Source organism: Schistocerca cancellata, chromosome 2, assembly GCF_023864275.1.
Source record: "Schistocerca cancellata isolate TAMUIC-IGC-003103 chromosome 2, iqSchCanc2.1, whole genome shotgun sequence".
NCBI classification, from domain to species: Eukaryota; Metazoa; Arthropoda; class Insecta; order Orthoptera; family Acrididae; genus Schistocerca; species Schistocerca cancellata.
The window spans coordinates 627,628,178-627,772,356 of NC_064627.1; positions in this window are offsets into that span (position 1 = coordinate 627,628,178).

Consider the following 144,179-nt stretch of genomic DNA (forward strand, 5'->3'; position numbering starts at 1 on the left):
CTACTGATTATATGCCATTTTATACTTGTTGTTTAGCATTTTCAGAGAAATATTTTGAGCGCGGCTTGTAGTCAACGTAAATGTTGAATACTTATGGTCATGGAATTGTCATTTTAATGCTTCGTGACTTAAGTAGATTTAATGTTACATTAACTGTTCAGTGGATTGTAATAGACGCTGTAAAATTTGTAGCTCGGCTGGTAATAGTGATTCAGTGGGTGTTTGCCAATGTAGAAGCACTAAAATATAAGGCTTCGCATTACGATTAGTATCACTTGTAGCCGCTAGCGACCTCTGTCTAGTTCCCTTCGACATGGTATGACCATGGTATGACAAGGGCCGTCAGCATACCGATTACGGTTGAAGCGAGTTGTCATTTCTTGTCTTTGTGAAGTCAGTGTATCTTGTTTATCAATTACTATTTTATATATACATAAAAATACCAGGTGTGCGGCTAATGCATATGTGTTCACTTTTGGAGATGTATGTTAACAGTTACGACGAAAATATGTAATGTTAATTACACTAATAACAGTTGCTTAATTTTCAAGAATGATATACGTTTTTAAGAACATCTTTTTAAAAATATGTTGACAACTACACGGTTTGTAGGCTAAGGTTTGAGAATGGACAATGTATTCCTAAATCAGTTATTGCAAACAAACATTTTTGGATGCAACTGTGGCAGAAACTGAAAAAAATAAAATTTTGTAATCCAAGTTGCTGGTCCTCGCTCCTACATTACATTGGAACTTCATAAATATGAGCCTTGTCCGGTGATACAGGATGATCGTGCCTGCCTTAAGTTTAACCCAAGGTGTTTACATTACAGTGTGACACCGCTGTATACACCAACTAATATTCATAACATGCCGAGAAATACAGAAAATTTAAAGCGCAAAGCAAGTAGAAAGGGTGAAATGCGATACAAAGGATGCATATGGACTCAAGGACAGGCTTTATCCGTATATACACAAGCTCTATTAGGACTGCTTAGTATTATGACCATCCTACAGTTTTGCATTTTTAGTGAAAAGGTGGTGGAAGTTGTCGTTGCTTCACGTAATGAGTTACACAAGGAACTTGACAATAAAGTTAAACCATCTATCTAGCGAAAATAATATTGAAAAATCTGACGGATTTGCTGGTAAAAATGTAAATTTAAAACACAACTTTCAGATTAGGATACGGCGTTACTGAACAAATGTTTAAAATATATCCCTGCAGTCGCAATATCAGCTAGCAATGCAACGAACGTAGTGGCCTAAGACAAAACTTTTTGTATGTGAGTAAAATTGAGTAGCATAAAAGAAGACAGGGTTGTTGTTAAGATACATAGATTGCTGATTAGTGAAAGACGGGAAGACGGGATTTTCAGTAATGATAATAGTCACTTAAGACTTACTGCTAATGATAACAGAAATTTACATGAAAATGAAGCTTTGACGATGAGACTGGATAAGGGAAATACTTCGGTGCAATACACTGCAAAGGTTTTGAGATTTTCTGGTGAAAATAACACAATCGAGGTTGGTAAGTATGCAACAAAATTATTTCGGACATTTCTCAAAAAGAAAATTGAAAACGCTCAGGTTTTGCTTGTCTCTTATTGAAAACGTAAACTAGTAAACATGGGCTCTACGTGGCCATCTTTGAATGAAACTTCAAGAAAAAACCAAAAGTATGCCCATAATTGTAAATGGGAGGAATGACCCTATGGCTCATTTGACTAGGCTGTTGTATGAAAACCTAAACAATGAATATAGATTTCCTGTTAACTACAGTGTGTCAAGGAGTATAGTTTCTGCCCATAAGATTAAAGAAATTTCGATCACTGATTAGATGATCTTAGTGAAATTATAAACGAATGTGGCATTTGCTGATACTTTAAAAATTGCGTAGTAAGCATAATCTGATATACAACAGTACAATGGGAAAGGGTGAGCTGGTTGTATTTCTAGAATCTTTAAATTTTGTTTGGTTTTTAACTTATTTGAGTTCGAACGTAAGGTTTAGCCTCAAAAACAACGCCTCGCGATGGGCAACTGTCTGTCAGGGCTAGTTGTAGATATTTTCATAAACAACTTAGAATTAAATGTGCTTATAACTAACCAAAAGTTGTGGTTTATAAATGATATTTCGATGATACGTTTTGGTACTCAAGGGAGGATAGACAGGTTTAGCAGCCCACCAACCTGTATATATTCAGCAACAAGAGAATATAATGAATACATGAGAAAGGAAATTTATTGAATGCAATGATAATTACAGAATAGTGTAAAGTAGTTTTCTAGTACACCGTAAACCAACAAAGTCAGATAAGATTATAAGGGCACGCACCAATCAACTTTCTCCGTATAAAAAGCATTTCTCCGTGTGATTGTAGCACGTCCTAGAAAATTGTCGCTGGAAGACACACAGTCGTCGCGGGAACATAGTATCCTCAAACTGTAGGCGGTAGCTAATGGTTGTAAGAGTAAAATGGCTACAAAAGCACTTCAAGAACACGAACGTACAAAAAAAAATTACTTTGCAATATCATGGTCCACTTACCGAGATATTAATACTTAACTTCCGAAGTGTCCTACAGATTTCACGGCATTTAGAAGGCGGGTTGAATCATAGTACTTATGAGAAAGATAAAGTAAGTAACGTTTCGAAATACGACGCGTCAGGTGTGTGTAAAGTAAAATGTGGTTCATGACATCGCTTCTATAATGGCCAAACACGGTGTAACTTTGCGACAAGGTTTAAGGAGCATGTTGGCCATAACAACCGAGCAGCTTTTTCTCAGTATTCACGTAACACGAATCATGTTGCCGGCAGCATCGAAAGATCCGCAAAAGCTTGATATTCTGAAGGAATTAGAAATTTATAAGAATTTGCCCTTTTCAAAAAAGAATTTTGATCTACACTATATTTTGAGGGTGCATATGATTTTACTTAGGATGAAAGATAGCGTTTGTATACAGGAAGAAGACTGTGCATTTTTACATCATAATTATTTCATATAATTAAAAAGAAATTTAGCGATTACAAATCTGTTATCCCTTTCAAAAGTGCCTACAGTACGGCGTCCTGCAACGTGTCAGTTACTCTTTACCGATTATGCCCTGTCTGTTGTTTTGCAGTTTTAGAGTTATATTTTGATAACGGCTGATATACACTGCAAATGTTCGATTGTCCCCTGATTACGGCGTTGAAATTTTAATACTTTAGTAGTTGGCATTAGATGCTGCGAAATTTATACGTTGATTCGTAATTTTTGAGTCAGTGGATGATTACTACTGTAGAAGCATCAAGCACGTATGCTCGCACAGCGAACAAACAGCTCTTGTAGCCGATAGTGATCTTTACCGAATTGACTTGGACACGATCATAGAGTAGGCCGTCACTATACCAAATATGGCTGGAGTTAGTTGTCATTTCTTGTCTTTGTAAAGTCATTGGTCCTTGTTCAGCATTTCTATAGTTACATTTTGATACATTTTATTTTTCTGCTTATTTTTAAAAGTTTGTTAAAATTGTATTAACAACTACGAATTGTTTGTAGGCTATAGTTCGAGAATGTACGATGTAGTTCAAAATTAGTCACCACATATCAAATTGGGAAAAGTGAAATTGAGTTTTACCAGTTGCATGTCGTTGGCCCTACATTATTTTGTAACTTCGTAAAGTAAGATATTTCGGTAACAGTTCCCTACATGACACCATTTTACCGTATCATAATCTCATAAGATAGAAGGAAAGCATACTGAAAGGTATGATGGAAATGGATGAACCAACAAAGGATTTAGTTATGACATTTGGATATGATTCTAAAGGGTTTTTCTCGTAATGTTTTAGAGCATTTGTTTGTATCTGTAGTCAAGATTAGGCACAATCTGCTTAAATTCTGTCACTGCATGGTAGCATCAGTTAATGTATTTTGAACTGTTTTTCTTATAGACTACGTTGTTAATCCCGTGGTTCTGCTTACTTTCTCACTATATCGAGTGTGAACAATTATGCTTCTAGTTCATTTCACCAAGCTTCATAGCACTTAATACTTTACCATAAATGGTGGTAATGCTGCTGAAAATTATTAGATACTTTTGAGCTGCTTGTGCTGTAATAAATCAGTAATAAATTGTCAGTATTAAATTAAATGCGGATCTAATTAAATCATAGCGTGTTTTAAAATGTATATTCCGGTAGCTTATTAGCGCACATTAACAACTGTTTGTTCCCCAATTCCGTAATGTTAAAGAGGAATACTGGTAAGATGAAATGGAGCAGTCACTGTAAATGACCGACCAGGTATTTCGCCGAACAGTGGTTGTGCTATACGTATAGGAAAGGAGAATATGGGAAAGGAGAACTACCAGGTACGAGTAGGCGTATGATCGAAAGGTAACGAAAAGCCGTTCGTTTGACTCACTGTCTCAGTCCTGTGTATACCTTCATCTTAAGTGTAATGTAGCTGTAATTGAAATTTATAGAGCAAAGGCAGTATAGGTATCACTTCGGCCCTGTTTAGAGTGGTAGATCTCTGATACAATGAAGGATCAGCATCACAATTCTGCGATAAGCCACGAAATTTTGTTTCGGCTCGGAGACACAGGTAATAGTTGTGGATACCATTAAAGGTTCTACCAACAGTTACCATTGCCGAAAAGTACAGAGCTTGCGTACTGAAGTATCAGAATAATTTGCCTGCGTATAAGAACTTCTGCAGTGCTTGCGTGGTTGACAACAAGCCAGAGATGGTCTGGATGGACTGCTGTTTGTGGAGATGTCATCAAAGACTGGTCCACGAGTGTAAAAGAGACGTGCTCTTCATAGGTCAAGCGCATTTTAGTTACAGAACTATCCCCACGAACACTTGCCCGAAGGTACATCCGTTGATGTTTCGTCGATGTTACATAAAAACATAGTACAAGATTCTGGGGTTTGTAGAGAGAACGTATTACATAAAGTTTTCTTTAGGAATCCTTGTCTGAAACTTAACATTTGGATGTAAAATATGTTTGAAAATCGAATCATTTTCGAATCTCCCGCTTCACGGTACCCACACAGCGGAGGCAATGACCTCTGTTGTGTGTGTCTATGCCTTCGGCATGGACAGTAATTCCAGCACATATCGTCCGGTTAACGTCTACGTGACAACGAGCGTCCTCTTCAAAGTCGATAGTGCGGGGTATCCTAGGGGCATCTCAGTCAACCCTCCAAGATGCGAACATTACAGTTTATCGCAGCAGTTTTTGTGGTCGAAAGAAAATGGTACGTGATGTAATTACAACAGGGACTGGCGAAGGCATCCTCTTCTCAGCTTGTTTGCGTACCTTGAAACGGGAGTTTTGAAATTGGTCTGACTTCACATATAGTTTTCATCCCAATGGAAATTTGTGGACTTGGTTCCTTGTGGCGGAAACTTCTTGTACGAAGTCCCGCTTATAGCCCCTACACCTGCAATAAGACTGTAACACCCTGTGTATAGGACCATGTTTAAAAAGATTCGTTTTGTTGGCTATGGTGTCCTAATCGGAGGAGACAACATAAAAAGTTGAGCGAGAAATTTAGTATATAAAAGTACCTGAATCTTTGACAATCATGCGTTTTTCTAACGCTGTATTAGAAGAAAGAATAGAAGTCCGTGTTGATGAAAATAGGGCTCAACAAATGATCAGAGTGATAAAAACTCTTTGTGTAACACTAATATTGATATAACGTATGTAATGATGATGATAAACAGAAGACCGAAATTCTAAACCTAGCTTTCAAAAACTCGTTTACGATAGAGGACTGCAGCATCATACCCCCTTTTAATGATCGAACAAACGAAAGGATGGCTAACATAGTTTTTAGTGTATCTGTGATAGTAAAACAGTTAAGATCCTTAGACGTCAGAAAGGCATCAGGCCCAGACGGTATCCCCGTAAGATTTTATGTTGACTATGCTACAAATAAAGCACCATTCTTATCCGTCATCTATCACAGATCATTGGAACGGCGGAAAGTTCCACGGGACTGGAAGAAGGCCAAGGTCATAGCAATCTATAAAAAGGGTAGAAAATCGGATGCACATAATTACCGGCCAATTTCACTGACATCGATTTGTTGTAGAACCACGGAACATATTTTGTGTTCAGACATAATGACCTTTCTAGACTCTGAGAAGCTCATCTGCAGAAACCAGCATGATTTTAGGAAACAGCCGTCATGCGAGACACAGCTGGCCCTCTTTGTGCATGATATACTACAGTCTCTACATACCGGCTCCCAAGTTGATGCCATAATTCTCTACTTTCGAAAGGCGTTCGACTCAGTTCCGCACTGTCGCTTGCTACAAAAAGTGCGCGCTTACGGTCTATCCAATGACATATGCGGTTGGATAGTAAGTTTTCTAACAGACAGGGAGCAGTATGTCGTCCTGAACGGGGTAACATCACCAGAAACAGTAGTAACTTCAGATGTGTCGCAGGGCAGCGTAATAGGTCCTCTGCTTTTTACGACTTACATAAACGATCTGGTTGATGGTATTGACAGCGGCCTTAGACTGTTTGCCGATGATGCTGTAGTCTACAGGAAAGTAGTATCACACGAAAGTTGTGAACAGATCAATGAGGATTTGCAGAAAATGAATGCGTGGTGTAATGACAGGCAATTATCTCTCAGTATTAGTAAGTGCAACCTACTGCGTATAACAAGGCGAAAATCCCCATAAGTGTATGGCTACAAAATAAATGATCAGTCTTTGGAAGCGATAACATCAGTCAGGTATCTGGGTGTGACTATTCGAAATGATCTCAAATGGAATGATCGGAGTACAGAAGTAACGGGTAAGGCGAACTCTATACTGCGATTTATTGATAGAATCTTGAAGCGTGCAGTCCTTCAACAAAGGCAATAGCTTACAATACGTTAGTTTGTCCAGTCTTAGAGTATTGTTCGTCTGTATGGGACCCTTACCAGTTGGGTCTGATTCAAGAGGTTGATAAGGTCCAAAGAAGAGCGGCAAGATTCGTGACTGGTACATTTAGCCATCGCAAGAGCGTTACAAATCTCATAGAAAGTCTGAAGTGGGACACACTTCCAGATAGACGACGCGCTAAACAGAAGGGGCTGCTCACTAAATTCCGAAATTCAATCTTCACCCAGGATGTAGAGCATATATTATTACCACCAACTTTCTAATCGCGTAATGATAATCATTCAAAGATAAGGGAAATAAGAGTTCGTACTGAGGCGTTCAGACAGTCGTTTTTCCCTAGCGCGATCCGCGAGTGGAACAGAGGGGCGGAAATATGACTTTGGCATGAATTGTGCCCTCCGCCGCACTCCGCTTGGTGGCTAGCGAGCGGAGTATATAAGTAGATGTAGATCTAACTTCTTTGTCTCTTTATACTTAATAATATCCTTAAATAACCATTCTCTTTGATGTAACATATATGTAAATATTTTATTCCAATGGTTCCAATGGCTCTGAGCACTATGGGACTTAATATCTGAGCTCATCAGTCCTCTAGCACTTAGAACTACTTAAACCTAACTAACCTAAGGACATCACACACATCCATGCCCGAGGCAGGATTAGAACCTGCCACCGTAGCAGTCTCGCGGTTCCGGACTGCAGCGCCTAGAACCGCATGGCCACCGCGGCCGGCGACAATATTTATTAATAGCTTATTATGAACTGGCTTTCGGTTTCTTAGGCCATCGTCAGATAATACTAAACAGATAGCACATGCAACTTCAATGAGAAATCACAGCTACACGGATACTCTGCAAATCACATTTAAGTACCTGGCAGAGGGTTTATCGAACTACCTTCACAATTCTCTGTTATTCCAATCTCGTAAAGCGTGCGGAAAGAACGAACACCTATATCTTTCCGTATGAGCTCTGATTTCCCTTATTTTATCGTGGTGATCGTTTCTCCCTATGTAAGTCGGTGTCAACAAAACATTTTCGCATTCGGAGGAGAAAGTTGGTGATTGGAATTTCGTGAGAAGGTTCCATGGCAACGAAAAACACCTTTCATTTAATTATGTCCAGCCCAAATCCTCTATCATTTCTGTGACATTCTCTTCCATATTTCGCGATAATAAAAAACGTGCTACCCTTCTTTAAACTTTTTCAATGTACTCCGTCGGTCCTATCTGAGAAGGATCCCACACCGCGCAGCAGTATTCTAAAAGCGGACGGACAAGCGTAGTGTAGGCAGTGTCCTTAGTAGATTTGTTATATTTTCTAAGTGTCCAGCCAATAAAACGCTGTCTTTGGATAGGCATCCAATCTAAGTTGCTCGTAATTGTTATTCCTAGGTATTTAGTAGAAATTGTGACCTTTATATTTGACTGGTTTATCGTGTAACTGAAGTTTAATGAATTCCTTTTAGCAGTCATGTGGATGACGTCACACGTTTCGTTATTTAGGATTAACTGCCAATTTTCGCACCATTCAGATATCTTTTCTAAATCGTTTTGCAGTATTTGATCTTAAGATGACTTTATTAGTCGATAAATGACAGCGTCATCTGCAAACAACCTAAGACGGCTGCTCAGATTGTCTCCCAAATGGTTTATATACATAAGGAATAGCAAAGTGCCTATAACACTACCTCGTCGACTTTCCGTCAATTACTACGAAATGAGACCTCAATGACAGGAAATCACAAATTCAGTCACATAACTGAGATGATATTCTATAAGCACGGAATTTCACTACGAGCCGCTTGTGTGGTACAGTGTCAAAAGCCTTCTGGAAATCCAGATATACGGAATCGATCTGAAATCCCTTGTCAATAGCACTCAACACTTCATGCGAATAAAGAGGTAGTCGGGTTCTCCAGGAATGATGTTTTCTAAACCCATGTTGGTTGTGTGTCAATAGACAGTTTTCTTCGAGGTAATTCATAACATTCAAACGTAATATATGTTCCATAATCCTGCCGCATATCGACGTAAATGATATGGGACTGTAATTAAGTGGATTACTCTTGAATATTTGTGTGACCTGTGCAACTTGCCAGTCTTTGGGTACAGATCTCTTGTCGAGTGAACAGTTGTATATGATTGTCAAGTATGGAGCTAATGCATCAGCATACTCTGAAAGGAACCTAATTGGTATACAGTCTTGACCAGAAGATTTGCTTTTATTAAGTGATGTAAGTTGCTTCACTACTCAAAAAATGGCTCTGAGAACTATGGGACTTAACGTCTGAGGTCATCAGTCCCCTAGAACTTAGAACTACTTAAACCTAACTAACCTAAGGACAGCACACACATCCATGCCCGAGGCAGGATTCGAACCTGCGACCGTAGCGGTCGCGCGGTTCCAGACTGAAGCGCCTAGAACTGCTCGGCCACTCCGGCCGGCTGCTTCACTACTCTGAGGATAAATAAAAGATTCACTCTTGACCTGAGTCTAAAGATAGATTGGTTCTTGCTACTACTGTTCAAACTGTACCATATCCAGGTACCACATGTTCCAATTACGCTACGTGTTATAAGGAAGTGAATGTTCCTTGAGGATGCAAATAATAATAGGAATAGAGAATGTAATTACCTAAAAACCAAGGACAGTATTTTCTAAAAATTAAGCTGATAACAGAACCTCTTGTCCCAATTTATATTGCTCCACCATTTGTAATTATTTACGTATAATAATCATTAGCTTACTGTTTCAATATACAGATAGTGTTATGGAGAGCCAGTTGTTGCAAAAGCTGATACTATTACTTCTGTGTTGACCATGGCAAACTACTGTTACATTGCTTAATAAATTGCACTACTTTTTGGTATCATATTTGCAAAACGTAAGTTCAGTATCAAGTAAAGTCAATCACAATAGTCAACTTTCTCTATGAATCGTACCTGTACTTGGTACAACTATGCCTACTTAGTCTGGCTACCGTTTCCTTTAGCATAATTACAGTTAAATTTATTGCTAATAGATGCTTCCTTCCATACCTGTTTGTTCTGCTACTCCTTCCCTTCAACAGAAATCTTTAGAGGAACACAAACAGTTCGATATCTTTAGTCACGATCAAATAAGTATCATTTCTCAGCAGTAGCATTATCGGTGTACTGCTGATTTAGTTGTAACTGCTAGCGTTAGTTTTGATCTGCAATGAATTTAAATTAGTCATAGCATCTACTAGTAACATCAAATACGCCATTCAAAAATCACAGGAGAAGTAACGATGCGTAGAAAATGTCAGAAGCCACAGGAAGATACGAAACGGATTACAACACTGTGAGACAGTGTCCGAAATCAGATACTGGATTATTAGGCATACCCAGAAGTATGGACGACGACCAGGGTGAGGTTTAAGGGAATTTTAAGAAAAAAGCAATGTGTAATGAAGTTTGATGCTCAAGTATTGCGGAATTATGATGCGCATTCCAGTAGCTCTGAGGCTGTAGGTACCGCGATAATGATTACAATGGTAGGTATCCGAAATGAACGGGTATGCTCTAGCGAGCTTTGTAACAGAAGTGTACTGTAGTTTCTTATTCTGTTTTTAAATGTCGGCATTAACTTTTATGTGCTGAAGCCTTTTCCACAAATGACAAAAAATTTTCCTGGAATTAAGGTTTATTTAAAACTGACAATCTGTTACAAAGTACAACATGGTCACTTGTCTAGGACAAGACATGCTATTCAAATTCAAACGCATTCCAGACATTCTTGTCAGTATTGTATTTAATCGTCTATCTGTTTAGTTAAAACTCTACAATACACCAACAATCAGTAAGTCAAATGAAATTAAGCAGAAGTGTTACAAAAATTAAGTTCCAAGTTAAAAGCCTTTTGAAATTGAAGTTGTTGGAAACCAACACAAATATCCATTTTGTATACAGGTAAAATTATTAAGATATTAAAAATACTTAATTCATTTGCCAGTATCGTATGCTCCATGGTGAAAAACCTTCTTCTCTTTCGACGTACAAGGTGGTGAATGACGAAGTAGGCTTAACTGTTCACATATTACAAATACAGTTCTGAAAATGTATAGCTTTTAATCATCATACAGTTCTGTACATGAATAATTAATCATGTTTTCCAAATACCTTTAATATACGTTACCTCACTAAAACGTGTAAAATGCAAAGTATTTACGTATGCTACACAAAACACAGTCTCCTGCCTACCAGTAACTAAAACTGTAGAAAAAGGCGGGAACTGCTTATAGCGGTATATTGTGCGCATCCCTTCATTTGGTTCTAAAGTCGGTCGCTAGACTATAGTATCGACCAAAAATCATCATGTGTTTCTAGGTACACAGTCCTCTAGATACAACACTCTCCCCTACTGTTTTTTTATGTCCTTGCACCTACTGTATTTCTATTTCAGTTAGATGTTGCAGTTAATAAAAATATTATATACCGACCAAGAAATCTTCCTTTAATCTGATGTACCTTAATAATTTGACTGTACTACGTACATCTTACGTACTTCTACTAACACGTAGGTGATTTGAAGACGACGGGGTGACCGAAACTGGGTGCCGGTAAATGAATACACGTTATAGAAGCTTTTGCAGGTTCCCTGGTGCCGCTCTTTACGTACACTAAAGATATGAAGCACTGTTTTAGAGACAGTGTCGTTTAAGGAAGTATTAGGTGTCACTGTGTAACATATTCATCTGTTTTCTGCCATTCTTACTCTTAACTCTTTCAGCCTTACTGTATCGGAACAAAGATGGGCTTTACGAGTAGTAGATAAGATACTTTTGTGCTTAATGTAAACTGTGGCGGGCTTGGTCATCAGCCATTTGTACAGCGTTAAGACATTTTTTTATTAGAGGCACATAGGCGAGCAGTTGAGTCTCAGAGAAGAATGTTCATGATTTGTGTTAATTTCATCAGTTTGTTGTCATTGTGTTACAAATAACTCAACTGGTTTGAAAGTCTGTAGTTTTTGTGATGAGTAAATTTTGTAATGCAAAAAATGGTACAAATGCCTCTGAGCACTATGGGACTTAACATCTATGGTCATCAGTCCCTAGAACTTAGAACTACTTAAACCTAACTAACCTAAGGACAGCACACAACACCCAGTCATCACGAGGCAGAGAAAATCCGTGACCCCGCCGGGAATCGGAATTTTGTAATAAGCAGAGTCTTATTCTGCTCTACAGTCTTTTTTTAAAAATAATCAGAGTTTAATTTTCAAGACACTTTTTGTAAAGTAAAACTCTCCTCCATCATTCATTAAAATCCTAATTATTTTTCGTGCATGCATTGCACCTTACGCGACACGCAGCCACAGATTGCGTCTGACAAGCAAAGAAAAATTTAGTAGTAAGTAGATAATTTTTCTTTAGCTGCTGCATTCGCTAATTTCAGTTTCCTGTGTAGGACGTCAGTACAGCAGACACAAAAGATCAAGCTGAGGGAGGTAATTCACTTTTCTTTAGGGGCAGATCTCACTTAGCATTCTTGTGAGCAAACAGTAACGTAGTCAGAATTGTCAGGGTGGTGTGCTAAGTAAGCAGATTAATTTACAGTGAACGACCTAGTAACCTTAAAGAGTTATTTTCTTCCGAGCTGAGCAGCATTTCATTTTGTGCCTATTTCAAGTCAAACATTGCACTGGATGGTACGTTACTTTTATTACGTACTTCAGTAATAACTTTCGGTAAAGTAGTTTTCAATAAGTACGCAGTTAGTTGGTTTTGGGATTTAATGTTACTAATTTCATTATTTCAGATTCAGCACATCACTAAGACTTAAGTTTTGTATCAGGACACTGTTCACAAACGAAGTACAGGACCAACCCACAGTGAGTATTTCTCAGCAGTTGATACGGTAACTACGGGGTACATTACACAAGCAGAAAATTTTTCGAAAAATAATATTCGGTGTTTCTTATACAAATAAATTAGAAATCTTATAGTTGTTAACAATGTTTTCCTCACAGGAGACATGTGGTACTTTGCATCTGTAATTCCGCTGAAAACAAGCGTTTTGACATCTCTTAAAAGAGAAATGTGGAAGTAGTTCTGCATGTGCAATTACGTACAAGACAGTACAGGGTGGCAGCCAGTCAAGGAATATTTTAGGAAATTTGTTTAAAAAATCTATTTCAAACACCCAGTGAAATCTTTACAAGTTCTCTTCCAGAGTATCTTACGCTGTACCTATGTGACACAAGTCGCCTGTCTTGTAAAACCGAGGCAGTTCTGTCCAGTTAAAGCTGTTAACAAGAGACGCCATTGATTTAAGCCAATAGCGTGCGTGGGGAACAGGTCACGTGTGTGGACGCTGGAGTGTTCTGTGGTGCGGAACACGGTTGCCTCTCTCTCTCTCTCTCCTGTAATCCAGACCTCGAGCAGAACAGACGTCTTCTCGGAAGGCAGAGCCTCTGTCTGTGCTTTTCACGACCGGCCACCAACATAAGTTAACATGAACCGCTTCCCCTTCCGTTGCCGATTTCAATTAATTATTCGACCTCCTAGACTGGCCTAAACCTGGTAGCTTCCGACCCTAGGCGCGCCCCTTGTACACCGTACATTGAAACATATTCCCTTTATTGTACTTAATTTCCTGTTTTGTCATTTAACGGCAGCCCTGGATGCCCATTCTCAAGTTCTGACCGCTCGACCTCCTGCACACCAGAAGTGGGATTATATACATTAACAAAGGTGTCAAAATTGGTATACATTAACAAGACCGAGCGGCGTCCTTGCTTGAATTAAAACTGCTAACAGGTACCGCTATAAGGGGGGATGTTATTTTCATCGTTCTGCTGGGCAATGTTCATAATTCAATCGTGCCGGCGTGCTTGGCTGGTAATTACGCGGAACTTGTGTTTAATGTACACGCTCCCTCCCAGTTTCGGGCGCCGCACGCGAACCCTGCGAAGTCGCGCAAGTTTGTTTTAAAGCGGCGGTCGCGCGTTCGTGGTGCTGGCTCTCACCACTTTTGTGGCTGAAGTGAATACGCAACAGGCATTCCGGCTAATCTATCCCATTTTCTTCACTTTATTCATTCCCTTTAAAACCTTGGACGCTGTGCTATTCTTTTCGACTAAAGCCGGATTACATGTTTCACTCACTGATTCACGTTAAATACAATGTTTCGCTGCACTGAAGAAATTGTAGTTCCTAAAATATTATATACTATATGAATATGTACGGCGGGATTGCTAGCGTCCCCTCGGACGCCTCCGCAAGTGATGGATAGGGGAAAGCCTTCCAGATATGGGTGGCACCGGTAAAAAGCAACAGCTGGGGTGGACTCTAACTAGCATCACTCGCGGAGTCTGTCATTCAGAGGACGCCAAAGGCATCTGTACTCCACGTTAGGGGCGGCCTTCAAAATCAGATCGCCAATCCTTTTTGAAGCCAGCGTGGTGATTATGCTTCCCACATCTGAGTCAAGGTCTGTGACAGTAAGGTAAATTGCTCCTTTGTGAAATTGGCCCCATATTCGGATATCCGGGTGAGAGCTGCTTTAGTGTCACAAATTCCTGTACAAAACGAGAGGAATATTGCATTCAAATATTCCCATATAATTGTCGTTCGCTAATGGGAGACGACAGATTGACAGAAATAGAACAGAAATTAGAAACAATTAACTGGAGTGTTCTTGGTTTGAGTAAAGTACGTTGTACAGGTAAAAATTGTCTTCGAGTAAATTCGCGAAATCTCTTCCATTAATTTGGTGAACCAAATGGAAAACTTAATGGAGGCGGGTTTTTACTAAACAAAACCATAGCATGCAATATGGCAATATTAGAAGGAATTTCAAGCAGAATTGCACGTTTGGTCCTAAAAGTATCCGAAAGGTATAAAATTCAAATACTTCAAGTATATGCGCCTGCTTACAGTCACTCGGACGAAGAGATACAATCCTTCTATGAGTGCTTGAAAGAAACTTGTGGAAAATGGCGAGATCTTTTTGCTAAATTTATAATTGGGGACTTAACTGCCAAAGTAGGAATGTACAAGGAAGGTGATTCAGTTGTTGTCAAACATGGAAAAGATGAAAAAATTACAGAGGTGAGAGACTGTTTCAGTTTCTAGAATGCATGAAAATACATCTTGTGAATGAGTTCTTCAAGATGCATCCTAGTAGCATATAGACTTGGAGGGGTGCTAACTTTAAAACGAAAAATGAAATAGACTTCATTCTTTCCAAAAGGTCTCAAAACGTTAAAGATGTCTCTGTACTGACCAAGTTCAATAGAAACAGTCATCATCGATTAATGAGATCAAGATCTAAACTGAAGGCAAAAGATGAAAAAGTGACACTAATTAAAGGAAAAAGAAAAAAATTTAAATTTAGAAGTATGGAAAGAGGAATTTTAAGAAAAAACTGAGCGGAAATGAAAATAATGTGAAGCGGAGACAGTACCAAAGATACTAATTACAACAGCTGAAGAGGCACGTGGCTTGCGCAAATCTCCATAAGTTTGATGGACGAATGAAGAAAAAGGAAAGTAGAAACAGACAAAGATAGGACAGAATACACACAACTGTGCAAGGCTGTGATAAAGAGAAAGAAAATGACATCGAGAAGTATGAAGAAGCTACGCTGCGAGCCAGTGTTCAGAAGATGTATCCATTTTTAAGACAGCCAAACACAAACTAATGATTGGAAAGAATCAGCTAATAACGTTAGACACAAACCAAGGCAGAATTACGGATATGAAAGAAATAATCGACCATACTGAGATCTTTCATACTAAACTATATAGTCGAGTCAGTGATGATACCGTGATCTTGGACGAATTCGATGCTTGTTTCCCAAATCGAAAAACGGTACCCCCAGAAGTCAAACATGCTCCAGACAAGGTGAAATGAGGAATGGCTCCAGGTGGTAATGAACTGTCAGTCGATGTTTTAAATCTAATAGATGACGAACCTATAAAGCTTTTAGCTAAAATATTTTCGAAATCTTTGTACAGTATAAAATGTAGTAAGAATTGGTAGGAATGTAGTCAGTGTACATGGTTACTGGCAGCGGTGGTCACGACAATGCACGACCGCAAGGTCAGCTTTCGGACAGCCACGAGGTACTACAGACAGCGAAGACCTTCGTGGTCGGCGTTTGGCTCTGACACAACGCGCTACATCCGCAGCAGTAGTTACGGCAGCAGTTGGCGCCACAGTGACACATAGAACGACTACTGATCTGGATGGCACTATCATAGCGTAGGCCTACATTGATGTTTTAAGCACCTTCTTGCTTCCCAAAGTTGAAGAGCAATTCGGGGATGGCGATTGCATGTTTCAACACGATAGAGCACATGTTCATAATGTACGGCCTGTGGCAGAGTGGTTACACGACAGTAACATCCCTGTAATGGACTGGCCTGCACAGAGTCCTGATCTGAATCCTACAGAACACCTGTGGAATGTTTTGGAACGCCTACTTCGTGCCAGGCCTCAACGACCGACATTGATACCTCTCCTCAGTGCAGCACTCCTTGAAGAATGGGCTGCCATTCCCATGCACCTGATTGAACGTATGCCCGCGAGAGTGGAAACTGTCATCAAGGCTAAGGGTGCGCCAACACCATATTGAGTTCCAGCATTACTGATGGGGGTTGCCACGAACTAGTGAGTCATTTTCAGCCAGGTGTCCGTAAACTTTTGATTTATATCATTTTCACGGAAAGTTCGGCGATGATACTACACTGAAAGAGGTTAGTTTGACTGTTCTTAGTGTTTATTATTATTCATAATTATTAAACTTATTCATGCTTCCTGATCAATCTCTGAAACTGAGATGTAAAGTAATTATCCCTCCTATTCGACAATAAACATATTCATGCTCACTGAGTAAGCACACTGCCTGATTTGTGAGATGGGTGACGCTAATGCAGCCCATGAACCTTGCATCCAAATGAAGCCCTTGTTGGTACTGGTTTTGAATGTGCTGTGTGGTGTGACCCTAAATAATCAAAACTGAAGGGTCATGCAGATGAGTAATAAAAGGAATCCGTTAAATTTTGGATACATGACAAATCGCACAAATCTGAAAGTTATCAAGTCAATGAAACACTTAGAACAAACACCGACCGACCGCCCTGTTATCTTCAGCCCTTAGGCGTCACCAGATGCAGATACGAAGGGTCACGTGGTCATCACAGCGCCGGCTGTTGTCAGTTTTCGTGACCGGTGACGCTACTTCTGAATCAAGTAGCTGCTCAATTGGCCTCACAAGGGCTGATTGCACCCTACTCACCAACAGCACTCGACAGACCCTGACGGTAACCCATCCAAGTGCTAGCCAAGCCTGACAGTGAAGTAAATACCCAAGTATGAAAATTACGATCAGCTTACGTTAGGAGTATGACATGAGTAAATGTGCGGGTAAGGCGAATCAGAGACTGTGTCTTATTGACAGAACACTTAGAACATGCAACAGATCCACTAAAGAGACTGCACACATTAGGCTTTTACGACTTCTGCTCTTATTGCTCTGTGGCATGGGACTCATGACCAAACAGAATTGACAGAGGGCATCGAAAGTATCACGAAACAGTGGACAGAGAGACATGAGACCGGAGTTGGGATGAGAATAATTAAAACAAAGGCTGTTTGCAAACCCACCCCACATTTGATAAGAATGTAAAATTTAACAATCGGAAGAAAAGCATGAAGTAGATATTTTAGGAACAGTCGCGGTGGGGGGTGGGGGGGGGTGGGGGTGGGCGTGGGCTTGGATGCTTTGTTCATAGGACAAATCAAGCAATGGTAAACATCGCGGTGCACATTGATCCCAAAAGCGGCCCTCCAGCATGACGTCTTGTCTGATCTAGGAATAGTGGCAAAAGTCTTAGTCCATCACGCTAGAGCCAGTCCTTCACTGTCAAAAGGAACCCTGCTGCGCGAGTACCAACCTCTAAACTGTAGTTAAGCTGCTTCTCATGGAAAAAATATCGCAGGCTAGGTGTACCGGGTTATCAAATACGAACTGTTTAATATCCCACACATCTGTCTAATTACGTAAACTGAACGCTACGGGATGCCTAATTTCTTTTGATTTAGTGAATCTTTCACGTGTAACACTGAAAATCCAGATATAACACCATCTGTACCACAAAAATATTTCCACCGTTCAATATCCGTCGATAACTTCAACTGTACTTGTAATTCTGAATTCCGTAACCTTTATTAACAGAAACTCTATTTAATATGTAATAGACGTAATAGTGTATTTATTTGTGAAGGTATATAATTGATTGTAGTAATAGTATAAATATTGTAAGTTGCTGGATAACAGCCAACGGAACTTTATTTATTGCTGAGCCACTGTTTATCTTTTCACATGGAGAGTCTCTGTCCCAATGCGAGCAGAGGAGGCGTAACAGCTTGAGTCATGGAAGAGTGCAGAAGTATTTATTGGGCACTCCCGCAGGTGAGGTGTGCAGCCATGATCGCACCAGTGTTTGCGCCCCTACTTCGTTAAGCAGTGAGTATTGAGAGCAAAGCCAGAGTGGAGTCTGGAGATGACTCGTGGTTCACAGCCAGCAGCAGCTGCAACAGCAGAAGCTCTGTACTGTCGTCGGCTACATTCTTCGTCGTCAGCACAGCTACAACATCATAACACTGTTAGCTGACAGACTATAATTAATATTGTACAGGCATTGTTTTTTCACAATGTTTGACTAACTTTTATGAATAATAACCTGCAACACTTACAAATTGTGGGGCACCTGTGTTGTCATTGTACTAAGACATTAGTAGCAAATTGGGTCACTTTCTTTTCCTTGCAATCACCGAGTGTCGTAAAAATATGAAAGTTGATTTACTATTTCTGACAGTTTCGTTTGTTTGCTAATGATAAATTTCAGTCTAAATTTTGATACCTCAACAACTGTTCATTTTTGTTTGCATAACATAAACTTACTACTTTGCGGCCTTAACTTCACTCACTTAAAGTAACGTAAAAGTTCACTGGCAAAACTGGTAACTAAAGATACAGCACCAATTGAGAATGCACAATTTCATTGATTCTGTATTTAGCTTAGAGCAGAGCTTCACAACATACGTGCTCGTGGAGCAAGCTGTGAGCAGCAAGGCGTGAGCACGGAGCAGCGTGAGCACGCAACCCCCACTATCGGACCAGAGCGGAGAGTGGGGAAAGTCACGTGGGGCACACAACAGCTGCCGCCAGTCAATGTAAATCCGCGGCCACCTGCAGGGCTATCACTCACGAATTATTACTGCGACAAATGAAACACATAAAGGAGAACGTACACATGCCACATAATTTTATTAGCTTAGTGTGTGCCTCTACATTCGCATTAATTTGTGAACTGTTACACAATAAAAGGTGTCACTGAAGTGTGGGATTCTCTATTATCTTGTACTTTTTGCCCTTTACAATTGCGTCTATGTTCGGAGTAAGTGTTCTTGTGCATTTTAGGCACAGCGTGCAGTTTAAATTTCGATCAGACAATGCGTTTCTCAGGCGCGTCTTCTTACATTTCATTGCAGAGGACAGTTGTTCACAAACATACGTGGAACCGAACATCGATATTATTGTAGCCGCCAGTTTGTGCAAACGAGGAATTCCAAAATGTTTTTCTTGTTCTGAAATTTGTCTCTGTATTCTCTGTCACACTGCAGGTCAATAATTTCTTGCTGCAGCTCAGGACGAATCTCTTAAATATTCGCTGAATATGGAGAGAACAGATCAAAATCACTGTCTAGTGCTGTCAGATCTTGAAAGCGCTGGTCAACTAAACTATGTGAATAACATTCACAGTCTTTGTGAACATCTTGCATGGATGATAATTTAGGAAAATGAGCTAGGTTTCCTGTTTCCAGCTGACTCACCCAAAGTGTCAATTTCATTTTAAAAGCTCGTATTCGATCTATGAAATGAGTAATTAGCAGATCTTTACCTTGTAGTGAAATGTTCAAAGCATTCAGATGGCTAGTTAAATCTGCTAAGAACGTGAGATCACATTCAAACGTGCGCGCGCATTTCCCCTCCCTCCCTACTCCGCGACCTTGCACCTGCTCGTGAGCACGTGCCTGATCAGACGCGAGTACTCGCGCTCAAAACCGGCCAGTTGTTAAGCCCTGGCTTAGAGAGTGATTTCTGCAGGCGTCGTACGAATCTCATTGTTCTTATGTTAAGAGTAAATCAGTTACCCGTTCGCTGAAAGTGAATTCACTTCGATCTTTCGGTATTTAAAAGTAAATTGCTTGCCTTCTTCCAAATTTTTGGATTACGTTACGCTGAGATTACTGAAAGCCATTTCTTTTTTTCGTAACAAAGTTTCAGTTACAGTCAATTATTTACTTAACCAGAAACTTCTTTTAACTTTGATTTCAAAATTTCATATTTCAGAATAAGTAACTGCAAAGAGAGAGGTTACATATGGAAAATTCTTAAAGAACACGTTTCATGGAACCAAAATTCATTTGGTTTAGAGGATATTTCATGGAACTCTCCGAATAGACACATGTCAACATTACTGCGAAAACTGACGTTTATGGATTCACTTAATGTCCTCAACGTACCAAAATTACGAAAGTACGTCTGTTAGATACCGTATTGGTAAGTTAACTTCTTCACATTCTAATCAAACTGGTGAATTTGATTATGTACAGATGGCATGCTAACGATCCAGGGCGATTTGTCCAGTGGTGACTACAGATCAGAAGATGATAGCAGCTGAAACAGAGCGGACAGAGTATTTTTACAATACAAAAGAGTTACAGAAGACAGTGATCCACTTATCATATAACACACGTGGCTCGCGACACCTCCTACCTGCAATGTATCCCAAGCGTTACGTCAGCCTGTGGCAAGATTCTGTTCGAAGTTGCACTGTTTCAGTCGGCGGTGCATGCAAACACCACCACACTACAAAACCTTACGAACGCATCCACAAAGACCCCAGAATATATTATAATGGTAAAATTAAAAGTATTATCAAACTGTTCCAATCCCAAAGAAAGCAGGTGTTGGCAGATGTGAAAATTACCGAACTATCAGTTTAATAAGCCACAGCTGCAAAATACTAACGGGAATTATTTACAGACGAATGGATAAACTGGTAGAAGCCGACCTCGGGGAGGATCAGTTGGGATTCCGCAGAAATGTTGGAACACGTGAGGCAATACCGATCTTACGACTTACCTTAGAAGAAAGATTAAGGAAAGGCAAACCTACGTTTCTAGCGTTTGTAGACTTAGAGAAAACTTTTGACAATGGTGACTGGAATACTCTCTTTCACATTCTAAAGGTGGCAGGGGTAGAATACAGGAAGCGAAAGGCTATTTACAATTTGTACGGAAACCAGATGGCAGTTACAATAGTCGAGGGGCATGAAAGGGAAGCAGTGGTTGGGAAAGGAGTGAGACAGGGTTGTAGCCTCTCTCCGGTGTTATTCAATCTGTATATTGAGCAAGCAGTAAAGGAAACAAAAGAAAAATTCGGAGTAGGTATTGAAATCCATGGAGAAGAAATAAAAACTTTGAAGTTCGCCGATAACATTGAAATTCTGTCAGAGACAGCAAAGGACTTGGAAGAGCAGTTGAACGGAATGGACAGTATCTTGAAATGAGGATATAAGATGAACATCAACAAAAGTAAAGCGAGGATAATGGGATGTAGTCGAATTTAGTCGGGTGATGCTGCGGGAATTAGATTAGGAAATGAGACACTTAAAGTAGTAAAGGAGTTTTGGTATTTGGGGAGCAAAATAACTGATGATGGTCGAAATAGAGAGGATATAAAATGTAGACTGGCAATGGCAAGGAAAGCGTTTGTGAAGAAGAGAAATTTGTTAACATCGAGTATAGATTTAAGTGTCAGGAAATCGTTTCTGAAAGTATTTGTATGGAGTGTAGCCATGTGTAGAAGTGAAACATGGACAATAAATAGTTTGGACAAGAAGAGAATAGAAGCTTTCGAAATGTGGTGCTACTGAAGAATGTTGAAGATTAGGTGGGTAGATCACGTAACTAATGAGGAGGTGTTGAATAGGATTGGGGAGAAGAGAAGTTTGTGGCACAACTTGACTAGAAGAAGGGATCGGTTGGTAGGACATGTCCTGAGGCATCAACGGATCACCAATTTAGCATTGGAGGGCAGCGTGGAGGGTAAAAATCGTAGAGGGAGACCAAGAGATGAATACACTAAACAGATTCAGAAGGATGTAGGTTGCAGTAGGTACTGGGAGATGAAGGAGCTTGCACAGGATAGATTAGCATGGAGAGCTGCATCAAACCAGTCTCAGGACTGAAGACCACAACAACAACAACATGTAAAGTTGTGTAAAAGTGCAATATTAAATTGATGCCTACATTCTTCCAAACATGGATGCTATAACTCGCAGAATGTATGGCCTCCGTAAACTCCGTTTTGTCTTTTAGCTAGAGTGTTAATGACCTTATCCAGATCAAAACCAAATTTAAATCTGGTCATGGTATTCTTAATTCAGTCACCAGGTTGTATCTTCTGATGTCAGCAAACTGCTAATATACCTGTAGAGGAGTACTTAAACTTTCTCACTGAATAAATCAGGAGCTATCCTAGTTGTCACAGATGATATAAGATTAGGTACAAACACTTGTTTAACACAAAATTATTTCCATTTCAGTGGCAAGATTTATAGAGTGTTGGGTGTTCTAGTATGGGATCCCCCAAACCTCTCAGTCCAGTCCTTGTTGGATTCTTCATGGACAATTTTGAAAAACAGTTTTTGAAAATAACCCACCCTCTTCCAAGTTTGGACACTGGTTTAGGTATGTAGACGGTGTATTGTGCTTCTGGGTGGCTTCCCTGTTCTAGACAGACCGCCTCAAGGACGCAATTCCTTGTGCACAATTCCACATTTAAGAGAAGTCTCACTGAGTGTAACTAGAAATCTTAAATCCAGGACTTCAAAACATCTTTTTCGACTACAACAGTATTGGTCTCATTTTTCCCAGAGGTACGAACAACACTGCAGCTCTGTAGGAGAGTGGAATATAAAAATCAATTGTAATTCTTACAAATTCTGTTTAGTTCTTATAGCCAGCCAATATGGACTCGCGAATGGAACACTATAGAAAATCAGGAAAGGAGACTCTAGTTTTGCAAACCACCTGTTTAAAGAAGGCTGTAGTCACGAAGTGCAACGTGAAGTATTATGTCACATCCATAAAGGAAGGACGGTGACCTACCTTGAAGGAGTGGAAATTGATAAACATAGGCTATATCCATGTCCGCAAGCATAGTAATGAATGACCACACATAGTTCCCTTACTTGCCACTTTTAACGGCAGATACTACTCATAATCCCATTCAAGCCATGTGAATTACCCCTCTAACTCACATACCATATTTTTTCCCTTACTGCTATTACTGTAATTACACTTGCCTTGATAAAAATTTACTTTTTATAATCACAAATGCTTCACTTGCCTTCTTAGTCTCACGAATATATACCAGGCTGTTTGGAAATTAGAGTGTGTTTTTTTTTTTTTTTCGGTGTCTCCATCGGAACATGTCACCAAAGTTTATTAATCAGTTTTTTTCTGAAAACCATTGTCGTAACTTTTTATACCGTTCATTAGCTAAAGTGTTATTCATTTTATCTTTGTTAAATAATTTTACATCGTATTTCTACCGATATAAGTCATCTTATTTTAGTCCTAAGGCTAACGTAAACAATTTTCTTCTTTGGAAATCATGATACTCTGTAGATTCACTACTTTAAAGTCTTAGACCCTACAATACTTTCACTGCGCGAGATACTTGTCTTTGTACCTGATGACGGCGTCACAGCCGAAAGCCGGTTTACGAACCAAAGAACGAAAACTGTAGAATATTACACTAGTGTTGTGTGTTTTTTCATTCATAACGTCGAATTCTACCAAGGACCGAAGGAACAGTCAATCATTGCTGAGATTGTAAGGTTGATTGCGGCTTTATCTCTTGATTGTTTTTTAAAATGATTGCTTCTGTGCTGATGATAAAAAACTGATTTGTTTCGGAATGTTGTTGTACACACCTCTCAATCTGGCACCACTACTCGCAACTACAGTCACTTCATCCTGATCCCTAGGATCTATTCAGAGTGGATTTCAAATGTATACGGTTTCCCATCAGCTCGAGCTTCGCCGTGATGATAAATATATTACAAGAACAGACATTCAAGACAGTGGAAGCTGACAATTCTTCACACGATCAATTAGTTTTATGTGTCGCGCTGATATGTATTTTCACCTCACAGTCTGCCGTTTCGGCACTTCACTCTAAAATATGCGTATTCAACATTTATCAGCCACGATCACGTATTATAGCTAACGCACGAGGGTTTTCCAAATGAAAGTTCCGTTCAGTCTCGAAATGGAGATCACAGAGACAATCAAAATATATTATTTTCACCATTTAATTACACCTTCTAGATATTTCCGTACGTGAGTTGCCTCTCCGACAGTAACGTTGTACCAATTTTTCAATCCGATCATCATAGGAGGCAACGACCTGTGCTTTTCTCCAATTCTCTGTCCTGGCCTGAAGCTCGTGTTGTCTGTGACAAAATATTGTCTTCCTAGGCAGTTGTTCACGTGAGAAGAGATGAAAATGAGAGGGAGCCACGTCAGGGCAGCATGACGAATGATCAAACACTTCCTATAGAAAATGTTGCAGGAGTGTCTTTATTGTCCCTTCAATAGCCGCCCAAGAATTGTCATGAAGAAGGAAATGAATGACATTAAGTTCATGTGGGGTAGCGTGAAATCGGGCGAAGTCTCTGGGCAGACATCCATCCTTGGCGGGAGACACTACTTTCTTGGCATTTTTACGTGCTTACTGTGCCCTCAGAGCTGCAAAGTGTAACGAGACGCGATCGACGGTCATGCTAGAGACACTGCCTAACACATCAGTGCAGAGCTTCGTCGGATTTTCATTGTCGCTGCCATCAACTTCTACGCGAGTGTCGTACTGACTAAAGATCGTTATTACATACTGAGATCTTCTGAACCTACGACCGCCAGAGAATTGGTAATACCTGCACACGCCATCCTGGCATTAATAGTGTCTACTCACGATCTCATTATGGCTGGTGTCAAAAGAAAGCAAACGCAAAAGACCGCCGTCGTGGGACACCATTTAGCATCATCATCTGACGTGGTAAGCGGCAGCAATCTATATCTGACTGTTACCATGTGATTGTGTTGACAGTGTCTAATCGTTTAAGTGGTTGGGTTGGTTGGAAGGTATGTCTGGGGCAGATAGATTCTGTGATTTGAATTAATTTAAAGGAAACACTAGAGAAACGGCTGGTCGTTTGCACCCATTTAGGTGTATGTAGTATAATTTTTTGTGGCATAGTGCTCCATGCAAGCAGTCTTCAGCAGTGAACTTTTTTAAACGTAGAAGGCATAAAGATTACACCAGAGAGAGTAAGGAATGCGCAAGACTAGCCGCTCATGCCCAAGAACTTGGGGTATTTGTAGTAGAGTGTGCAACAACGATTTTAGTATGAAGTCCTTTCCTGTGGTAGTCTTCCTGTTGTATTTATATTGTTGTTATAGACACAGGCTGTATGAGTAACTGATGAGAAAAAGAGGTTGCCGCTATAGTGGTAGTACTGGCTGTTTCCCGAAGAGATGGCACGATTATGGGCAGATGTCGTGGACTTGCAGAAGCAGGCAGATGCATTAAGGGGGGTTAGATCCTCCTCCAGTATGAATAGCACCCAACCTAAATGCCTGTATCGGAACCTTAGTTTCTACCTTTCTTGGTAGAGAAGGAGAAGATTTCTTAGCATTTCTGGACAGTCTGCTGATAGCCACAAACATGGTCCAGAGGGACAATTGTTTAATAAGGCCAAGTTAAGTTACGGTTGATGGGATATGGAGAAACGTACCGGGTGTATCCCGATGAGATAATAAACGCTCAGACGTTTGAACCTCTGAGTCGGAAGATTATAGATGTTACAAGGAAGAAGTAGAAAGTGATTCACTAATACAGGGTGAATCCAGACAATTTCATATACCGGATAAGGAAGCTTAATGTGAATTCAAAAAGTTGATGGGGCGTTAATACTAATTAGATTCTTCTGCAAGGAGCAGAACAGAGAGCGTTAGACGCATGTTTTCGCGGACTACCATCCGATGTATCGAGAAAGGAATGAGTTTCCTAAAGACTTATTTGAAAACACTGGAATGGTGACACCATTGGAGGGGATAGACTTAGTGACCCGAGTTCGTAATAAGAGGTCGATTTTTCCCAGTGAGAGCTTTATGAGTGAGGTCGATCAGGACCACATAAAGCGCGGTAGAAACGTGAAAGAGTGGCTATCGGAAAAGTGAGTGGGTATTGCAAATGTGATGGAGGGCAGAATAGAAAGCATGATAGAAAGGCACGGAATGGAAATGGTTGCCTGCTAGCCTGCCATTAAACGACAATGGCAGCCCCAGAGCCGACGACTGGGACTTCCAGTAAAATTTAGATAACTAAAACTTGTCTAGAAGCGGAGATACGCTTAACTACACTTGTTGTAGCTGCGATTCTCAGTCATAAAAATTGTTTTGAATGATATCATCTTTACGCCAGTGACTGTGATAAGTTTTTATTACACTATTGCAATTTTGGCCTTAGGCCATTATCAAGTGCTGATATTATGGCTTTAAGCCCTGTCAGCTTACATTACGCTGACGTGGCTTAAAGCCATAATATCATCACTTGATAATAGACTATGGTCGAATTTTCATTAGTGTAATAAAAACTTACAACAGTCACTTGCGTAAAGATGATGTCCTTCAAAAAACGCTTAACTAGTTTATTGGATGGAACATATGTTTTTATTGGATACAGACCCACAAATATCCGTGGCAAGTTTGGATCTCATAAGAAAGAGGTGGCTAGACACACTATGGTCTAAGTTATGAGCAGTGGAGGGTGCTGGCGCGAGTTCGCTGGGATCGGCGATATTGTATTTTCAGGTACGGGCAAGGCATTTCCGTGATTGTGTGAAAGATTAGCCTCTCATAGCTGGCGGCTACTGAGCAATCTTAGGGGTAGATTTCCTACATGAGCACCACACTAAAACTGATCTTTGATAGCATATAGTCGAACTCGATCGGACATCGTGTTACCTGAGCGAAAACGTCAGCAACACACTGTCACAAGTTTTTTCACATGCACAAGGGGACCGATTAAACTGCATACAAGACCACAAGGGATTTATTCACGTGGTAAGGTACCGCAGGGCACAGGGAAGCTACTGTGGGTGAGCCTAGGTACGTATTAGCTAACAGATAATTTATGTTTCATTGAGCCACTGAACGAAAATGACGTGTGAGACAAGGCAGGACGTTTTGCATGTAGGAGCGTTGTACGCAACAGGAGATAGATGGTGAGCAGGTAGTGTCCGTTAGAATACAGATATGTGGGACCTAAAACATGGGCTTGTCTAAAGGATTGGTGGTCGACAATTTGGAAATTTAGAAGGGAGATGATTAAAATAAACGTTACGAAGGAATGGAAAAATTAGGTATGGAGGAGCTGTCGCTACAAGTTGAGAATCAGTGACATCTTCGTGGGTATTTTCTACAAGGTGCATTCAAGTTCTAAGGGCTCAGAGTTATTTTCTCCGGACTGGAAAGAGATAGAAACATGCGCATTGTTTTAAAATGAGGCCGCGTTCATTGTCAATACGTCCCAGAGATGGCGGCACCGTACGACAGATGGAATTTTGCCACCAGCGGCGAGAATGAGAACTGTTTTACATACTTAAAATGGCGACGTTTTTCTTACTTGAACAGCGTGCAATCATTCGTTTTCTGAATTTGCGTGGTGTGAAACCAATTGAAATTCATCGACAGTTAAAGGAGACATGTGATGATGGAGTTATGGATGTGTCGAAAGTGCGTTCATGGGTGCGACAGTTTTATGAAGGCAGAACATCGTGTGACAACAAACGGTAACAACCTCGGGCTCGCACAAGCCGGTCTGACGACATGATCGAGAAAGTGGAGAGAATTGTTTTGGGGGATCGCCGAATGGCTGTTGAACAGATCTCCTCCAGAGTTGGCATTTATGTGGGTTCTGTGCACACAATCCTGCATGACGACCTGAAAATGCGAAAAGTGTCATCCAGGTGGGTACCACGGATGCTGACGGACGAGCACATGGCTGCCCAAGTGGCATGTTTCCAAGCAATGTTGACGCGCAATGACAACATGAATGGGACTTTCTTTTCGTCGGTTGTGATAATGGATGAGATGTGGATGCCATTTTTCAATCCAGAAACAAAGCACCAGTCAGCTCAATGGAAGCACACAGATTCACCGCCACCTAAAAAATTTCGGGTAACCGCCAGTGCTGAAAAAATGATGGTGTCCATGTTCTGGGACAGCGAGGGCGTAATCCTTAGCCATTGCGTTCCAAAGGGCACTATGGTAACAGGTGCATCCTACGAAAATGTTTTGAAGAACAAATTCCTTCCTGTACTGCAACAAAAACCTCTGGGAAGGGCTGCGCGTGTGCTGTTTCACCAAGACAACGCACCCGCACATCGAGCTAACGTTACGCAACAGTTTCTTCGTGATAACAACTTTGAAGTGATTCCTCATGCTCCCTACTCACCTGACCTGGCTCCTAGTGACTTTTGGCTTTTTCCAGCAATGAAAGACACTCTCCGTGGCCGCTTATTCACCAGCCGTGCTGCTATTGCCTCAGCGATTTTCCAGTGGTTAAAACAGACTCCTAAAGAAGCCTTCGCAACTGCCATGAAATCATGGCGTCAGCGTTGTGAAAAATGTGTACGTCTGCAGGGCGATTACGTCGAGAAGTAACGCCAGTTTCATCGATCTCGGGTGAGTAGTTAATTAGAAAAAAAATCGGAGGCCTTAGAACTTGAATGCTCCTCGTAGCGACTTGGAACGACATAGCTATGTCAGAAGTGTAACCACACTTAAAGTCATTCACTTCTGAAACACAAAAGCACAACATAAATTTTATTTGTGAGTTAACTAATTTCAGTTCATAAAACGATCGGAAATATTCCAAAGTATGCTCCACTGATATGAGAATGTAAATAGTATCACCATCTGTTAGTGGTGTAAGGAAGATTTTCCATAAATATCGTAACTTCAATGTGAGAATTTCGGTATTTGCTGACAATGCTATTTGCGTAATCAAATATTTCAAAAGTTAAAATGTACTGACAGACAGGATGTGTATTAAAGAGAAACAAAATATGTATAAAATTTACTGTTCTTGTACGAGAACTGCCCTCGTTTGGCAGAGACTTTCTCCGTCGTAATAACTCTGAGCAGTAATCTGTGGTACTTATTCGTCGTTGTATTGGCGTGTGGTCAGTTTACCTCTGTGAACAGCCTGTGACAATAGATGAAATACACATCGAGAAAATTTATAAAGTGGCTATACATGGAGGTACTACAAGTGCATCTACATCTACATTTATACTCCGCAAGCCACACAACGGTGTGCACTTTACGTGCCAATGTCATTACCTCCCTTTTCTGTAACAGTCGCGTATGGTTCGCGGGAAGAACGACTGTCTGAAAGCCTCCGTGCGCGCTCGAATCTCTCTAATTTTACATTCGTGATCTCCTCGGGAGGTATAAGTAGGGGGAAGCAATATATTCGATACCTCATCTAGAAACGCACCCTCTCGAAACCTGGCAAGCAAGCTACACCGCGATGCAGAGCGCCTCTCTTGCAGAGTCTGCCACTTGAGTTTGCTAAACATCTCCGTAACGCTATCACGGTTACCAAATAACCCTGTGACAAACGCGCCGCTCTTCTCTGGGTCTTCTCTATCTCGTCCGTCAACCTGCTCTGGTACGGATCCCACACTGTTGAGCAAACCTCAAGTATAGGTCGAACGAGTGTATTGTAAGCCACCTCCTTTGTTGATGGACTACATTTTCTAAGGACTCTCCCAATGAATCACAACCTGGTACCCGCCTTACCAACAGTTAATTTTATATGATCATTCCACTTCAAATCGTTCCGCACGCATACTCCCAGATATTTTACAGAAGTAACTGCTACCAATGTTTGTTCCGCTATCATGTAATCATACAATAAAGGATCCTTCTTTCTATGTATTCGCAATACATTACATTTGTCTATGTTAAGGGTCAGTTGCCACTCCCTGCACCAAGTGCCTATCCGCTGCAGATCTTCCTTCATTTCGCTACAATTTTCTAATGCTGCAACTTCTCTGTATACTACAGCATCATCCGCGAAAAGCCGCATGGAACTTCCGACACTATCTATTAGGTCATTTATATATATTGAGAAAAGTAATGGTCCCATTACACCCCCTGTGGCACGCCGAGTTTACTTTAACGTCTGTAGACGTCGCTCCATTGATAACAACATGCTGTGGTCTGTTTGCTAAAAATTCTTCAATCCAGCCACACAGCTGCTCTGATATTCCGTAGGCTCCTACTTTGCTTATCAGGCGACAGTATGGAACTGTATCGAACACCTTCCGGAAGTCAAGGAAAACAGCATCTACCTGGGAGCCTGTATCTAATATTTTCTGGGTCTCATGAACAAATAAAGCGAGTTGGGTCTCACACGATCGCTGTTTCCGGAATCCATGCTGAATCCTACAGAGTAGATTCTGGGTTCCCAAAAACGACATGACACTCGAGCAAAAAACATGTTCTAAAATTCTACAACAGATCGATGTCAGAGATATAGGTCTATAGTTTTGCGCATCTGCTCGACGACCCTTCTTGAAGACTGGGACTACCTGTGCTCTTTTCCAATCATTTGGAACCTTCCGTTCCTTTAGAGACTTGCGGTACACGGCTGTTAGAAGGAGGGCAAGTTTTTTCGCGTACTCTGTGTAAAATCGAATTGGTATCCCGTCAGGTCCAGTGGACTTTCCTCTGTTGAGTGATTCCAGTTGCTTTTCTATTCCTTGGGCACTTATTTCGATGTCAGCCATTTTTTGATTTGTGCGAGGATTTAGAGAAGGAACTGCAGTGCGGTCTTCCTCTGTGAAACAGCTTTGGAAAAAGGTGTTTAGTATTTCAGCTTTACGCGTGTCATCCTCTGTTTCAATGCCATTCTCATCCCGGAGTATCTGGATATGCTGTTTCGAGCCACTTACTGATTTAACGTGTGACCAGAACTTCCTAGGATTTTCTGTCGATTCGGTACAGAGAATTTTACTTTCGAATTCACTGAACGCTTCACGCATAGCCCTCGTTACGCTAACTTTGACATCATTTAGCTCCTGTTTATCTGAGAGGTTTTGGCTGCGTTTAAACTTGCAGTGGAGCTCTCTTTCCTTTCGCAGTAGTTTCCTAACTTTGTTGTTGAACCACAGTGGGTTTTTCCCGCCCCACACAGTTTTACTCGGCACGTACCTGTCTAAAACGCATTTTACGATTGCCTTGAACTTTTTCCATAAACACTCAACATTGTCAGTGTCGGAACAGAAATTTTCGTTTTGATCTGTTAGGTAGTCTGAAATCTGCCTTCTATTACTCTTGCTAAACAGATAAACCTTCCTCCCTTTTTTTTATATTCCTATTAACTTCCATATTCAGAGATGCTGCAATGGCCTTATGATCACTGATTCCCTGCTTTACACTTACAGAGTAGAAAAGTTCGGGTCTGTTTGTTATCAGTAGGTCCAAGATGTTATCTCCACGAGTCGGTACTCTGTTTAATTGCTCGAGGTAATTTTCGGATAGTGCACTCAGTATAATGTCACTCGATGCTCTGTCCCTATCACCCGTCCTAAACATCTGAGTGTCCCAGTCTATATCTGGTAAATTGAAATCTCCACCTAAGACTATAACATGCTGAGAAAATCTATGTGAAATGTATCCCAAATTTTCTCTCAGTTGTTCTGCCACTAATGCTGCTGAGTCGGGAGGTCGGTAAAAGGAGCCAATTATTAACCTACCTCGGTTGTTGAGTGTAACCTCCACCCATAATAATTCACAGGAACCATCCACTTCTACTTCACTACAGGATAAACTACTACTAACAGCGACGAACACTCCACCACCGGTTGCATGCAATCTATCCTTTCTAAACACCGTCTGTACCTTTGTAAAAATTTCGGCAGAATTTATCTCTGGCTTGAGCCAGCTTACTGTACCTATAACGATTTCAGCTTCGGTGCTTTCTATCAGCGCTTGAAGTTCCGGTACTTTACCAACGCAGCTTCGACAGTTTACAATTACAATACCGATTGCTGCTTGGTCCCCGCATGTCCTGACTTCGCCCCGCACCCGTTGAGGCTGTTGCCCTTTCTGTACTTGCCCAAGGCCATCTAAACTAAAAAACCGCCCAGCCCACGCCACACAACCCCTGCTACCCGTGTAGCCGCTTGCTGCGTGTAGTGGACTCCTGACCTATCCAGCGGAACCCGAAACCCCACCACCCTATGGCGCAAGTCGAGGAATCTGCAGCCCACACGGTCGCAGAACCGTCTCAGTCTCTGATTCAGACCCTCCACTCGGCTCTGTACTAAAGGTCCGCCGTCAGTCCTGTCGACGATGCTGCAGATGGTGAGCTCTGCTTTCATCCCGCTAGCAAGACTGGCAGTCTTCACCAAATCAGATAGTCGTCGGAAGCCAGAGAGGATTTCCTCCGATCCATAGCGACACACATGATTGGTGCCGACATGAGCGACCAACTGCAGATGGGTGCACCCTGTACCCTTCATGGCATCCAGAAGGATCCTTTCCACATCTGGAATCACTCGCCCCGGTATGCACACGGAGTGCACATTGGTTTTCTTCCCCTCTCTTGCTCTCATATCCCTAAGGGGCCCCATTACGCGCCTGACGTTGGAGCTCCCAACTACCGGTAAACCCACCCTCTGCGACCGCCCGGATCTTGCAGACTGAGGGGCAACCTCTGGAACAGGACAAGCAGCCAAGTCTGGCCGAAGATCAGTATCAGCCTGAGACAGTGCCTGAAACCGGTCCGTCAGACAAACTGGAGAGGCCTTCCGCTCAGCCCTCCGGAATGTCTTTCGCCCCCTGCCACACCTCGAGACGACCTCCCACTCTACCACAGGTGAGGGATCAGCCTCAATGTGGGCAGTATCCCCGGCAGCCACAGTCGTAGCCCGATCGGGGGATTCGTGGGACAAGCTGGCCGTCCCCGACAAACCCCCATCCGGACCCCCACAGTGATGCCCATTGGCAACAGCCTCAAGCTGTGTGACCGAAGCCAACACTGCCTGAAGCTGGGAGCGAAGGGATGCCAACTCAGCCTGCATCCGAACACAGCAGTTGCAGTCCCTATCCATGCTAAAAACTGTTGTGCAAAGAACGTCTGAACTAATGTACAGAGAGTACAAACAAATCGACACAAAATTTAAACGGTTATTAAAATACAAGATTGCCTAGTGCATGCAGTAATGCTGCTACTTGCGCACTGCTGACACACTGCTCGGCGGCGGAAGGAGACTACGCGATTTTACACTATTCAGGTACTAAAACGTGATGCTACAACTCTCAAATACTATAATACGCCCGAAATTTATGAATTAAACAATGCAAGGACTAAAAACACGCAAAGAAATTAATTAAACTATGTAACAAATAAGTGAGCTAGGAGTATACGACTTTCTGCTGGCAGCTGCTCATCTAACGGCGTCAGAGAGCACACTGGCTGTGACCAACCGACACTGGCCGTTCAAAACAAAAACAGAAGACAGGTGACTACGCGAATTTACACTATTCAGGTACTAAAACGCGATGCCTCAACTCTCAAAATTAATGAATTAAAGAATGCAAGTACCAAAAAAAAAAGCTAAGAAATTAGTTAAACTATGTAACAAATAAGTGACCTAGGAGTATACGACTTTCTGCTGTCAGCTGCTTCTCCAACGGCGGCAGAGAGCACACTGTAGATAGTACAACCATTGATAATTAACTTAAAATGGTAGCGAACGGAACAAGGAAGGAATAGGAAATTATTTATCTGCCGCTGAACCTCTGCGTCACAGCAACGATCCAGTAAAGTGATATTTACTTGTAAAGTGCAGTTTATCACTAACAGTTCGCGTTCGCATTCTGTAACTTAAAAATGGAAGACAGTGTACACAACTGATTTCTTTTATTAACTATTTTCACAACCTTTCATTACAAAATATTTTGGGACTAATGTATAAAATTTCATTACGAGCGGGTTGTCTCCGCCATTTGAGCACATTATTCCATTTTAGTAACTGCACTATGTTACCTATTTAAATAGTTATGTTAATTAATCGATGAATAGTATGTCCGCCGCCGTAGCGTAGCGGTAGGGTTAACACCTATTACACAGGGTACCAGGCAGAGGACTGGGTGTTGTGTGCCGATCATCGTCATTTTCATCATTATTGACTTTCATGTCACCGAAGTGGCGTCAACTAAAAAGGACTTGCAATATGGCGGCCGAACTCCCCTGAATGGAGCCTCCCGGCCAACAATGCCCCACGATCATTTCATTTCGGTATTTTAATGTCCATGTATGAATCTGTAACTGATTGTTGTGGTTCCGTGATGCAACACGACTCGTTGTCATCTGTTCCACGTCGCTTTCCATCTGTCGTTGCTGTTTGTTTCATTTTAATTACAGGTTTTCAGTGGACGAGCTAAAAGGTGGAATAGTACTACCACACGAGCCGAAATTTCGTGATACACAGGAATCTCGTTTATCTGGACAAGGGGGTCCGAATACACTCCGGATTACCGAAAATAACCGAAGATATTCCACTAAATGCAAACTCAAATATGAACTATAACAGACAAACGTGTCGTTTGGACAATAATAACAAAAATTTCTTTGGCACTTAAGCTCTATGGTTACTGTACTGTGGTCAACTATATTTACCGAAACAGTGTGTAAGACTCAGATTCGTGTGACGTTTGGAAGCAGCACTAGCGCTTAGAGGCCTCACTAGCATCGGTTCGGCTGGAGTTGTTTCTGGCTGACGCTCTAGGTAAATAATTAGTTTTCGTAACTGTCCGGTTGCCACTATGCACAAAATATCACGAAACCAGTCTTTTAAAATTGCCACTGTCGATCATTTCATTAGTATGCTATTTGTAGACTACTGGCAAATAGCACTGATTGACACGTTTCAATGAACGCGGATGACAAGCGACTAATGCTTCGTCCAGTGTTTATTTCTTGCTTTTCTTGTTGTACCACGTTTTCGCAAAAGATATTTAGCTATCATTTTGAAGCAGCAGTCTTAAATTTCTTTCCGTTTCTTCTTTCAATCTGATACAGTTGATAACCCTACATCTTATACTGCAGCTATGTTTCTCAGAAGTTCTTCATGTCTGTTTTGTGTAGCGCTTTCAGCAGTTTATCCCTCGGAATAACCACTTTCTGACGCTTCAAAGGAATTTCACTCACGCGGACTCAAAATACTGACACAAAAGAGTAGCTTCTTCACTCTGAAAGGAACAGACCCCTTCTGACCACAGTAACTGGTGACCGACATGCTATTTGCAGTACAAAATAACAAGCGTATACATAATGTAGACTACCATCTGTGCACTCTACCAAGTGTATACCACACATTTTCGCGTTAAAAATGCCGGATAAACGATGTTCTTGAATAAAACGGCGCTGGATGGTCCTATGTCTTCACGATCATATTTTCAAATAATTAACATTTTATATACGCTGACAGAACACCAATAAGGCCTTGTGTGCCACATACGAAAGTTAGCAGGCGTTTTTCTCCATTTCAGTGACGATATCTACACTCCTGGAAATGGAAAAAAGAACACATTGACACCTGTGTGTCAGACCCACCATACTTGCTCCGGACACTACGAGAGGGCTGTACAAGCAATGATCACACGCACGGCACAGCGGACACACCAGGAACCGCGGTGTTGGCCGTCGAATGGCGCTAGCTGCGCATCATTTGTGCACCGCCGCCGTCAGTGTCAGCCAGTTTGCCGTGGCATACGGAGCTCCATCGCAGTCTTTAACACTGGTAGCATGCCGCGACAGCGTGGACGTGAACCGTATGTGCAGTTGACGGACTTTGAGCGAGGGCGTATAGTGGGCATGCGGGAGGCCGGGTGGACGTACCGCCGAATTGCTCAACACGTGGGGCGTGAGGTCTCCACAGTACATCGATGTTGTCGCCAGTGGTCGGCGGAAGGTGCACGTGCCCGTCGACCTGGGACCGGACCGCAGCGACGCACGGATGCACGCCAAGACCGTAGAATCCTACGCAGTGCCGTAGGGGACCGCACCGCCACTTCCCAGCAAATTAGGGACACTGTTGCTCCTGGGGTATCGGCGAGGACCATTCGCAACCGTCTCCATGAAGTTGGGCTACGGTCCCGCACACCGTTAGGCCGTCTTCCGCTCACGCCCCAACATCGTGCAGCCCGCCTCCAGTGGTGTCGCGACAGGCGTGAATGGAGGGACGAATGGAGACGTGTCGTCTTCAGCGATGAAAGTCGCTTCTGCCTTGGTGCCAATGATGGTCGTATGCGTGTTTGGCGCCGTGCAGGTGAGCGCCACAATCAGGACGGCATACGACCGAGGCACACAGGGCCAACACCCGGCATCATGGTCTGGGGAGCGATCTCCTACACTGGCCGTACACCACTGGTGATCGTCGAGGGGACACTGAATAGTGCACGGTACATCCAAACCGTCATCGAACCCATCGTTCTACCATTCCTAGACCGGCAAGGGAACTTGCTGTTCCAACAGGACAATGCACGTCCGCATGTATCCCGTGCCACCCAACGTGCTCTAGAAGGTGTAAGTCAACTACCCTGGCCAGCAAGATCTCCGGATCTGTCCCCCATTGAGCACGTTTGGGACTGGATGAAGCGTCGTCTCACGCGGTCTGCACGTCCAGCACGAACGCTGGTCCAACTGAGGCGCCAGGTGGAAATGGCATGGCAAGCCGTTCCACAGGACTACATCCAGCATCTCTACGATCGTCTCCATGGGAGAATAGCAGCCTGCATTGCTGCGAAAGGTGGATATACACTGTACTAGTGCCGACATTGTGCATGCTCTGTTGCCTGTGTCTATGTGCCTGTGGTTCTGTCAGTGTGATCATGTGATGTATCTGACCCCAGGAATGTGTCAATAAAGTTTCCCCTTCCTGGGACAATGAATTCACGGTGTTCTTATTTCAATTTCCAGGAGTGTATGATGCTTCTAGCATATGGAGGCTGCGCTCTGGAATTATGCTACGTTGATATAAAGTTGAATTTCAACCGCGTTCGGTGGTCGCGGCTCGGGATTGTGACGGATCGCGGTCTTGGACGGACGCATGTGTGTGCTTTGACCGCTGGCGAGCGCGTTGACCGCGCCGACTCACGCTTGCGGAAACCGAGCAGGGGCTGTGTGAGGTCTGAAATCACACGCATGGGTGATTCACGTTCCTGTGGGCAGGGTGCGGAGCGGGGCGTACCTGCACACGTCTGCTGAGTTATTTTGTGAGCGGATCTGCAGGCTCTGCTATGTGTTATTAGGATAATTTACGAGTACTGAGCGAATCTACACATCTGTGTGAGGAATTATTTAGTAGCAGTTTCCTATAATGTGTACTGAAATTATGATTGGGTGCGTGTCTGTGGGCTGTGCAACATGGCCCAGGGCACATCTGGGTTGGTGTTTTGTGATAGCGTCAAAAGTGTTGCACTGTGTTCTCGCTCGCACAAGGACACATGGTGTATGGTGAGCGGTCGGCAGTGACAGGTTTGAACGTACCCAGGAAAACAACTTTGGCGCCAAAAGTGTGGCAGGGAACGGCCGATCGTTGTGTGATTCAGCTCAGAGTCAAACAATTTTGGCGGGAAACGTGCGGAGGTGACGAATACACGTGGTGAGTGGACAAGGGACCGCTGTGCCGTCAAACTCGGCAAGTTCCAGCCTGTCCAGCGAAAACATGTTTACGACGTGGGAGCGATCGCTGGGCTCGCCCCCAGCGTACCGGCAGTCCAGCGCGAGTGGCCGGCCGCCTCACGTGACAGGCATCGGCAATGTCTCCGTGCACTGCCCAGGGGGTGGCGAGGATTTGAACTAATTCAGTTGGAGCGAGGACGTCGTGGCGACTGCACTGCGATATCAAAGATGTGTGTGCTGACTGTGTTGGAGAACAAGTACTGCTTGAAATAAAGTCTTCAGTCCCTCCCCCCTGCAAAATCAAAGGACGTGACTTACGTTAGTATAAGTGCAATTTATTATTTGACGCGATTCTGATAGTCTACCAGTGAAAACAGATAAGTGACGGAGAAAGTTCCTACGTGTGATCGATTATGGTGTTGGGATTTGAACTTGTGATACATTTTTGTTATGGATGTAAGGAGAATGGCTTTCTCGCCGAGAAAATTGGACATCTTGAATAAATAATAAATGATAATAATAAATAGAAGTACAGTTTTTGAGACATTATCATGTTGGAATTTGGCGCAATTTTCTAGTGGAGGTAGGCCTATAATAATAAATAATAATAATTATTATTGATAATGTTTGATAATAAATGATAATGGATGATAATAAATGACAATGAACGATAATGAATGTTAATAAATGATAATGATTAATTAAAAAAGTAAGGTTTTGCAGCCATTATCGTGTTGGAATTTGAATTTGGAGGTAATTTTCTAGTGTAGGCAGGTCAATAACAATAAATAATAATAAATGATAACAAATAATAATAAATGATAGTAAATAACAATAAATGGTAATGAATGTTAATAAATGATAATGAATAGTAATGAATAATAATATGAGAAGCATGCATTATCCTGTTGTAATTCAAACTTTCCGCCATTTTTTCTTCTGAAGGCCTAGGTTTGTGGACTTAGCCCAATTGGCCTATTGTCCCGCCAAAATTCGAACTTCACGCAATTTTTCTTTAGGGTTAGGTTAGTGGACATAGCACAATTGGCCTTTTTTCTCGCCAGAATCCGCCATCTTGGATGACGTCATCGCCGCCATTTTGAATAAATTTGGCAACAATACAGCGTGTCGTGACACGAACCTTGCGCTACCACTCTCAGCCACTGTCTGTACCAGTACCTTTGCATCCTCCCACAGTGATATTAGGAGCTCCTTTTACTTAAGCCAGTCCACTGTATTCACCTTCTCACAGACAGAGACAAGAGCACCGTGATCTAGATAGAATCTCCTGAATTTCGGTCCTGGACCAACGTTCCCCTTCTCCCTCCCCCCCCCCCCAACAATCTTCTCAAAGAGAACCATCTGCACGAACTCCTCCTGCTGCTAGGTGATCTTGACCAATGGATAGCCTTGCTGTATGACCGCCATCCTGGTCTTTTTCTCTATTTCTTGCCCCGGCTTTTTTTTTTTTTTTTTTTTTTTGGATACGCTTATCCTGAGAAGTGGGAGTCCTAGATTCCTCCCTTGTTCTCTTACAGTCTGCCCTCAATGTCGAAGGGGTTTGTACACAGCCCTCTTGGTTCCCACCAATTTTGTTTAGGAAGCCTCTCTTTTTTTTATTTTTACTTTAGCTTTTATCCTCTAAGAAATTGCCTCCTCTGAGCCCCAGATAAGTCTTTGATCTTAATCTGGTCCAACTTCTTAGTAACCATTCCCACTTCTTGAAAAGGTCTCTCCCTCTCTTGAACTGAGGGGGTGCTTTCCATTGGTTGCAGCCCCGATATTTTGGCGTCTGAGGTCTCAAATTGCAATCGGTATTGCTATTTTCTTTCGGGTCTATTTCAGTCCCACGAGAGTTAGGGATCTAGTCGGTCCACACCACGGAAACCCCACGCAGTGCAAGGCTAATTACTCAGGGATGTCGCCCGGTATCTCTGAGACTCTGTTCGCTACACATCTTCCCATGTGCCACACACCCACCAGCATGGATCATTTCACACCTTGGATTGGGTATTGAGCAGCTGAGAAACGACAAGGAATGGGTGTGTGTTGACAGGTAGTTGTGAGACACACTTGGTCCAGTCCGTCGACCAAGATCTTACTAACCGTAGATCCCACAGCTGGCATAACCCTCCACTTCACCCGAACACACATGCCTGTCCACCTGCACAGACAGTGCTACTTCAAGGTGGTGTCCTCCAGGCAAGTGACAAAGATATAGACGTAATCACTTGCTGCGAACAGGGACTTTACAAATTGAACTGACACTAGAATCACGGGATAGAGCTCTAAACCGAACGTATCCATTTTTGTATTTGCCTGATAATCCTCTAGGAATACTGCCAGCTGGGAACCTGAGCTATAGCAATGCTACCTTGGATCTCGCCATACACTGGTCCTTTGACGAGCGCATGGTTGCCCAGAAATGAACGATTAGTGGTCCTCTTTTGCATAGCCTGTTCTATCAACAGCGGACAAAAACCTGCCTTTCTAAACTTCCAGTCCGATATGTAATTGAGCAAGCTGTGTCACCCAAAAAGTTTTGAGAAGTTCTGAGTGCACCAGTCCCTATTAACCAAGTGACAGATTGAGCAAAGAAGAGTACACAGTCAGTGTGTGAACTATAAATACGAGTGGACCAGATCGTCCAAAGGGGGAAGGATTGTTGCAACAGTACCCTTCTACGTAAGCTTCACAACCAGTGACTAGGCAAGCAGGTCAACTGACTATGAATTAATGCTGCCAGTGCTATGGTACTGGTAAAGCAGCATGATGCAAAATCCGAGTTAAGGCAGTGATCTGCTAAATTTCTTCACGCTGTTACCAAACATCGTGCTCCCTTGTCAAAATCAAGCTGAGCATTCTTCTAGCTCAGATCTTAGCAGTATCTTGTCTTCAACTGCAGCCAAAGCCATGAAATACTGCACGCCAGCTCTCAGTCCCATGTGAGCCAATCAGGTTTGCCTATGTGTAGCTCCTGGTGTAAGAGCCGCTGCTAGTCATACGTGGCCTCGACCTTGCTACCATGATGATACGCCTTTCAGGTTGCCTTGGTTCAGTCCTTGGACGTGTCCAAGGAATCCTCGATTCAGGACCTGCGTGCCAACGCAACAGGTGCCTGATAAACCACTGGAACATCCAGCTGGCCAGCACACAACTCTGGTGATTGCCAAATGCTTGATGTCAGTCTCTTGTGTTCAAGCGTCATTGTGATTCCGTGGCATATTACGCTGCTGTGTGCTCTGCTGAGACAGTAGGTACTGGTAAAGGTTGGGGGGGAGGGGGGGAGAGAGACTTTAAAATATCGCCTAGCAGCTGCCATAAACTACTGTATGATCGTCTTACTCTTCTTTTTCAAAGCGTTTACTGTGACAATATTACTTAGCCAAAGAGATTTTGAAGTGGTTCCTCGTCGTTAATTCTGAGGATGATGCAGTCTTGGCCTAATATTGATCACATTGTAAAATGATAATAAAATAATAAACATGCCTCTGCTGTATTAATCAGGTAAACAAATAACTTATGAGGGATATAGGTGCAGCCATTCTTAAATAATGTAAACCAACGAAAGTTGTTTGCCTTGTAGAAGACCACTGCATAGTCGGTCGAAACGTCACCAATTAAGTTGATTTAGAGTTTAGTAATGAGATGGAACTAACAGCAAAAATTACTTTATTTCAAATGACACTGTCTGCGGAAGCCTAAGAGCTTATATCTTTAATTAATAAAGATTATTGTACATAAATTCACATAATAATTCATACTCGGGATTAGCTAAGGCGTGGCGAAAGGAATTGAAATTACGGTTAGCGGACACACTAATAAATTAAATTAATGAAATAGCTTGAAAACACATACAGCGTTTACAGCCAAAATTAATTCAAGATAAACCGCAAATTAACACACATAAATTGGAATGTAATGTACAAGCAACGTATTAAATCTAAGTGTCGATCAATAACAGAAAACACTTAAAACAGGTTCGTGGCCCCTACGAGAATAATTCTGTGTCCCCAATCAATTTACGTGAAATATTTCAAAGTGTCGTGACAGACGATGAGAAAATTTCTGTAACCGAGAACCGTGTTACTAGCTCTCCTTTCAAGCCAACTCAGGACATACCAAGTACAATCCAACGCAAATAATAAGAAAGAGGATGACGGCCACCCCATTTTCAGGCCTAGACACACACCTCCATGAGAACACACTGCTTCTACGTCCCTGTATGACTTCATGTTATCACCAGCCTGATTAGGAACTTAATACACATAAATGACATCAAAAATATGGACATACCATTAGCGATATAATTCTGAATAGACCTGACACCTCATACTTAATTTTTCCTTCGAAATTTAATGTTAAAGAATTGCAAAGTCTGGTTGCAGTGTTAACTATCAGATCGTTGTCTCTATGCCATCAATGATAACAATTAACATGAATATAGCACCAATTCTTTATAGGAATCTTCCTGCTCGTTCCATTTCTGTTCTCAGAAATAATGTAGCTTTAACAGCTTCTTAAGCTATGTGCGAAACTAGGCAAATAAATAAACATTTAATTACAGATTTTATAAAATTATAAATATTGCAAGTGTGTAGTTACGTCTGCCAACACATAACGCCTTGCTAATTGTATGGGTGTCTTACATCACGTAATTCGTTGATTTTTAACTAAAGTTCAGTTGAATAGAGTCTCACAAGTTAATTAATTACGATGTGACACATGCGAGTAGTTCAGTCAATGTGCATTAATGAATGCTACAATTTATTGGTTTGATCTCTTTTGTACCGTAAATATTATAAAAGCTATTAATGTTTAATTGAATTTCAGTTACATGAATATCCTTGGTGCTATAACTTCCCATGCACATTAATTACAGAGCTTATCTGCCTACTGATAGACTCGTATTCATCTTCTTTTAATGAGACATATCGTCCTCCTCTGGACCTATCACAATTTGCGCAGCAGGTGTGCTAACGCGAAGGATATGAATCACGTTCTATGAGCTCTGATTATGTAACTGACGCCACGTTCTGCACATTTCCATTTGGCAGGAAAGGCTCATTGTAGCCCAGGCTGAAGATGTGTCGCCTGGCTTCCACATCACAGTGCACGCAAACCGAACACTACTTGCAACCGGAACCAATCATCCGTATTCAAATATGGCACGTCATGTAACATTGCCAATCTTGTAACTAAAGTGATACATTGTTACCAGCGCAGTATTCACATTGTGGGATGTGGAAAAACACCTAATAACAACATGTACTCTCACCCTCATTGTTAATCCACCGGGCAGATTTTCGATCCGTGGCTTGTGCGCCTTCATAAATCTTGCAATCGGCCTGTTAATGCACACAGTTGTCGAAGTAGATCTTACTGAATGCAGAATATGGAACTGATCCATGAGATCCATTTCATATAACTAAGCTTCGGTCTCATTTGTTTCCGTTTTTTCGCCTCTAGCTGCCTGTACCCAACTGTAGCAATCCTCAAGAAAGGAAAATAGTTATTGTTCACAGTTATTGCACCTATGTCTTGTGTGCACTGATTTTTCCCATATCCTAGTCCTATGATTAAACCCTGAGTGTGTTTCACCTGAATTTGAATTTCTCACGGATGACGTAAATCTATAGTATTCTAATGCCTGTGCCTTTCTCTACATGTGCTGCAATATAAGGACCACATCTCAACTACAGATTTTTTGCATATCCCAGTCGCTCCCCAGAGATAACGAAGCTATAGGTTGTTATTATCTAGATGCCAATATTTATGAACTGTTTTTAGGAGATCCAAGTGACTCTATTCGTGAAAGATCTATAACTTCTCCTTGGTTTACAGGTTTGCCAACTTAGGAATGTAAGTAGAAAGACAGAGGGTTATAAGTGTACCAGGAGGACAGGTTGGTAGTCGGGGACTTGCTGTTGGATTAGCGAATTGTAGTTCCCCCACTACACTTTCGAAGCAAGACTGCTAATCATTACCCATTGTCCGGCAATCTTTCGGTGGAACTATCTAGCTAGGTACGGACTGTCGTGTTTTGTTAGACATAATGTCACGGAATGCCTACAGACATTGAACTAAGTTCAACAGTTTTGATACACGTTCCTTATAATTATGGGAACATATGGTAGTAATTTTGGGTGTAATTTTACTTATGTCCGAATAATTGTGACTACTGTGGGAATTACCTTGTGTGCGGATTGAATTTCTTCGACGTGTGATTGTAGTAAGAAAGAGCTATGTCCATTCGATAGATTGATAACGTAAATTCACCGGCAATGTATCGGATAAATTCAAGGAGATATTTGCTCCGTACATGATATTAAATTTATTATTTTTAAAGATTTTTGAGAATTGATAGTTTGTGCATTTGTGCAGCCATAGTTCCTCATGAGAAAGTGTTAGAGATGACGCGTCTTGCTTTTAGATCAATAACAAATACTATCGTTTTTAGCGCCTGTTCAGTTCGTGTGAATTTACGAATTAAAGTTTCTTTTGTGGTGAAACAGAGTTTTCATATTCACGTGACTGCTATGGGAATCCACGTGCCTCTCGGGCTGTACAGGGGCTCGTGTTCTAATTAATTAACGTATAGTTATAAATTTCCTGCGTCGAAAGACTATCTATATATGTGTACAAATCTTATCTGCTTTTTATAGTATACATTTTCATTTATTTTTCGTGGTTTGTCATCTGTACTTGACAGAGGTCCCTCTTCTGTGATAATCACACATTCGTTAGTGTATACTGTCCCCATGTGTTCCCACGTGCATTTTCTAAACCTTCTTAATGCAATGCAGTATTGCAAACTAAGAAGAATGAAGCTTCTTTGTGCTAAGATGCTGCTGTTTTATTTTGAGTGGGAACAATATTATTTGCCATGTAGTATACGCATTGTGTCCACAAAAAACTGCTTTGCTTGCTAATAAATCTATTTACTGGAAAATTTAAGAACTGAAGATGGTTCAAACGGTTCTGAGCACTACGGGACTTAACATCTGAGGTAATCAGTCCCCTAGAACTTAGAACTACTTAAACCTAACTAACCTAAGGACATCACACACACCCATGCCCGAGGCAGGATTCGATCCTGCAACCGTAATAGTCGCGCGGTTCCAGACTGTAGCGCCTAGAGCCGCTCGGCCATCCCGGCCGGAAGAACTGAAGATGTTTTATCTTACAGACCTTCAGCAGATTCTTATCTGAAGTCGGGAATTAAACGTTGATTGCGTTATCTTTTGTTTAAAACTTGGATTTTGATTAATTATTTCACATAGGAGACCTTTCTTATATTATTTAACCTTCCACAGTAAAGTAGGAACCATTTACATAGTTGGCCTTACAAGGATGTCATATATACAGCTTACTCCGTGTGGAATAAACCATTTAAATATTGTTGCTAATTGAGCCCGGGAGATTCTGCGCAGTCTGGGAAGCTGGTGATACGCGACATTTCAACCTGCACACGCTATCCTGAGATAACCATCTTGGCTATAATGGTGTCTGCATCCGCTGCTCCATTATTCAAGTACACCCATACTGACATGATTCCTTGAAGCGGTATTAGACCTAAGCATTGATTGTGTTAATCTTGATCTTCTTTCCCTCACGAGCAGTAAGAACTTCCTCCGACATCAGTACGTTCATTTATTTCAATTATATCGATAAACACCTACGACAACCCGATTAAATTTTCGATATACATTAAAGTAACGTAAGTAATACTTGATCATATACCGTAATCTATATTAGTGGCACTAAGATCGAAAGGGTATTAGAACCCAACGAAATGTGCCGAACTGCAAAACGCATCCCGCTCTCGGAAACAAATAGCGAAATTAAACCTTCTAATGGCCTTCGATTGCGAATAGTCCTCGGTACCAATGAAAACATTGCTTTAATTAACTCGAATACCGCTCGCGAAAACCTCGGCGCTCTCGTCCGAAAGCATCCAGTTTAATTTACCTCCACCCCCTCTCCCCTGTCATGCCACATATAGCAGAACAGTGCTTTAATTACGGACGTGTGGCGTCAAAGCTCCTTCGGACGGCGGACGGCGCACTCGCTGCCTTGCACGGTTGAAGCGTTTTAATTAAGTCTCGCGCAGCCACGCACTAATCTGCGCCGCCGGCTCCCAACACCCTGTGAGCCACAGGCGCACATTACATTGTTTACACTAGATTTGTCTCCATACCACACTACACAGCAGCACACAAATGTATGATACAAAAGATTTGCGGGACGTCGGATGTCTTTTTTGTGACTTTCTATCTCCAAATGGTAGATATTTTGTGGTTTTCACTCGATCCACCGCAAAATCGTCTTTGATGATTTGATTGCGTGGAATGTCATACAGGGTGTCTCAGACACATCCCAGGTGTGTTCGATCCGGTTCAGATCTGGCGAGTTGGGAGAGCAGCAGCGTCTGAATTGGAAGTCGCCACTGTGTTTCTCGGACCACTCCATCACACTCGTGGCCTTGTGGTACGACACATTATCTTGTTGAAAAATGCCACCGCCGTACGGAAACATGATCACCATGAAAGGGTGAAAGTTGTCTGCAACCAGTGGGCGATACTCCTTTGCCGTCATGGTGCCTTGCACGAGCTCCACTGGACCCTTGGATGCCGACGTGAATGTTGCGTAGAGCATGATAGAGACGCCGCCAGCTTGTTTCCGTCCTCAGTACAGGTGTTAAGGAGCTGTTAATCTGGAAGAGGACGGATCTGCGACCTCACATTGGCATGACGAAGAAGATATCGCTATTTATCAGGCTATGCAGCAGGCTCTGCTACTGCAACAATGTCCAGTGACGATGGTTACGCGCCCATTTCAGTCGTAGTCGCCATATCGCATAGGTTGTCATCTCCGGAGGCATCGTTAAAGTGTTAAGGACACTATGTGTTCAGACACACTTGTACTCCGCCCAGCCTTTACGTCTGATGTTAGTTGCGCCACAATTCACCGCCCGTCGTGTTTTACCAGTATTCTCAGTCTACGACGTTCGACATCTGAATGAGGGTTGGCCGCCCAACCGCACGTCTTCTGGACTTGGTTTCGCCACATGTTGAGGACACTCATCATAGCACTCCTGTAACACCCGACAACCCATGTAGATTCCAAATGCTCGTAACCATCCTCAAGGCCATCGCTATTTTCCCTTGGTCAGACTCGGATAGATGGCGCCTTCCTCATTCTACACAAGAACAGCACACTCACTGATACACGCACTCTTTGTGTGTCTGACTTGCATTCATTCCTCACCAGGTGACGCTGCTATCGCCAGGAAGGGTTATATCGATAGTACGTCAGTGGTCGTAATTTTCTAATCAGTGTACAGAGCATACATTGCATAACAACAGCACAGATCACAGTAATTGTTCAGAGCGACGACCGCCACTCTCACTGCATGCGTGGCAACGTCGCATGAAGTTCTGCCACGCTCTTTCAAGTATCCCTGGTGTTCCAGGAGTCAAGCAGCTTGGACCCTAGCAAACAGGTCTTCATGCGTTTCTACGGAGGTTTTATACACGAACGTCTTGACGTAACTCTAGAAAGAAGAGTGAGGTGTGAGACACGGAGAAAGTGCTGTGCGTGGGACAGCGCCTCACCTGCCATTCATTCCAACGATGAGCGTATGTGTTCTTGGGTAGGTCGTGCGCACTACTGTCGAAGTGGGCTGGCGCACCGTTGTGTTGAAACCACATTCTTCCGAGTACAAAAAGGGGTACAGTCTACTACCTGTAGCAGCACATCTCACTGGAACAGCAAACAATGTGGACTAGTCAAACGGGGAGACAACAAATAAGCTCTTATTAGATGATCTGGGACAATATCCGCACATACGCTGACACAGAATCGTTGCTGTGTGTGGTGTGAGAATTGTCCTTACTCCAGACATGGCTGTTGCGGCTGATAAAAACACCATCAAGGCTGAATGAGGGTCTCATCCGTGGACAATAAATACTGCACGAATTTCGGCACCACAGCACTACGATGTATAATCTACTGACAAAAGTAAACGCGTGGCTCAGAATACGTTGGTCCCAGTGCTTGCATTGTTACGTGGCCGGCCACACTATCTCCTCGAAATCCAATGGTCAGACATGTCTTTTAGCGGAAACCTTGTCCGTCTTTCTGTGGCGCGAACGACTCCGTCTCTCGTTAGTTGGTATCCGTGGAGCTAAGCTTCTTCCAGTTAGAATGATGCCTGTTGGGGAAGCGCCCTCTGTACGTTCGTGCTACTTTACGAGCAATACATCCTGTCGTACCGTATATCAAATGCATGCCTGCGAAACTGTACACAGTAACACATCTCACCATGGATATATCACAAGTTGTCTGCTTCAAAGGAAACCTGACACCAGGGATAGTGATGTGCACGCGTCACAGGCTAACGCGCCGGTGTGATGCGTGCGTCGTCACGTGACACACGAGCTGAGTTGTATGTCTGCCTGTTGATCAGGAGTGTACACTGTTTATCGCCCGCTCCGGTGAACAACGGACACCCGGTACCTTAGCGACAGTGCGACAGAAATGCTTGCCCCGTTGCAGTACAACCATTGTGAATGGCGCTTGTCGCTTTGAACAGTTATCACGTGCCTTAGCGTTCTCGCTTCCCGCGCCCGGGTTCCCGGGTTCGATTCCCGGCGGGGTCAGGGATTTTCTCTGCCTCGTGATGACTGGGTCTTGTGTGATGTCCTTAGGTTAGTTAGGTATAAGTAGTTCAAAGTTCTAGGGGACTGATGACCATAGATGTTAATTCCCATAGTGCTCAGAGCCATTTGAACAGTTATCACTAGCTACGCTGTTCTTGGACGGCGTACGCTATGTATGTCCACAATACATTAAATATAGATTTCCGACTGTCGGCTCCCTACGTCAGTATACTCAATTGTAGATCATCTATGAAATGAAGTGTCCGTGCGTCAATTTTCCACAAAGGTTTGAAAAACATTTTATGTATACAGAATACATTTAGACACCAAAAAATAGCTATGTACGACAAATAAGAGTCGAGAGCGCCAGTGTTACTGCCGTGGCGTTCCTGCTCGCTCGTTTTCCTATTTTTAACTCTGTCCTTAGCTGTAACACTTTTCAGTTTGCTCGATAACCTCACTAGCAATGCATCGGTAACCTGCTAAAGATGTGCTGTGTTCGACTAGAAGATATAAATAACTATATTTGTGAACAACATCACAGTAACAGACAAGCAGAAATTTTTCTAGGAGTTAAAGGAGCAAATGAGATGCATGTGTACTCAAACAGGGTGCACTTTGAACGTGTCGATCGTCGGCTGCTGAACCTTGTGCAGTGGCTTTGTTTCCATACAACCCACGCATAAATGGGTTTTTCACACTATGCACTAAAATCGGAGGTCATCTGGAACGCAGGAGATCGGTGATCGTCCGTTAGTTAGTTAGCTAGTTAAGTGTCCCATAGCTTATCTAAAAGATTCTTTGATCGAATTGGTGTATATCTATACATGATAAGTGTTAACAATACTGAATACACATTTAGTTCTACTCATGAAACATTTCTTTACTGGTTACCAGTTTTTAAGTACAAATTCGTCAATGGATAACAAGGAGTTCAAACAATCAAATGGCTCTGAGGACTATGTGACTTAACATCTGAGGTCATCAGACACCTAGAACTTAGAACTACTTAAACCTAACTAACCTAAGGACATCACACACATCCATACCCGAGGTAGGATTCGAACCTGCGACGGTGGCAGCAGCGCGGTTCCGGACTGAAGCACCTATACGGTTGTAGGTGCTTCAGTCTGGAACCGCGCTGCTGCTACCGTTATCCAGGAGACAAGATTTTAAATCAGATTAAACATTACTTAGCTAGCTGTCAGATATTTTATGATTTTCGGCAAACGAACATAAATGTTCATTGCCACATACTGGACTCCTCTCTGAGCCACTGACAGATTTAACAGTGTGACATAAAGGTCATCCTTCCTTCTAGTGTTGTAGGTATGTACGTCACTATTCTTCTCAAATTGTGATGGATTATTAATGAAGAATTTCATTAACTAATACATGTATTATGATGGTGCAGTTAAAATGTCTAGCTCCCTGAAGAGGCACCAACATGACTTCCAAGGGTTAACACTAACTATTATTTTTAATGCTCGCTTTTGTGCAATCAGTACTTTGTTTCTAAGTGATGAGTTACCGCAGAAAATTATTCCGTACAACAGCAATGAGTGGAAATGTGCAGAATTTGTTAAGAGGTTGATATGTTTGTCTCCAAGATTAGCAGTTATACGAGGAGCAAACGTAGCTGAACTCCATTGTTTGAGAAGCTCAGTGATATGGTTCTTCTAGTTCTGGTATTCATCAATACGTAACCTGAAAAATTTGGAGTATTCTACCCTACTTTCTGACTCCTCCTCTATTTGTGGTATATAACTGAGTGTCGTGTGTGTTTCGTTATTTTTTTTTTTTTTTATTTTCAAAATTCAGGGAGAGTCTGTTTTAGAGAACCACTTAGTGATTGTTTGGAAAATATGATTTACCAATTCTGTTGCTGTCTCTCTAATGAGATTTGTTATAAAATGTCCATCGTCTGCAAAAAGTAACAATATTGCTTGTTGAATGTCAAGTGGAACGTCATTCACATATATAATGATTAGGAGTGAACCCAAAATTAAACCCTGTAAAACTCCGTTTATGGCATTTTTCCCCAGTCACTAGAATTTTCTATTTCCTCTTGACATTGTCTCGAGTTATTCAGCACAACTTTTTGCGTTCTGTTTGACATGTGTGATTCATTCTAGCTGTGCTTGAAGTCACCAGTATCATAAGCTAGAGTTTTTCTAAGAGAGTATTATGATCCATACAATTAAACACCTTGGAAAGATCACAGAAAGTACCAATTGGGGATATATTATTACACTGCTGGCCATTATAATTGCTATACCAAGAAGAAATGCAGATGATAAACGGGTATTCATTGGACAAATATATTATACTAAAACTGACATGTGATTACATTCTCACGCAATTTGGGTGCATAGATCCTGAGAAATCAGTACCCAGAACCACCACCTCTGGCCGTAATAACGGGCATTGAGTCAAACAGAGCGTGGATGGCGTGTACAGGTACAGCTGCCCATGCAGCTTCAACACGATACCACAGTTCATCATGAGTAGTGACTGGCGTATTGTGATGAGCCAGTTGCTCGGCCACCATTGACCAGACGTTTTCAGTTGGTGACAGATCTGGAGAATGTGCTGGCCAGGGCAGCAGTCGAACATTTTCTGTATCCAGAAAGGCCCGTACAGGACCTGCAACATGCGGTCGTGCATTATTCTGCTGAAATGTAGGGTTTCGCAGGGATCGAATGAAGGATAGAGCCACGGGTCGTAACATATCTGAAATGTAACGTCCATTGTTCAAATTGCCGTCAGTGCGAACAAGAGGTGACCGAGACGTGTAAGCAGTGGCACCCCATACCATCGCGCCGGTTGATACGAAAGTATGGCGATGACGAATACACGCTTCTAATGTGCGTTCACCTCGATGTCACCAAACACGGATGCGACCATCATGATGCTGTAAACAGAACCTGGAGTCATCGGAAAAAATGACGTTTCGCCATTCGTGCTCCCGGATTCGTCGTTGAGCACACCATCGCAGGCGCTCCTGCCTATGATGCAGCGTCAAGGGTAACCGCAGCCATGGTCTCCGAGCTGATAGTCCATGCTGCTGCAAACGTCGTCGAACTGTTCGCGCAGATAGCTGTTGTCTTGCAAACGACCCCATCTGTTGACTCGGATAGAGACGTGGCTGCACGATCCGTTACAGCCATGCGGATAAGATGCCTGTCATCTTGACTGCTAGTGATACGAGGCCGTTGTGATCCAGCACGGCGTTCCGTATTACCCTCCTGAACCCACCGATTCCATATTCTGCTAACAGTCATTGGATCTCGACCAGCGCGATCAGCAATGTTGCGATACGATAAACCGCAATTGCGATAGGCTACAGTCCGACCTTTATCAAAGTCGGAAATGTGATGGTACGCATTTCTCCTCCTTACACGAGGCATCAAAACAACGTTTCACCAGGCAATGCCGGTCAACTGCTGTTTGTGTATGAGAAAACGGTAGGAAACTTTCGTCATGTCGGCACGTTCTAGGTGTCGATACCGGCTCCAACCTTGTTTGAATGCTCTGAAAAGCTAATCATTTGCATATCATACCATCTTCTTGCTGTCGGTTAAATTTCGCGTCTGTAGCACGTCATTTTCGTCGTGTAGCAATTTTAATGGCCAGTAGTGTATTTTGGGCTTGTACTATTTCGCTCATTAAACTGTAGCGCACATTACGTATGGGCGTCTTAGTGTGAGCATCAGCCCTGTATTTCAGGAGCGCTGACAGGTGGCGAGTGCGAGACGTCGTTACTGTAATAATTCAACAAGTCCGTCGCTGTGTGGCGACGCAGATAGCGTGCTGAAACAGTGGGCTCAGCGTTACTGCACAAAATCGTGCAGCAAGGGGCAAGGCTGATTTCCACACCGGTAGTGGCAGTGGTATTTTAGGATGGGTCTGGTAACGGCGCATATGCAAACCAAGCTTCACACTTCTGACTGTAAGTTCTGGATATTATTCTTCTTTCGCTTACGCCATAGTCCCGCAGCGATCGCAGGGTCGGCGCGGTTAGGACGGATTTGGCAAGGTTAGTTTTAGGGGTGGCCTGATGACCTTCCTGCCGCCACCCTCGTACCCCCAGGGATAGGATCAGGGTACCCTAGCTGTCTGTATCTAGAGTAAATCGTGAAATAGTGCGAACTTGTTTCAAATGTCTGCGACGCGTGTAACTGAGGCGGAAAGTGGGGACCAGCCCGGTATTCACCTATCGGGATGTGGAAAACCGCCTAAAAACCATATCCATGCTGACCGTCACACCGGCTCTCGTCGGTAATCCGCCGGGCGGAGTCCAGGAAGCAGCGCGATAGCGCTCTCAGCTACCCTGGCGGGTGCTGTAGGTACTGGACATTATGTGACGAAATTATTCTCAGCCTCGCAGCTGCCCCAGGACGAAGAGGCTGTGCCCATAGAGGAGGAACTGCTACGAGAAGTCACTGGTACTAGTTGCTTTCAGACGTAAGGCAGTGGTGCAGTACTCCATCCAAAGTCTGCTCCAACAACACGTTCAACTCCTGCCCGAAGGACAGTGTGAGTCGCTCCTAGTGCACACCAGCCGTCTCCCTCCATCGCATAACAGTGGGCTTACCCGTCTGTGACGCAGCCGAGGAGCTGCCGGGACCCGTGGCAGACACGGCAGTGTCGAGTGTACAACCCGCTGACGCAGAAGCCTCGCTGCTGCATACGTAACGAGGCCGCTGGCGTGTGGCGGAGACTTCGCATCAGCGTCGTCGGGCGTGGGGTGGGTGTTGGGGATGTTGGGGGGGGGGGGGTGCAACCAGGCAGCCAAGCAGATCAGTGCCGCCAGTCATCCCGGACTATTAGGCAACGCAGCAGCATCAATAAAGTTAACGTTGAGGCCACCTTTCGCTGGAGCCTCCTGCAGCCTTCTACCACTCTAGGGATGATAAATTAAAAGCGATACCGGCATTTTGGTTGTGAATAACCAATATCTGTTTGGTAACGTTTATAATAGGTATTTTTTAAATTTTTACAAATAAACGAATAAAACAACCGATACATCAATTGTTGTTGTTGTTGTGGCTTTCAGTCCAGAGACTGCTTTGATGCAGCTCTCCATGCTACTCTATCTTGTGCAAGCTTCTTCATCTCTCAGTACTTACTGCAACCTACATTTTTGTGAATCTGTTTGGTGTACTCATCTCTTGATCTCCCTGTATATCAATAAGCTATAACATAAGTAATAAAATTTTTGTTTTTAAATAAACCATTTTTAAAAAAAGAAGTTATTTCTTATCGTAAAATCTGTATAGCTTTGAGCCCTCATTACAGAAAAGTAGAAAAGCGACGAAAGCTATCTTAATAACAAGATCGACAGAAACGAGCATCATACACATGGCGTAGGAACTGGTCTAGCATTGCTGAGACAATAATGTCCTTGTTCCTGTGTGTCGTGGCTTAAGGTTCCCGCGTACGTGAGGTGTGCAAGATTTGTCCCCATCTCCCTTCCCCCCCTCACCTGTTAGATACGGCAGTTTGTCGTTGTCGTTGCCAGACATCTTCTGGTTTTCAGAATGGCACCAACCCTAGTCTAGAAATATTTTTACGAAGTGACGTAGAAATGAAGTACAATGTTCCATTTAATTAAAACGATAAAGATTTGTCTGCCATTTCAGTGAAATAATAAAAGAGAAAGGAAATTGTGGTAACATAAATGAGTTATAGATATTATCAACAATTCCTTCACAGCATAAAATAAAACTAGAAATTAGCTGATCTGCTGCGTGTGTTTACGTAATACTCCTGTATCAGCTTGTAGCCCTTGGAAACGGATAAACTAAAAAGAAAAATAGAGTTCCGGAACCTCCGTTTTCATCTTTTAGCACAAGCTATTCGTAATGTCCAAATAGCCGTAAGACAGAAAATTACAACACTATTTTTGAGCAGATGTTCAAAAAATTAGAATCAGTAGGTGAATACTAATCATTTTTTGTAGTATTTAGTCACTTAACACTTTTCGAGAAGAGACGCGAACGGTGGACGGACTAAGTTTACTTAGTGCCTACTTAATTTAGTATTTTGTATCTACGTATGTTGAAACTGAGAGAGTCACAATTTTCCACGCTTTGTAGCGTGTGGAAACAAAACTGACGATATATCCTAGGTATTGTTGACACTGAAAACCTGAATTATGGTGCAATCTCACATATATACAATGACCCAGGCGTCTCGCACAGATTATTGCCCCATGTGGAAATTTGGTTGAGAGACGATATGGTGTCACGTTCACTGCTGAGCTTTCCATATCTGGCTTCTCAGGTGCTGTCTCTAGAGTCGCGCCACACGCGACTTTATGGAGTAGTATGCATGAATTTTTCAAATGGGCAACTCTTCCACAGATACAGAGATTGGACAAAAATATTGAAACAACGCATTGTTGAACACAACTGCAGATGCTAGCCGATCCTGCGGGTTTCGCTGTTGAATTTAAACACGAATAGCACTAATGCAATGTCCTCAACATGTGGCAAGTAGCAGGCGTGGTCCTAATAGTGCTCTGTGTAATCTGAGTGCACTATTTCGGAGCTACATCACTTCAAGTGCGGGAATAATTTTGGTGCCTATATGATAGCCGAAGTGTTTGCCGTATCAAGAGACAATGTGTCGAGGACTTATACCGCATATAGGGATAGCGGAAAATCATCATTTGCTAGGTCCCAATGCAAAGTTCGTGTCAAGTAATCGCGACGGAAGGTGATTGAAGAGGATTGTGACGAAAAGCATGAGAACGACAGCTGCAAAAGTCACTGCAGAACATGGAATTGCACTCGCAAATCAAAATTACGCTAAGAGTGCTTTCTGTTTTGGCAATTGCTAGCCGAACTGGAATTCTAAAACCACTCATCAGCGATGCAAATGCTCGTAATGGGAAAACTTCGAGCTAAAGCCCTAAAATCTGGACTATGGAGAAATCCAAAACTCTCATTTAACTGTATGAGTCCTACTTCAAATTTTTTCAACTTTTAGCAAAGGTATGTCCCAAGTGTGAAACATGGGGTTGTATTCACGGGTCCCCCATCTCACTCTGCAGTGTTGCATTACTGACGGTATTATTATGTGACCATTCTGGCTGAACGTGATGCAATGTTGGAAGAGGACACAGCCCTTTTCAAATAGTTCACCTCGTCCAGAATTCATTTTGTGAGCACACGAGAATGGATCTCCCCTGTCCACCAGAGTCACCAGATCTCAATGTTACTGAGTTTTGTGGTCCACATTGGAGAGGAGGCGTGATCGCTATCCACTTTCATCAACATTACCTGAACTTGCCAATATTTTGCATGAAGTATAGTATAAGAATTTCTTGAAAACCATACAGAATCTGTTTATCCATTACGAGGCGATTGGAAGCAGTTTTGAATGCCAAAGAGTTTCCTAAACCGTATTAGGCATTCTTATGTCTTGTGTTTGTGCTGTTTCCTTATTTTTGTCCGTCCCTACTCTGTGCCAGGAAGGGCTCTCAACAAGGGAAGTGTCCAGGCGTCTCGGAGTGTACCTGAGCGATGTTGTTCGGACATGGAGGAGCTACAGAGAGACAGGAACTGTCGATGACATGCCTCGCTCAGGCAGCCCAAGGGCTACAACTGCAGTGGATGACCGCTACCTACGAATTATGGCTCGGAGGAACCCTGACAGCGACGCCACCATGTTGAATAAGGCTTTTCGTGCAGCCACAGGACGTCGTGTTAAGACTCAAACTGTGGGCAATAGGCTGATTGATGCGCAGCTTCACTCCCGGCGTCCATAGCGAGGTCCATCTTTGCACCCACAACACCATACAGCTTGGTACAGATGGTCCCAATAACATGGCGAATGGACCGCTCAGGACTGGCATCACGTTCTCTTCACCGATGAGTGTCTCATTTGCCTTCAACCAGGCAATTGTTCAGAAATGGTTCAAATGGCTCTGAGCACTATGGGACTTAACATCTAAGGTCATCAGTCCCCTAGAGCTTAGAACTAGTTAAACCTAACTAACCTAAGGCAACTGTCGGAAACGTGTTTGGAGGCAACACTGTGAACTCCTTAGACACACTGTCCAGCGAATGCAGCAAGGTAGAGGTTCCCTGGTGTTTTGGGGTGGCATTATGGGGGCCGAGGTGTCGCTGGTGATTATGGAAGGTGCCGTTATGGTTGTACAACACGTGAATGCTATCCTCCGACCGACAGTGCAACCATATCGGCATCATATTGATGAGGTATTCGTCTTCATGGACGACAATTCCCCCCCCCCCCCCCCCATCGTGCACATCTTGTGAATGACTTCCTTCAGGATAACGACAACGCTCGACTAAAGTGGCTAGCATGTTCACCAGACATGAACCGTATCAAGCATCAATCCACCAACCACTCTGAGGAATCTACACTGAATTTCCATTGAGGAGTGTGGCAATCTGGACCAGGTGCCTTGATGAACTTGTGGATAGTATGCCACGACGAATGCATTAATGCAAGAGGACGTGCTGCTGGGTATTAGAGGTACTAATGCGTACGCAATCTGGACCAACACCTTTGAAGATCTCGCTGTATGGTGGTAGAACATGCAATGTGTGGTTTTGAATAGCAATAAAAGGACGATAATGATGTTTGTGTTGATCTCTACTTCAATTTTCTGTACAGGCTCTGAAACTCTTGGAACCGAAGTGACGCAAAACTTTTTTTTCATTTATGTACATACAAAAATAAAAACACAGGAGTGAACAGAGCACTCCCAATTTTTTAACTCTCACTGCGCATGCTCAAAATTGGCATCGTTAGTGACGTCGTAAGTGTCAAGCGAAAGTGAAAGTCTTGCAACACTCGTCGTGGTCGATATAGCGATCGCATTTATTGCCCTCCCTTCCAGATCTTCCTAATGAAGTAGTGGTAGAGGGAGGAAATCACGAACATTGACAAAATTCCACGCGGTGTTAAGTCAGGTGAGAAGGGGGGTTAACTGATGAAGAAGGTTGTCGTGATGAGAAGCACGTTCATTCCAACGTTGAGGCAATTCGGAATTAAGGTAATCACAAACGTGGTATGGTTTTACACCCAGAAGTTTGCGTAGAATGCACTAAACTGTTGACTGTGGCATCTGCAGCTCTCTGCTGGCACGTGTCTTTGATTTATTTTTGCTCCTGACGAAATATACCTGTACGCTGCCCACTCTCTGTAACGCCGGAAATGCATATCCTCCTATTTCCATCTATTGTACTATAAATTTGTTTTCCTTATTTTTGTTACCTGAATATATGACATTTCTGTGTCTTTACATATTGTAATTGTTTTACTATTTGTATATATATATATATATTTATGCATTTATGTCTATGTGTAATTGGTTTGTTTCGTAAATATTATTTGTATTTTTACGCTGGCTCTTGCCTAGGGAAAACTGCTAACGAACGATTACATCGATAGGTCGTGTGAAGAATCAAAGTGTGTAGGATCTTTGGTAGTGTTAACTCTGCCGCGTGGAGCGCGGGCTGAGCAGAGAGTGTCTGGCTGGAGTAGCGAGTGGAGCAGGTGTGTTGTGTAAAGCTCCCGCGAGTTGCCGCGCTTTCAGGGTTTGGCAGCATGTAATTGCGCTCGACTTGCGATGATAGTTTCTGACATGGTGTCGCGGACGGGAAGCATTAGCTGGCGCACATCAAGAGCCCGTTTCGCCTGGTGACCGTGTCGAGAAGAAGGCGCGCCAACATCCAGCTTCTGCAACAGCGACGGGCGACAATGAGTGACTGTCGCCACCTCCTCGATCGACGGCTTCAAACCTTCAATCAACCAACAAGGAAGACTGGAAGCACGTAAAGTTTTAGAACTGTATGGCAGACCTCAGCTTTTCAAACTGTACCATTTTCGTAACTATAATTACAGCAACTTAGCATGAACATTTGTTGCTCATTGTCCCAATTGCATTACCAAGCAGGGTCCCTTTCTTTTCCGGAATGAACCCGAGTGTCGTTGAAATTCAAACGCCAGCATTAAAATAATAATATAGCATTTCACTGCTTTAATTTCAAAGTTCAGTTAAAGTATTCATAGCTGGCTACAATATTTAGATTACACAAGCACGAATTAAGAGTGCGAGTTTTGTTACCGTATTTTAGCTTACCTGTGACTGCAGCTCAGCTTGGTACGTATTAAATTTTACTATTGTTAATTGTTCAGATTCCTTTAATTCAAGTTCAAGGTTAAATCTCTTCTTTCTAAATTGCGTAGATTCAAGTAGCTTTTGAAATGATTGTTGAGGTAGTCCAAGACTAACCGTACTTTACTGAATTTCGATGTGCTTCAGAAAGAAAGCTCACTATTAACTTCAGTCACTAAATTAACTTTCGATTTTCCGGTTTTATTAATTCTTTCGCTAAATTAAGTCAGGGTGTAGCGAAATTTATTACTTCTGACAAACTTTCAGTTTTCACACTACACGTGTCAACCTTCAGTTGCCACGCTTCTAGTGCTAATTATATGTGTAATAATCTTTCTTTTTCAGTTACTATAGTAATTGTCCTTAGGACTGGCGACCGTAATTTCCCCAAATCTCAAATATATAATTACCGCTAGTTATTTGTTAACGTAACGGCTGCACATTTACTTTCTTTATTAACTTTACCCCTTTTCAAAATTAATTTCCACCAGTTTCATTAGCACTTTTCCTTTCATTTAGATGTAACCCTTTCCTCCCTCTTTACCGACAGATTAACTTCGGTGGCGATTGCTTTTCCCAAATTTCCATTAGGTACACGCGGTTTAATTTTTCACTGTCATTAAGGTCGATAAGTGAGGGGGAAGTTACACGGGTATGGTTTTACACCCGGAAGTTTGCGTAGAATGCACTAGACTGTTGACTGTGGCATCTGCAGCTCTCTGCTGGTACGTGTCTTTGATTTATTTTTGCTCCTGACGAAATATACCTGTACGCTGCCCACTCTCTCTACTGACGGTCCCTGTAGCATGCTTTCTTTAAACCACATCAGCAACCCGAGTCATGAAGTGTATTGTACCAATCATGAATTGAATTGTGTATGGGCGCTTTTATCTGATGTTAGATACGAATAGCCGCTGAACAGTCAAAATCGATTCACATTTTGCGAATTAAAGGACACAATATACATGTGTGACTCCATTATACATCACGATCAGACACGTCTCGGCAACTACGCCACAGCGCGTATCATGAATCGGATTCTGGAGAGATGTTCTATCCACTCACCTGTGTCACTCTTATTAATGTCTTGCAGCTTTCAAACAGTCGTCTTCTATAATCTCGGACCTAATCACGAACAATCCTTTTCACTTGTTGAAACTAAGCTTATAGTTATGTGGATAAACGTCATAAGTGCCAGGAGTATATTAGTTGAATAATTACATTAGTTTACCCATAATAATAAATTAATTAATTAGGTTGGAGGTGGACACCTCTTCACTTTGTAGGGCCCTAGAGGCGGGATGCTGGCTCAGTTGCACGAAATTGATAGAAGAAGTCGGCCATGAACTTTCCAAATGAGTCATTTATTCACATGTCTCGAACTATTTGTGGAATCTATGGAAATAAATTGTGTGGAGATGACGAAGAAACATGTCTACATCTACATCTACGTGATTACTCTGTTATTCACAATAAGGTGCCTGGCAGAGGGTTCAATGAACCACCTTCAAGCTGTCTCTCTACCGTTCCACTCTCGAACGCGTAATCGAAATTTAGCTGATTTCTTTTATTACTCATGTGAATAACATCACACTTTTCCTTATTCATGGTCAATTGCCACTTTTCGCACCATACTGATATCTTTTCTTAATCATTTTGCAAGTCGTTTTGACCATCTGATGGCGTTATAAGTCGGTAAATGACAGCAACATCTGCAAACAATCTAAGACGGCTACTCAGATTGTCTCTTATGTCGTTAATTAAGGAACAATAGAGGTCCTATAACATTTCCTTGGGAAACGCCGGATATTACTTCTGTTTTACTCGTTGCCTTTCTGTCTATTACTACGAACTGTGACCTTTCTGACAGGAAATCACGAATCCAATCGCACAACTGAGGCGATACTCCGTAGACACGCAGTTTGGTTAGAAGACGCTTGTGAGTAACGGTGTCGAAAGCCTTCTGAAAATCTAAAAGATATGGAATCAATTTGACATCCAATGACGATAGTACTTATTAGTTCATGAGTATAAAGAGCTAGTTGTGTTTCACAAGAACGATATTTTCTGAAACCGTGCTGACTATGTGTGAATAAATCGTTTTCTTCGAGGTACTTCGAAATGTTCGAATACAGTATATGTTCCAAAACCGTACTGCAAATCGACGTTAGTGATATAGGCCTGTAATTCAGCGGATTCCTCCTACTTCCCTTTTTGGGTATTACTGTGACTCGAGAAATTTTCCAGTCTTTAGGTACTGATCTTTCTGTGAGCGAGTGTTTCTATATAACTGATAAATATGGAGCTATTTTATCAGCATACTCTGAGAGGAAACTGACTGGTATACTATCTGGACCGGAGGCCTTGCCTTTATTAAGTGATTTAAGCTGCTTCGTTACTCCGAGTATATCTACTTGTATGTTTCTCATCTTTGCAGTTGTTCTTGATTGGCATTCAGGAATATTTAGTTCGTCTTCCTTGGTGAACGAGTTTCGGAAAACTGTGGTGTGCTTTATGTATGACCAGAATCTTCATGGGTTTTCTGCCAGATTTCGAAACAGAATTTAGTTGTAGTAATTATTAAAAGCATCTCGCATTGAAGTACGCGCCATATTTCGAACTTCTGTAAAACCTTGCCAATCTTGGTAATTTTGTGTTCTTTTAAATTTGGCATGCTTTTTTCGCTGCTTCTGCAACAGCGATCTGACCCGTTTTGTGTACCATTGGGGATCAGTACCATCACTTATTAATTTATGTGGTATACAGGGTGCGTCACCTAACATTACCGCTGGATATATTTCGTAAACCACATCAAATACTGACGAATCGATTCCAGACCCAACATGAGGAGAGGGGCTAGTGTAATTGGTTACTACAAACCATAAAAAAATGCACGGAAGTATGTTTTTTAACACAAACCTACGTTTTTTTAAATGGAACCCCGTTAGTTTTGTTAGCACATCTGAACATATAGACAAATACGTAATCAGTGCCGTTTGTTGCATTGTAAAATGTTAATTACATCCGGAGATATTGTAACCTAAAGTTGACGCTTGAGTACCACTCCTCCGCTGTTCGGTCGTGTGTATCGGAGAGCACCGAATTACGTAGGGATCCAAAGGGAACGGTGATGGTCCTTAGGTACAGAAGAGACTGGAACAGCACATTACGTCCACATGCTAACACCTTTTTATTGGTCTTTTTCACTGACGCACATGTACATTACCATGAGGGGTGAGGTACACGTACACTCGTGGTTTCCGTTTTCAATTACGGAGTGGAATGGAGCGTGTCCTGACATGTCAGGCCAGTAGATGTTCAATGTGGTGGCCATCATTTGCTGCACACAATTGCAATCTCTGGAGTAATGAATGTCGTACACGCCGCAGTACATCAGGTGTAATGTCGCCGCAGGCTGCCACAATACGTGGTTTCATATCCTCTGGGGTTGTAGGCACATCTCCGGATGTAATTAACATCTTACAATGCAACAAACGGCACTGATTACGTATTTGTTTATATGTTCAGATGTGCTAACAAAACTAACGTGGTACCATTTAAAAAAACGTAGATTTGTGTTAAAAAACATACTTCCGAGCATTTTTTTATGGTTTGTGTTAAACAATTACACTAGCCCCTCTCCTCATGTTCGGTCTGTGGAATCGGTTCGTCAGTATTTGATGTGGTTTACGAAATATATCCAGCGGTAACGTTAGGTGACTTACCATGTATATCTCTCAACTGCTGTCGATAATATCTCTTTGAAAACATTTTACAGCTTTTCTACAGTTACATGATCAGATCGGAAGGAGTGAAGACTGTCTCTTAAAAATGCATTAAGAGCATTTTTATCAGCTTTTTTAAATAGATATATTTTGGGTTTCTTTTTGATGGTTGTAGGTGTTACGGTATTCATCCTAGCATCAACTGTGTTGTGGTCGATAATCCCTGTATTCGTCACAATACTCACTATTTGTCGAGGATAACTTGTTGCTAAAAGGTCAAGTATGCTTTCGCAACCATTTGTGCTTCGAGTTGGCTCATGAACTTATTGTTCAAAATAATTTTCTGTGAAAGCATTCTGTACAATTTCGGATGACGTTTTATGCCTGCCGCCGGCTTTAAACGTATATATTTTCCAGCGTATCGAGGGTAGCTTAAAGTCACCACCGACTATAATTGTATGAATGGGGTACTTATTTGAAATAAGACTCAAGTTTTCTTTGAACTGTTCATCAACTATATCTTCTGAGTAGGGGGGACGGTAAAACGATCCGATTAATAGTTTGGTCTGATTGTCAGATATAACCTCTACCCATACTATTTCACATGAACTATCTACTTCAGTTTCGCTACAAGGCAAACTACTTCTGACAGCAATAAATACCCCACCACCAACTGTATTTAATCTATCCTTTCCGAACACTGTTAGATCGCTTGAAAAAATTTCGGCTGATCTTATTTCCGGCTTTAGCCAGCTCTCTTTTCCTACAACTATTTGAGCCTCAGTGCTTTCTAGTAGGGCGTGGAGCCCTGATTCTTTCCCAATACAGCTACGACAATTTACAACTACAATACCAATCGTTTCTACAACTACGTTACTGTTTTTACCGGCCCACTTTTAGACGGACGTCCCTTCTGTGGTTCCCTGAGACCCTCTAACCAAAAAAAAAACGCCCAGTCCCTTCCACACAGCCCCCCTACCCGTATAGCCGCCTTCTGTGTGTAGTGGACTCCTGACCTATTAAGCGGAACCCGGAAACCCACCACCCGATGGCGCCAGTCAAGGAACCTGCAGCCTACACGGTCACAGAACCGTCTGAGCCTCTGATTCAGACCCTCCAGTCGGCTCTGCACCAAGGGACCACAGTCGGTTCTATCGACAATGCTGCAGATGGTGAGCTCCGCCTTAATTTCGCAAGCCATTCTGGCAGTCTTTACCATTTCCGCTAGCCACCCGAAACCAGACAGAATATGCTCCGATCCAAAGAGACACACGTCAGTGGTACCAACATGAGCCACTACCTGCAGTTAGCTGCACCCTGTGCTCTTCATGACATCTGGAAGCACCCTTTCCACATCCGGAATGACTCCCCCCGGAATGCACACGGAGTGCATACTGGCTTCCTTGCCCTAAAGAGGGAAAGCAGCTGTTTCAGTGGTTGCTGATTCAACAGTCTCGATCACTGACTGATCTGGCCTTCCTGTGGGAATGCTGCGAACGGCTGAAAGCAAGGGGAAACTACAGACAGCCTATACTTTTCCCGCGGGCACGCAGCTCTGTTGTATGGTTAACAGATTATGGCACCATCTTGGGTAAAATATCACGTAGGTAAAATAGTCACCCATTCGCATTTCCCAGTAGCGACTGCTCAGGAGGATGCCGACCTTAGGATAAACTGAAGTGGCATTTTATGGGTCCGAGCATGGAATGATAGACCTCTTAATCATGCAGGTAGGTTAGGAAATCTTAAAAGGGAAATGGTTAGGTGGAATTGAGATATAGTGGGGATTAGTTAAGTCCGCTGACAGGATGAAAGAGACTACTGATCAGACGGGTACAGTGTTATTGATACAAAATTAAATAGGGTAATTGAGGAGTCGATCTAAAACGAATAAGAAAGTAGTAATGCGGAGGAGCTATTGAGAGCAGCAGAGTGAACACATTGTCATAGCCAAGATATACACCAAGCCAACAATCCACATAGTTGTATAATCTAGCGTGCCATCTAGCTTCGCAGATGACGAAAAAACTGAAAGAATGCACAATGAGATAAAATAGTTAAGGGTGAGGCAAAGTTGTGATGGCTGACTGGAAGAATATGTGCTGGAGGAAATGACCAAAAGAGGGAATCACCTTACAGAAATTTTCAGAGAGCTAAATTTAATCATCATTAACATGTGGTGTAAGGAACTCTGTAGAAGAGTGTACACGTGGAAGAGACCTGAAGACACTGGGAGGTTTGTGAATTATTGTTTGATGGTAAGAAAGAGATTTCAGAACCAGATTCAGCGGCAGGAGTGGATTCTGGCCCGTAATTTAATGACTATAAATTGTAGGTTGAAAACGAAGACTATGATATAAGGTAGGAAATGAGTTAGATGGAACTTGGATAAGTTGAAAGAACCATAGGTTCTTGAGAGTTTCAAGCATTGGGCAACAACTGACTGAATAAGCGGAAAGGGATACAGTAGACGACGAATGGGAAGCTCTGAGGGATCTAACAGTGACGGCAGCTATCAAATAGACAACAACACACAGCCTAGCAGAAATTCTTGGATATTACAGGATGTATTGAACTGAATTTATGAAAGGAGAAAATATAAAAATGCAGCAAATGAAGCAGTCGAAACGTCTAAGAAACAGGGTGGAATTTAATTTAAAAATGAGATTGAATTTAATTGATGGAAGGAGGAAATATAAAAATGCAGCAAATGAAGCATACGTAAAGCAGTACAAACGTCTGAAACGTTAGACTGAGAAGAAGTGAAAAATACCTTAATAGGAAAGGCTAGGGGACAAATGTGAGGATGTAGAAGCGTGTATAACTAAGGTAAGATAGAATAGGGAAGATACAGAAATATTAAAGATATTTTTAGTGAAAAAAGAAGGAATTGTATGAAAATCAAGAGCTCAACTAGAAAACAGTGCAGAGCAAAAAAGAGAAAACTGATAGGTGGAAGGTATATATAGAGGGCCTATACAAGGTAAGTGAAAAAATATGATAGAAGAAGGAGGACATAGATGAAGATGACATACGATTCTGCTACAAGAATTTGACAGAGCACTGAAAAACTTAAGCCGAAACAAGGTCGTTGGAGCAGACGGAGAGCTGACTTCTTTGGGACAGCCAGCAATGGCAGAGTTACTCTACCTGGCATGGAAGATATATGAGACGGGGAAAATACCCACAAACTTTAAGAACGATATAATAATTGCATTTCAAAGAAAGCAGATACTGAGAGGTGTGAATACTATCTATCAGGACGGATAAATACATGGTTGCAAAATAATGATACGAATTCCTAACGGAAGAATGAAAAATTGGTAGCAGCTTTCCTCAGGAAAGATTACTTTGAAATCGGGAGAAATGTTGAAAATATCAGTTGGGATCCCGAAGAAATGTAGGAATACGCGGGGCTATACATACGCTATGAGTTATCTTAGAAGGAAGGTTAAGGAAAGACGTACGGTTATTGCATTTGTAGACTTTCTGTAAGTCTTTGATAATGTTCACAGGAATACTTTCCTTGAAATCCTGAACGGGGTCTGCATATCACTTTTCTGTAGAATTCACATGATGCCGTCAGTACCTCTTGATGCTACGCTAACCTAACGGAGCGAGAACGCGATTCTTCGTCCTCCTTAATATTATTTCATTCGAGAATCCTGTCTGTGGACAATCCACAGTTTTCATTAAGATATTTAAATCCGATTTCAAGCTCCTGTTGTTACTGACACTGAAAACGTATGAAGACCGATTGTTTAACACAGCATGCTTCTGAGCTGGGTGGTGGTACGAAGCTTTATATACCTATTTGTATTAGTAGGTTCTCTATACACTCCGTGTTCTGGAATGCTGTCAGATTTCCTACAGCCGAAAACATGTAGGAAAGGGTGACCGACCGATTTCTCCTCAGCTTCCAAGGTGAAATTGCTTTTCTGATGCATCTCATTTGAGAAACTGCGAAACTTGTGAAGTTCCTCTTTACTACCGTGACCACATAACAAATGTGTCATCCAGGTATCGGAGCCAACAAGAAAGCCTCACTGTCCCATTACTTACTGCCTGTTTTTCAAAATGTTCAGTAATAGGAACACTGACAAATTCTTCATAGGATTTATAAAAAATATATCAAATAGCTCGAACATAGACATAATTAGAACAGTTCACACACATCTGGGGCAATTTTATGAATACACACAGACACAGACACAAACACACACATACACATGCACACGCACACACACACATACACACACTCACACACACACACACACACACACACACACACACACACACACACACACACACACACACACATATATATATATATATATATATATATATATGTGTGTGTGTGTGTGTGTGTGTGTGTGTGTGTGTGTGTGTGTGTATACGAGGTGCGACAATAAAGTAATGAGACTGATTTTCTATGCAAAATGTGGCATCCCTGCAGGCTTGTGTAGGAACAATATATGTGAACAATATATGTGACCTTGGTCCAAGCAGCACATCAATGCAACTGCTCAGTCATGAGTCATACTGCAATAAGTTAACAAGTGTTTGTGTCTCTCGTCACGGAAATGGAACCTCATAATATTGCACAACAACATGCCATTTTTTTCCTTAAATGGGGTGTAAACGCGACGACAACTTACGGTAAGCTTCAGAAGGCTTTTGGAGAAGAGGTTATGTCAAGAGCACAAGTTTTTTGTCGGCATAAAATGTTTATTGAAGGCAGAACGAATGTTGAAGATGAAGACCGCAATGGACGACCATCAACCTCACGGATGGATGTTAACTTAGCCAAGGTGCGTGAACTCGTACGATCTGATCGAAGATTAACCGTAAAAATGATTGCAGAAGAGCTGAACATCATTCGAGAAACGGTTCTTCTAATAATAACTGAAGATCTTGGTATGAGAAAGATTTGTGCAAAAATGGTCCCCAAAAATGTCACACCTCAACAGCAAGAAACACGGAAAAATTTGGCAGCCGATCTGTTAGAGCAAACGGAAATATATCCAGAATTTTTGAGCCGTGTTACCACTGCTGATGAAAGTGGTTTTTTTTCAGTACGATCCAGAGACAAAACGGCAAAGTTCGCAATGGTGCTCAAAGAATCACCCAGACCAAAAAAAAAAAAAAAAACTCACATGTCAAAGTCAAAAGTGAAATGCATGCTTCTGTGCTTCTTTGATACCAAGAGAATTGTTCATAAAGAGTGAGTACCTCCTGGACAAACTGTTAACCAATATTACTGCAAAGAAATTTTAGAAAGACTTCGTAAAATAGTTCTTCCTGTCCGTGCCAGCATTGTTGATAATTGGATTCTGCATCACGATAATACGCCATCCCATACTGCTCCGTCAGTACAGCAATTTTTAACCTCTAAACAAATTTCAGTACTACCGCAGCCTTTCCGGGCGGGAAGGAGCGCCGGTACCCGGCACGAATTCGTCCGGCGGATTTCTGTCGAGTTCCGGTGAGCCGGCCAGTCTGTGGATGGTTTTTAGGTGGTTTTCCATCTGTCTCGGTGAATGCAGGCCGGGTCCCCTTATTCTGCCTCAGCTACACTATGTCGGCAATTGCTGCGCAAACAAGTTCTCCATGTACGCGTACACCACCATTACTCTACCACGCAAACGTAGTTGTTACACTCGTTTGGTGTGAGACATTCCATGGGGTGGGAGGGGGGAGGGGGGGGCACCGGGGTCAGAACCGAACAATAACCCTGGGTTCGGTGTGGGGCGGCGGAGGGGGTGAAGTGGACTGCGGTAGTCGTACTGGGGTTGCGGACCAGGTGCGGCTGCGGCGGGGACGGAGCCTCTCCGTCGTTTGTAGGACCCCGATTAACATAACATAACTGTTACAGCCACCTTGTCCAAAAAGCTGTGATGAGGGTGATGGAAGATACTACAGAAGATGAGTTCGGGAAATGTTAGCATCAATGGCAGAAGCAATGGAGAAAGTGTGTGCCATCAGAAGGGAACTGCTCTGAAGGAGACAACATTAAAGTTGACTAAAAAGGTAAGCAACTTTTTTTTCACATCAGTCTCATTACTTTATTGTCACACCTCGTATGTGTGTGTGTGTGTGTGTGTGTGGGTGGGTGTGTGTGCGTTTGAATGTGTGTGTTTGTGTATGGGTCTGTTCATAAAAATGCCCCAGGTAACAGAAATCATGTGAATGGACAGAACGTTTCAATATTTTCCGCTTAAAAATGTACTATAAATGTAAAACCACACCACAGCAAAAGATTGAAATTATGAAACACGGAACATGCAAATAACTAAATAGAGTTAATTGACCGAAATTGAAAATTTACTTTCCGTCTCACGAGCTGTTCTACTTCATAATACAGTTAGTTGCGAGAATGGAGACATACTGAGTGCTCCCCTTTCCAGAGAAAGATGTTCTGGGTATTATACTACTGGCCATTAAAATTGCTACACCAAGAAGAAATGCAGATGATAAACCGGTATCCATTGGACAGATATATTATACTATAACTGACATGTGAGTACATTTTCACGCAATTTGGGTGCATAGATCCCAAGAAATCAGTACCCAAAACAACCACCTCTGGCCGTAATAACGGCCTTGATACGCCTGGGCATTGAGTCAAATAGAGCTTGGACTGCGTGTACAGGTACAGCAGCCCATGCAGCTTCAACACGATACAACAGTTCATCAAGAGTAGTGACTGGCGAATTGTGAGGAGCCAGTTGCTCGGCCACCATTGACCAGACGTTTCCAATTGGTGAGAGATTTGGAGAATGTGTTGACCAGGGCAGCAGTTAAACATTTTCCATATCCAGAAAGGCCCGTACAGGACCTGCAACATGCGGTAGAGCATTATGCTGCTGAAATGTAGGGTTTCGCCGGGATCGAATGAAGGGCAGAGCCACGGGTCGTAACACATCTTAAATGTAACATCCACTGTTCAAAGTTCGGTCAATGCGAACAAGAGGTGACCGAGACGCGTAACCAATGCCACCCCATACCATCACGCCAGTATGGCGATGACGAATACACGCTTCCAATGTGCGCTTATCGCGATACCACCAGACACGGATGCGACCATCATGATGCTGTAAACAGAACCTGGATTCTTCCGAAAAACTGACGATTTGCCATTCGTGCACCCAGGTTCGTCGTTGAGTACACCATCGCAGGCGTTCCTGTCTTTGATGCAGCGTCAAGGGTAACCGCAGCATGGTCTCCGAGCTGATAGTCCATGCTGCTGCAAACGTCGTTTGTCTTGCAAACGTCCCCATCTGTTGACTCAGGGATAGAGACGTGGCTGCACGATCCGTTACAGCCATGCGGATAAGATGCTTGTCATCTCGACCGCTAGTGATACGAGGCTGTTGGGATCCAGCACGGCGTTCCGTATTACCGTCCTGAACCCACCGATTCCATATCCTGCTAACAGTCATTGGCTCTCGACCAACGTGAGCAGCAATGCCGCGATACGATAAACAACAATCATGATAGGCTACAATCCGACCTTTATCAAAGTCGGAAATGCGATGGTACGCATTTCTGCTCCTTACACGAGGCAACTGCTGTTTGTGTATGACAAATCGGTTGGCAACTTTTCTCATGTCAGCACGTTGTAGGTGTGCCGCCGGCGCCAGCCTTGTGTGAATGCTCTGAAATGCTAATCATTTGCATATCACAGCATCTTGTTCCTGTCGGTTAAATTTCCCGTCTGTAGCACGTCGTCTTCGTGGTTTAGGAATTTTAATAGCCAGTAGTGTAATTTCTGTTTAAGGCATCCATACTGCTAACAAAGTTAATTCCTATGATTGTGACTGGGACCGTTAGAAAAAGGAACTAAGTTTCTGAACTACCTATTTCACTTGTGAAAACGCATTATTTCTTCGCGGTTACACGTACCGATTTATTTTCTAAATCGCAAATGCTACTTTCTTTTACCAATTCTGAGACGGCTGTCTTTACTCTTGTAGATAAACAAATTTCCATAGTTTCTCTTTTGAAATCGTTTGGTTTATATTTACACAATTGATATTTAGTTCTACGCAAATCGAAAGTGCATGTACTAGAGATGTCTAAAGCTATGTTATTAATCACACTAAAACTCATCTCAGATTTCGGTTACAGGCAACGCATCAAGTGACTCGTAGTGAACTAATACAAAATTTGAGAAATATCTAGTGTCTTGTCCCTGTGACTTTTTCTCTGAGACCCGATTTCGTACGCTTCTTTCCTTTAATCGTCATCGGTTGCGCTGTAGCATTCTCTTCCTTTCAGACAATGTTTATTATATATCCAGTACAGCTTTTCTTTAGACAATTAGGTATCCGCACGCCAATCCACCTGTTAAATGAAGTCTTCCTCAATATCTTGTCTCATCGTTTTGTCTAGTGACTGCCTAGGCAAATTTTACGTTGGTTAACGTCAGTTGGTTTGGTAGCAGTGCTACAGTGCCATAATTTATCTCTAACACAATGCTATTGAAGTTACGTGTCACGAGCTAAGCCTGGTCTCATTCTGAGTTGCTACAATCCTATTACAACCTACTACTAGAACGTTTCGTTATTCACACAGATGATCTGACCGGAGTTGATGTGATCCGTTATGGTGCACTATTTCAATGTGTAATGTATCTTGAGCTTGTGGCCTTCTTGTAGTAAAATATAAAATAATACTGTTTGAAGTTCATCTGTTATAGTTCATTGATTAGTTGAGGCTTCATACTTCAATTCAATATGAATGATACGTGTATTGAAATATAACTGAAATTCGGACTGTACTTACCGTTGGAGATAAGTTGAACTCCTTAACAAGCAATGCAGTCTGTGATGCCAAAAAAGTATATCAGTTCGATCTTAAAAATCCAATAAATCAGTTGACATGCATTCCATAAATATAATGCGTAATTCAGAAGAGTATTCAGAATTACTGTGTCCATCTCTGTAATGATGGTTGCGGGACTTGGCTGTTCGACAGAGGATGTCAAATTAAACGCCTTTCAACCATCACTTTTCAACCTTATTGTATTGGGCAACCAGTTTATGCGTTTCACTACGCCATCTTCAGGCCCCTGACCGACGTGTAGGACTAATCTACCTCGCTTGTGATCAAAACAGGGGCCAGCAATACTGGTATTAGCAGATATCTACTTGTTGCAGTGACCACTTTAACCATCACTTGCCGGCAGGTGATGTCTACTAATACCAGTACTTATAGCTACTGTTTTGATCACAGGCGAGGCACATTGTTCCTACACGCCCATCAGGGGCCTGAAGATGGCGTAGTAAAACGCTGAAACTGGTTGCCCAATAAAATAAGGTTAAAATGTGACGGCTGAAAGGCTTTTAATTTGACATCCTCATTCAGAATTACGTCCCGACCGTAGCAGTGTGAACGCTGGATAGCGTGAAGACAGAAGACTCAATACTCGGACATCGTGAAAGGGAAATGATACATGAAATTCAGTCAATAAAGTAGTCAAAAAAGTTCTAGCAGCTTCCTTGCTTCAAAGATTAATTGCAGGGTAAAAAATCGTCAGTACTGAAGAAAAATTGTAAATTGTGCTTTGATATTACATGATTCTGAAGAAACCCTGAGCTCCATCCCCGACAGATACTTTCTCGTGTCAGTTATGGTTCTTGATTGCTGAAGGGATGTGTTGAACCGATGTCTCCTATGGACGCATTTACCGTATGAGTCTCGCAATTCCTCCAAGGGCAGAGGTCTGTCCTACTACGGCAGTCCTTTAGTGACTACAGCAGTGCAGGATCTGACAAGTTTATGAAGGTTATAGCCTTACCATAAGTATCAGTAATGACTAACAGCACCATCCAGCCGCTGCTTAGAGCTGTGATTGTTCTCTGCAGCACCACTGAGTTAGACATGTGATAGCTAGAAAGTCTGACAACAACATCAACGGTCAAGTCACATTAATGTGACCACAACTTATTTTCGATTTTGACGTGCAATAAGTTCTCACAGATGGCAGGTGGCAGCACAAGCAGTTGAGAGTATGAAAAGCGTGTCGGGGGATGCGCAGTCGTTGTCGTTATGCGGAAACGGAGCGATTTATTTGACGTCCAAAAGGCTATGATCATTAGGTAATAGGTCGAGGGTGGGAACTACTAACTTTCAAAACATTTCGCGTACCGCTGTTGTTAAAGTACGCTGTGCGTGGCAGAACGGCGTTATCCAAAACTGGCACCGAGGCAACAGTAACGCACCACGGGACACAAATAACAGACCTTCAGTCAGAAGGACTGACATACAAAAAATTAATAAGAGCGGTGAAAGATGCCTGCGGAGATGTGTACTTGCGAATGCTCTTGCAACCGTTGAGCAACTGACCACCCATATGAACCAAGGGGCTACCAACAGTGTGTCCTCAACGGCCGTTCAAAAAACTTTGCTGTATATGGGTCTCCGCAGCAAGCGCTTGTTTCATGCACCCATTCGAAAATTGCCCACCAATACCACCGCTGGACATCGACTGAGGGTCTTCAGGTAGCCTTTTCAGATGAATCACGTTTTATGCTCTGTCGTCAAAGGGCTTTTGCTGGTATGGCCCCGTAACTATCTTCGCGACGATTCACGCCTGAGAAATGTGATCTTGTCACTTTGAAATGTACAACGGATCAACACAAGTACGATTTTAACCTTGTGGATCATGTCCGTCTCTGCAAGTAGTTTGTTTCTCCTCGGCACGGTGGAATCTACTAGCTGGACAACACGATGTGTCACACAATTCACGATGCATGTGCGTGGTTCGAAGAGCACCAGGATGAGTTTACCGTACTCTCCTGGCCACCAGACGCCGCAGATTAGAACCCAGTCGAGAATCTGTGGGCTCATTTCGATCTGGCTGTTCTAGCCATGGCTCCTCAACCGTGAAACGTAGCGCAGTTGGCCACGGCCATGGAGTTGGCGAAGTTTCACGTCCCTGTCGGTATCTCCCCGGAACCGTATTGAATCTTCCTGCGCATCTTGCAGCGGTCCGTGGTGCAAAAGGTGGTTATTCAGTCTTCTGGCAGGTGGTCACATCGATGTGAGTGGACCGTATACAATGCAGCCGCCGATAGCCCCAGTACCGTTACACGTACAAAGGCTCCGAAGTGTAGCCATTTGGGTCGGTACAACACGTGACCTAACCTGAGATAATTTCGTTTTTCTTTACTCTGAATCTTCGTACATTTTCGAATTAGGTCTTCCAACACCCAAGTGAAGAAGCGGAGGAAATTCATTACCCTACCTGATATCAAGATTGAGTTCATTCACTTAATCTTCGACATTAGAATTATGCGAATATGTTATGTCTACAAATTTGACGTTAAAACTCTTCGATACTCTTAAATAATTATTCTAGGTCATCTGAGTATACAGATTCTTACAAACGACTAAAATGATCTCGTTGTTATTACGTCCTACTAACTTCGTTTGTAATGAGGTTCTTCAAATTGAAAATCTGTATTGAAGTAGTCCGCCTTGTGTTGAATCCCGCCTTGTGTGATGGCGATATGATTTGATGATACTAGATTGTGTTCTAGACAGCTTTGAAAACAACCCTGAAACGAACTATAGGAAATTGGCTCTATAATTCTTTACATCTTGCTAATCTCTCTCGTAGATTCTGTTTGTCGTTATTTGTCTAACACTATTTGCTTTGAAAGAGTTGCAGTTGGAGTTAAGAGAGGTCGTTGAACCACTGTAATTGATACAAATGAAATACGAGTTTGAGAGTGTTCTTGGTCAGGAAAAATTTCTATGGAACGCTTTAGGTACACAGTGGAAACCAAATTAAGTTTCCACGATGCAGCATTGCTAATCTAATTTCATAAAGCAGCCGGTAAAATGTCCACTGGAGTAGTGGTAGGAGAGCTGAGAGGCCAGGTGAGTCTCGTACAATTTATGTGCATTTAACTAAGGTGTGAATGGGGTATACAATCAGTCGTTACTCTAAATAAACGATATATCAATAGCTAGAAACAATAGCGCCCGCCTACAGTTAATTAGTTATGTAATGGGCGGTCAATGACGCTAATTGGCGAATGTGTTACGTAAATTTTAGAGCTTCCAACACTTACGCCGATATAACAACAAATGCAACAGGCCACTTGTTCAATTACGTTACACCACGGTTATATTAGTCACTATAGAGAGTTTTTACGCACAGAAACGTTCGCGGCCCTATCCTAGATGGCTGACACGGATATATTGGATTAGAACGGGATGTTTGACTCCATGTGTTACTCAATAATTACTGGTCACGCGGAAGTCCAGCCTGCTCGGCAGTGGGCTTAATTAATCCAATTATCCCTGTGGATGGGACACAGCGCGAGGTAAACACTGCTAATGAAAACGCCTTTGTGCTTGCCAACCGAAACGAGCACAGAAAATCTGTATCGATACTGGACCCGCAGAAGCCGGCAAAGCCAGATCGCGTTTCCTACGTGCCAGCACTGAGGACATTCGCTGCACCAGACTATGAAGACTACGGACTATGAAGCAGTAGACTGCTGGGCTGCTGCGACACCTTCTCTTACAACATGGAGCGTGTTTCGAAGTTTATTAACTCTTTGCTGAGACGTTGTTCGCAGAAGAAAGTTTGTCACGGGTATGTCATGACAAATGACAATCTAAAAAAAAAAGACAGCTACTAATGACAGAAATTTCATGACCTATGTATGTCATAATGTTACCTTGCGGTACCAGAACGGCGTATTAAAATACGAACAAGACAATTACAAACACTTCGATTTGTCACTAATCGACCGCATGAAATACGGTGCAAGAAAACTTTTATGTCGTCTAACGAGGTATGAATTCTATCTAGTCTGAGATATCTTGCAACGCGCTGCAATATCACGTCTAGAAATAACGTTTATTGACATGCATGAATCTTTATATTTAGGATATATTATGAAGAGATTGTAGACGTTAGACGGTATTTAATGTAGGTTGTCCCATCCACGGGCTGTCATTCTTTGGTCGGGTTTGGAGAATTGTTCCCTTTAACAATTTATTCCCATGTTGTACTTTATTCGCCTGTCTGTTTACTGAAAAAAATTATGTATACTGCCCTATACTTTTGGGAGCGTAATCTATTTGTTGGCAGGATTAGTGCATTCTTAGTTGAACCTTCCGCAAAGACACTGTCACGCTGTAGTAAAGCATCTAGTGTACAACACCTACACAAGCCAAGGTAGCACAGCAGCGCTCAAAAGCAGACACAGGAAATCATTAGAATTCTGAGAGGTAGTCCAACATAGTAGTAAGACCGTTAAAAATTAACATCAAAACAGGACAACGACAAATCAGCAGACCTCCGCAGACCCTCTGAAGTTTCAGTTTCCATGAAATAATTAGTCTGGAACACAGGAGGATAACAGATATAAGATCTACAGAACTGGGAACGTCAATATGTTTTTAGCTATGACGATAGAAGCATTTTTGTGTACCTTCGCCTATGGGACTGTTTGGAGTTATACAGATACTAGAGTCGATAATTAAAATTCTCTCAGCGTAAGATAAATAAAAATACTTTAGTAAAGCATGTATTTCCTTCGGTGCTACGTGAGGACTTCGGCACGACACACTTTTACACTCTGCTAAATGAAACAATGTTTCAATTTTCTGTCTATATGTGTAATCCAGGTGACCAAATACCTTAGTACAATGGCAGTGTATTCCAGGTGACCAAATACCTTAGTACAATAGCATTCCTTACTGAGTATCCGGTTCGAGTGCAGTTTGTAGGTCAAATTCTTTTATGGACTGCACTTAGTCGACACGGAAATGAAAAGTGGTGGCAAGTAGCTGGATACCGCATTACCTGTCTCCTGGTCTCTTTCACGTATACGACCTTCTTTTATGATTGTTAAACCGTACCGATAATTAAATTATACTCTGCGCAAAATTGTATCAGGTGACTTCGTCTTTCTTTCCCACAATCGGCCGGCCAGAGTCACCGAGCGGTTCTAGGCGCTACAGTCTGGAACCGAGCGACCGCTACGGTCGCAGGTTCGAATTCTGCCTCCGGCATGAATGTGTGTGATGTCCTTAGGTTAGTTAGGTTTAAGTAGTTCTAAGTTCTAGGGGACTGATGACCTTAGAAGTTAAGTCCCATAGTGTTCAGAGCCATTTGAACCATTTCCCACAGTCCATATTCAACTACAATTTTTTGTTCTCTTCCTTTACCCACTACAGAATTGCAGTCCCCCATCGCAATTAAATTGTAGTCTGCTATAACCATCTGGGTTCTTTAATGTCATCATACATTTCTTCAGTCTCTTCATCTGCGAAGCTGGTTGACATACAAACCTCCACTGCTGTGTTGGGTAGTGGCTTTGTGTCTATTTTTGCTACGATAATATGTCCATTACGCTTACCAGCATTCCTATTTCCTTCGTTATCCCTATTTGATATTGTGTTTAAAATTTTATCCATACTTTCAATTAGCAGCTGTGAAGCACGTTTTAAAATCAGAAATAATGAGCCGTGAGCTGCACAAATGTTTATTAAATTAACTTGTTGCCTAGTCTTCAAGCAAACTCTGGACGATGTAAGCTTAGTTGTATGATCTTCTAAAAATGGCAAATTAATTAACCAAAACTAGTTAAAAAGTGATTTGAACAAGAATTTGTGCAACTGATGAATGATTATTTCTATTCTTATAAAATGGTTTGGTATTTATAACCATGTATTCTCCTGAACAGAAGTGCTATTCCTCCTGCCAACGGACTTGACTAACTTCCACTATATCTATCTTCATCCTATCCATTCCTCTTTTCAAATTTTCTAATGTACCTGTCCGACTAAGGGAACGAACATTCTACATCAGGAACGCCAGTTTTGTTGCTCCTGATGACGGCATCCGAATGATGTTACAGGGACAGATTTGTCAACCATACGGACTAGTGTCCTTGCAGCCACTGAAAAGGCCGCTGCCAACCTTCAGCAACCACGCGTTAGCCTGGCGTCTCAGCAGACACCGCTCCGTTCTGGCTGTTCCTACGACACGGCTATATGTATCACTGAGGCAAAAATTGCGCCGAAATCAGGTCTTTGGTTCGTGGTCCTCTTTTTAGTCAGAACTAAGTATAACACGCAAAACGGATGCACGTAATTTCTCGACGTATGGGTGTGGGAAACTGTAATAGACTCATGGGAAGGACAGTGGAAGAGCACGGACGCCAGATGCGGTTAAAAGAAACTATAAGATCTGCCGCAACAGATCATCAGGAGAACTGTAACAAAGATACTGATTCCAAAAACGTACGTGTGCTAACCAAAGAAAAAGAAAAAAGCCCGAGAAGCGGTTGAGATTTCCAAGAATGAATGTAACTTCAACAGAGATGACGACCGCAGGCTTGAAGCATCGTAGCAAATCGCCATCAAGGAACTAAATGCGCAGCCACTGTCAGTGAGGAGTATAATCAATGACCTGCAAACCATCACTGCGACACGAAAATAATATTTTCATAACGGTTCCCGGTACCCTACTCTCCTTGTGGTCCACCAATAATTCCCCGAAGAATATTACCCAACAATATCGATTTTTCGGATTAAGCGCCGGAAAACTCCATTTTAAAATTAAACGGCAGTGGTACACTACTGGCCATTAAAATTGCTACACCAAGAAGAAATGTAGATGATAAACGGGTATTCATTGGAAAAATATATTATACTAGAACTGGCATGTGGTTACATTTTCAAGCATTTTGGATGCATAGATCCTGAGAAATCCGTACCCATAACAACCACCTGTGGCCGTGATAACGGCCTTGATACGCCTGGGCATTGAGTCAAACAGAACTTGGATGGCATGTACAGATACAGCTGCCCATGCACCTTCAACACGATTCGACAGTTCATCAAGAGTAATGACTGGCGTATTGTGACGAGCCAGTTGCTCGGCCACCTTTGACCAGACGTGTTCAGTTGCCGAGAGATCTAGAGAATGTGCTGGCCAGGGCAGCAGTCGAACATTTTCTGTTTCCAGAAAGGCCCGTATAGGACCTGCAAGATGCGGTCGTGCATTATTCTGCTGAAATGTAGGGTTTCGCAGGGATCGAATGAAGGGAAGAGCCACGGGTCGTAACACATCTGAAATGTAACATCCACTGTTCAAAGTACCGTCAATGTGAACTAGAGGTGACCGAGACGCGTAACCAATGCCACCCCATACCATCACTCCAGGTGATATACCAGTATCACGATGACGAATACACGCTTCCAATGTGTGTTCACCTCGATGTCGCCAAACACGGATGCGACCATCATGATGATGTAAACAGAACCTGGATTCATCCGAAAAACTGACATTTTGCCATTCGTGCATCCAGGTTCGTCGTTGAGTACACCATCGCAGGCGCTCCTGTCTGTGATGCAGCGTCAAGGGTAACCGCAGCTTGGTCTCCGAGCTGATAGTCCATGCTGCTGCAAACGTCGTCGAACTGTTCGTGCAGATGGTTGTTGTCTTGCAAACGTCCCCACCTGTTTACTCAGGGATTCACACGTGGCTGCGCGATCCATTACATCCATGCGGATAAGATGCCTGTCATCTCGACTGCTAGTGATATGAGGCCGTTGGGATCCAGCACGGCGATCCGTATTACCCTCCTGAACCCACCGATTCTATATTCTGCTAACAGTCATTGGATCGCGACGAACGCGTCAGCAATGTCGCGATACGATTAACCGCAATCACGATAGGCTACAATCCGACATTTATCAAACTCGGAAACGTGATGGTACGCATTTCTTCTCATCACAACAACGTTTCACCAGGCAACGCCGGTCTACTGCTGTTTGTGTATGAGAAATCGGTTGGAAACTTTCCTCATGTCAGCTCGTTGTAGGTGTCGCCACCGGCGCCAACCTTGTGTGAATGCTCTGAAAAGCTAATCATTTGTATATCACAGCACCTTTTTGTCGGTTAAATTTGGTGTCTGTAGCATGTCATCTCCGCGGTGTAGCAATTTTAATGGCCAGTAGCGTATTAGACAGTGTCCACCTACTAACGTATTCAGCCCGCAGATTTTACTTTCAAGACATACACTCCTGGAAATTGAAATAAGAACACCGTGAATTCATTGTACCAGGAAGGGGAAACTTTATTGACACATTCCTGGGGTCAGATACATCACATGATCACACTGACAGAACCACAGGCACATAGACACAGGCAACAGAGCATGCACAATGTCGGCACTAGTACAGTGTATATCCACCTTTCGCAGCAATGCAGGCTGCTATTCTCCCATGGAGACGATCGTAGAGATGCTGGATGTAGTCCTGTGGAACGGCTTGCCATGCCATTTCCACCTGGCGCCTCAGTTGGACCAGCGTTCGTGCTGGACGTGCAGACCACGTGAGACGACGCTTCATCCAGTCCCAAACATACTCAATGGGGGACAGATCTGGAGATCTTGCTGGCCAGGGTAGTTGACTTACACCTTCTAGAGCACGTTAGGTGGCACGGGATACATGCGGACGTGCATTGTCCTGTTGGAACAGCAAGTTCCCTTGCCGGTCTAGGAATGGTAGAACGATGGGTTCGATGACGGTTTGGATGTACCGTGCACTATTCAGTGTCCCCTCGACGATCACCAGTGGTGTACGGCCAGTGTAGGAGATCGCTCCCCACACCATGATGCCGGGTGTTGGCCCTGTGTGCCTCGGTCGTATGCAGTCCTGATTGTGGCGCTCACCTGCACGGCGCCAAACACGCATACGACCATCATTGGCACCAAGGCAGAAGCGACTCTCATCGCTGAAGACGACACGTCTCCATTCGTCCCTCCATTCACGCCTGTCGCGACACCACTGGAGGCGGGCTGCACGATGTTGGGGCGTGAGCGGAAGACGGCCTAACGGTGTGCGGGACCGTAGCCCAGCTTCATGGAGACGGTTGCGAATGGTCCTCGCCGATACCCCAGGAGCAACAGTGTCCCTAATTTGCTGGGAAGTGGCGGTGCGGTCCCCTACGGCACTGCGTAGGAGCCTACGGTCTTGGCGTGCATCCGTGCGTCGCTGCGGTCCGGTCCCAGGTCGACGGGCACGTGCACCTTCCGCCGACCACTGGCGACAACATCGATGTACTGTGGAGACCTCACGCCCCACGTGTTGAGCAATTCGGCGGTACGTCCATCCGGCCTCCCGCATGGCCACTATACGCCCTCGCTCAACGTCCGTCAACTGCACATACGGTTCACGTCCACGCTGTCGCGGCATGCTACCAGTGTTAAAGACTGCGATGGAGCTCCGTATGCCACGGCAAACTGGCTGACACTGACGGCGGCGGTGCACAAATGCTGCGCAGCTAGCGCCATTCGACGGCCAACACCGCGGTTCCTGGTGTGTCCGCTGTGTCGTGCGTGTGATCATTGCTTGTACAGCCCTCTCGCAGTGTCCGGAGCACGTATTTCCAGGAGTGTATATTCTCTAGAGGGGCCAGAAGCGGTTGGTTCTTCAGTAAACAGCAGGCAAACGAGACGATTCTTAAATGAATATTTGAGTGTCAAATACGTCTACTTTAACTCCGTAACAGTGTGAGAAGAGACAAGAATGTTAATTAAGTTACCTGACCAGTCACAGAAAATTACTAATATGTTGAAGATCATTAAAGAGACTTCTCAGTTCCAGTTCCCAACTTTGACGGCACACTATGGCAATTATGAAGCTTCTCAGACTTCAGTCTTCTGATCCTGTGCCAACACCTCCCTCAGAGTAGCAGAGCAGCCTACTTCCTCAATTATTTGCTGGATTCACTCCTGTCTCTATCTTCGTCTACAGTTTTTGCCAACTACTGCTCCCTCTGGTACCATGGAAGTCATTCCCTCATGTCTTAACAGTTGTCCTTGTCAGTGTCTTCCACATGTTCCTTTCCACTCCGATTCTGCGCAGAACCTCCTCATTACTTACCTTATCAGTTCATCTAATTTCCAACATTCGTCTGGAGCACCACATCTCAAATGTTTCAAATCTCTTCTTTCCTGTTTTCCCACAGTCCACGTTTCACTAGTATGCAGTGCTGCGCTCCAAACGCACATTGCCCGCATCTCGTGGTCGTGCGGTAGCGTTCTCGCTTCCCACGCCCGGGTTCCCGGGTTCGATTCCCGGCGGGGTCAGGGATTTTCTCTGCCTCGTGATGGCTGGGTGTTGTGTGCTGTCCTTAGGTTAGTTAGGTTTAAGTAGTTCTAAGTTCTAGGGGACTGATGACCATAGCTGTTAAGTCCCATAGTGCTCAGAGCCAAACGCACATTCTCTGGAATTTCTTCCTTAAATTAAGGCCTATGTTTGATGCTACTAGACTTCTCTTGGCCAGGATTGCCGTTTTTACCAGTGCTAGTCTGCTTTTGATATTTCCTTGCTCCGTCTGTTATTCGTCATTTTGCTGCCTTGGTAACAGAATTCCTTAACCTGATCTGCTTCGCGATTAACAATTCCGATGTAAAATTTCTCGCTATTCTCACTTCTGATATTTCTCATTACTTTCATCTATCTTCGATTTACTCTCATTCTATATTCTGTACATATTGGAATATTTATTCCATTCAGCAGAGCTTGTAATTGTTCTAAGCTTTCACTGAGTATAGCAATGTCACCAGCGAACTGGACCTGTGTCTTATTTACATCATTGCTTCTTCGATGTACAGATTGAACAGTAGGGGTGAAAGATTAAATCCCTGTCTTACACCCTTTTTAAACCGAGTACCTCGTTCTTGGTCGTCCACAGTTCTCTCTCGGCTCTTGTACATATTGTGTATTACGCGTCTTTCCCTATAGCTTACCCCCGTTTTGCTCAGAATGTCTAACATCTTGCACCATTTTACATAGTCGAACGCTTTTTACAGGTCGACAAATCCTATGAACGCTTCTTGATTTTTTTTTTTTTTAGTCTTGCTTCCATTATCAACCGCGACGCCAGAAGTAATTGACTCTCTCTTTTCTGTATATTATTTATGTCAGCAACTTGGACGCATGAGCTGTTGCGCTAACCGTGCGATAATTCTCGCACTTGTCGTCTCTTGGTGTCTTCGAAATTGTGTGGATTATATTTCTCCGTAAGTCAGATGGTATATTGTCAGTCTCATACATTCGACACACCGACGTGATTAGTTGTCTTGGTGTCACTTGCCCCCAAAGGTTTTAGAAATTCTGATACAGTATTATCTATCCCTTCTGCCTTATTTGATCATAAGTCCTCCAAAGCTCTTTTAAATTTTAATTCTAATACGGAATCCCCTATTTTCTAAATCGACACATGTTTCTTATTCTGTCACATTACACGAACTTCCCTTCATAGAGGCTTTCAATGAACTCTTTCCACCTACCCGCTCCCTCCTCGTATTTAACAATGGAATTCCCTTTGCACTCTTAATGTTATCACCCTTGCATTTAATTTCACCAAAGGTTGTTTTAACTTTCCTATATGCTGAGATAGTTCTTCTGACAATCATTCCTTCTTCGATTTCTTCACGCTTTTTTGCAGCCATTTCGCCTGAGCTTTCCTTCACTTCCTATTTATTTCATTCCTCAGTGACTTGTATTTCTGCATTCATGAACATTTTGTACTTCCTTCTTACGACGATCAACTGAAGTAGTTCTTCTGTTATCCATGGTTTCTTCGCAGTTACCTTTTTGGACCTATGTTTTTCTTTCCAAATTGATATTACCCCTTTCTAGAGATGTCCATTCCTCTTCAACTGTACTCCCTACTGAGCTCTTCCTTGTTGCTGTATCTATATCCTCAGAAAAGTTAGAGCGTATCTCGTCATTCCTTAGTACTTCCATACCCCACTTTTTTGCATACTGATTCTTCCTGACTAATCTCTTAAACTTCAACCTACTCTTCATGACTACTACATTGTGATCTGAGTCTGTATCTGCTCCTGGGCACGCCTTACGAACCAAGATCTGATATCGGAATCTCTGTCTGAAGATGATATAATCTAAGTGAAATCTTTCCGTATTATCCGGCCTTTTCCAAGTATATCTCCTCCTCTCTTGGTTCTTGAACAAAGTATTGGCTAATACTAGCTGAAATTTATTACAGAACTCGGTTTTTCTCCTCTCTCATTACTTGTTGTCAGCTCATATTCCCCTGTAATCATTTCTTCTACTTCTTACCCTACAACCGCATTCCAGTCTCCAATGACTATTAGATTTTCATCTCACTTTAAGTAATGTATTACCCTTTCAGTATCCTCATATACCCTTTTTCCATCTTCAGCTTGAGACGTCGCATGTTTACCTGAAGTATCGTTGTCGGTGTTGGTTTTCTGTCGATTCTGATGAGAGCAACTCTATCGCTGAACTTTCCACAGTAACACACTCTCTGTCCCGCCTTCCTATTCATAACGCATCCTATTCACGTTATGCCTTTTTCTGCTTCTGTTGATACTACCCTGCACTTATCTAACCAGAAATCCTTGTCATCTTTCCATTTCACTTCAATGACGCCTACTATATCTAGACTGAGCGTTTGCATTTCGCTTTCATACTTTCTAGCTTCCGTACTACGTTCAAGCTTCTTACGTTTCACGCTTCGACTCGCAGAATGTTATCCTTTCGTTGATTATTCGATCTTTTTTCTCATTATCACCTCATCCTTCGCCGTCCCCACACGTATATCCGAATGGGGGACTATTCCTGAATCTTTTACCAATGGAGAGATCATCATGACATTTTCTCAGTTTCAAGCTACATTTCCTGTGGATACACGTTATGCTTCTTTAATGCAGTGGTTTTCATTGCTTTCTGCATCCTCCTGCCGTTCATCATTCCTGATTCTTCCGCCTTTAGGGCAGTTTCCCACCCCATGGACAAGCGAGTGCCCTGAACCTCTTTCCATTCCTCTGATCTCTTTGATAAGGCCGTTTTCAGAATGAGGATAACATCCTATGTCGAAAGCCTTCAGCCACCAGTGCTGAGTATTAATCAAAATTTAAGCGATGGCGTGTTTCGAATGCAATACTTTTTTCTTTACATGTCAGTTTGGTTTATTTGTAACCACAGAGAACAAAATAATACAACGTATTACAAAATTTCCAATAGTTCAAAACATATACCCAGTGTGGTCCATTGATAGTGCCCGGGCCAAATATCTCACGAAATAAGCATCAAACAAAAAAATTACAAAGAACGAAACTTGTCTAGCTTGAAGGGGGAAACCAGATGGCGCTATGGTTGGCCCGCTAGATGGCCCTGCCATAGGTTAAACGGATATCAATTGCGTTTTTTTAAAATAGTAATATCCATTTTATTACATATTCGTGTAGTACACAAATAAATATGAATGTTTTAGTTGGACCACTTTATTCGCTTTGTGATAGATGGCGCTGTAATAGTCACAAACTTATGGCTCACAATCTTAGACGAACAGTTGGTAACAGGTAGGTTTTTTAAATTAAAATAGAGAACACAGGTAGGTTTGAATCCCCCCCCCCTTCGCATTTCTTCTCCTTCCCCCGTTTTTTATTTTCCCATCATCGATCCAGTTTCCCCCCACCTGCTCTCGGCTGTGGTATGTCACATTTGCCAACTTTTTAGTGCAGTGCTCCAGTGAATGTTCAGTGTTGTTCGTCTTTCTAGTGTTGCGAACAGAAACCATGCTGTCGCTGGGTGTGAATTTTATGTCTTTTGCGAACAGAAACCAGACTGTCGCCGCGTTTTTTAATTGCCTGTCTATTATTTTACCTGTCTGCTTCGTATGTATTTTATTAGCATCTTCATACCATTGTTCTATGTTTTAAGTTACACGATTTTTCGCCAAGTTACTATTTAAGTCTTCGATTTTAGCGCCTGTTTTTATTATTTATTCTCCTCATCTTTTTAACAAAGTCTGTAGGCTGAAGAGCGGCATACTAAGCTTCTGCCCTTCGGGGGGAATCGAAATTCACAAAGAAAAAAAATTAAGGTACGTTTGAACATTTTATTTCGGTCGTTCCAGTGTGATACATGTACCTTTGTGAACTTATCATTTCGGAGAACGCATGCTGTTAATGCTTGATTACCTGTAAATACCACATTAATGCAATAAATGCTCAAAATTATGTCCGTCAACCTCAATGCATTTGGTAATACTTGTAACGACATACCTCTCAACAGCGAGTAGTTCGCCTTCCGCAATGTTCGCACATGCATTGACAACGCGCTGACGCATGTTGTCAGGCGTGATCGGTGGATCACGATAGCAAATATCCTTCAACTTTCTTCACAGAAAGAAGTCCAGGGACGTCAGATTCGGGGCACGTGCTGGCCGTGGTATTGTGCTTCGACCACCATTCCACCTGTCATGAAATATGCTATTCAATACCGCTTCAACCGCACGCGATCTATGTGCTGGACATCCATCATGTTAGAAGTACATGGCCGTTCTGTCATGCAGTGAAACATCTTGTAGTAACATCGGTAGAACATTACGTAGGAAATCAGCATACATTGCACCATTTAGATCGCCATCGATAAAATGGGGACCAATTATCCTTCCTCCCACAATGCCTCACCATACATTAACCCACCAAGGTCGCTGATGTTCCACATGGCCAGACATCGTGGATTTTCCGTTGCACAAGAGATTATTATGCCGGTTAACGTTACCGCGGTTGGTGAATGACGCTTCGTCGCTAAATTGAACGCGTGCAAAAAATCTGTCATTGTTCCGTAATTTCTCTTGTGCCCAGTGGCAGAATTGTACAAGACGTTCAAAGTTGTCGCCGTACAATTCCTGGTGCATAGAAATGTGGTATGGGTGCAATCGATGTTGATGTAGCGTCCTCAACACCGCCGTTTTTGAGATTCCCGATTCTCGCAATTTGCCTCCTACTGATGTGTGGATTAGACGCGACAGCAGTTAAAACACCTACTTGGGCATCATCATTTGTTGCAGGTTGTGTTTGATGTTTCACATGTGGCTGAACACTTCCTGTTTCCTTGAATAACGTAACTATCCGGCGAACGGTCCGGACACTTGGATGATGTCGTCCAGTATACCGACCAGCATACATAGCACACACCCGTGGACATTTTGATCACAATAACTATACACCAACACGATATCGACATTTGCGCAATTGGTAAACGATCCATTTTAACACGCGTAATGTATCACGAAGCAAATATCGTCCGCACTGGCGGAATGTTACGTGATACCACGTATTTATACGTTTGTGACTATTACAGTGCCATCTATCACAAAGCGAAAAGAGTGGTCCAACTTAATGTGGTATTTACAGGTAATCACGCTGTAACAGCATGCATTCTCAGAAATGATAAGTTCACAAAGGTACATGTATCACACTTGAACAACCGAAATAAAATGTTCAAACGTATCTATGTTCTGTTTTTTTATTTCAAAAAACCTACCTGTTACCAACCGTTCGTCTAAAATTGTGACCCATAAGTTTGTGACAATTACAGCGCCATCTATCACAAAGCGAAAAAAGTGGCCCAACTAAAACATTCATATTTCTTTACTTACAACACGAATATGTAATAAAAAATGGCGGTTCCTATAAAAAAAACGCAGTTGATATCCGTTTGACCTATGGTAGGGCCATCTAGCAGCCCAACCATAGAGCCATCTGGTTTCCCCCTTCAAGCTAGACGAGTTTCGTTCTTTGTAGTTTTTTCGTTTGATGCTTATTTCGTGAGATATTTGACTCGGTCACGATCAATGAACCGCCCTGTATATATATAGACTATACAACATAACTGATTACAGTATTAACATTCAATCATTCATATATTACTCATTTTGTCCCTATGAATAATCATAATATCTTCATGGCAAGTCAAGGCGTTGGGCTCCTCCCTGCGATAATGATCGTCGCCCAAGTGAAGATTCAACCCGGCGAAGGAGAATTGCCATACGGCGAGAAGAACAACCGTCAGCTTTTGTGTCAATTGAACTGCTTCCGTAAAAATGTTTCCTCTGGACCAGATTCGAATTGTCGATCTATGGAGTTCTGCTTACAGAATCGCTGCAGTCCATCTAAATTCTTCAACTCTTCAGTTCGAGTTTTTATTCCTTTCTGAATATGTTGTCATTTTCGTTCGTAATTACTTGCAGTGTCACCTCACCAAAGTGTGAGTGATGACGTATCAGGGTTCTGCTGAGGCCTACACGAATGCCGTAGTGGCCTCGGGGCTACGAAGTCCCCACCGTACTTCGACTCAGCAGTTACCCTCTGTTTGTTGCCATCACCCCTACACGCTTTGCAACAATAAATTGAGCCGGTGTATGATTCTTATCTTCAGCCGACTTTTGGAAATGGATTCTTTTGCATATCTCACAAATTGTACTTTGTGATCTTTTAATGAGAGTGAGATATGTCCGGAATTCCAACACTCTGTCATCTCCTTTCTTCGTAAAAATGTAATTGACATAATTGCCGAAAACCCACGCTACGGCGCTCCCTTTCATGTACGGATAAGCTATCTGATCTAGAACCTAGAAGTCGGAGATTTCTACATACACTACAGGCCATTAAAACTGCTACACCACGAAGATGTCCTGCTACAGATGCCAAATTTAACTAACAGGAATAAGATGCTGTGATATGCAAATGATTAGCTTTACAGAGCATTCAAACAACGTGCTGACATGAGGAAGGTTTCCAACCGATTTCTCATACACAAACAGCAGTTGACCGGCGTTGTCTGGTGAAACGTTGTGATGCCTCGTGTAAGGAGGAGAAATGCGTACCATCAGGTTTCCGACTTTGATAAAGGTCGGATTGTAGCCTATCGTGATTGCGGTTTATCGTATCGCGACATTGCTGCTCGCGTTGGTCGAGATCCAATGACTGTTAGCAGAATATGGAATCGGTGGGTTCAGGAGGGTAATACGGAACGCCGTGCTGGATCCCAACGGCCTCGTATCACTAGCAGTCGAGATGATAGGCATCTTATCCGCATGGCTGTAATGGATCGTGCAGCCACGTGTGTAATGGATCGTGCAGCCACGTGTCGATCCCTGAGTCAACAGATGGGGACGTTTGCAAGACAACAACCATCTGCACGAACAGTTCGACGACGTTTGCAGCAGCATGGACTATCGGCTCGGAGACCTTGGCTGCGGTTTCCCTTGACGGTGAATCACAGACAGGAGAGCCTGTGTTGGTGTATTCAACGACGTACCTAGGTGCACGAATGGCAAATCGTCATTTTTCGGATGAATCCAGGTTCTGTTTACAGCATCATGATGGCCGCATCCGTGTTTGGCGACATCGCGGTGAAAACACATTGGAAGCGCGTATTCACCATCGCCATTCTGGCCTATTACCCAGCGTGATGGTATGGGGTGCCATTGGTTACACGTCTCCGTCACCTCTTGTTCGCATGGACGGCGCTTTGAACAGTGGACGCTACATTTCAGATGTGTTAGGACCCGTGGCTCTATCCTTCATTCGATCCCTCCGAAACACTACATTTCAGCAGAATAATGCACGACCGCATCTTGCAGTTCCTGTACGGGCCTTTCTGGACACAGAAAATATTCGACTGCTGCCCTGGCCAGCACATTCTCCAGATCTCTCAACAACTGAAAACGTCTGGTTAATGGTGGCCGAGCAACTGGCTCATCACAATACGCCAGTCACTGCTCTTGATGAACTGTGGTATTGTGTTGAAGCTGCATGGGCAGCTGTATCTGTACACGCCATCCAAGCTGTGTTTGACTCAATGCCCAGGCGTATCAAGGTCGTTATTATGGCCAGAGGTGGTTGTTCTGGGTCCTGATTTCTCAGGATCTATGCACCCAAATTGCGTGAAAATGTAATCACATGTCAGTTCTAGTATAATATATTTGTCCAATGAATACCCGTTTATTATCTGCATATCTTCTTTGTGTAGCAATTTTAATGGCCATTAGTGTATTTAGAATTATATTTTTCTTTTGATGTCGTTTCATATATCTTAATAGCGACAACATGTAAATCTGTTGAAGAACGTGTCAACAGGAAGGCATATTTGACACAGATTTGTGTCGCATAATACAATAGCATGAAGTCTCTCATTTGTACTTGCACCGTTATTGACGACTCTGCACCTGGCGTCCTTCACTTCACGTGATCAAACATTTGTGGTGAGACTTTTTCAGACTCTTACAATTCTTAGCTGGATATTTCCGTTCAGTTTTGTTCTGTTTCATATTTTGCATTATCACTTCTACGATCGAAGATTATTTGCGTTTGACTGCTTTTTTCGCTGGATTATGATGTAAAATGGTCGTAAATGTTTTAAATTACTATTCATCGGTGCGACATTTTTAGACGGACTGAGGCTCTTGGGGTCTGTCGCTTTCGGCTGTGCAGCAGTGACGGTGTCCGGATGGTTTCCAGTGGACTACAAATTTCTCTTTAGGTACAATGCTGTTACTTTTTGTGAATATGTAAAAGACCCAGGCCTCTTTCACCGATCTTAAGGTTAAAGCACTAGATGCGACGCTGATTAGGGGCCCTTGCCGTATATAAAAACATACTTCAGTCATTATCGACTTCGCTATTCCTTTTTGGTTCAAATGGTTCAAATGGCTCTGAACACTATAGGACTTAACTTCTTAGGTCATCAGTCCCCTATAACTTAGAACTACTTAAACCTAACTAACCTAAGGACATCACACACATCCATGCCCGAGGCAGGATTCGAACCATGCGACCGCAGCGCTCGCGCGGTTCCAGACTGTAGCGTCTAGAACCGCTCTGCCAACCCGGTCGGTTATCCCTTTTTGGTATTGACTAAAATTGTCCTAAGTAAGGCGCTGTTGCCAGTAATTGTACACACATCAAAAAATGTTTTGCCTCGACCTTATTCCCAGAACTCCTGAAGATAGACGTTGACTGTGGATATTATATCACAGACGCAGTCCCTTTGACTGTTCAGAGACGTCAGTAAACCCGCCCAAACATGTAAACAACCATGTATGAGCAGTGCCTGTTAGACGGAGGGGGTCCGATAGCCGATCAGTTCCAGTCATTCCGTCAGGAAGGAGGTACACGGATCGTGTTATCTGTAGTTCAACCATGCCTACACCGTCAATTCCACGGTTCGATCACGTCGACATTGTTACCTTGTGCCAGGAAGGCCTCTCAACAAGGGAAGTGTCCAGGCGTCTCGGAGTGAAACACAACGATGTTGTTCGGACATGGAGGAGATACAGAGAGACAGGAAATTTCGATGACATGCCTCGCTCAGGCTGCCCAAGGGCTGCTACTGCAGTGGATGACCGCTACCTACGGATTATGGTTCGGAGGAACCCTGACAGCAACTCCACCATGTTGAATGATGCTTTTCATGCAGCCACAGAACGTCGTGTTGCGACTCAAACTGTGTGCAATATCGTGCATCATGCACAACTTCACTTCCGACGTCCATGGTGAGGTCCATCTTTGCAACCACGATACCATGCAGCGCGGTACAGATGGGCCCAACAACATGACGAATGGACCGCGCAGGATTGGCATCACGTTCCCTCCATCGATGAGTGTCGCATATGCCTTCAACCAGACAATCTTCGGAGACGTGTTTGGAGGCAACCCGGTCAGGCTGAACGCCTTAGACACACTGTCCAGCAAGGTCAGCAAGCTGGAGTTTCCCTGCTGTTTTGGAGTGGCATTATGTGGGGCCGACGGACGCAGTTGGTGGTCATGGAAGACGCCGTAATGGCTGTACGATACATGAATGCCATCCTGCGACCGATAGTGCAACCATATCGGCAGCATATTGGCGATACATTCGTCTTCATGGACGACAGTTCGCGTCCCCATCGTACACATCTTTTGAATGACTTCCTTCAGGATAACGACATCGCTCGCCTAGCGTGGTCAGCATGTTCTCCAGAGATGGACCCTATCGGACATGCCTGGTATCGATTGAAAAGGGCTGTTTATGGAAGACTTGACCCACCAACTACTCTGAGGTATCTACACCGAATCGCCGTTCAGGAGTGGGACAATCTGGACCAACAGTGCCGTGATGATGTGGATAGTATGCCACGAGAATATAGGCATGGATCAATGCAAGAGGACGTGCTACTGGCTATGAGAGGTACCGATGTGTACATCAATCTGGACCACAACATCTGAAGGTCTCACTGTATGGTGGTACAACATGCAACGAGTGGTTTTCATGAGCAATAAAAGGGCGGGAATGATTTTTATGTTGATCTCTATTCCAGTTTTCTGTACAGGTTCCGGAATTTCGGAATAAGTTGGATCTTCTGCAATACGCTCAGGTCTCTGCATTTCTTTTCTCTTGTGGCTGGCCTAATATTACGCAACACTGCCTTCCAATTTATGACATTCATTTCAAGAGGGCACATACCCTGGAAGACGAAGCCTATGGATGTATTACTCAGAGTTTTTTGCCCAGCCTAATTTCGTCAGTGAAGATCCTCTCAAGTTTAGCACGAATTTTTTGGTCTCACTGATCATTGATCCTGAGGCTTGACTGTACTGGTAAAGTGCGGTTTTCAAAACACTCAGATCTTCTGTGCTCCTGATTAACACACTTATGTCATCAGTATAGGCATTTGTAATATTTTGGTGCCCATAACGGTGATGCCTTCCAACTCACTGTGTAACGTCATTAACAATAGGTCTAACGCTATCAGAAGGAGTAAAATTACTAGGGCTCCTCATAAGTTGATCGTAGGGAAAATGGTGATAATATCTCTGTACTCGCTTACGCTTGCAGTGATACTGTTGCTTAGTAGGCAGGTTTGGTCTGTACTTACTATGCACTTCAGAACGTTTGCTTCGCCTGATTTTGATGTCACGGTCTATCAGTTTGTAGACGGTATCAGGCAGGCATACTGAGCGTGTTTTATTGATGTCTGTAGTACCTTCCCCTTTATGATTAACGACTGTAAGACTTTCTTAATATGTCTGGGAATTGGCTATCCATTTAATATTTCATCTACAATATCTGTAAATTTGCCACCTACAATATGCCCGAATTTTCTAAAAAATTCAACAGGCAAACCGTCGGGATCAGGTGTTTTTTTTCAAAGCCATAGCAATTACTGTATCGAAAAGATCATTACTTGCGAAGCGCGTCACAAGGTCCGGGTTTTCTTCTGGTGACACGCTCTCACTGATCCCGTCAGGCAGTTCGTATACAGTGTGCTCATTGTAAGCAGTTTCACTGTATAGTTCTGTGAAGAAACGATGCGTCCTATTGATTGTTATTTTGCTATTCCAGCAACGCATTATCTCCAAAGATCATTTTGTCGATGAAGGACTTCCGCTTATTACGCGCCAGCCTCAACACGTGGTATAACGAGGCGCTCTCTTCGTGAAGGGTCGTTCTGAGCTTAGGTAGTATTTTTAGACCTTCGAGCTGTTTTCATTTTAAAGCCTTCAGTTTCGCTTTGATCTTTTTAATTTCCATGCAGTGCACAGTGAAGTCCGAAGGTTGATTGTAGAGCTCCCTGAGACACTTATAGTAAAATTCTATCGCGTTTTAAAATTGAGCTCTCTATCACTAAATCACTGCAGATCTTAACTTCTTCCTCGCACACGACACCCACCAGGCAATATGAGAGTTGTACCTAGGACAGGCTCTGAGACATGCACCCCAAATGACTCCTATGCATTCTTCTAACTCGTTGACGTCGAGTATACTTGCTTTCAGCTACCAATTACTACCCCGCCAGCATGTTTTCTTTTTGCTAGACCACGGACTGCTACTCAGAAAAAAAGAAATGTAATGCAAGATATTATCGATTGGTTCTTCAGAAGCCTGATGCCTATCGTTACTAAAACACGGATGTGGCAGTATTTCCACAATTGCAAACCCTAATGGAATGACTCGTAGCAAGTACTGTATATGCACAGTGACGGTAATGCTGCAGATGGCATCTATGGTGCGAGTAGCACGAGCGGCATCAGTCGTGGAATGAACACCAAATGAGAGCTGAACGAGACAGAAAAGAGAACATTTCGATGTACGCTGAGCAGTTTAGCTCGCAATTTAAAAGACTGCTCAAGGCTACTCCATTTCAGTAGGAATCGTAACTGGGTACACAAGGTACAGATTTCACTCCACCATATGAAAAGCTGTAAAAAATATAATGCAATTAATGTACCTTTTAATGAGAGATATTGCTTTAAATACGTCTATTGTGTAATGTTATCTTGGACGTTGGTGACTACCAAGAGAAAACTCCTAACTTGATAGCAGGAAAAAAGAGATTTCCCCACTGAAATACATATTTCATGCTTCAAAAGACGGTCTCGATCTGTTATTGGTGTGCAAATTAAGCATTATGTTGGCTTGCAAATCTGTTTTTATAGGCCAGGGATGCAATGAACAGTCCCGGAGGCCGCAAGCGACTTACCTTTTATGTGATGGCGACCCACGCTTTACGTTTAGTTCTAGCGATTATCATTTTAGTCACAGAACTCAACGGCATGTTAAATAATGAGATATTGTAAAGCAAATTCGATGAAACACATGTGATGAATGTTTTTCGTTCTGACTACAGAAAGAACTGTAAGTTATCGGTAGATAATGCATTAAAATACGATAGCTTTCTTTGGTCACTTTATACGTGTGAACAAATTTTTCTGTACTGAACATTATCAAATCACAAAAACAAGAAAATCTCTACGTCTGACAAACTTGTCATTTTTGCGCTTGTCTACTACAAGAAACATCAAACCAATTTTGCAATCAATAAAGTGTAATGTTTCAAATGAAACTGTGTGAACGTTTCGTAAAAATTCATTGTTATAATTTTATTTGTTAAATAAAACGAATGTTTGTGACATAGATGATAGGAATTAATTATTTTCTTTCCTATGCGGCCTTTATGTAGTCACACGGCAGAATTTGCGTATTAGCAAGACTGTTAACCTGTTGTTTAGGCCAAATTTAAAATATAACTTAAAATCATCCATCTGAAAAAAAATCTACCTTTTCAAGATGAAGTATAGAACGTGAATGACTGACTTCCAAGTATGCAGAAATCAAACAGCAACTCCAGTTGAATATCTACTTATACAGTAGCTAATTCCGGTTTCAAACAGTAAATTATATCTTCAGGTTTCCACAAAAAGTTAGACTTTTCGAGAGATATCTCCTTTGGAACTGCGAGAAAAGGAAACTGTGAGCTATGTTTTCAGTGTTATTGTCATTACAACACTTATTTCTTTTTAAGAAAAGTCTAGTTTGTCTCAGTCTTAGAATAGTCAACACATTTGTTAGCTAATATGTCGGTTAATATTAAACATCTGCTCGCTCATTTATAACGGAACAAAATTACGGTTCTTTTTCGTAAAGTAGCTCGAGGTGTTGTTAGACAACAAAATTCAATAAAACCCCAATGAAGAATTCATTAATCGAACATATATGAGCTAAGGGTAAATAATTCAGTGCTATCTTGCACGGAAAAGAGTTTATGTAGCAATACATTACCGCAACTAGACTATACTTTAACAGAAGTAAAAAGGGGGGATGGTGTAGATAATATTCACGGGTGGCATACATTGCATGTAGTTTTGTAAGGAAATTATTTTACCTGACACTATTGACTATCCAGAGATCGCTAAGAAGCGTAGAGATGCAATATCCTTCCTCTCATGGAAAACAAAGACAGTGCTCATATCCTCAACGAATTGTCTTTCAATCCCTGCTACGTACAAGCGTCCGTATCTCAGAATGTAACCGTCTCTGTACGCATGTTTAATGCACTAGTTTTTCTCATTCGACGAACGCTGCCACGTCTTAGAATATTCAACAATTTTTCAACACCCAGCAGCAAAGACTTCAGCCCCTTAATACGATGAGTGAACACAATCAACAGTAGATACTGTTTACCACCAATGTGAAATAAGGCAAATCACTTTAATGGGAAATTCGCCAAAACATTCCTCTATAAACATGGTGGGAGATGACGGATTTCTAGTACTTCTTACAAGCGAGTCAAAGTCATGTTCACTAGAACTATATTCCGGGGCATTAACGTGATGTACTAAGTTCTTAGTATGTCTTACTTCTTCTTAACTGTATGAGACTAATTATATCGTGCGTAAGAAGATATAAAATATCAATGATACCAACTAATGACACAATACTCATGAGGATTACGTTCCCATGTTAGCCAGGTCAATCCTGATAGCCGCCAACACAATTCATCTCCACTTTGATATCCCTTTCGTTTTTCATTGTTCAATGATCTGTTCCGAGGTCTCGATCTTGCACAAAGCAATATTGTTTTCTTAATATGATGTCAAAATATAAAAATAAAAATAAAAACAAGTATCAAAAGGAACAACTACTTTCACACCTTACATGAATATGCTTATGATTCTGGGAATTACTAAGAAGTGGATACCGTTATAAACGTCATTTTAAGGGAAGTCTAATAAGTTCACTGTGCTTCTGATGATCGGTATACAGCATCCGTAACAGTTCAGCAAAAACCAACTTGTCATAAAATTCCATGTATGAGGCTGGCCCACGTTTCTTGGTAAGCATCATAACATCTTTGGAACTTCTCAGTTTTGGCTGGAAGAGGCACTTCATAAACTTTCTCCGTCAGTGTAACTCAGGCTTTTCGAATGACTAAACGTGTGTCTGTGTGATTTACTAAGGGACTAAACTGCTGAGTTCATCGGTCCCTAGACTTACACACTACTTAAACTTAACTTTTGCTAAGAACAACGCACACACCCATGCCCGAGAGAGGATTCTAAACTCCAGGTGGGACGTGCCTCGCAATCCGTGACATTGCGCCTCAAACCGCGCGGTCATTCAGCGCGGCAATGGCGAAATCATTACAGATAGGTTGTGATAATGATGCACTTCAGCGAGCTACATGCTTGTGTGCAGTGGAATGTTCAAAGAACCTGTGCTTGAAAACAGTAAACTTCTCATTATCAGCACACAGACGTAAATAGATTTTTTTGGATATGACAAGCAGTCTAAAAATAGATGTCATTTCACTTAAGCTACAGTTAACTTCTTGGCAGTATTTTACATGCCAGAATACGATTACTGTTTGGTACAATGACAAAGCAAGCCCTGGACAGGTCAATATCTTGACCCAAATGCCTGACACTGACGAGAGTTGGTGTCATTGTTAGGTCTCATTCTTGCACAACATAATACAGCAGTTTTCAAACTGTGCAGTGGTAATAAAGTGGCCATATTTCATTATTGCACCAATTCCTTCAACTGTTTTAAGTATTTACAATTAGTGTCCTGTCAGTTATCATTATCCGTTGCAGCATGGCATCATATTAACATATAATATTTATGCGCATTACTACTTGAGGAGTTTTCCAAAGGTCGATTCAGTTTGGAGCAACGAGATCGAGAAACTAGATCCTACAGAGACTGACCTTGCTTTCCGTAGCATACTGTAGACTACACCGTCAATCTATGTGCTATCAAATAATTTTGATAAACAAATTACTCAGCACAATTGGTGCCAGAAAGGGTAAATATTTCATGCTCCTGATTACGCTAACTTCAATTAACTTTCCCAAACTTGTGAGAAATGAGCCTCCATTACTTGTTTCATTTAGAAAATGTAGCATCTTCGCATTTCATTTCTTCTAGCGTTTTTAATTTAGTGTACATGTAGACGACAAGTCACGTTGTTACAAGGTTTTAAACATGTGAATCGAGCTTAATTAAGCATTGTTTACGAAACAAGAGCAAATTTAGCGTCGCCGTGTCACTTCCACTTCCAAGACGGGAAATGGACTTTTGTTTTCTCTCTGTGCATTCTGCAAGAAATTTAATTAAACGAAGAGAGTTACATGAGCGCTCTGTTTGCCAATTTTCTGAAAAACTGGAGACGACAGTGAGAGCCCGAACCTAGCAGCTAGAAATTAATCTACTGCGAGAAGGATGGAAGGATGTTGTTTTTCTCAGAGATGTGGAACCATACTATATTTTTAGGAGCTTTGTGTTAAGACTTTTGCAATACTGAAATAAACCTTAATTTCTCTTATATCAATTACGATCCTCCAACTTATTGAAAATATAATTTGATTGGTAAACCACAGTAGAAACTTAGCGCCAGAAAGAAAGACCATATACTTTCTATATTTTACGTTTAAAGGGACGTACGTTTTAGTGACATGTTCACCAAGAAACCACAACTACACAAACTGAAATGGTTCATTATCAATTTATTTGTGATTATATACCTGGGAGTTACAGTATTCTCTGAAAGATATTAATCACATACTGATCATACATTGAGGTCACGGCGATCCTATTCGGGAGTTTACGGTTTATTACGTCTACATATTTCCCATATTAGATCCATCTCTTACTCTAGCACATGCCTTCCTAAGATACTGTTACAATAATTAATGTGAAGGATTTATGAAATGAAAATATTAATTAAAATACTTCGATTTGTTTTATAGAGATTATATAGAATTATGGCAGTGAAAATTTCTCTCCGAAGAGATAACTACTAGCACTGTAAACTCCGTTCAGTTTTAACAGAAAGGTACATTGTAGTACTCGTTATTAAATAGTACGTGCATCATGTTTAGGGTTAAGTACAAGCCGACGTCCAAGGAGAATCTCTTCTGGATTTCGTCCTTAGGACAGGTCTTCAATACAGCTTACATGTAATAATTAAAGAGCAAAGAATTCTCTAAGAGCATTCACAACGGTCAACTTATTGTTCAATCGCTGATAGTCCGACCGAAGTGTTGATCGTTGAAAAATACACTGAGGTGACAAAGTTCATGGCACAGTGATTAAGCCCACACTACGCTTGTCCGTCCTTTTTTAGAGTAGTGCGGCAAGGTGTGGGATCTTTATCAGATAGGATTGACGGAGTACATCGAAAATGTTCAAAGAAGGACAGCACGTTTTGTATTATCGCGAAGTAGGGGAGAGAGTGTCACTGAAATGATACAGGATTTGTGGTGGACATCATTAAAACAAAGGCGTTTTTCGTTGCGGAGCAATCTTCTCATGAAATTCCCATCACCAACTTTCTCCTCACAATGCGAAAGTTCTTTGTTGACGCAAACCTACAGAGGGAGAAACGATCACCATGGTAAAGTAAGGGAAACCAGAGCTCGTACGGAAAGATATAGGGGTTCGTTCTTTCCGCGCGCTATACGAGATTGGAAACACAGAGAACTGGGAAGGTGGTTTGATGAACCCTCCGCCAGACACTTAAATATGATTTGCAGAGAATTAATGTAGGTGTAGATGCACATATGCACATATACAGATGGCGGTAGTGTCGCGCATACAAGATATAAAAGAGCAGTGCATTCCCAGAGCTGTCATTTGTACGGTACACAGGTGGTTCATGTGAAAATGTTTCCAATGTTAACGGAAATTAACAGACTTTGAACGCGGAATGTTAGGATCTAGAGGCATGAGACATCCCATTTCTAAAATCGTTATGGAATTCAATATTCAGAGTGCCACAGCACTAAGAGTGTGTTGTTTATAATACCGTATTTCAGGCATTACCTCTCAACACGGAAAATGCAGTGGCCGACGGCCTTCACTCAACTATAGACAGCGACAGCGTTTGCTTACGGTTGTCAGCGCTGACATACAGGCAACCCTGCGCGTAATAGCCGCAGAAATTAATGTGGGACATAGGACGAACCTATCCGTTACGACCCTGTGACAAAGCATAGCGTTAATGGGCTATGTTAGTAGACGACCGACGCGAGTGCTTTTGCTAACAGCAAGATATCGCCTGCAATACGTCTCCTCGGCATGTTAACGTATTGGTTGGATGCTGGACGACTGGAAAACCGTGGCCTGGCCAGTTGCGTCCCGATTTCAGTTGGTAAAAGCTGATGGTAGGGTTCGAACGAGGCGTAGATCCCACGAAGCTATGGACGCAAGTTGTCAAGAAAGCACTGTCTAAGCTAGTAACGCCTCCGTGATGATACGGGTTGTGTTTACAGGGAATGAACTGGGTATTTTGCTCCAACTGAACCGACCGTTGACCTTAAATTTTTATGGTCAGCTACATGGCGACCACTTTCAGCCATTCATGGTCGTCAGGTTCCAAAACAAGGATGCAGTGTTTATGGATGGCAATGAAGCATGTCATCGGGCCACAACCTTTTCCGTTTGTTTTGAAGAACATTCTGGACAGTCAGAGAGAATGATTTGGCCACCCAAAAATGGTTCAAATGGCTCTGAGCACTATGGGACTTAACTTCTGAGGTCATCAGTCCCCTAGAACTTAGAACTACTTAAACCTAACTGACCTAAGGAAATCACACACATCCATGCCCGAGGCAGGATTCGAACCTGCGACCGTAGTGGTCGCGCGGTTCCAGAGTGTAGCGCCTAGAACCGCTCGGCCACCGGGACCGGCCTGGCCACCCAGATTACTCGACATCAATCCGATGGAATATTCAACGGACATAATGGAGAGTTCAGTTCACGCACAAAATTTTGCCCCGGAAACACTTTCTCTGTTATGGACTACTATAGAGCCATCCCGAGTTACTGCACCATGCCGGGAAACAGGAGGCCCTATACCATATTAGGAGGTATCCCAGGACTTTTATCATCTCGATACGTTCTGCATATTGCATTCTAGAATCCGATGTGGACAGAAGACGGTATAAAATAGCAGTCTAATCTTAAACATAGAGCAAAAAAAAAAAAAAAAAAAAAAAAAAAAATTGCTCACCTCCAGGAGACATCACACGGGCCTTGGTAATGGCCTCGACTCAGTGAGGAAGAAAAGCAACCATTTTTTATTTATATCATGCTGACCTCAAGCCACTAACAGAAAGTTAGATCCTATAGAGCCACCAAATGGCGGGAACGTCGATTGGTGTTTTTCGCCTGCCAGTCCAATTGCAATAGGCTGCCAGAGTTTTCAGCAAACCAGCATCATCAACGTGTAACCTTGTGAATAAGGCTGTTATCGTCTTGAAAAACAGTGTGCCCACAGCATGCTCAGCGTGGATTAACAGTAGTATGGGCGGCACGTGTTCATATAAAATGTTGAAATAAACATCCTCGCTCGATTTCAAGGTGGGAAAACACACCAACAAAATATTATAGAATTCCCTCCGGCTTCAACTAAAGCCCTATACAAACTGCAGGATAAATATGCCACAAGGCCTTCGATAGCTTCAGTAAGCAATGGTACAGTATTTGTGCTTTTTTGGTCCCTCCAAGACGTGCAACGTTACACTGAGGTGACAAAACTCTGGGGATACCATCTAATGTCGTGTCGGATCTCCTTTTGCCTGGCGTAGTTCAGGAACTCGACGTGGCATTGATTCAACAAGTCGTTGCAAGTTCCCTGCAGAAGTAGAGCCATGCTGCCTCTACAGTCTTCTATAACTGCGAAAATGTTGCTGGTGCAGGATTTTGTGCACGACATGACCTCTACATTATGTTTCATAAATGTTCAACGGGTTTCAGGTTGAGTGATCTGGGTGGTCAAATCATTCCATTGTACTGTCCTATTTATGTTCTTAAAACAAATCGCTGACAAATGTCAGCTCCCTGCCGCCGTTGGATAAGCAGCTCCAGCAGCAAGTCGTATACCCCTAGCTTACGTATTTGTTACATAGTTTAAATCTTAATTTCTTTGCGTGTTTTTGGGTACTTGCATTGTATAATTCATAAATTTCGGGCGTATTATAGTATTTGAGAGTTGTAGCATCGCGCTTTAGTGTTTACTTCGTAGATTATTACAGAATTGCGTGTGAGTTTCGTATAGGAGGTGTAATTTCGAGTTTTAGCTACTGTAATCGTAAATTCAGGCAGATTGTAGGACAGTCGTTAGGCCTTTGGTACAGGTTAGTTAATACATTCTTTGCGTGTTTCCCTTGCGTTATCTAGACACTGACCCGTGTTTCAGTAACTGTTCAAAATCGATTAGAATGGACAGGGACTGTGATTGCTGTGTTCGGATGAGGGCTGAGTTGGCTACCCTTCGCTCACAGCTGCAAGCGGCGCTGACTCAGGAAATTCTCTCTGGATTCCAGCGGCTATCTGATTTGGTGAAGGCTGCCGGTCTTGCTTACGAGATGAAGGCAGAGCTCACCATCTGCAGCATCGTTGACAGAACCGACTGCGGACCTTGGGTGCAGAGCCGGGTGGAGGGTCTGAATCAGAGGCTCAGACGGTTTTGCGACTGTGTTGGCTGCAGATTCCTTGACTTGCGCCATAGGGTGGTGGGTTTTCGGGTTCCGCTGAATAGGTTAGGAGTTCACTACACTCAGCTGGCGGCTACATGGGTAGCGGAGGCTGTGTGGCGTGGACTGGGCGGTTTTTAGGTTAGAAGGCCTCGGGAAAGTACGGGGTGGGCTGCAATCTCAAAGGGTGCATGGAAAATACAGGACGTGCTTGGATCAAGGAACAGTCGGAATTGTAGTTGTAAATTGTTGTAGTTGTGCTGGGAAAGTCCCTGAGCTTCAAGCGCTTATAGAAAGCACAGAAGCTGAAATCGTTATAGGTACAGGAAGCTGGCTAAAGCCTGAAATATGTTCTGCAGACATTTTTACGAAGTCTCAGACGGTATTCAGGAAAGATAGATTAGGCAGAATTGGTGGTGGAGTGTTTGTGTCTGTCAGTAATGGTTCATCTTGTAGTGAAGTCGAAGTAGATACTCCGTGCGAACTGGTATGGGTGGAGGTTATACTTAACAGCCGAACTAAGTTAATAATTGGCTCCTTCTGCCGACCCCCAGACTCCAATGATATAGTTGCGGAACAGTTCAGAGAAAATTTGAGTCTCGTAACAAATAAATACCCCACTCATACGGTTATAGTTCGTGGGGACTTCAACCTTCCCTCGATATGTTGGCAAAAATACTTGTTCAAACCGGTGGTAGGCAGAAAAGATCTTCCGAGATTGTCCTAAACGCTTCCTCCGAAAATTATTTCGAGCAGTTGGTCCACGAACCCACGCGAATTGTAAATGGTTGCGAAAACACACTTGACCTCTTAGCCACAAACAATCCAGAGCTGATAGAGAGCATCATGACTGATACAGGGATTAGTGATCACAAGGTCGTTGTAGCTAGGCTCAATCCCGTTTCCTCCAAATCCACCAGAAACAAACGCAAAATAATTTTATTTAAAAAAGCGGATAAAGTGTCACTAGAAGCCTTCCTAAGAGACAATCTCCATTCCTTCCGAACTGACTATGCAAATGTAGACGAGATGTGGCTCAAATTCAAAGATATAGTAGCAACAGCAATTGAGAGATTCATACCTCATAAATTGGTAAGAGATGGAACTGATCTCCCGTGGTACACAAAACAGGTCCGAACTCTGTTGCAGAGGCAACGGAAAAAGCATGCGAAGTTCAAACGCGAAATCCCGAAGATTGGCTAAAATTTACAGACGCGCGAAATTTGGCACGGATTTCAGTGCGAGATGCCTTTAATAGGTTCCATAACGAAACTTTGTCTCGAAATTTGGTAGAAAATCCGAAGTAATTCTGGTCGTATGTAAAGTACACAAGCGGCAAGACGCAGTCAATACCTTCGCTGCGCAGTGCCGATGGTACTGTTACCGACGACTGTGCCGCTAAAGCGGAGTTATTGAACGCAGTTTTCCGAAATTCCTTCACCAGGGAAGATGAATGGAATATTCCAGAATTTGAAACACGAACAGCTGCTAGCATGAGTTTCTTAGAAGTAGATACCTTATGGGTTGCGAAGAAACTCAAATCGTTTGGTACGGGCAAGTCTTCAGGTCCAGATTGTATACCGATTAGGTTCCTTTCAGATTACGCTGATACAATAGCTCCCTGCTTAGCACTTATATACAACCGCTCGCTCACCGATAGATCTGTACCTACAGATTGGAAAATTGCGCAGGTCGCACCAGTGTTTAAGAAGGGTAGTAGGAGTAATCCATCTAACTACAGACCTGTATCATTGACGTCGGTTTGCAGTAGGGTTTTGGAGCATATACTGTATTCAAACATTATGCATCACCCCGAAGGGAACGGTCTATTGATACGTAATCAGCATGGTTTGAGAAAACATCGTTCTTGTGCAACGCAGCTAGCTCTTTATTCGCACGAAGTAATGGCCCCTATCGACAGGGGATCTCAAGTTGATTCCGTATTTCTAGATTTCCGGAAAGCTTTTGACACCGTTCCTCACAAGCGACTTCTAATCAAGCTGCGGGCCTATGGGGTATCGTCTCAGTTGTGTGACTGGAATCGTGATTTCCTGTCAGGAAGGTCAGGAAGTTCGTAGTAATAGACGGCAAATCATCGAGTAAAAGTGAAGTGATATCAGGTGTTCCCCAGGGAAGCGTCCTGGGAACTCTGCTGTTCCTGATCTATATAAATGACCTGGGTGACAATCTGAGCAGTTCTCGTAGGTTGTTCGCAGATGATGCTGTAATTTACCGTCTAGTAAGGTCATCCGAAGACCAGTATCAGTTGCAAAGCGATTTAGAAGATATTGCTGTATGGTGTGGCAGGTGGCAGTTGACGCTAAATAACGAAAAGTGTGAGGTGATCCACATGAGTTCCAAAAGAAATCCGTTGGAATTCGATTACTCGATAAATAGTACAATTCTCAAGGCTGTCAATTCAGCTAAGTACCTGGGTGTTAAAATTACGAACAACTTCAGTTGGAAAGACCACATAGATAATATTGTGGGGAAGGCGAGCCAAAGGTTGAGTTTCATTGGCAGGACACGTAGAAGATCCAAGAAGTCCACTAAAGAGACAGCTTACACTGCACTCGTTCGCCCTCTGTTAGAATATTGCTGCGCGGTGTGGGATCCTTACCAGGTGGGATTGACGGAGGACATCGAAAGGGTGCAAAAAGGGCAGCTCGTTTTGTATTATCACGTAGTAGGGGAAAGTGTGTGGCAGATATGATACGCGAATTGGGATGGAAGTCATTACAGCAAAAACGTTTTTCGCCTCGGCGAGATCTATTTACGAAATTTCAGTCACCAACTTTCTCTTCTGAATGCGAAAATATATTGTTGAGCTCAACCTACATATGTAGGAATGATAATCAAAATAAAATAAGAGAAATCAGAGCTCGAACAGAAAGGTTTAGGTGTTCGTTTTTCCTGCGCGCTGTTCGGGAGTGGAATGATAGAGAGATAGTATGATTGTGGTTCGGCGAACCCTCTGCCAAGCACTTAAATGTGAATTGCAGAGTAGTCATGTAGATGTAGATGAAATGTGGCCCAGTAGTATAGCACATTGTAATATATAAAGACCGATCAGTTTTTTGGGAACATAAAGTTCATGAATAACTGCAAATGGTTTCCAATTAGCCGAACATAATCATTCCTAGTCAATGACCAGTTCAGCTGGCCCAGAGCACCAAGTCCATTCCATTATAGAGCCGCCACCAGTTTGCACAATGTCTGTTTGACAAATTTGGCCCATGACTTCGTCGGGTCTTTGCAACACTCGAACATTTCCATCACCTCTTAGCAACTGAAATCGCAACTTATCTGACCACGCCACGCTTTTCCAGTCGTCTAACCGAAATGATCACTAGGCCAGGGGACGTGCTGCAGGCGATGTCTTACTATTAGCAAAAGCGCTCGCGTCGATTATCTGCTGCCATAACCCATTAATGCCAAATGTCGCCGCTCTGTCCTAATGGATACGTTCTTCGTATTCTCTTATTGATTTATACTGTTATTTCACGCAGTGTTGCTTGCCTGTTGACACCAACAAGTCTACGCAAAGTCACTGCTCTCTATCGTTGAGAGAAGGCCACTGCGTTGTCTGTCGTGAGAGGTAAAGCCTGAAATGTAGCTTTCTCGCCAGACTACTGACATTGAGGACCTCGGAATACTGAATTGCCTAACGATGTCCGAAATGGTATGTCCCATGCGTTTAACTCCAACTATCATCCCGCCTCTGTTAATTTCTGACATGCGGCCATAAGCACGTCGGATAAATTTTCACAAGAATCACATGAGTACAAATGACAGATCCGATAGTGCACTGCTGTTTTATACCTTGTGTACGCGATACTACCGCCATCTGTACATATGCACATCGCTAGCCAAATATGTCTCCGCAGTGTCTGTGCCGCGGTGGGTAATGTCCTTTTGCGAGATATCTAACTACAAACACCCATTTCATACAGGTTCTTTCACAATATTCGTTCGGAAGAGTATGCTGATAAAAAAAGCTTCATAGTTAGCAATCATTTACAACCCCTCATTAGTCGTAAGATCCGTACATGAAGAATGGGAAGTTGCACAAGTCTCATCAGTACCAAGCGAGGTGGCGCAGCGGTTAGCACACTTGACTCGCATTCGGGAAGATGACGGTACAAACCCGCGTCCAGCCATCCTGATTTAGGTTCCTCCGTGATTTCTCTAAGCCCCTTCAGGCAAATACCAGGATGGTTCGTTTGAAAGGGCACGGCCGACTTCCTTCCCCATCCTTCCCTAATACGCTGAGACCGATGACCTAGCTGTCTGGCCCCCTTCTCCCAACCAACATACCAACCAACCTCAACATAACGCAAAAAAGGAAACTGCAATACGAGTAACTGAAAGAATTTCTGACCCATCGCTAACTTTGATTTGCTGTAGGATTTTGCAACATATACTGTGTTCGAACATACTGAACTAGCTCGATACAGTCGATTCACTGACAAATAATCATCACGGATTCATTAAGTATCATTCTTTTGAAACACGACTAACGCTTTATTCACAGGAGCCGACGAGTGCTGTCGACAGGGGATGAGCATTTTTATCCCACATTGTTAGAATTCCATATTGCTTTCGAAACTGTTCTTTGCAAGCGACTTATGATCAATTTGCGTGCCTACAAACTATCGTATAAGTTGTGCGACTGGATTCGTGATTTCCTCTCAGAAAGGTCGAAGTTGGCAGTAACATCCTGAAAGTCAACGAGCAAAACACAAGAAATATCTGACCCGTGGTCTAGGGGTAGTGTCTTTGATTAGTAATCAAACCATCCTTGGGCCCGAGTTCGAAACCCGCCATAGCGTAAGCTTGATTACTGATCATCATTGGTAACCGAAGACTTGCGGCAATTCGGCAATTCCGATACCCGGGTGGGGAATGTTCTATGAGTCGGGGCGTGGAATGTCAGAAGCTTGAACGTGGTAGGGAAGTTACAAAAAGTAAAGGCGAAATGCAAAGGCTCATCTAAATACAGTAGAGGTCGGTGAAGTGAAATGGAAAGAAGACAAGGATTTATCAACAGGTGAATATATAGGGGTATCAACAGCAGCAGAAAACACAAGCTGAAGATGAAGAGATAGAGAATCTATGAGTATAGTGAAAGGGTAATACAGTACCTAAAGGAACATGAAAATCTGATAGTCATGGGGGACTGGAATGCGGTTGCAGGGAAGGATTAGAAGAAAAGGCTACGGGGGACTATGGGCTTGGAACAAGGAACCAGAGAGGAGAAAGACTAAGTGAGTTCTGTAACAAATTACAGCTCATAATAGCGGATACTCTGTTCAAGAACCACACTCGGAAAGCACCTGGTGATGCGGGAAGATTTTAGTTAGATTACATCATGGTCAGACAGAGGTTTCGAAATCAGTTACCGGATTGTAAGGCGTACCCGGAATCAGATAGAGTCAGATCACAATGCAGTAGCGATGAAGAGTAGGTTGAAGTTTGAGATTAGTCAGGAAGACTCAGTATGCAAAGAAATGGTTACAGAATTACTAAGGAATGACGAGATGCGCTTGAAGTTCTCTAAGGCTGTAGATACAAAATTAAGGAATAGCTCAGTAGGCAGTACAGTTGAAGAGGAATGGACATCTGTGAAAAGGATAATCACAGAAGTTGGAAAGAAAAACATATGTGCAAAGAAGGTAACTGCCAAGAAACCATGAGTATCAAAAGCAATAAACAGTTCAGCTGATCGATGAAAGAAGGAAGTACAAAAATGTTCAGGAAAATTAAAGAATACAGAAATACAAGTCGGTGAGGAATGAAGTAAGGAGTAAGTGCAGGGCAGGGAAGCAAGGCGAAATGGTTGCATGTAAAATGTGAAGAAACCGAAAAAGAACTGATTGTTGGAAGGACTTTCGGTAAAACTGAAAGCAAGGGTGGTAACATTAAGAGTGCAACGGGAATTCCACTGTTAAATAGCAGAGAAGAGAGCGGTTAGGTGGAAAAAGTACACTGGACGAATGTATGGGAGAAGATTTGTGTGATGGGATAGAAGAAGAAACAGGAGGAAATTAAGGAAAGATAGAAAGATAGGGACCCAGTATTAGAATCAGAATTTAAAAGAGCTTTGAAGGACGTACGATCATATAAGACACGAGGGATACTTCACATTCAACCCGAATTTTTAAAATCATTGCGGGAAGTGGCAACAGAACGACTATTCATGTTGGTGTGAAGAACGTATGCGTCTGACGACGTACCACTTGACTGTCGGAAAAATATCAGCTACACAATTTCGAAGACTGCAAGAGCTGACAAGTGCAAGAATTATCGCACAATCAGCTTAACAGCTCATGCACCCAAGTCGTTGCCCAGAATAAAACACAGATCAATGCTTTCTAGTACAATCCCTATCACAAATCACGAAAATCAATCCCAGTATTATCTACAAGAATTTTCATTAGATTTATTATCACAATAATTGTTTAAAATAAAACTGAGGATGTGTTAGAAGACGATAAGTTTGGCATTACGGAAGGTAAATGCACCAGAGAGGCCATTCTGGCGTTGCGGTTGATAATGGAAGCAAGACTAAAGAAAAATCAAGGAACGTTCAGGATTTGACCTAGAAAAAGCGCACGAGAATGTAAAATGGTGCCAGATGTTCGAATTTGTGAAAAATAGTGGTAAGCTTTAGGGAGAGACGCGTGATATACAATATGTTAAAGAGCGAAGAGGGAATAATGTGAATGGACGACCAAGAACGAAGTGCTCGGATTAAAAAGGGGCTAAGTCTTTCGCCCCTACTGTTCAATCTGTACATCGGAGAAACAGTGATGGAAATAAAAGAGAGGTTCAGTAGTGGAATCAAAATTCAAGGTGAAATGATATCAATGATACGATCGCTGATGACATTGCTATCCTGATTTAAAGTGGAGAAGAATTACATGATCCGCTTAATGAAATGAATAGTCCAATCAGTACAGAATACAGATTGAGAAAAAATCGAAGAAAGACGAAAGTAATGAGAAATAGCGGAAACGAAAACAGCGAGAAATTTAACATTGGGAAAATTTGGAAATTTGTGGTAAGGTCTTTTGGGATAAAACTGCTGAGGTCATCGATTCCTAGGCCTATACACTACTTAAGCTAACAAACCAACTTACGCTATGGACAACACACGCACCAATGCCCGAGGGAGGACTCGAACCTCTGATGAGGGAGCCGCATGGACCATGACAGACGCCCCTGACCGCGCGGCTACTCTGTGCGGCTTAACATCAGGATTGATAGTCATGAAGTAATGAAGTTAAGGAATTCTGCTACCTAGGTAGCAAAATAACCAATGACGGATGGAGCAAGGGCATCATAAGGAGACTAGCAACGGCAAAAAAGGGCACTCCTGTGCAAGAGGAGTTGACTAGAATTAAACATAGGTCTTAATATGAGGAAGAAATAACTGGGAATGTAACTTTGGAGCACAGCATTGTATGGTATTGAAACATGGACTGTTGGAAAATGGGAAAGAAGAGAATAGTAACATTTAAGATATGACCTACAGGCGAATGTTGAAAATTTGGTGAACTGATAACGTAAGGAATGAGGAGGTTCTGCTCAGAATCGGAGAAGAAAGGAATATGTGGAAAACAGTCACAAGTACAAGGGACGGAATGATGGGATATCTGTTAAGACATCAGGGAATGACTTTCATGACGCTGGAGAGAGCTTTATAGGGCAAAAGCCGTAGAGGAAGACAGAGACTGGAATAAATCCAGCAAATAATTGAGGACGAAGGTTGCAAGTGCTACTCTGAAATGAAGAGAGGTTTGCACAGGTGAGGAATCTAACCAAAGACAAAAGAAAGGTCTGGTGTTCCCAAGGAAACATAACAGGCTCTCTGCTATTCCTGAGTGGTACGTAAACAATTTAGGAGGTAATCTGAGCATCCCTCTTAGATAGCTTTCTGTCTCCATGATCAAAACCAATCGCAGAATGATTTAGTCAACATATCTGTATAGCGCGAAAAGTGGCGACCCCGAATAATGAAAAGTGTGAAGTCATTCACATCAATATTAAAAGTAGTCCGATAAATCACACATTCCTGTTGCCTATAAATTCAACTAAATGTCCGCCCCGATAGCTGAGTGGTCAGTGTGACGGATTGCCGTCCTATGCGCACGGGTTCGATTCCCGGCTGCGTAGGGAATTTTCTCCGATAAGGGACTGGATGTTGTCTTCATCATCATTTCATCCCCATCCGGCGCGTGGGTCGCCACTGTGGCGTCGAATGTAATGAGACGTGCACCAGGGCGGCGAGACTTGCCCCGCAAGGGGCCTTACGGCCTGTGACGCCAAACGCTCATTTCCATTTCCATTCAACTAAATGCTTGTCATTGCGGTAGGATCTTCTCATGTAATTTCAATCAACAAGTTTTCCCTCAGGGTGTTAAAACGTTTTCTTGGAGCTCACGTACTTCGGGAGAAATGATAATCTTCATTACAAAATGAGAAAAATCAGAGCTCACGCGGAAGGATTCAAGTGTTCGGATTCCCCTGTGTTGTTCGAAGTCGGCACAGCTGAGAAACAGCTTGAAAGTGGTTCGAAAAGCCCTCTTCAATTACTTAACGGTAAAATCCAGAGTAATCATGTTGTTGTAGATGTAGAAACTGGTGAGACAGACCCGCATTCAGTGACAGCAGCAGTTTCTGTCCAATTTGAAACAGAATATCAATGACAAGACGTCACTTTCACCTCCGTTCCAGACCAGATAGAATGCTTTTACGACTAGAATTCTCACGCTGTTTTACGTTACGAATGGTGCATTAATCCTTGTGGATACACTAGATATTCCGCGTTGCTATACCAATAAATCGGACAGGTTTATTCACTCTCTGTTGATCCATTGTGGACGCGAGACAGCGGCTGGTCAAATATTCACCAAGGAACACCGCCAAACAGTCGTCCGTGTCGAGAGGTACTTTTATTCTATTTTGACACCCCAGTTTCGGCATTTCAATATGTCATCTTCAGCCCCTCCATGCTAAAATGAGTATAAATATATTGTATATCGAGGTATAGCACAACTGACTTTTCAGAAATGGAAGCGTCATAGTAAAAGTCCATAAGACCTAAAAAATCTAATTGGCAACGTTAAGAAAAATACCTGCACACATACAACACAACTGAGTTGATTATGTAGACATACTGATTAGCACTGGAACTATTTTGAAATCACAGAGTTATAAGAGAATCACAGAACATGCCAAACATTGAAAAAGACCAAAACTTGACAACATACAATCAAAAATACAAACGAACAAAGCTTGTCTAGTTTTATTTCTTATTTTTTAAATAAAAAGCCTACTAAATTCTTACAGATGAGAAACACCCTGGTTCATATTAAGACCTATTCCCATTTAAAGAGAAACGTCGCGACATAATCTACGAAGTACACAGTATTGTGCATACCTATCGCCTAAGTGTTATCACTATTGGTGATGTATCACAATTAGTTGTCACAGTTTCAAAACGCAAGCAGACTCATAAATCAACGGCAGACAACATATTAAGTGAATAACGTATAAAAATAACATGTGAGGAATACTCGTAAAGTACCTCGTGAGCGTATGTTGTATGCCAAATCGAAATAAAGATATATGACTCGGCGTCCCTTATTTAAATATGAAAAGTGTGACATCACCCACATGAGTACTAAAAGAGTCCAATAAACCACACAAACTTGAAGCCTTAAATTCAACTAAACGCTGGAACAAACAAGGACCTCAAATTCATATTAAATAAGGTGAGTCCTCGAAAATCTCGACTGGCAATGCAATACTATTTCCTGGGAATACAAGGTGTCCCACTATCGTCCTTTCTATAAAATGACGAACCCATCCAAATAGGAACATAGCAAGCTGTATCGCGATAGGTAGCGCGTGGATGGAACAAGGTAAAAGTAAGGTAAGTGTACGAAGAACTACAAGACATCAGACCCACTAATCAAGGGAAATACTGGCACAAAAATGAAGGTGAGGTCTTCTTAATATTCGGGAAGTGAAGTTACTGCTTCCTTATGGTGTGATTTGTTGTAATCAATTCGTTTGTATACCATTTTAAGCTGCATACATTTTTAGACCCAAACGGACATATTGCTCAGGTCACATATGGATATTCGGTCCCTCTTTACTATATCTCACGAGGAGTGTTTGTTTAATTCAGCATAGTTCCAGCCATGTGACCTTTAATTCACAATATACCAAATGAGGAACGTCATGATGTTCTAACTATATACGTGTTTTAAATGGTGTTTGTGGATTTTTGATTGATGTCGACCTGATGATAGCTGTGAGTTTTATTTGTTATGTGCTACTGTTGTGGGTCACAAGCTTTACTGTGTGGCTTGAGACTCCTGGTATATTTAGGCTGATGCCAATACATTGTTCGTTTTATTGCCTTGGTTCTCCCTGTCATTTGCTAGGTTCTGATTTAGTATTGTTTGCGCCAGTATGTTTCTTAATTAGTGGGCTTACACTCTTTTGCCTTGTTAGTTTTCACACACTTACCTTACATTTAGCTTGTTCTTACTTTTAGCTTGTTCCGTCTCCACACTACCTATTACGATAGAGCTTCCTATGTGTCAGTGCCTATTTGGTTGGGTTCGTTATTTTATAGATAGTGAGCTAGTGGGATACTTTATATTTCCAGGGAAACAGTATTATATTGTCAGTTGAGGTTCTCGAGGGATCCCCTTACTTAAAATGGATTTCAGGTCCTTGTTTGCTACACTCTTGTTTTAGCCCGATTATTAATTAAGGGACACATTCGTATCTTTTTACTTTGGTTTAGTACAAAACTTATGATCTCAAGGTATTTTATGAATATTCATTGCACGTTCTTTGCGTACCGTTATTCACTTACTACGTTGTCTGCAGTTGCGTCTGGTTGCGTTTTCGTTGTTGTGACAACTAATTCACATATATCACCAGCACTGACAATATTTAGGCGATATATGTGCACACTATTGTGTACTTCATAGATTATACTGCTATTTTTTACTTTGAATCAGAATCGGTCATCATGTGAATTAGGGTGTGTCTGATCTATGAGAACTGTGTAGGCATTTATTGCGTATTGTCTATTTTTGGTCTTTTGTAATATTTGCTAGACAATATATTTACTTACTCCACTTTGCTGTAGTGAATGTGCGCAGGTACTTGTCTTAATGGTGCTAATTGCATTTTTTAGGTTTTAAGAATATTTAGTATTACGCTTCATTTTCTGTTAAGTCAAATGTGTTATACCTTGATATAAATTATATTTATACTCGCTTTAATATGCAGGGCCCTGAAGATGGCATATTAAAATGCCGAAACTGGTTGTGAAAATAAAATAAAATAACTTTTTAAAACGTACCGCTATTTGGTGGTTTTCCTTCGTAAAAAGTTTATTCGCTGTGTACCACAGCACCCTAGGTAGATATTAGTCCAAGCATTTAGCGGCATGCCGGCAGCTGTGTGCATCGAGTTCTGTTGTTTTGCAACTTTAGTAGTGTTCATGAGTTACTGTATACGTTCTGTGCGATATACCTCGCTCATCCTGAATGGGTAACTACCTAGTAGCGAATGACAGTACCTGGTAGAAGTTCAGCAATACTCTGAGCACTATCATCGAGAAAAATATGAAAAATATGTTACGTATGTTGCAGGCGAAAGTACGAAAATGATGCGCAGGCAGGAGAAGCGCATACTGGGTTCTAATTGCTGTCTGTACCAGGCATTATTCTCTTACGTGTTTTTTTCCAGTTGCTACTGTGACTGTGCTGTTTGGGCTCCAAAAGAAATATCATTGACAAAATATTTCAGTAAATTTTGTGCATTGCTTCATTATCGCCAATGTAATTAAATTAGTACTAGACAATTTTCCACGATAGACTGAAACTATTTAACAGGCCGAACAAGAGCTTTGAAGATATATTGTAAGTTGTCCCTGGACAGCTTATTCTGAATAAGGGCTACCCGCGTTAGACAAGTGTCCAGGTTCATGACCCGACGTGCACATTCAGAATACATGTATCTGATTAAACATTGCCGAAACAAAAGTACAGAAGTCATTATCAATATCCTTCGCTAAGACTAGGAAAACACGGAAAGGGAGACAGTGCTAAAGTTCCGTACATTTTGATACACTTTGTTAAAGAAACCAAGAGTTTCAACTTTCAACGTACCACAGCCTTCGAACTTCGATCGAGAGTGCGATGTACCGGTTAACTCACGGTACCGATTTTTGGATAGGTTAAAATCCCGTACGGCCGTTCAGATCAACCCTCGCAATATTGAGGGGAGGGGTACTTCGTGCCCACATTTTGAATACATTGTAATCTAGTCTTGTACTTCATATTTTCAAATATTTAAAAACAGATTCAATAACTGTTTTAAAATTTTCAGTAAACCTTCACCGAATAATTTATGTCTTACTAGTGAATGTAACTTCTCGCTACGAATGTCATATTCATATTTTCAGGTACAGGACCCTAATTAAGCATCAATACAACTTCAAAAAGCTATGCTGCGGATGAAAATCAACGATAATCAACGAAATTTGAATACTTAATTTTTTTAATGTTAATGATGTATACCTCTCCTCTCGGTGCAAACACTACGGAAAATGCATTGCTATTGGCTCTAAGCACTATGGGACTTAACATCTGAGGTCATCAGTCCCCTATACTTAGAACTACGTAAACCTAACTAACCTAAGTACAGCACACATATCCATGCCCGAGGCAGGATTCGAACCTGCGACCGCAGCAGCAGCGCGATTCCGGACTGAAGCGCCTAAAACCGCGAGGCCACAACGGCATTGGTATTGCTAAGATTGCGGTAAAAGATATTTTCATGGTCTGTACCCTACTTATAAATCAATACCTGTTTAAAACTATGTTGTTAAAGAACTTAAACACATTAAACGAAATTTCGCTCTTTAATTTTTATTTGATGTGGCTACGAAGTACCATCCCCGTCCCTTCAATCCCCTCAGTATTACACGTTACGGAAAATGGAGTGATACAGCCAAGATGAACGTTTCCCTGGTTTCCACAAATCATTTAGAGCGAGCACCGCAGTGGTTCCTTTCACAGTACGTTTTCTCCCCATCCTCCTTCTCCTCCTGTCAGAGATTCTGGTTGTGACTAAGACCTCGTCGTCAATGGGACGTTAAAACGTGACTGTTAATCTGTAAGTTCGTGGAGGTGCAGATGAACAGTATTTCCGTACTGTTGTCCTCTGTTAAGTCAATAAGTTACAAACGGGTATGAGGGTGTCCAATCTGGGTTATGGCAAAAAACTTCAAATGACTTCCATATTTTTCCACTTGGGAATGAGCATCATGATACTGAAGAACAATAACAAATATCTGAGGAAAAGTCACTCTCCTCGGATTTGTAAGCAACAATTGTCAAAACACAATACAGTTATTACTGGTTACTTTTCATTTGATTTTTACCGTGTTTCTTGACGTCACTTTCTTATCTATCTGTCGGTCTGATCGGAGCAGATTTTGCAATTGATTTACACTAACCTCCCAATGAGCTGAAGCCTTGAAATTTTAATCTAAGAACTGGACGACAAGGCAATATTAACTCACTCGCCTGTACGGTGAGTGGTGGAGGATACTTTTTGCACCACAGCTATTTCCTCATTTTTCCTGTCGCAGTTGTGAATCGTTCGTAGCATGGATGACTGCTGGTAATCCTGCACGTGAGCTCGACTCTCTCTAACTTTCACCTTCACGGTCGTTTCACGGCATATTTGAAGGAGAAAGTGATACACTGTGTACGTCAGGTGAAGAAAGACTGAAATAAACCTGATGTTTACCATCTGGACCTGTTATAATCTCATCAAGATGTTTTACTTGACTGAAAAACTTCACAGAGATAGGAATAAAGAGGAGGAAATACTGATGTTATTTAAAAAGAAGTTTTGATATCCAAAGTTTTCAAATTGGACTAAAATGTATAAAATAATATCAAATAATTTCCTACAGGTTAGTAACCCCATACAGATACTGCTGAAAATTCGTGGTTGTCAGTTTTTAATTACTATGAGAAACTTTTAAGATTAAAAAGAAATAACGTTGAACGCCTGAAATACGTAACTGACGCATGGACAACTCACCTCCTTATTACAGTATTTACTGATTCATGAATAATTCACCTTCTTAAGTTACATATTTCATGCGACCCATGTTTATCGTTTTAAATCCTACGAGTACTTTCAAAGCCATAGATTTTCACCATCACAAATTTTCAGGACTGCCTGCATAGGATTAAAAATCTGTATTGTGCTAGGAGAAATTATTTTATATCTTTTAGGGCAATTTAAAAATAAGCTATATGAAAAATTCCTTTTTATTCAAATAATTATTTAAAAATTACTTGAGGTGAACAACGGAATGCTATTAAAAAGCCCACGATCAATTGCTTACCACGTCGAAGCTAAAGAAACTAGAAAAGGACTACTTGAAAATTCTATTCCTTCCATTTTTGAAAAACTTTATCCATCTTCCTACCACACGTGCTGTCATGGATACATCGGTAAACACATTGTGGGATTAACAGTAAACACCAGCTATGAACTATTCTTTGGAATTAATTCACTGTATGAAGTCTAAACGGAATTCAGCAATCGTCTTACCACTATGTCTGTTCATGGTGAACGTCGAAACCAACTTCTAGAGCTAAACGCACTAGGCTGACGCTTTTGTACCTAGGCAAACACAGCGACCGTGTGAACTCGGGCCACTGTGCGATGGAGAAAGCATGAAACATCAAGTTTTGTTGTAGTTGTGGGAATCTCGACAAAGGTATGTGCAAAACTGGTGATATTTATGACTCTTTCCTAAGCTCTCTGGACATATAGCGAACAACTGATAATTCGCTCGACCGGATTAAAGCACAATTGTGGAAATAATGGTTGACGTCATGGTTGACAATGTACAGCAGATACCAACGTAAAATTAGAAACATTCTGTGAGATCAGAATCGAATGAATTGTAAATTAGCAAGGGCTTTGTTAGCAATTGAGATTTACACAATTTTAAGTGAAGAGGTAGTTTGCGCCGCATTTTCGTCAGAAAAAAATGACTGAGAAAAGGAAAGCGATATCAATGAACAGCTCAGTCGGTAAAAACACTGCCTTCCGATGGCAGATTTAAAAGGAAGAATCTTAATCGGACACAGACAGTTTTAAATCACCAACAAGTTCCCACAGCAATGAGACTTTCTGATGATTCATTTGACGCAGCGTATCCGAGCTTTTAATTATCTGTATGACAGAAAATGGGACTTGTGGTACTGTGCAAGACCGATGGTCTACAATAACAAAACGTTCATCAAGAAAGCTATGAGAGAATTGGCGTTTGGTAGAACTGTTAAACAATTACAAAAAGCATACTTAAAAGCCGAACTGAGAGCAGTTATCATTTATTTAATATCCTACAAAGCAGCCGGCCGCGGTGACCGAGCGGTTCTAGATGCTTCAGTCCGGAACCACGTGGCTGCTACGGTCGCAAGTTCGAATCCTGCCTCGGGAATGGATGCGTGTGATGTCCTTAGGTTAGTTGGGTTTAAGTAGTTCTATGTCTAGGGGATTGATGACCTCACATGTTATGTCCCATAGTGCTTAGAGCCATTTCAATCTACAAAGCAGTACAGTTGAGGTTGAAGGTGGAGGACGGTGTGAACTACTCTTTAAATAAATATCAAGTGAGGTAACAAAATACAGCAAACGTCCTCCTTGGGTTAATGGCAACATTAGCAGGATGTTGTGAAGCAAGAAACTACTTCACTGCTGGTATGACAGATACTATAGGGAAAAGAAGTAATAAAACTTAATAACAGTTCGTACATCATTATGACGGGCTGTGCGGCAAATCGACAATAATTTTCAATCTCAGATTCTGACAGAATTTCAATAAGGTTTTATATTACCCTTTTCGTGGTTGATATCTAGAATCTCTTGCGCAGCGATTTGTCTGGAGTGGTAAGTTATTGCTCCTTGCAAAAGAAGTGAAAGGTCGAATGCACAAAATCAGTGAACAATAACGGTGGCGTCCATTTCTTTCAGAATTTTAGAGAATGTACTGTGAAAGATCCATGACGCACAAGAAACACTCGACGCACAAGAAACACTCGATTGCCTTCGTCGCACATGATAATCGTAACCAGGATATGAAGGTGAGCAAGTAGAATACAGCTACCAAGATTTCCGAAAAAGAAAATATATGATCATACGACCACTATTTGACCAACATACGTAAGTTAAAACTGACGGCGAATCTTTAAAAGAAACGAAAGTTGTAGCAATTTCATTGTTCTCAGTATTCATAAGAGAATGGATCAGACAGCAGCACTATTACTTCGTTCGTTGAGAATGCAATTATCTTCAGGAAATTATCCACGTTGGCTGGTACTAAGGGTTTGCAGAAAATTCATAAAAGAATGGATCATAAGCAGTGCTATTACTTCGTTCGTTGAGAATCCAAATGTCTTCAGGAAGTTATCCACGTTGGCAGGTAGTAAGGATTTACAGAAAGACTTGGACATAATTTTCGCTTAATGTAATGAACAGGAGATATCTATAGTTGTAAGGCAATGTCTATAACAAAAGAGAAACTGCCAGAGACTCTCTGAGAACAAGATCTGTGACGAAAGTTTTGAACTCACCACTTCAGATATTTATTCAGTCTGTATATTGAGCAAGTAGTGAAGGAAACAAAAGAAAACTTTGGAGTAGGAATTAAAATCTATGGAGAAGAAATAAAAACTTTGAAGTTCGCCGATGACATTGTAATCCTGTCAGAGACAGCAAAGGACTTGGAAGAGCAGTTGAACGGAATGGATAATGTCTTGAAGGGAGGATATAAGATGAACATCACCAAAAGCAAAACGAGGATAATGGAATGTAGTCGAATTAAGTCGGATGATGCTGAGGGAATTAGATTAGGAAATGAGACACTTAAAGTAGTAAAGGAGGTTTGCTATTTGGGGAGCAAAATAACTGATGATGGTCGAAGTAGAAAGGATATAAAAAGTAGACTGGCAATGGCAATGACAGCCTTTCTGAAGAAGAGAAATTTGTTAACATCGAGTATAGATTAAAGTGTCAGGAAATCGTTTCTGGAAGTATTTGTATGGAGTTTAGCCTTGTATGAAAGTGAAACATGGACGATAAATAGTTTGGACAAGAAGAGAATAGAAGCTTTCGAAAGGTGGTGCTACAGAAGAATGCTGAAGATTAGATGGGTAGATCACATAACTAATGAAGAGGTATTGAATAGAATTGGGGAGAAGAGGAGTTTGTGGCACAACTTGACTAGAAGAAGGGATTGGTTGGTAGGGCATGTTCTGAGGAATCAAGAAACCACCAATTTAGTATTGGAGGGCAGCGTGGAGGCTAAAAATCGTAGAGAGAGACCGAGAGATGAATACACGAAGCAGATTCAGAAGGATGTATGTTGCAGTAGGTACTGGGAGATGAAGAAGCTTGCACAGGATAGAGTAGCATGGAGAGCTGCATCAAACCAGTCTCAGGACTGAAGACCACAACAACAACAACAACAACTAAGCAACGATGTGCCATGGGCGAACACATAAAACCTGTATTAAGGACGCCTTATGAAAGAAGTAGGTTCATTGAAAGTGTTCTGGAAAGGCGCAGTGTGCCTGCGAAGTAAATTAAACGCAAGAGACCAATGGACCCAATCCCAGAGTATTGTTTCAGTACTAGGAGTCCTTCTCCAGCAGACATAAAAACAGAAATCGAAGGAACTCACAGATGACTCGCTAGGCTTTGCAGATTAAAACTGGGGTGTAACGGGAACGTAAAGAAGCAAATTTGCATCTCACATGCAAGTACTCTATCGACTGAGCTATCTAGGCGTGACTAACGGCAAGCACTCACGGCTTTACACTGGACAGTCACATTGTGATCACCGGCTAGAAACCTGGCCGGCCGCGGTGGCCGATAGGTTCTAGGCGCTTCATTCCGGAACCGCACTGCTGCTACGGTCGAAGGTTCGAATGCTGCCTCTGGCATGGATGTGTGTGATGCCCTTAGATTAGTTAGGTTTAGGTACTTCTAAGTTCTAGGGGACTGATGACCTCAGATGTTAAGTCCCATAGTGCTCACAGCCATTCGAACCATTTTTTTTAAGCAGAAGTGAATAACGACTTTTAGCAGCCTGGACTGGTCCGTGATCTACAGGGAGAGAGTCAGTGAGGTTCTGGAAGATACCGACAGGGATGTGGTGCATGCCGCTGCGCTCAGTCTCTCGGATGAGGAACCACGGCGCGGCCAGCCCCCTCGAGGTGATCCCTTAGATTCTCGCGTGGATTAAAATTCAGAGAGCTTTTGGTCAGTGGAGTACAGTCGTACATCGTGGTGCTCTGCGGAACTGTGCGACACGTTGCATTGTCTTGTTGGTAGATACCACCGTGCCAAGGATAAACGAAGTACATATAGGTGTGGGCATGATCCCTAAAGACAGATTCATATTTGTTTTGGTCCATGGTGCCTCCAAGAAAACAATATCGCCCAGGGAATGCCACGAAGATATTCCGCAGACCACAACGCACCCTCTTCCAGCTTGGACCCTTCCAATTTTTGTTGAAAGATCGGTTTTCAGACGTTTCACTCCCTACACGCCGGCAGCAATCCCTCCGATAGAGCATGTGATTCATCTGTAAAGCAGCGGTACTGGTTAGCAAATTCCAGCCTTCGTCGCCGATAGACAGCAGTCAGCGTGAGTGCCTGAAACAGTCGTCTGCTGCAGAGATCCATACCAAGCAAAGTTCGCGGAACGGTCGTTCAGGGGCTCTGTTGGTAGCCCCTAGTTCATCCGACCCGTCAGTTCCTCATTAGTTACATGTCTCTTCTGCCCTACACATAACCGCAACCGTCGTTCACCTGTGTAATCTATGATACGTGGTGCACCACACCTGCCTCGACAAATTAGCGTGCACGGTATAATTTAAACAGAGCGGCATGCATATAGTCTGCAAATTTAGCCGTTTCGGAAATGCTTCCACCTTTGGCCCGAAAGACAATGACGATGCCCTTATGGTCGTCAGATAAACCACGCCGTTTCCGTATTACGAGACGACGACTGTGTCCCCACAGCACCCATTATAAACTGTCTACTTCTATTACTGCCAGCTACCGTCTGTGAGTGTTATTCCACGATCACATCGAACTTAGACCGTGGTCACATTAATGCAACTCACCGTGTATTTCCGCCGTTACCTCTCCCTTACCTTCCATAGAAATGCTCCTGACTTTGCTTTGTACGAAACTGTAAAGTACAGTCCACTGTGATATAATGTTAAAATTTTTGATAACTACTGTATAGCTGTGCGAAGGATTTGCCACCCAGCTTTAAACTTGAGACATGTCCATAACGAAGTGAGTGTTCCAGAACATATACATCCAGACAAAAACGTGAATCAGTTAGAAGGGATGAGGAAACGGAACTTCACGAGTTGAGTGGTATGTGATGTTTTCTTCGTAATTTTAAAATCGAGTCAAATTTACTGTAGACTTTGCAGTGTTAGCCGACTTCCCCGTATGACGCTGCATCCCCTGTGGCCTACGTGCATGCACTGATTCTGTTGAGAACATCTTGTTCTCCGGTAGACTCTGGCAGTTTCTATTTTGTTGTAGACATTGCCTTACATCTACAGATATCTCCTCTCAAGACTCGAGCTTTAACTGTTCGTTGATATCTTGAATATTGGCACTGGGACGCAGTTGATGTCCGAACGTGTCCCACACATATGTGGGGTCTTGCTGCCCACAGGAGTACCAGAAAATCACGTATTCAGTTCGTAGAGATACATGCCTTGTGTGGCCGAGTATTGTCTTGTTGAAAAATGACTCCACGATACAGTCACATGAGAGGTGAAACGTGAGAAATCAGGATGCCAGTGACGTATCGTTGTGCTGTCACAGATCTCTTAGTCACTAAGAAGCGTGATCTGAAGTCATACACGATGGCTCCCCATATCATAACGCCTAGAGTAACGCCGCTGTGCCTCTCCAAAACAGTGGAAAAGCTCCCCGCCACAATAGGCGATGATGGCCATCCGGTGTAGTGCAGAAGCGCATTTCTTCGCTGGAGACAATGCGATGTCATTAATCAGCTGTCCATACTTACCGATCACTAAATCATTCCAAAGGTCACCGTTCGTGTTGTGCTGTTACCGTTAATCTACGCAAGGGACGGTAATAATTACTACCATTGTCACATCTTCGCAAAAGATCTGGCAGAGAAGCGGAGGAAATTATATAACACCACTAAGCAAGTCAAAGGCTTCCACCCAGTCACTCGTTGACCAGTCTGATGTGACAGTATAAGATGGTAAATGCGAAACCGATGTTATAAATTTCGCGTATAAGAAATTATTCACGCAGGAAAAGCGTACAAACATACCGCCATTTGACCTCTCACAGACTGCCCTAAGGAGGACATACTAATAGGGATCCGTCGCGTAGAGATACAGCTGACAGAGTTGAAAATATTAAGTCGTCAGGTAAGGATGGAATCAGAATTTGGTTTTAGAAGAGTACTTTGCGACACTGACCCCTTAGCTTGAATTTATCGCGAATATCTGGTCCAGCGCAAAGTCCCAAGCGACTGGAAAAAAGTGCAGGTGATTCCTATGCATAAGAATGGTAAAAGAACGGCCCCGAAAAATTACTGACCAATACCTTTAAAATCGGTTTACTGCAGATTTCTTACATTTTCCTAGTTCGAATACAATAAATTTCCTTGAGACGGAAAAACTGCTGTCCGCGAATCAGTACAGTTTTACAAATCATCGCTCGTGCGAAACTCACCAAGACCTTTTCTCACATGATATCCTGCGAACCATGGATGAAAGACAAGTGGCAGATTCCGTATTCCTGGATTTCCGAAAAGCGTTTGAGACGGTAAACCCCATTGCTGACCGTTAACGAAGGTACGAACATACGGAATACGATAGTTTTCAGATGTGTGAGATGCTCGAACACTTCTTGTGTAACAGAAGTCAGAACGTTGTCCTCGGTTCCTTGGTGCCATGTGTACATCAGAGACAAGAGTGTCGTCAAGAGTACCCCAGGGAAATGTAGTATAACAGCTGTTACTTTCTGTATATATAAATGACGTGTAGGAGGATACAAGATGACTTAGACAAAATTTCTAGTTGTTAGTGTGATGAACTGGAGCTAGATTTAAATGTAATTGAACATAAGATAATGCGGATGAGTAGGAATAATAAACCCATAATGTTCGAAAACAGCACCACTAGTGTACTCTTTGACAGTCATGTCGATTTAATATCTAGGTGTTAAGTTGCAAACCGATATGAAACGGAACGAGCATGTAGGAATTGTAGGAGGGAAGGTGAGTAGTCGACTCCAGTTTACTGACAAAATTTTAGAAGTATGGCTCATCTGCAAAAGACACCGCATACAAGACACTACACGACTCATTCTTGAGTACTGTTGTAGTGTTTGTGATCTGCACCAGGTCGGATTAAAGGTAGACATAGGAGCAATTCACTGGCGGGCTGCTAAGTTTGCTACCGGTCCGGTAGGTTTGAACAACAGGCAAGCATTGCGGAGATGCTTCGGGAAATCAAATGCGAGTCCCCGGATAGAAGGTGACATTCTTTTCGAAGAACAATAACGAGAAAATGGTATTTAAAACTGACTGCAAAACGATTCTGCTGCAGCCAACGTACATTTCGCGTTAGGACCACAAAGATGAGAGAAATTAGGGCTAATCAGGCCTTATACGAAGGCAGCAGACAGTCATGTTCCTCTCGCTCTATTTCCAAGTGGAACAGGAAATGAAATGTATTGTACCCTCCGCCATGCACCGTACGGTGGTGTGCGAAGTATGTATGTACATGTGAATGTACGTACAATTTCCTAGTCCGGCAGCTGCTTTCCTCCGATAAATGGTGCGGGAAGACAGAATGTTCCATTACTTATTGGCGTATGGAAAGCAGAAATATGAAGATGTTACAATGTGTTTGGTGCACGACATAGCGATCTTACCTTGTGGTAGTCAGGGGTCGTTGATCAGAACCAAGACGATGAGTGTGCCTGACATTGCTTTCCCATGCAGTCAGCATGGGGCCAGCGTCACATTCGTATGCACCGTAAATCTGGATATTGCACGTTCCTACCAGCCTGCCAGTAAGGGACCCACAATTCGGCCCCACCCGAACTCTGTCACATTCTGACGAGGCAAATGAGTACGCGTCATCTCCATGTGCCTCACGGTGATCACTCAACATCCGACGCTGTTCATGCCCCGTATACTGCCGTACCATATCCGGCAACAATACTTAACGCGAACAGCACCGTCACAGACAACTGCAGCTCTCATCACTCTCATACGCCCGATGGTGTGTACGTGTACGAAAATACACTGAAATCCCACTACGTATTTTGAATGCTTCACTTTTTTTGTCGGCAATGTACATGTCGTCTCTCAACTTCCTGCAGACAATGCTGGCAGAAATACTGGTCCCATCGTATACGGAAATGTTAAATAGTTTAGTATCGGGCTGCAGATCTGGGAGGTTGGGCGCAGATGGAGCGAAACGATAGACATTTTGTGGGGAAGGCGACTCAAAACGCGGAATACTGGCTGTGGTTACATTAATAATTTTGAACGTAAAACGCGTTGCTATCACCATTTATTTGGTGTGGAGTAAAGTTGGTAGCAAAAATCTTGAAAAGTTTATGATAGAAGTATATCAAATTGTTAAAAAAATGTTTACCGAGCCGTAATGTTTAAAGTCTCTTAAAATCTGGCAGACTCGGCAATATTCGAAACAACGAAGAGAAGCCTGGTGGAATCATTGGTGTTTCCTGTGTTCTTGTACGGCTGCGGGCCCTGGACCGCGGAAGCCAGCGACAAGGGCCGAATTCATGCCACCAAGACGTGGTATTAGTGGACGGTGTTACGTGGACCACGGAGAGAAAGAAGAACCAATGCTGCCATTATGCAAGAACTTAGCATCGCAAGAAGTTTATCTCTGTCGTGTCGGCCAAAGATGCTTCCAGTTCCGTTAGCACATTTTGAGATGATAACGAAATAATTCAAATTAAAAAAAAATTGCAGTCAAAATCACAGGCAGATGACCACGAGCAGGAGTAGCAAGCAGACGGTTTGATCAAGGAAGAGAATTATCAGCCTATGTCTTCACATTCTTTTTGAAGGAGTGAAAAATAACTGGGAAGGCAGACACGTACACGAAGATTCATTTAGTTAACAAATGAATTAAGGAATGAGCTGACGAAAATTTCTGTGAAATTAGAATTATATTAATACCGTCAGCTGCGCATGGGTGTTGATATAGATCAACGGGGACAGGTGAAAATGTGTGCCCCGACCGGGCTCGAACCTGGGATCTCCTGCTTACATGACAGACGCTCTATCTATCTGAGCCACCGAGGGCACATATGATAGCGCGACTTCAGGGACTATCTCGCGCACGCCTCCCGCGAGACACTCATTCTCACCTTGAATGTCCACACACTACATTCGTAGTGTCCCACTCCAACACACTCATTACTCGTGGAAGACATTCTTCCAAGTCCCGTAAGAGTTCGGGGAATTTGTGTGCATCCACACAGAGGAGGAAGGTTATGGCTGGTATCGCCAGAATGATAATGGATATGGTGTCTGTTCTTTCGGACATGTCCCAGTTCTAAGCAAAGAATGGAAAGCAGAAAGGTGGAAGGAGTATATAGAGGGTCTATACAAGGGCGTTGTACTTGAGGACAATATTATGGAAATGGAAGAGGATGTAGATGAAGATGAAATGGGAGATACGATACTGCGTGAAGAGTTTGACAGAGCACTGAAAGACCTGAGTCAAAACAAGGCCCCGGGAGTAGACAACATTCCATTAGAACCACTGACGGCCTTGGGAGAGCCAGTTCTGACAAAACTCTACCATCTGGTGAGCAACATGTATGAGACATGCGATGTACCTTCAGACTTCAAGAAGAATATAATAATTCCAATCCCAAAGAAAGCAGATGTTGACAGATGTGAAAATTACTGAACTATCTGTTTAATGAGTCACAGCTGCAAAATACTAACACGAATTCTTTATAGACGAACCTCGGGGAAGATCAGTTTGGATTCCGTAGAAATACTGGAACACGTGAGGCAATACTGACGTTACCACTTATCTTAGAAGAAAGATTAAGGAAAGGCAAACCTACGTTTCTAGCATTGGTATACTTAGAGAAAGCTTTTGACAATGTTGCCTGGAATATTCTCTTTCAAATTCTAAAGGTGGCAGGGGTAGAATACAGGGAGCGAAAGGCTATTTACAATTTGTACAGAAACCAGATGGCAGTTGTAAGAGTCGAGGGGCATGAAAGGGAAGCAGTGGTTGGGAAGGGGGTGAGACAGGTTTGTAGCCTATCCCCGATGTTATTCAATCTGTGTAATGATCAAGCAGTAAAGGAAACAAAAGAAAAATTTGGAGTAGGAATTAAAATCCATGGAGAAGAAATAAAAACTTTGAGGTTCGCCGATGACACTGTAATTCTGTCAGACACAGCAAAAGGCTTGGAAGAGCAGCTGAACGGAATGGAGTGTCTTGAAAGGAGGATATAAGATGAACATCAACAAAAGAAAAACGAGGATAATGGAATGTAGTCGAGTTAAGTCGGGTGATGCTAAGGGAATTAGATTAGGAAATGAGACACTTACAGTAGTATAGGAGTTTTGCTATTTGGAGAGAAAAATAACTGATGATGGTCGAAGTAGGGAAGATATAAAATGTAGACTGGCAATGGCAAGGACAGCCTTTCTGAAGAAGAGAAATTTGTTAACATCGAGTATACATATAAGTGTCAGACAGTCGTTTCTGAAAGTATTTGTATGGAGTGTAGCCTTGTATGTAAGTGAAACGTGGACGATAAATGGTTTGGACAAGAAGAGAATTGAAGCTTTCTAAATGTGGTGCTACAGAAGAATGCTGAAGATTAGATGGGTAGATCACATAACTAATGAGGAGGTATTGAATAGAATCGGGGCACAACTTGATGAGAAGAAAGGAGCAGTTGGTAGGACGTATTCTGCGGCATCAAGGGATCACAAATTTAGCATTGGAGGGCAGCGTGGAGGGTAAAAATCGTAGAGGGAGACCAAGCAGATTCAGAAGGATGTAGGTTGTATTAAGTACTGGGAGATGAAGAAGCTTCCACAGGATGGGTAGCATGGAGAGTTGCATCAAACCAGTCTGAGGACTGAAGACCACATCAACAAACATGGTATCGATACTATACCGCATACATCTGAATATTTACATTAGTTAGAGGTTTATATAAGAGATACTTACCTTTACTCTATGGAGGTAATAAAGCAAATTAAGGTGATTCGAAGACACATGGCAATAACTGATTTTGCCTATTTTATGATTCATAAACGAAGAAATTTATTTTGTGACGTGTTTTTCTGAAAGTTTGATTAATTAAATCAATCTATAGAAAGAAGTATTTCGTTTGTGATCATTAGAGACAGTGGGAAGGAACGTCTCTGATTTTAAAATCATTCGCAGAAATATGTTCCCAAAACAGTATTTTACGGTCATTAAGATAGAGTGTACTAGTAATGAAATATAAACGAAAAGTAATACGGCTTAGCTTTCACCAGTACCTCTTCTCCTGCCTTCCAAGCTTTACAGAAGCTCTCATGCAAATCTTGCCACCTAGCACTCCTGGAAGAAAGTATATTGCGGACCCATGGCTTAGTCTCAGCTTGGTGGATGTTTAAACCTGTGTGCCAGACCAGGACTCTAACTTCGACCTTGTCGCAGGCACAGGTTCAACTAACTTTTTCTAACATCATTTTGAACCAGCAGCCACTATGAATCCAGACACAGAGAAATTACAGACGTTGGCTGCAGTGGCCATTGCCACCAAGGTTGTATGGTTTACCAATGATTAACTAGCAGAGCACATCACTGAAACAGATTGTTAGAGCTACTGATGGTCCGACCAATGGGATTGCCAAATACTTAGCCGCTCACCGAAAACCATTTAGAGGAAAAATTGACACCTATGTTAGTGATTCTGTTTAAAATCTTTCAGGTTGAGTCCAAGTGATGTTGTGGTCGGGTTTGATGTTGTGTGATTGTTTACCACGGCTCCTCTTAATGAGGTTATGTCACAGTTGCACATGTCTTTAAACATTGTCCCACATCAACTTTCTTTCGGTGGGACTACATGTCCTATGAGCAAACTGATGGTGTGGACACCGGAAATCCACTCGGCGTACTTGTAATGAATGTTTACATGGAAACATTTGACGGAGCAGTCTTACAGACGACGACCCTCGAGTTGGCTTCGGTATGTGGATGGAGCTTCCGTTATATGTCCTCATGAGGATCAAGAACTCTCCGAATTTCTAGATTTTCTGAATGTTATTAATCTGTTATACGTAACGTATGTGTGTATGTCTGGGATTTCCTCCCAAGTCTCTGGTACTTGAAGCAGAAACTAAAGGCCTCGCAAATGTCAGCACTCAAGTGTTTATAGCCTCCTAGCTCCAATAGGAGTGGAGATGCAGAAATGTGTTTTTTCCCGCCTTTGGCTTATAGTCCGCTTACGCAACAGGCAATTCGTGTAGGAACAGTAGCAGTCTCCCAAATGAACGTGCTTTGCAGGGCTGCCTGCACATCAGAGGGAAGGCACGGTTTTCTGCACCCCAACATGCAATCTGCTCTGCTTGAGAGGCATGTTTTGTTGCTTTAGTGTCGGCCTGCTTTATCGATCCGCTTTGCATTGTGCATTGCAACCTTTACTTCAGGGGCAAATAAGTGATTTTCAGGCCACTGTTGTGTAGCTTACCCTGCGTGACAGGTGTGTTGTGGTCTGCTTTCCTGAACAGTATTGCAGGGGCTATATCTAACGATATGCGTGGCAGGGGACAGGTTGAGATGTATAGAGGGGATCGCCAGAGCGAGGGGGAGAAGAAAATCAACTTAGGGAGTGGAAGAAGAGGAGATGTATGAGGCAGGTGGGACGTATATACGGGTTTTGTATAGGAGTAGATGTTTTCGGAATATGTGTCAGATGCATATATGTGTGAAGTTCTTGGGAAAAGGCTATTTCTAAAATAATGTTTACTATGGAAAAAGAGATATGGTAAAAAGAGAATGATGGTCAAACTTCAGTTTTAGATGTACATGACATCAGAAAACCGGATGGAACTGTATGGCGTAAAGTACGCAGAAGGCACACTCCAATCACCATATCAAGCAGAAAGAGAAACGATGAAGATATTAATTGACTGGGTTGAAGGAATATCTTCACACAATACTTGGAGGACGTGACCAATTATTTAAGAACTCCCTTAGAAGAAACGGCTGCTCCGACAAAGACATAAATGGGGTGCTACATTCTAAAAGGTCTAGAGTTTCTAATGAAAAACATACAACTTAGGGGAAAGTTTTCCTTCACTTAGTAAAAACTACCAGGAATCGCTTCAGAAAAGTGCTTAGAAAACGCGGTGTTGATGTGATGAGAAGGATTCGCGAATAGTGGGACAGTGTAAAGGACCTACACCCGCCTTTTACCACAGCAGGATTATCTAAAATCCCTTGCTCTTGCTGCGAAGTGCATGTAGGTACTGTAACAAGAATCATTAAAACTCCCTTCAGGAACAGAACAGCAATGGTCACCTGAGTGAGATGGATAAATCAGCAATAACAGATCATGCACTAGGACAAGGAAACCACCAAATTCGTTCTCTGCCACCGTTAATAATTACTACGCTATGATGAAGAGAGAGACCATGTGTATTCAAAATCAAAAAATTAATTTCAACAAGAGCGAAGACGGATTGACATTAGACAAATTTTGATTCCTAGTGCTAAATAAAAAAAACGCCGGCTCTTATCTCTACAAGCTCCACAGCACATGCAGGCGCAATTACATGTTCTAGGGCAGCTATCGGACCCCACGAGAAATGAGGGCTGAGAAACGAGCTTGTGACGCCACACTAGGTGCCTTGCCCGGCATATATTGTGAAGGCTACGCCCCGCCCAGGGCCCAAGGGAAATTAGTATACCAACGAAAAGGCACCCATTAAACGTCTGAACTTTGCAATGTGTCCTCGAGAGCTAGTATGTCCCCACACTGGAGACGGCCGCTGTCACTCGTTACAGAAGTGTCACGTGGTGTAACGCACGTTGCAGGACGCGTATATCTCGTCGGCACCTGGCAGCGGTCTGATGACGTCACGAACGTAAAAGCAGTTGTGCTTGCTAAGCTTGTTTTGAGTCTGTAACAGTTTAGCCTCCAGTAGTGGAAGACGAAACGTTAGGCGGAGTATTATGCCTTGGACTACTGTCTTATATCCATAAAAACATCAGCAACATCGCTAATACCAGGCGTGAAAGCCTACACCAAATGCCTTTTGTTTTGGTTTGCGAGTAGGTTTTGGCGTGGCCTTATGCCATCGGCACACGGACGGTGCTTCCGAACATCACGATGAGCGTGCCGAGTTCAACGCGCTGCTGAATGCTCAGAAAGGAAGCGACATGCGCATGCGGTACGTGTTGTCAACATGGTAGACGCGACAGCAGCTCGCTCCAGCGGTAGTTGTCGACCGTATCTGGCTCACATATCATTCTGTTTACAAAATGGCTGGAACAAATGGCTCTAAGCACTATGGGACTTAACATCTGAGGTCAATAGTCCCCTAGACTTATAACTACTTAAACGTAACTAACCTAAGGTAATCATACATATCCATGTCCGAGGCAGGATTCGAACCTGCGACCGTAGCAGCAGTGCGGTTCCGGACTGAAGGGCATAGAACCGATCCGCCACAGCAGTCGGCTACTATGTAAATGGACAGGCGTACAATTCCTACGTTAGCTCTACTGAAACGCATATTTGCTCCCTTGTCAATAGGCTAGTCATGAAGTTCTGCCTGTTGTATACATAAATAGAAACTTCAAAATCCATAGACATGTTGTGAGGCAAAAAGGAAAGTACCATGTCCATTCAGTAAGGACACCGGCTTATAAAAGTTCCTTTACAAAGAGTGTGATACAAATATACAATAGATATAGAAGATAAAAATTATTTCAGCATTCTCTCTTTTTAGTAAAATTCTTAGATCTTTCTTACTTGGTCACTGTTTCTATTCAGCAGCATAACCTCTACAACATACGAAATACAATAAACGCGGAAGTGAAAACATGTTACTGCACATAGTGCAAGCTATCTTGTAGTTAAAGCCAATCGAAAAGCTCACCACTCAGAAAGAGGGCACTTCTATTCACATATCATCGAATATGATAGAATTTACCTTTATTATCCTAATAAGGAAGTATCAGAATATATTAGAAAACGCGAAGGCTAGTAAAAACACTTCTTGATGCAGCGAGACGCGAATCAGCAACACATTATCCGTTCACTTTAAGTTCTGCGACTCTCCTCATTGCGTTGCTGGAACTATGAGAGTTACTGCATTATAATTTGCCTCTTACCGTCTCCTGCAAGCTTTCATCGTAGAAATGTCATTGAATGACATTTAATTATAACAAATTGTGCCAAGAACATTGCATTTCTTAGCATTTGCAGTGAGCCGTTGCCTTGAAACGTCATACGTCCATTATATGCAAATTACGATAATTGTTTAACCATCAGTAAGACGTTTCCCGTCATTTTACTACAACAAATCATATAATTTACGACGAGTTTTCGAGAGAGCCTCAATTTGGTCATGCTTAGAAATAACATTTGCGCGTATGGACTTCAACCGAAAGCCAATACGGCATCTCGCGACTCTGTACTGAAGAGAGATGTTGTGCATGCGATGTAGGTGGCGTTCTTCCATCCCATTGGTCAACGTACAGCCGCACGTTCAGAATATCTGTCATGCTAGATATTGCTCTGCAAGTTCGGAAAGACTCTCCAACGTACTTCTTCCACGCTATGACGTGAAAAAGTCGGCACGCTCAACGTTCAGCTTCGAATGCACGGTCCGTATGCCGACGACTTTACTGAGGCCTCCGTAACTTACGTACTTTTCACGGTTCATCTGATACGATTTTTGGAGAAGGTTGTTCTAGAGCTCGTTTCCTTAAAAGGGGAGCATCAACTGTTGGCAACGGTGTGTTATTGTGAACGCCAGGCGAGGTATTAGCCTTATCGCCATGAATTGCGACATGCATTTGTCGGGTAGGGATTGTAGGCGCGATCCCATCGGACACAACAGTCTATATGAATGTTCGAATTTCCTGTCGCGGAGTCATATTCAGCACGGAGATAACCAGCGGAGTTACACACATAACACGCTCGAGGTTGCCCTTCATTAATAACCGGACTTTCTGAACGTCGTTGCGTTAATGTTGGAGGGAGCGTGAGTGCAAAGTTCTAAGCGTGCCGTTCTAGGCCCGTTATTAACTTGTAAATGCATATTTCCGCCCCAAAACTCGGCAGTAACTCTACAAACAATTGAATAACTAGACAATACATACTTGATACAGTTGAGTTGTATCTGCAGTGGGAACTTATGAACTTTCACTGTACGAATTCCAAGCCAAGTATAAGTAATGTTTTCAGTGCCCACCTCATTTGTATTGTGACGATAGTCAACAGATCCACTGGCGACGTCATAGTCCGGTTACACACCGCTTCATTAATAAATTTCAATTATAATTCGTTGCTGCTGAAGTAGTGTGCAGTTCCAGCGACGTTGTGAATAAGAAAATAAATTCTTGAAAGGTTGCTTTACGAGGGCGCTATTCTATTTCCGTTATTCATTATGTCAATAAAAATAAGGAAGTGTTGATGCAGACACTAGTGTTCTAGACACATCTGAATGCCATGAAGGCCGCGACATCTTTACTGACTTACCGAAGCACAACTCGCAACCTCCTTCTACCTTTCAAACTTCACAGAAGTTCACCTGCGTATCTTGCTAGATTAGCGCTCCTGGAAGACAGGAAATTTCGGAAACGTGGCTTGGCCATAGTCTGGGTGACTGTTGCCGGAATCGATTTACAAAAACTTTCAAGCGAATATCTAACAAGAGGTCTTAGTGCGTTAGCGACACTATTCCACCCAAAGAAAACGAAACTGCAATCTAATAAATAATTAGTAAATGTAAAGAAATAGTGATATATGCGTGGCTACGCTGAAGAGCCAAAGATACTAGTATACCTGCCTAATAGACTGTAGGGCCCCCGCGAGAATGCAAAAGTGCCGCAAAACGACGTGGCATGGAGTCTACTAATGTCTGAAGTAGTGCTGGAGGGAACTGACAAGATGGATGCTGCAGGGCTGTACATAAATCTGTACGAGAACTAGGGGGTGAAGATCTCTTCTGAACAGCACGTTGCAAGGCATCCCAGATATGCTCAATAATCTTAATGTCTGGGAGTCTGGTGGCCAGCGGAAGTGTTTAAACTCAGAAGAGTGTTCCTCGAGACAGTGTGTAGCACGGGTGGTGTGTCGCATTCTCCTGCTGGAATTGCCCAAGTCCGTCGGAATGCGCCAATGGACATGAATGGATGCAGGTGATCAAACAGGATGCTTACGTACATGTCATCTGTTATCGTCGTATCTAGACGTATCAGGCGTCCCTTATCAATCCAACTGCACACGCCCCACTCAGTTACAGAGCCTCCACCAGCTTAAACAGCACCCTACTGACATGCAGGGTCCATGGATTCAAGAGGATGTATCCATAACCGTACACGTCCAACCACCCGATACAATTTGAAACGAGACTCGTCAGACCACATGTTTTCAGTCTTGTCGGTATTGACGGGCCCAGGCGAGACGTAAGGCTTTGTGTCGTGTAGTCATCAAGGGTACACGAGAGAGCCTTCGGCTCTAAAAGGCCATATCGATGATATTTCGCACGCTAACACTTGTTGATGGCGCAGCATTGAAACCTGCAGCAATTTGTGGAAGGGTTGAACTTCTGTCACGTTGAACGATTCTCCTCAGTCGTCGATGCTACCGTTCGTGCAGTATCCTTTTCCGGACGCAGTGATGTCGGAGATTTGATGTTTTACCTGTTTCCTGACAGTCACGGTACGTGGTTGAATGGTCGTACGGGAAAATCCTCACTGCATCGCTGCCTAGGGGATGCTGTGTCCCATTGCTCGTGCGCCGTCTGTAACACCATGTTCAAACTCACATAAATCTTGGTAACGTGCCACTGTAGCGGCAGTAAGTGATCTAACGACTGCGAAAGATACTTGTCTTATGTAGGCGTTGCCGACCGCAGAGCCGTGTTCTGACTGTATACGTATCTCTGAATACGCATGTGTGTAACAGATTCTTTGGCGATTCAGCATATACACGGTCAGGAATAAAATTACAAAATACTCGCTACGTGTCATAGGACAATAAACGGTCCACCTCGTAGTTGTCAATTGCGTGAATCAGCACAGTTATCTGCCGTAAAATTGATGGGTCTTAAATGAACATAATATCACAGGGTAAGGTTAATACTTCCATTGTGTCTAAAACTAGATATCGAAGCCACTTCCTGGCAGCATTATAGGCGTTGCCAAAAATGTCGTTAAATATTACATGGTAGGTTAAGAAAGATATTTTTTTATTTTCATCTGATTTCTTTTTTTATGATAGTATTCAAGTATTCAACAGACGATTTCTGCATAGATTGCTATCCGTTTATAATTTTCCTCCAACTCAATGGGAAGTTACCCCATGGTAATGCTGGTAATGTAAAGGTTTGTTTGGTTCATGTTGGAAGTGTCAGAGTTCACTGCTGACAACATTAAGTGTGTGTGTGTGTTACTGAATATTGATTTCTGCAACTAAATTAATATTTATTTGCTACTTATATGGAGATCGAGAACTATGTAGCGGCCACTGTTTATGACATTTCTGGATCTACGATGAACCTGAGGAAAACAAGGTACTGAATTTGTTATGCTCAGTTAAAAATAAATGGTTTGTAGAGAATAACATAGATTTACGAATGCTGAGAACGTGAAATCAAGAGGAAATAAGGCGTTTCAATATATTACCTTCCTACAAGCAGGAGTCAGAGATTTGTTTACTTCTGCTCTTTCTCAACATTACAGCTTGACACAGGTACGGGTATCAGACAACTATGAACAAAAATTATGTCTAGACAGGTGTAGAAGGGGATTCAAGGGCATCATACAACACACGTCATTTAGTGACATAAATAATGATCAAAACCTTGGAGGAATCTTATAAATCGAAATCTATTGAAAATGTAAATGTGGTAGGAGGGCCAACATGAAACGCTAGACGTTAACAAATGGGAGTTCAAGGTAAGTTGTATCTCCAGGAAAGCGAAAAAAAAAGCGTAGGAAACTTCAAAACAGTAGAACATGTATAAAATTCATATAATTGTTTTGCTATCACTGATCGCTGAGCGAGAAATGCAGTGTATTTACAAATTCAGTGCACGTGAGTGTAGCCTCTCCTCATGTGTGTTCCTCGTTTCGCTTGCCCAACATTTTGCGTAGGTATTTACTTTCACGATTCAGTTACAGGACAGCACCGTCTTGAGGACAGGAGAATGGTCTTACGAACAGTGCCAGTTACTTTCTTAAGTCTCCAATCGTCTTTAAGAGAATTATCCAGGCTCTATAAGCCGTATTACTTTTCATAATGTGGTTCCATCCTATAAATCGCCGATGAGAAATTACTCGATATCCTATTACAGCATGTCAAAGTTTCAAAACCACGACACCACTAATTGTTTCAGTTAACTGCCGGAAATTCAAATTGCAACACCAAGAACGCGTCATATTACTAACGTCGAACTGTCGTGAAGTGTGTCACATGCTTGGATGTTATAATAATTAGTAATTTCGGCGTAACCATGCAAGGTGCGTACGAATAACACCATTTACATTCAACACTGCTCAAAAGAATTCAGGGAAGGTGTGTATCAATGTCGAATATGTTAAATCTAATTTAATACAGGCGGTACATATGGTCTTACTGCATGACCTGAGATCTTCTCTTTCTATTTATGCAACAGCTAATATCATTTGCCATTGATCGGTTGTGTTGTCTATTATAGTCTCATATGACCGCAAAGTTTTCTAACAAGGTACATGAACGGAGCTTGCCATTTGTGGACATTGTATTCAACCAAGCACGTGTAATGCGACATCTGAATGCAGAGCAAGTTGCGAGGGTCGTCTGTTTGATCCAAAAAGGGTGGCCCTGCAATTGTGCTGTTAAGCTGCCTGGAGGGAGTCTGTGTGCGCTACTTGACAACTGCTAATGAACAGAGTAATTCTGGACAAGAATAAAGAAAGGCAATGATGTCCGAATAAGACACAGTATATAGGTAATAGCGTAGAAGCGGTACATTTATAATGAAAAATGGTGTGGAGTTTACAATATGGGAAAGCATGATAAGTTACAAAAGTAACATTCGTGTTTTACACTGGCAAGACTCACATCATAAAGGTTCAAAAGGTTCAAATGGCTCGAAGCACTAAGGGACTTAACATCCAAGGTTGTAACCTCCCCCTCACTTATCGACCTTAATGACAGTGAAAAATTAAACCGCGTGTACCTAATGGAAATTTGGGAAAAGCAATCGTCACCGAAGTCAATCTGTCGGTAAAGAGAGAGGAAAGGGTTACATCTAAATGAAAGAAAAACTGCAAATGAAACTGGTGGAAATTAATTTTGAAAAGGGGTAAAGCTAATAAAAAAAGTAAATGTGCGGCCGTTACATTGACAATTAACTAGCAGTAATTAGATATTTGAGATTTGGGGAAAATTACGGTCGCCAGTCCTAAGGACAATTACTATAGTAACTGAAAAAGAAAGGTTATTACACATATAATTAGCACTAGAAGCGTGGCAACTGAAGGTTGACACGTGTAGTGTGAAAACTGAAAGTTTGTCAGAAGTAATAAATTTCGCTTCACTCTGACTTAATAAAGCAAAAAAATTAATAAAACTGGAAAATCTAAAGTTAATTTAGTGACTGAAGTTAATAGTGAGCTTTCTTTCTGAAGCACATCGAAATTCAGTAAAATACGGTTAGTCTTGGACTACCTCAACAATCATTTCAAAAGCTACTTGAATCTATGCAATTTAGAAATAAGAGATTTAACTTTGAACTCAAATTAAATGATTCTGAACAATTAACAATAGTAAAATTTAGTACATACCAAGCTGAGCTGCAGTCACAGGTAAGCTAAAATACGATATCAAAACTCGCACTCTTAATTCGTGCTTGTGTAATCTAAATATTGTAGCCAGCTATGAATACCTTAACTGAACTTTGAAATTAAAGCAGTGAAATCGAATTATATTACTTTAATGCTGGCATTTGAATTTCAATTACACTCGGGTTCACTCCGGAAAAGGAAGGGACCCTGCTTGGTAATGCAATTGGGACAATGAGCAACAAACGTTCATGCTAAGTTGCTGTAATTATGTGATGCAACAATTTTAAAAGTTTGAAAAGCTGTGGTCTGCCATACAGTTCTAAAACTTTACGTGCTTCCAGTCTTCCTTGTTGATTCATTGAAGGTTTGAAGCCGTCGATAGAGGAGGTGGCGACAGTCACTCATTGTCGGCCGTCGCTGTTGCAGAAGCTGGATGTTGGCGCGCCTTCTTCTCGACATGGTCACTAGACGAAACGGGCTCTTGATGTGCGCCAGCTAATGCTTCCCGTCCGCGACACCATGTCACAAACTATCATCGCAAATCAAGCGCAATGACATGCTGCCATACCCCGAAAGCGTGGAACTCACGGGAGCTTCACACAACACACCTGCTCCACTGCACCACCCCAGCCAGACTGTCTCTGCTCAGCCCGCGCTCCACGCGGCGGAGTTAACACTACCAAAGATCCTAAGCACTTTCGTTCTCCACACGACCTATCGATGTATTCGTTCGATAGCATAGTTTTCCCTAGGCCAGACCCAGCATATAAATACAAATAATATTCACAAAACAAACCAATCATAAATCGACATAAATGCATATATATACAAATAGTAAAACAATTACAATATACAAAGACACAGAAATGTTATATCTTCAGGTAACAAAAATAAGGAAAAAATGTATAGTACAATAGATGGAAATAGGATGATACGCATTTCCGGTGTTACAAGGTCTTCATCCCCTAGACTTAGAACTGCCTAAACCTAACTAACCTAAGGACATCACACAAATCCACGCCCGAGGCAAGATTCGAACCTGCGACCGTAGCAGCAGCGCGGTTCCGGACTAAAGCGCCTAGAACCACTCAGCCACAGCGGCTGGCTTCATAAAGGTCGACGTCGAACTTTCGGCAGGGAATATGCACTCTTTGGGATCTAATCAACAATTTACGTAGTTTATTCAGGGTGGCTACCAAACTGCCAAATCCTTGGGGGTATTGTACCACTCCTTTCTCAAGGTGATTTTCAGTATTTGCATGGTTCGGAGAGGGGGTGTTCGCTAGGAAACAGGTCCAATCTGAAGATGGTCATTACAAACCGAAACCGGTAATCTGATGACAGCCGGCCGGAGTGGCCGTGCGGTTCTGGGCACTACAGTCTGGAACCGAGCGACCGCTACGCTCGCAGGTTCGAATCCTGCCTCGAGCATGGATGTGTGTGATGTCCTTAGGTTAGTTAGGTTTAATTAGTTCTAAGTTCTAGGCGACTGATGACCTCAGAAGTTAAGTCGCATAGTACTCAGAGCCATTTGAAGCAATCTCATGACATAAAAAATTGTGACCGTAGACGTGAAGTAAAGGAAATTTACGTCAGCTCAGAGCATGCCGGGCATGCTGTTGAGTATTTAGGTCCGGTGAATAGGCTGGCCATTACATACGTTCTGTACGTTTCCAGTGCGTCTGACGCCTCAGCGGTCCTTTGTAGGAGAGCAATGTCGTCCATAAACAGAAATTTGGGACCCACCGTGCCCCTAAACAGCGGACATGATCCAGAGTAGTCTCCCTGCAATATCGCTGAATACAGCGGTGTTCGGCCATTATGCATATTTCTTGACCACATCGTAGGGCCTAGGCCACGCCGCTGACGTCATGAAAATTCTGTGGTGTGTAACGAGTTCCCTCCTCTCTCCACACTCACTGGTGACGAGAATAACCTGCCACAGTGAAGCGGGGTTCGTGGGAGTATATCACTCTGGACCACTGTTGCTGACAACCAGTATGATCCTGCACCAATAGACTCCTTCTCGTCGATGGCGCGGTTAAAGTGGCATGCATTTAACAGGGTTCCGAGCATAGACACCAGACTGATTTAATCGGTGCGAAATGATTCTCGCAGAGACACATAGAGATTGCAACGTTTCCAGTGACCTGCCCAGAACTGTCTGTGCGATTATCTTAGCTAGACTAGCTTTTGCGGCGTGATGGTCTGTTTACGACCACCGGAATGTTATCGCATAGTATTTCCACATTTAGATGATACTTCCGGACAGACCCATTACGGTGGCCACATTACTGACATTTTCACCGACTCGAGCAGTCCAACTGCTCGCTCACGATCATAAGCACTCAAATGATGTCTTGCAGACATGTTGCGGTACCACGCGGAATGTCGCATTAATCAGTTCCACAACATTCGTTCAAAATTGTTCAAATGGCTCTGATGACTATGGGACTTAACTGCTGAGATCATCAGTCCCCTAGAACTTAGAATTACTTGAACCTAACTAACCTCAGGACATCACACACATCCATGCCCGAGGCAGGGCCCGAACCTGCGACCGTAGCGGCCTCGCGGTTCCAGACTTTAGTCCCTTGAACCACTCGGCCACTCAGGCCGGTCCGCAACATTCGTCAAACACCGTACAGCATAGACTGAGCAAAGAGTGCCTGTATACAGGATTCGTTACATTTGACACGTCACGCTCGCTAAATTTAAATTTCATTTTACTATCACTGGTCGGGTGTTCCGTAGCAATGACGGTTGTTCCGTAGCAACTTTCAGTCCTTCCTTAGCAAATGTCAGTTATTCCTTAGCAACTGCCAAGTATTCGACGGCGCTTCGGTGACGTCCGGGGTGTCGATGAAGATGAGATGAAATAATTAGGACACCACGCAGTCCTCGAGCAAATGAAATCACCAAGCGGGCTGGGAATCGAATCGAGACCCGCGATCTAGAGACAAAGCGGTAGACCGCTTGCTGCAAACGCTCGACCCTATAAATGCCGTACAGCGACGCTGGAGCAAAATGTCTGGAACTGTACTCTTTCGAACATATACAGTGGCGCCAGACGACAGAGACGCCGTCGTTCGCTCATCTACGACGGGATGAACGGCAAATTGGCGTGCCGGGGCGGTCACCCGGCGCGCCATTACGTCGGCATATTTCCTTTTTGTTTCGCGGGCTGCTTTAAAGAAGCGTCAGCAACTAGGGCAAGCGGCCCGTCCCGCCCCGGCCCCATCCGTCGCGAGCAGCAGCAGACGCCCGACGCCCCACCCCTAATGGCGGCGCGCATTTGAATGTGGGGAGGGGAGACAGGGGCGGGGGGCGGTAATTTGCGCGTGACAAACCGCAGTGCGGGAGCGGGAGGCGCATTATGCCGTGCCAAGAACTGGCGGCAGCCGCCCCCGCGTCTGGCCGGCGCTGGCGGCCCCAGCGCCAAGGCGCGTCACCCACCAACAGCTCGCCCGATACAGACGAGCGCTCGTATCTGACAGTCGCAGGCGCCACCAATAGCAGAGGCTTCCAAGTAGCTTATATTCCGGCCCCTATGCACCCTGCGGCTTCTTGACTATTCCAAAGAATCGACCACTCTGTTAACAGACATACCGTTCTGAATTATCTCTCAGTTCCTTGTTTTCATCTTTAACCACATACATACTCCACAAGCCACAGTGAAGTGCAGGTCGCCGGGTAGCTCGTATTACTGTTGGTCGTTGCCTCTCCTGTCCCACCTGCAAATGGAGCGAGGGAAAAACCAAAGGTCCCGGCGGAGGTTCGAGTCCTCCGTTCGGCATGGGTGTGTGTGTTTGTCCTTAGGATAATTTAGGTTAAGTGGTGTGTAAGCTTATTTTAAGCTTTGACAGTGTGGTTTGGGACGAGCTGGCGACTATAAATGAGGAGAGTGGACTGGAAAACCAGAAGACTTATAAACTCTTTATATCTTAATCCAAAAGTTTCAGTTAAAGTGATAGGGGAAAGTACAACCTGGATCAGACTAGGAAAAGGAGTAAGACAAGGATGCTGTTTATCACTTACTCTTTTCAACTTCTACTTGGAAAATATGATTGACCAATGCTCATTAGATGACAAAGAAGCAGAAATTGGAGGAAGAAGAGTAGGGTGTTTGAGATTTGCTGATGACATGGTCCTTCTAGCCACAGGGGAAAAAGAATTACAGGATTTGGTGGACACAATTGCAACTAACGGAAAAAAATATGGAATAAAAATTAACAAAAATAAACCAAAAGTATTGACACTAGTAGGAAATAAGGAAATAAAAATTATGCTGAATGGAGAAATACTAGAACAGGTGCAAAATTTTAAGTAATTTGGAAGCAGGATAGACACCGACTGTAAGTGCACCACAGAAATCAAAACAAGGATAGCAATGGCAAAAGAGGCGTTTTATAAGAAAAGGAGAATTTTCTGCAGCGGTTTGGACAGAGAGCTCAGAAAGAAACTCATAAAATGTCTCGTATGGAGTGTTCTTCTACATAGCGCTGAAACATGGACTATGAGGAAAAAAGACAGAGAAAAGCTGGAGGCTTTTGAGATCTGGACATGGCGGAAGATGGAAAGAATAAGTTGGATGGACAGAGTAAAAAATGAAGAGGTACTGGGAAGAGTGGGAGAGAAAAGACAGTTACTACATGTAATAAAGAGAAGAAAAATAAATTGAATTGGGCATCTATTAAGAAAGAATGAGGGACTGATAAAAACAGTTTTAGAAGGTTATGTAGAAGGGAAAAGGAAGCGAGGAAGGAAGAGATTCCAGATACTGGATGACATGATGGACGGTACGACATACAGAAGCCTTAAGAAGGAAGCAATGGATCGCAGGAAATGGAGAGGCAAAGGACCTGCTAATGTAGCAGATAAGTGGTGATGATGATTGTGTAAGCTGATGACCTTAGCAGTTAAGTCCCATAAGATTTCACACACATTTGAACATTTGAAAAACCAAGCCGTGATTTCTTCTGGCTTGTCGTCGCTTTCCTTACGCGGGATATATAATTGCTATAAAATTTATGAGGATCTTCGCGTCTTAGGAACGACACAGGTAATGAAGGAAAGTTGTTTGGGATTTGTCGCTGCCCAATGTTTTATTTTTCAGTAGTTCAAAAATGGTTCAAATGGCTCTGAGCACTGTGGAACTTAACTTATGATGTCATCAGTCCCCTAGAACTTAGAACTACTTAAACCTAACTAACCTAAGGACATCGCACATGTCCATGCCCGAGGCAGTTGGAATGTTGGCTCGGAGCAGTAAGCGATCGGAGGAAGGACCGCGGCGTGAAGGATGTGGCCACGTACCGCCCTACTGTTAGTTTGACAAGCTGTACGCCTGCTGGGACAGGCGGGTGTTTTAGACGGCCAGAGGCTTGTTTGCAAGGAACGAGACGGTGACTCAGCCGCGTTCTCTGTTAGTGCCTGTCTGGCTATGTCTCGGGAAGTTATGAGCGACAGACTGAAACGTGGAATTTCGGCCATGCCCTGCCAGATGCCGAAAAAACCCTGGTGAGGAACTTGAGACCCCGTTTTACACTTTGGACTCTTGGTGCGTTGAAACGGGGGAACCGTCTGAACTTTGCCTCAGTAAATTAAAACTTTGACCTGTTATATGAACCTTGCAGTCGTTAAATTGTGTGCAGTTATGAGTTGTGCCACGTAAGGCGTTGTACCAGGGCATATCACAGGCTGTGCCTATTCTAAATTCTACCACTCCCGAGTGAATTACGGAGTGATATAGCGCAGTGGTTGACACACTGTACTCGCATACGTGAGGGCGACGGCTCAAACCCGCGTCCGACAGTCCTGATTTAGGTTTTCCCTGATTTCCCTAAACCACTTCAGGCAAATGCGGGCATTGTTCCTTTGAAAGGGCACGGCCAACTTCCTTCTCCGTCATTCCCTAATCCTATGGGATGGATGACCTTTCTGTTTGGTCCCCTTCCCTGAATAAACCAACTGACCGGAGTGAATTAATGAGTTTAAATTATTATTCTGATTTTTTAATTGGTATTGCGGTACAGGCCGTAGAAGGGTCTTATTGTGAGTTATTTTTAACATTGTTAATTGTATAAGCAGCTTTAAGTAAGAATGCTGATTAAGCGTCCTGACCGTTTGTTATATCATGGCTTCGTGGTTGTCAGTATACCACGTCCTAAGTATGAGTACGGTGTTAAGTTGGATTCTGGGGGATACTGTTTACCCATACCTAATGGCCGTAAGATGCAGGCTGAATTATTCTGATCCCTTCTTAGTAGTATCTGTTTCCTGAAAATTCGCCGAAGCTGTAATTTTAATTTTGGTGCTAATTGGCGAAATATTTATACCACTGATTTAAGGGCATCACAGTCTGGCGTGTAATGAAATGATCTCTTAAATTTTTGTATTAATACTAAAGTGAGTTTTATTGTGGTTGCTGAAAGTTCTTAACAGGCCCTCTGTAGGAATAGGCACTGTCATCTCAGCCTGGCCATTTCACTATCACGATGCTCTAATCCCCCTTCTACAGATGTATCGCTTTGAGTGTTAACGGGCCTGTAATCGTGTAATCTACTTTATTTTTTTATTTTGACAGATTTAGATACCGCTCAACCTGGCCTAGCAGATTATTAACTCGTTTTGCCCAGAAGGCCCGGCCGTTGTTTCCCGGGCACTTGGTCAACTAAGCCATTTCCTCAAACGTTCTATTATTGTTGTATCTAATACAACGTTTTCAACTTAAATAAACGATATGTTTGCTAAGTCGCTTTATTTAGCAGTTTTTTAGGCGTTAAACTTGTCATTGGTTGATAAGCTATCAACAGATTTAAACCCAAGTTTTTAAGATTCTGAATTTTGTTGGCTTTTACATTTGTTAATTTCATTAATGTAACAGCTGTAAATGATTTCTAATTTCAGGTGGAAGCTTCTACCATTTATGAGAAATCATCCAAACAATTTTACTAAGACTTTCTGGCAACGATTCACCGCCGTCACCTCACTGACTCACTAAGCCGCAATGAATTAATGTCTTGCCTCAATTTGTTTCATATTTTTAAGCAAAATCTTGTATTTGTTTCTACTGTGAATGATGCAGCTGTTGTTACCCTCTTGGATCTGCCGTCCCACCCCACAGAGAAGAGTGCTGATTTCTAATGTAGTTTGTTAAGGGAATGCAATGAATTACCAGTATGCTCCTACAGCCATTAAACTACGATACGTTAGAGTAGACTACAGAAAACAGTTCTTAAGCAAATAGCTATAATCTCTGAAAGTTATGCTGCTGTAGCAGAATGCAGCAGTAGCTGTGATTGAAGGATCACATAAAACTCACTGTAGTAAAAGTAGATGCCCAGCTGAGAGTCATTGGAAGAATATGAGAGAATGTACTGGGTGATTATAATTAAACAGAAGGTATTTCGAGCCGCCAGTACGTTATTTGTACGTGGCAGGACACTGAAACATCGTAGGTGTGTTCATTAACCGTTGCGCTCGTAGAGTATGCTGGAA